Source organism: Phodopus roborovskii, unplaced genomic scaffold, assembly GCF_943737965.1.
Source record: "Phodopus roborovskii unplaced genomic scaffold, PHOROB, whole genome shotgun sequence".
In the NCBI taxonomy this organism is placed as follows: domain Eukaryota; kingdom Metazoa; phylum Chordata; class Mammalia; order Rodentia; family Cricetidae; genus Phodopus; species Phodopus roborovskii.
The window spans coordinates 4,492,169-4,596,271 of NW_026126636.1; the positions used below are offsets into that span (position 1 = coordinate 4,492,169).

The 104,103-nt window shown below is 51.0% G+C and overlaps 7 protein-coding genes and 1 long non-coding RNA gene across 12 annotated transcripts; 3 read left to right on the plus strand and 5 right to left on the minus strand.

Annotated features, from left to right (window-relative positions):
- Positions 1-477: 477 nt before the first annotated feature.
- On the minus strand, positions 478-1,684 carry LOC127238666 (uncharacterized). The gene is made up of 2 exons (XR_007835933.1): positions 1,600-1,684; positions 478-741 (listed from the first exon to the last, which is right to left on the minus strand). It is a non-coding gene; the product is annotated as an uncharacterized LOC127238666 (long non-coding RNA).
- A 61-nt stretch (positions 1,685-1,745) lies between these two features.
- Dmkn (dermokine) lies at positions 1,746-17,079 on the minus strand. The gene is made up of 19 exons (XM_051207677.1): positions 16,535-17,079; positions 16,109-16,285; positions 15,960-16,016; positions 15,712-15,756; positions 15,378-15,557; positions 14,430-14,474; positions 13,636-13,692; positions 13,424-13,474; positions 11,762-11,809; positions 10,404-10,463; positions 10,234-10,281; positions 9,760-9,807; positions 6,536-6,592; positions 5,898-5,942; positions 4,505-4,552; positions 4,342-4,398; positions 3,491-3,559; positions 2,159-2,182; positions 1,746-1,751 (listed from the first exon to the last, which is right to left on the minus strand). The coding sequence occupies exons 1-19, from the start codon at positions 16,910-16,912 to the stop codon at positions 1,746-1,748; spliced, it is 1,500 nt and encodes a 499-aa protein (XP_051063634.1). The 5' UTR covers positions 16,913-17,079.
- A 9,923-nt stretch (positions 17,080-27,002) lies between these two features.
- On the minus strand, positions 27,003-31,235 carry Sbsn (suprabasin). 5 transcript variants are annotated; one of them, XM_051207280.1, is made up of 6 exons: positions 30,631-31,235; positions 30,479-30,522; positions 29,610-30,316; positions 28,228-28,299; positions 28,063-28,107; positions 27,003-27,171 (listed from the first exon to the last, which is right to left on the minus strand). In XM_051207280.1, exons 1-6 carry the CDS (start codon positions 31,218-31,220, stop codon positions 27,148-27,150), a joined length of 1,482 nt encoding a protein of 493 aa, XP_051063237.1. In that variant the 5' UTR covers positions 31,221-31,235; the 3' UTR covers positions 27,003-27,147. The 5 variants fall into 5 exon arrangements, with proteins under 5 accessions (XP_051063237.1, XP_051063236.1, XP_051063238.1 ...); XM_051207279.1 differs by having other exon boundaries at positions 29,610-30,233; positions 30,288-30,522; XM_051207281.1 differs by lacking the exon at positions 30,479-30,522 and having other exon boundaries at positions 30,641-31,235.
- An 8,440-nt stretch (positions 31,236-39,675) lies between these two features.
- Positions 39,676-52,796, plus strand: Gapdhs (glyceraldehyde-3-phosphate dehydrogenase, spermatogenic). Its single transcript, XM_051207678.1, has 11 exons — positions 39,676-39,923; positions 45,443-45,677; positions 47,329-47,425; positions 47,590-47,696; positions 50,338-50,428; positions 50,510-50,628; positions 51,009-51,090; positions 51,364-51,515; positions 51,640-51,802; positions 52,402-52,499; positions 52,609-52,796. Exons 1-11 carry the CDS (start codon positions 39,749-39,751, stop codon positions 52,679-52,681), a joined length of 1,392 nt encoding a protein of 463 aa, XP_051063635.1. The 5' UTR covers positions 39,676-39,748; the 3' UTR covers positions 52,682-52,796.
- A 248-nt stretch (positions 52,797-53,044) lies between these two features.
- Positions 53,045-54,847, plus strand: Tmem147 (transmembrane protein 147). The gene is made up of 7 exons (XM_051207213.1): positions 53,045-53,260; positions 53,333-53,402; positions 53,852-53,911; positions 53,999-54,135; positions 54,263-54,347; positions 54,444-54,565; positions 54,646-54,847. The coding sequence occupies exons 1-7, from the start codon at positions 53,184-53,186 to the stop codon at positions 54,767-54,769; spliced, it is 675 nt and encodes a 224-aa protein (XP_051063170.1). The 5' UTR covers positions 53,045-53,183; the 3' UTR covers positions 54,770-54,847.
- Positions 54,848-57,335: 2,488 nt separating this feature from the next.
- On the minus strand, positions 57,336-69,366 carry Atp4a (ATPase H+/K+ transporting subunit alpha). The gene is made up of 21 exons (XM_051207679.1): positions 69,115-69,366; positions 68,966-69,025; positions 68,282-68,485; positions 67,230-67,343; positions 66,802-67,054; positions 66,424-66,692; positions 65,713-65,911; positions 65,281-65,390; positions 65,063-65,197; positions 64,546-64,738; positions 63,325-63,500; positions 62,199-62,335; positions 61,966-62,116; positions 61,704-61,872; positions 61,454-61,608; positions 59,920-60,043; positions 59,468-59,613; positions 58,198-58,331; positions 57,749-57,850; positions 57,574-57,665; positions 57,336-57,397 (listed from the first exon to the last, which is right to left on the minus strand). The coding sequence occupies exons 1-21, from the start codon at positions 69,364-69,366 to the stop codon at positions 57,369-57,371; spliced, it is 3,204 nt and encodes a 1,067-aa protein (XP_051063636.1). The 3' UTR covers positions 57,336-57,368.
- An 8,807-nt stretch (positions 69,367-78,173) lies between these two features.
- Positions 78,174-78,901, minus strand: LOC127238616 (transmembrane protein 233). Its single transcript, XM_051207250.1, has 2 exons — positions 78,710-78,901; positions 78,174-78,457 (listed from the first exon to the last, which is right to left on the minus strand). The coding sequence occupies exons 1-2, from the start codon at positions 78,899-78,901 to the stop codon at positions 78,302-78,304; spliced, it is 348 nt and encodes a 115-aa protein (XP_051063207.1). The 3' UTR covers positions 78,174-78,301.
- A 13,075-nt stretch (positions 78,902-91,976) lies between these two features.
- Positions 91,977-92,580, plus strand: Pmis2 (PMIS2 transmembrane protein). The gene is made up of 2 exons (XM_051207680.1): positions 91,977-92,153; positions 92,303-92,580. Exons 1-2 carry the CDS (start codon positions 91,977-91,979, stop codon positions 92,429-92,431), a joined length of 306 nt encoding a protein of 101 aa, XP_051063637.1. The 3' UTR covers positions 92,432-92,580.
- The last annotated feature ends 11,523 nt before the right edge of the window (positions 92,581-104,103 follow it).

Sequence of the window (104,103 nt, forward strand, 5' to 3'; positions counted from 1 at the left end):
TGGCAAGGCAGTGGCTTGGCTTCCCCTTCACTCCCTAGCTTCCTCAACGCTGGCACCATCTGCTAGTCCCCATCCAAACGTGAGTTGTATGACATGCCTGACATAGTCCGCCAGTCATTGCGGGCCTGCATGCCCGGTCCCTGTATGTTCCCACCCCCCAGACCTGGTTTCGAAGTCTCTTGACTCCGACCTCCTGGTTTTAGCTGTTGTTCTGTTGCCCTTTCAGACCATCAAATACCTACAGCTACTGTAAACGTGGTATTCGTATGGTAGGCAAAAACATTTTTTGCAGATGGAGAAACTTGCACGAAGCCGTCAGCTAGCTGCGACCCGGGTTACCCAAACCTGAGTCCAGCCACCACGCCTCTCACTCCAGGCTCAGGAGAAAGGTTCTCAGCCATCCACACACCTGCCCACTCCCCCCAGACCCAGGTCAGGAGAGCCGTATTAAAGAACAAGTTGAGACGGTCTCAAGGGAACAAAAGAAGTCGTGTTTTATTTCTACCGAGAAACTCCAAAGCAGAAAGTTCCTACGGCGGTTGTTAGGGAACCTTCCGGTCACAAACTAGAAACTGGCTGGTTATCCAATGAGGCTGACTTGTCTCCGAGACACCACAGCCTCAGCCAAATGGGATGATGGGGGATGTCAACGCCCAGGTAGGTCTGTCACAGCAGAGAGGACAATCAAGCTCCCTGAAGACCTGTGTTCATGAAGTGTCAGCAGTGACTAGAAGGAATTTTCTAGAAGGAAAAAACACACACACACAAAGAGAAAAACAAATGCTAGAACACAGCCACCTCACATCAATGGAGAACAAACCCTTTTGTAAACATTCCTACCCGTCCACCTTCAGCCCCTCACTTCTACCTTCTTTGTCTGTTTGTTTTGTTTTGTTTTTTCCAGACAGGGTTTCTCTGTGAAACAGCCCTGGCTGTCCTGGGACTCTCTCTCTATAGACCAGGCTCGCCTCGAACTCACAGAAATCCACCTGCCTCTGTCTCCCGAGTGCTGGGATCAAAGGTGTGCACCACCACCGCCCGGCCACTTTTACTTCTATATAAAACAAATTGTGTGGTCTCACTGGGGTCCCACTTTCCAGGCCAGGCATGGTGGTACGCTCCTGTGCCACCAGCACCTGGGAGAATTCGGAGTTCGGAGCCACCCTGAGCTACACAGAGAGACCCTATCTCAAAGAACGAAAAGCAAAACCAAAAGAAACAGACTTCCAATCCTGGAGCCTTATTCACCGAGCCCCTCAACCTTCGCCTCCTGGGAGGCTGGCTCACTGTAAGTACCACAGGGCAGGCTTCTCGGTTTTGTGCCCTTGTCGTTCCCTGTCCGTGCAGCCCTCCACCCGGCAGGCCCTCACTCATAGACTAGTCCCGTGTGTCCTGGGCCATTTTCTAAAGACTCTTTCTCCAGGCCCCACAAAGAGGGTGCTTTCCTTCATCCCTCCTCAGTAAGCGCCCCGAGGAAAGCTGCTTGCTGCCCTTGCTGCTGCTGCTGCACGTCAAGGCCCAGCTCCCAGCCTGCCCAAGAGTCGGCTGCTTCTACTCCTGGCATTCTGCCTTGCCTGTGTGGCCCACGCTGACACTTACCTACCAAAACTTCAGCCACCTCAGCAGGCCAGGTTGTGCCCGGGAAGCCTGCAGGACAAGGGGAATGGCTGAGTGGACATCACACTGTTACCTCTGATAGCATCCAGGCACAGCTGGCCCTGCCCCTGGGGACCTGGCAGGGTGTGTCACCCCTGCAAGCATGGCAAGCAGCACCCTGGCTCTGTACTCAGGCGCAAAAGGTCCCTTTAAGAGACAAACTCCACCCACTCCCAATCTGGCTTTCCTGCTGTCCCTCTGAAGAGGCAGGCAGGCCTTTGCTTCTGTCTCTGTCTCTCTCTGTCTCTGTGTGTGTGTGTCTCTCTCTCTCTCACTTCTCTCCATTCCCTTCCCCTACTCTCTTCCCTTCCCCCAATGAAACTTCCCACCTAAGCTCTGTCTGCATGGAGTGTGTGTCCCTCACCCACGTGGGGCTTCCCGCCAAGGCCCCTCTGCGCCAGATCATAACAGCCTCCACCCTCAGCAGCCTCAGGTCGGTCCCTCTGTCCTCAGGTCCCTCTGTCCTCAGCTGTATCTTCTCAACCCCCCCCCCCATACTCACCGAGGACGACGGTGTGACTCCTCCCTGGAAAGAGAAGATCAAAGGAGGTAACCTGGAGTCATGGCGGCCCTCTCTAGGCGCTACCTTGACCTCAGGCTCCCCAAGGTCCCTCCCAGGCACAAGCCAACATTATCAGCAAGGTCCTTCAGGCTGGCTGTGGATACTTTCCCCCAGAGCACACACTTTATCCAGGGTGATACTGCACAGTGGTCCCCAAATACACAACACAGTGGAGGAGGAGAGCTCTCCTCTCCATGGGAGGGATGGAAGTCAGCCACAGATAGAGGCCAGATGACGCCGATGGTGGCATTCACTTCAGTGTAGAAGAACCTCACGCGTATTAGGCAAGTGTCCTACCCCAGAGCTGTGGCCCAGGTTAGATGTGAACTCTGTAGCCCAGGCAGTTCCTGAATTTGTGATCCACCTGCCTCAGCCACCCCAACCCAGACCACCACCAGGCTGCGAGTTCTCCAATCTTAGGGTTCTTGAGCCAAGGCTTCACTGTTCCGAGAAATGGAAGGAAATCCCTGGCCTGCTTTTCTTTGCCAGCCTACTTGGAGGCCACCATGCTCACTCTCTGGTATTATAGTATCGCCTTGCTTATTTCTTGGCTGGTTGCATGGCTGGTTGATTAATATCAGTTGCAATGCTAGGAACGGAGCCCAGGCCTTTCCTCTGGTAGATGGTCACTTTATAGGGGAGCCACACCCCTAAGTCCTAGGACTGCCCTCAGTTTTTTGTTTGGTTGTTATTTATTTTGCATATGTATGTATATGGGCCACAGTGCACACGTGGAGATCAGAGGACAACGTGAAAGAGTCAGCTCTCTCCTTCCATGTGAGTCCAAGGGACCAATGGATCAATCTCTGCTTGTGAGGCTTAGCAGCAAACCCCTTTACCTGCTGAGCCAGCTCATGGGCCCCTAAGACTGCCTTGTCTGCAGCTAAGCAAAACAGCCTCTCAATTGTCCCCTCCCCGCCATTTTTTTAGATTTCCCCCCGAAGAAGTTCGTTTCCCACCAACCAAGAGTCCCTAAGCTTAGCTTCTAGGATGAGCTGGGTTGCTTTCCTCCACCCCAGCCGCTGCTCCCCAAAGGGCAGGAAAGTCACACTATGAAGCAAGTCTGTGTGGAATGGCACGGGACGGGATGACACACATCGGAGTCTTTCTTACAAAGCAGTGTGACGGAGAAAGGAGGCAAGCCTCTCCCTGCTCCAAACACACACACACACACACACACTCACAGAGAGAGAGAGAGAGAGAGAGAGAGAGAGAGAGAGAGAGAGAGAGAGCAGATAGACAGACAAAAAACAAAGCTTTTTCAAAGCTCACCTTGGCAGTGGTCTTGGCATAATACTGCCAGTTGTAACCAGGACTCCCCTGCTGGCTATTATAGTAGTTCTGGGGGAAACAGAAGGGCATGGGGGGGGGCAGAGGAGATGATATTACATTGTGTAAAAACACTTCGCTTCTCTGCCCAGACGGCAGGTTTCTGAGCAGCCTGTGCTCTGTCCCCTCCTTGTAATGTGGGCTTTTCTTTCATGTTACCCCACAAAGCCACCTGGAGCCCAGCCCATCAGGTCCTTCCTCCTCCTCCCTGGTTCCCATCCTGAAGTATGACATGGGAGGCAATGGTAGGAGACCAAGAGAAAGGGTGGCATTTACGGTGGGGGTGGGGGTGGGGGGTGGGGGGATGGGGGTGTGGTGGGGATGGGGGTGGGGGATGGGGGGATGGGGGATGGGGGTGTGGTGGGGATGGGGGTGGGGGATGGGGGTGTGGTGGGGATGGGGATGGGGGTGTGGTGGGGGATGGAGGTGGGGGTGGGGGGATGGAGGTGGGGGGTGGGGGTGGGGGGATGGGGGTGTGGTGGGGATGGGGGTGGGGGATGGGGGGTGTGGTGGGGGATGGAGGTGGGGGTGGGGGATGGGGTGTGGTGGGGGTGGGGGATGGAGGTGGGGGGTGGGGGATGGAGGTGGGGATGGGGGTGGGGATGGGGGTGGGGGATGGAGGTGGGGGTGGGAGATGGGGGTGGGAATGGGGGATGGGGGATGGGGGTGTGGTGGGGATGGGGGTGGGGGATGGAGGTGGGGGTGGGGGATGGAGGTGGGGGTGGGGGTGTGGTGGGGATGGGGGTGGGGATGGGGGATGGGGGTGGGGTGGGTGGGGGTGGGGGGGTGAGATAGCTTGCCTTGGATGTGACAGCTGACACCTCTTGTCTTGCAGCTTCAGCCTGGGAAAACTATCAGGTGGGAGGTAAAAGAGAGAATTTCAGATTAGCCAGCCTTGAGAATGGGCTGACAGAGACCCAGGACGTTCCAAGGGAGCCTGCAGACAGAGGGACTCACCTGATCGGCCCCGCCTGCCCTCTTCTGCAGTGATGACAGATCTGAGCCCTAAAACGGAAGCTAAGGTCAGCTGCTCCGGCCGCTGTCCTCCAGGCCTAGTCAGCTTCCAAAGCCCAGACACTGCGATGCCTCGGCTCCATTTCCTCTTGGGGCCCTGCCTATCCCTCCCCACCCCTGTAATGGCCCCAGCTAAGTCCAGAGACCTGGAGGATGCCAGTGGCCTAGACAGGCACAGGACACAAACTTCACTCTCATGGTTGTGGAGCAAGGGTGCAGAGTTGGGCAACAGCACCACCCCCACACCCCCGCGGGGTTGGAAGCTCTGAGTGGTGCTAGAATAACAAAGCAGATGAACCCAGCCCCAGCCAGGTGCCTACACCAGCCCTTGCTGCTTCCTGTAGGCCTCTTAATCCTGCTGCTACTCTGCTACTCTCTGTGGGGTGCTTGAAGCCAGTGATTAGGTCAGCTCCCAGGAAAGAGAAGACAGGCAAGGAAGCCCTTGAAGTGTACATCCCACAGCTCCTCCACATTTGACACAGGCAGTAAGGATCAAACCCACCCTAGGCAGGTGCTCAACCACCCAGCCACCATCCCAGCCTCTCGTGGTGTGGGGAGTAGGGTGGGTTCTAGGCAGGGGCTCTACCACTGAGCCACACCCCAGCCCCTCACTGGGAGATTCTAGGCAGGGGCTCTACCACTGAGCCACGCCCCCAGCCCCTCACTGGGGGATCCTAGGCAGGGGCTCTACCACTGAGCCACACCCCAGCCCCTCACTGGGGGATTCTAGGCAGGGGCTCCACCACTGAGCCACACCCTATCCCCTCACTGGGGGATTCTAGGCAGGGGCTCTACCACTGAGCCACGCTCACTGGCTCATCCTCCCGAGCCCCAGCTGTCCAGGCCTCCCTCACCTGCCGGAATGCCTGATTCCCCTGGGCTTTCCTTCCCTGTACCCCTTTGCCATCGCTTCAGACCTTTCTTGCTCCCCATCGCGTGGCCTCCCCTCCACCCACTGTCCCTCGGTACCCACCCAGCTGTGGCTCTCTCCGCGCCAGGCCACGCCCAGCAGGATAAGCAGCAGAGCAGAGACAGTGGCTGGCTTCATGGTTCTGCTCTGGTATAATGAGTCCCAAGCCTCCTGCCCTGGAATTTTATCCTAGGGAGACCCCTCCCACTCTGCTCCTGCAGTGACTCATAGCTTCCCGTCACTCCCATTCCACCCATCTCAGAGTTGCATAAACCAAAGAAAGCGGGCAGGGAAAGGTGTCCTCCCTTATCAGGGACAACAGGAAACCAGGACAGGGACATCAGCAAGCCATCCATCCGTCAAGGGACTGCCAGACCCGAGTCCCCAAAGCTCAGCTGCCTCACCCCAAAATGCCCAGCCCCTTACCTCAATCTGTTTCCAGTTGAAGAAAGGAGTGTTGCGTTTGAAATTCTGGAAGGAGAAGTAGAGATGAGAACATGCCCACCACGGTGCCAGAACTCAGACAACACTCTGGGCAGGGCGCCAGGTGGCTGGGGGGAAGGCCAGGTGTGGCTTGAGCTTGGGTGAAGACAAGCTTGCGGGAAACTGAGGGTGCTGGAGTCTGAGATAGTGTCGGGGATAAAATATAATGAGGTGGCCTATCTCAAAGATGAAAAGAGTCATCAGGTGTGGCGGTGCGCACCCCAAGCCCCTGCACTCAAGAAAGACAAGACGAGTTCCAAGCTAGCCTGTGTTCCACAGTGAGTTCAAAGCCAGCCTGGGCTAGCTAGCAAGTTCAAGGTCAGCTAGGGGTTCATAGTGAGATTCCCCCTCTCAAAACCATAAAATAACAGTGAAGAATAAAAGGAGCGAGGAGCTGGGGATGTGGCTTAGTAACAGTACAGAGCTCTGTGTTCAATCCCCAGGACTGCAGAAATGGCACAGACCCCCCCCCCAAAAAAAGGGACAGGGTTTGGGCTAGGTGGGCAATAGCGTTCTGAGGGAGAAGGGGTGGGCGTGCCGGCCAGGGTCCCCAGGTCTTTGCAAAGTGGGACTTCTCCTACCTCCCAGAGTCTGCGGAAGTAGAGTAAAGCTCTGGTGCTGGGAGGCGGGAGGCGGCCCTGTGAACAAAAGACGGGGAACAGGTTAGCAGGGAGCCCGCCACTGCTCACCCAAAGCCCTGCGTCCCCTCCTGCCTCCTTTCTGCCTTCAGAGACGCCTTGTAACTACTGTGTGCAAAGGATGCTGGGATTCCCTGGGGACACCAGAACCTGGAAACAGGAGACTGCCTAGGTGTCCGTGCTGCATCCGCCCCGCGCCTAGCTCTGTTCCTCTCCTTGGTACAACATGACTATCAAGAAGCCCTCAGGACCCAGGGCTACCACAGCCGCCAGCACATCTCCCTGCCCCCTCCCAGGACACCAGTGAGACGAAGAAAGGAACGGAGACCAGCAGTACGGGACAGCTATGGTTTATTTCCAGGGGGCGGGGTGAGAGTCGGGGTGGGGAAATGGTGGGACTCCCATCCAGCTGGTAGCTCCTCATCTGGTGCTCATGGTTTGTGAGAGCTCCCTTTGTCCTGAGCAGAGAAATGGGTTCTAAGAGGAAGCTAGATGAGGGGGTATCTCAGGGAAGTAGTGGGTAGGGAAGGACTCTGCTCTTAATTCTGCATGGGTCTTTTAAGATCACTCCACACAATCGCTGGCGTGCTTGGGTCCCTCATCCTCCTCCCACTGGGGAAGACTGGAGCTGGGTGCCCTGTCCTGCCCAGCTCTGCCTACCACTTTCTTCCAGACTGACCCGCTGGGAGCCCAGTCCCTGTGAATCCACCTAGCTAGCATTCCCCAGGTGGGCAAAAATGCTTGACACAGTGCCAGCCTGTGCCCTGGTCTCCTAGGGGACCCTCAGTCCCCCCAAGGACCACAGCAAGGAGGCTTGCTGCACCAGAAGCTATTTTCTTAAAAAACAGACCTTTCTTTCCAGGCATGGTGGCACATGCCTGGATTCCCGGCACTCAGGAGTCTGAATCAGGACTGAGTCAGCCCAGGTCTGAGGGACACCTGGGCTACCTAGTGAGTTTAAGGCTAGCCTGAGCTACATTGGGAGGCTCTGTCTCAAAGCTAAATAATAAAGTAAAAAAATAAAACGGAATTTATTTTGTTTCTTTAAACCAGAAATGCATTGCAACTGGGAAACACCCATATTTCATACTTTTGCCTTATCCCGCAGAGGTTACATAGGATTTCCTGACGTTTACAAATTCCATTCCCATGTCCCATGAAGACCCCAAGTCTTGGGAAGGATGTTTTAGGATAAGGGTTAAAATTTTAGCAGCTCAAAGGGCCAATCAGGTGGCTGGGATGCTTGGCAGACAGGGTCAGGGAGAGCAAGGGTTCACAGCACACAGGGGGCCCACTTTGTCCCACGGAAAGGGGTCCCAGAGAGGCCAAATCTTTCAAGATGAGCCAGACACCTAAGTCATCAAGTGATGTCATCCAATTTTTAAAATTTGGCGAGTAAGTCATATTCTTTTTTAGTTTTATTTTTAATGTGTCTTAGTGACTCATGAGAAGACCACCCCGGTCTTCTGGGTGTGTAACTGTCATTTCTTATCAACCTCGAACTTTCCTGAGCTTGGTGTCTCAGGCCTGTCATTGAAGCTACTCAGGAGGCCGAGGCAGGAGGATTATGAGTTCAAGGACTGCCTTGACAACTTAGTGAAAACCCATCTCAAAATAAAAAGTTAAAAAAAAAATGCTAGAGAGTTGACTCAGTGGTAGAGCCTGTGCCTAGAATCCCCCAGTGAGAGGCTGGAGCATGGCTCAGTGGTTGAGCTGCTTACCTAGCACTGGTAAAACTGGATTCAGTCCCCAGCTCTATACAAAAGAGATTAGGCAGACTGAGTAGGCACAATTCTTGGGAATGTGCTGAATGAGGAGTTGCGTGGACCTACAAGGCCATATGTGGACTGAAAAACCCAGAGAGACGGGAAAATGGACAGAGGTGTGACAGATGTGTCAGGCTTAGGAGTGACCCTGCTCATGTATAATTCTCACAGCTGGGGCAGATAAACCCTTTCTTCTTCTCCTCACCCTATCCATCCCTATCACAGTGGAAGTCCCTGGCCAGCAGAGTCTGACATCATGATAGCTTGATGGGAAATGAGAGGATGAAGGACAAAGAAAAAATTCCCCAGGTAGAAATAGTGACTGTGGATGACAGATGTGCCTGCTCAGACCACTTTTTAAAAAAGCAGTCTTGGAGTTTATTTTCCATTTTTTAAAAAAAATGTTTACTTTTTTAATTTTTAAATTTTGTTATTTGTGTGTCTGTCTCTGTGTGTTGGGGAGTGGTACCCATGGAGGCCAGAAGAAGGCGTTGGATCCCTTGGAGCTGGAGTTACAGGCAGTTGTAAGCTGCCTGGTGTGGTTGCTGGGATCTGAACTCTGTCTGCTGCAAGAAAACTGAACCATCTCTCCAGCCTTAATTTTAGTTTAAGGAATTTTTTTTTTTCAATGCTTGGGATTGAACCTAGGGCTAAAAGACAGCCAGACAAAATGCTCTACCTCTGAGCCACACCCTCAGCCCCTCACTGGGGGATTCTAGGCAGGGGCTCTACCACTGAGCCACACCCCAGGCCCTCACTGGGGGATTCTAGGCAGGGGCTCTACCACTGAGCCATGCCCCAGGCCCTCACTGGGGGATTCTAGACAGGGGCTCTACCACTGAGCCACACCCCCAGCCCCTCACTAGGGATTCTAGGCAGGGGCTCTATCACTGAGCCACACCCCAGTCCCCCATTGGTAGTTTCTAGGCAGGAGCTCCACACTTTCAATTCAGACCTTCACTGATGCATTTTAACTATGAGATATCATCTCTTCAATTTGCCCCAATCAGGCTATGAACTTACTCAGTAGTCCAGAGTGACATTGAATTTGCTAACCCTACTGGGCTTTCTTCCCAAATTTCCAAGATGGCAAACCTGTACCTCACAGGTCTAAAGGGGAGAGGCTGAGGCTGAGGAGTCACCTGGTTCTTTACCTTGAGAGTGTAAAGACACTCATCCCCTCTGCTCATTGCCAGCACCCAACAATTTCCCAACTCATCCTATCTTTCCAGGTTTCCATTGGCTCACCATTTGTAGATCCATTTGGTTTCAGCATTCACCTGAACACCCTAGTAGCCATCATTACTATCCCTCCCTCTGCCTCACCATGAAGAAGTCTAGCTCTCCTCTCTCTGGTCCTCTGCTCTCAAATCATCAGTGGCATGGCCTTCTGGCCCTTACCTTGTTTATAGCATCCCAGTTAATGAAACCCATCTTGGATTTAAAATTCTGCAGAGAAAACAAAAAGAAATGCCCAAATCATATCAAGAAGCAATGTTTGGCTTTTGTTATTGTTGTTATTTATGTTTGGGGCTAGAACAGGTCAAGCGCTAAGCTGGAGAGATGGCTCAATGGTTAGGAGCACTGGCTGCCTTTCCAGAGGATCTGAGTTCAATTCCCAGCACCCACATGGTGGCTCACAACCCATCTGTAATTTCCAGTTCCAGGAGATCTGATGACCTCTTCTGGCCTCTGCTGGCCCCATGAGGTGCCCAAACATATATGCAGGCAAATCACTCATATGCTTAAAATAAAAATAAGGTTTAAAATGTTTTAAATAGAAGATCAAGGCCGTGGCTTTCTCTTGGGATGTGGAGGACGGAGGAAGTGGGGTTGCTTCTCCTAAGGGGACCCAAGCAGGCTTTCAAAACTTACCTCCCAGAAATTGTCGAAGTTGAAGGGCAAGGAAGACGCATCAGAGTTCTGTGGAGTGGATGAGAAATGGCAGGGGGTTAAGAGTCCACTTTGTGAGCATGAGGCAGAGGCAAGGGGTGTGGGAGTCAGGAAGGAACAAGGCGCAGGTGTGGAGTGAGACCTCCACTCACCACAGCTTTGAGTCCACTGACAGCCTCATTGCGTCCGTCATCCCCACTGGACCCATGCTCCTGGGTACAAGAAAGGAAGCCATGTTCAAGGCTCTTGCTCACTGTCACTATCCCAGGCCCAGCCATCTCCTCCACTGACCCTGCGTCTCTCCTCCTCACCATAGCCCTGTCTCTTCTTCCTCCCACCCCTGATCTCCCAGCTCAAAAAGATGAAGACTTCAGCCACACAGCTGACCCGCTCTCTCCGTAGCCCAGGCTGGCCTTAAACTTGCAGCGGTCCCCCTTTGTCAGCCTGGCGGGTTTACAGTGGTCCACCAATGTGCCCGACTGCCTTGGTTCTGCCTCCATTCTCCTCCGCCCTACAAAGACCTGAAAATGATGGCACCGCATGTGTTCCCACTGTGCGCCAAGCACTACAGCATAGGATGTATTTGAGATGACTTCATGTCTCCAGTAATGGCCAACAGGCAGGATCTGGCTCTGCCTGCCTGGACCCTGCATCACCTTGGTTTGACCATGATACAGAAAAGTCTATAGTAGCTATGGAAGACGAGCCGGTCAGAGTTCACTGTCCCTTCTTAGGCAAGGGAGCCAGACTCAAAAGATGTCAGTTGACTTGTCTGAAAAAGCATAGATAGTGGGGACCTGACTGAACCATCGGTATATCCGACTTCTCAATACGTACTTGCTAAGCACATCGAAATGTACATAAGTGTATGTATGCGTATGGGTGTGTATATATAGATACATACATGCATGCATATTCCCTTGATCTCTATTGGAGTGGGAATCACTGGGGATTGAACCTAGAATCTCACATATGTTGAGCAGGTGCTGTATCACTGAGCCACGCCCCAGCCCCTCACTGGGGGATCCTAGGCAGGGGCTCTACCACTGAGCCACTCCCCCAGCCCCTCACTGGGGGATTCTAGGCAGGGGCTCTACCACTGAGCCACGCCCCAATTCTCTTTTACTTTTTAAGATAGCATCTCTCTAAATTGCCCTGACTGGCCTTGAACATACTCGTCTTTGAATTTACAACCCCCCTACCGCATCCTCTCCAGTAATTGGGAGTATAGATCTTGCCCCCAGGCCTGATCTCTGTCCTTTTTCTGTTGCTGTTGTCTGATTTCCCACTTGCCATCAATTATGGCTCTGATCCCAAACGGAAGGAAGAGAGGAAGCAATGGTAGAGGAGGAGAGGGAGATCCCCGCTGCCATTTTGTTTTCCCGGTAGTCACTCATCTGTTTAAGAGCAGCTTAGGAGAAGAAATAGGTATTTTTGTCTCTTGACATTCTGTCCCACTCTCCACCATCCCTCCTGCTAAGCCACCCTGGCTGTCTGTCCCCTGACTTACCTGGTAGTCATGGGGACCCCCAAGGAGCCGGCTGCTTTCTCTACTTTCCTATGGAGACAGACATGAAGTACAGACGTCAGTTTAAGAGGAGAGGGCAGGACAGGGGTGCAGGGGTGGAGAGACGAGTGTGGACCGTGCCTGTTCTCCTGTGTGACCCGGTGACTGCTCACTTATGCCTGCTAATACATCACCATCTGCTAAGACTCATTTCTCCAGAACTCGGAGAGAAGCACCGATGCCACTAAGTCATCTGAATCTTCCCCCGGCCAGGCTGCTGGACTAAAGTGACGGACCAGAAACTCCAGATGGGCTGGTGTCTGTACCCAGCAGAAAGGGAGTGGCAGTTGGCAAGCCCGTGGGTCCCTGTGGCAGGTGGTATGCGGCTTAGCCACCTCCTAAACTGGAGATCAGCATCTCCATTGTTTGCTGCTCCCCATCCCCAGAACTAGCTGGGATGTGGGATCCCTGCCCTGCTAGCATTGCTACTAAAGATCAGTGGCTACTGTTTCCTTTGCAAGCAAAGTATCTACTCTCAAAGGCTGCTGTCCCCCTGCCCTGATGTCCCCTGGGACCTCTGAGACCTCCCTGCTCTCTGCTAAAGTACCATAACAGGAAGAAAAGGAGAAAAAAATTTATGTAAATACTAGAAAATAATAGAGGCATTTAAAACAATACACCACTGGCAACGGCCATAGAAACAGCCATGATGTTGCTGATTCTCTTTTTTGCCCCTTGCCCCTTGCCCAGTGAGGTCTGCATCCACCAGGACCCACCCAGCCCAGCAGCTGCAGCCTCTCCAGGGAACGGATGAGAATCACTGAGTCCCAGCCCCACCCCAGATCTGCTGGCTCAGCCTGCATTTGCACAAGACGTCTAGGTGTGGACATGAGTGTCACACTTACTCAGCCAGCGTCACTGTGGGTGCTGACCCCAGTGCCCAGATTTCCAGAATAACTAGGAAGGTGTGTGAATACGCTACTTCCCTACTAGAGTTCAATGGATTCTGGTCACTGGCCAGGGATGGGACATTTGACATGACTGTCTCTAAAATGGCCTGACAAAATACTAACAGTGGGCATGGTGGTGCATGCCTGTAAGTCTGGCACTCAAGAGACTGAGGCAGGAGCATCAAAAGTCTGAAGTTAGCCTGGGCTTGAGTGAGAGCCTTTCTAATAAATAAATAAATGGTTCAAGGCCATTCTGAACTGACCACATTAGTAAGCTCTTACAGAAGAAAGAAGGAAAGAAAAAAAGAAAGAAAAGAAAAGAAAATGAAAGCTAGTTCCAAGGGAGAACACTTGCCTAGAATTCAGCACTGAGGAGCTGGGAAGGGCATGGCTGCTCAGCAGTTAGAGCACCTGCCCACAATCCCCTAGTGAAGGGCTGGGCTCAGTGACACATGAACAAGGCCACAGTTCATTCCCTGGCAGCGCGCGCACACACACACACACACACACACACAGTCACGCAGTCACGCACACACGCACACTGAAGGAATGCTGTCCTGCTCTCCACTGTGTCTTTGGAGACTTGGCATTGCAGGGGTCTATGTTTGGGTTCCCTCCAAGGGTTGGATGGAGGCTGAACTGAGTGGGCTCCTGAGGCCACAGCACCGTCACAGTGACGAAAGCCTGGCACTGTACCCGTGACTTTGGCTCTCACCTGATTCCTAGATCCTCCGGATGTGCGCACATCATCCCCTGGGTTGTCACACTGTGGAGCAAAGAATTTTTTCTCAGTCTCCCACTCATCTACGATCTCGGCCCCCACGACAGCATAGTAATCAGCTCCCCTTGGGAGAGAGCAATGCCCCCCCTTCCGCCACGTTCAGCGAGCCCAGCTCTGACCTTTCTCCCAGCATCCCTGTCACTCACCTCAGGTCTGTTTCCACCGCCACTTCCGCCTCGGCTGCCCGAGGACGAGCCACTTCCCTGCAAGGAAAGAATCAACATCATGTCTTAAAAGTGTGTGCAAGGGGACCCAGGAGTTCCCAGGCACCTCCATTCCTTCCTCGCCTTTCGGTAGCTGGTCGCTAGAGGCTATTGAACTTCAGTGAAAGCGGGCCAGGTGCGGCCCGGGGTTTGGAAATACACCGCGACCTTGGGAGTCTGAGCTGTTAGTTAGCTCTCCAACACACACACACACACACACACACACACCATACACACATACACACACGCACACACACACACACACACACACACACACACACACACCACCATGATTTCAGGGGATGTTGATGGCAAGTAAAAGACACCCAACCCATATTGACTCTCTCTCTCTCATATGTGTGCACACACATGCACACACACACACACACACACACACACCACATGCACACAACTATAAGAAGCTGCCACTGGGGTTTAGACTGAAGAGATGGCTCAGAGGACGAGAGCACATGCTCTTCCAGAGGACCTGAGTTCAGTTCCCAGGACTCATGTTGGACGGCTCACAACCCCTGTAACTCCAGCTCCGGGGACTGGTAAGTCTGCCCACCATGGACGCCTGCCCTCACGAGCATGTCCCTACATACACATACACACCTCCCTCATAAACTGTTTAAAAGAAGCTGCCACTAGGGACCAGGATAGGGCCTGTTCCACCCAGCCCTTCCTTATGTACCCTTTCTTACAAAAAAAGGAAGAGGGGACCCTACAGTCCTTACCCTGGAGACTGAATAGCCTTCATCAAAATTAGACGTCTCCACGTCCTGAATGGAGAGAGAGGGCACTCTCAGACTCTGCACACAAAGCCTCTGGCGATGTCAACAGCGCCTTTATTGTTTATTTATTCACGTAGCCCAGGATAACCTTGAACTCATTAGGTAGCCATGGATGACCTTAATGCCTGATCCTGCCGCCACCCTCAGGGAGTTCGGATGCCAGGAGTGTGTCACCACACTTGCCTCGTGTGGAACTGGGGTGGAACCCAGGTCTTTGTACCCACTAGACAAGCACTGTCTACCCACCGAGCAGCAGCAGCTCCCATACTTACCTCCTTTGACTGGTACCATTCTTAGAGCCCTAAGGACACTTGAATGGGCAGTTTGGACAGCCTCTCTTAGAGCTCATCTCTCAGGTGCACCCTTCCAGCTCTTCCACCCAACACGTGGGGGCCTCGTGTGTGCAGAGTTACCACAGCTGTCCTTAAGTCTCCATGGGGACACCCACCCCACCCCTGCTCTCCCCCGAAACATCCCAAACGAGTGGGAGTGGTCCTTGTTTGCTGCATTGTTTCAAACAGAGCCCTGGCTGGCCTCAAACTCACAGCAATCCTCCTGCCTCAGCCTTCCAGCTGGAGAGAACAATATTATCCTATGCCTACCCGTCTTCTTCCATCCCCTCATCCTCAGCAAAGAGTAAAGGTTAGACCTGAGCCAAAGCTATCCCACCATGGCAGCGTGGACAGGGAGTAGGCAATGTAGAAAGTCAGCGCCCCCTAGTAAGGAACCCTGTAATTACAGCTGAGAGGGTGGAGAGCCAGGGCTGAAGGAGTCCCAGGATAGCCACTGTCACTGAACCCACCCACGAGGGCTATGACAGCTTTAAGGGAAACCCCAGAGCCTGGGTCCTCACCACCAGGACCATCACCCCATCGCCAGGAAGAAACTTACCCGGGATCCAGAACCGCCGCTGCTGCCGCCGCCGCCGCCGCCGCTGCCGTTACCTTGGCTACCACTGCCTTGGCCACCGCTGCTGTGGCCACTGTGGCCACTGCTGCCGTGACTATTGCCACTGCTGCCACCGTGATTGCTGCCACCGCTGCTGTCATGGCCACCACTGCTGCTGCTTCCCTGTGGGGCAGCAGAACAGAGCAACAGCTACGGACAGGGGCCCTGCGCTTGTCCTTGCCCCCTTCCTCGGCCCAGCATAGCCTCAGCCCATCTAGAAAGCGGTACACCCCAGCCTGCTTCCCAGCGCTGAGCCACAGGCCACGCCTCCTCTTACCCCAGAGTTGCTTTCGCGGGAGCCAGACGGTGGGGGGTTGGTACACTATGAATGGAAGGGGACCCCATGAGGGCAAAGATGTCAAAGCCACCTTCACAGGCCAGGCCTATCTTGGCTTCCCCATGGCCTTCCAGTTCCCTCCTTCTTCCCTGGCCTGCGACCTCCATCCCTTCCCCGCCCCTTCCTTTCCTCCTTGCCCCTCCCCTGTTCTGTCGTGTGCATCCAGGCACCCTTGGCCTCTATCTTACCCCTGAGTTTTGGTTGTTGCTTCTCACTGACCCGTAGCCAGGCTGAGCCACGGCCCCCTGCAGGGAGGGTGAAACCCAGTTTAGGATCCAGAGGGTGAGGAAGCGGTGGGGAGGGCAGGGTGAGGAATGGATCTGGGTGGCGACTTTACCTGAGCATTGGCCTCATAGTTGAAGGACCTGCCGTCGCCACCCTGACCCAGAGAGCCTCCCAGAGAGTTGGTTCCAAAGTTGCCTTCTGAGGCCCAGGGAGTCCCTTGACCACCGGGATTGCCATGGCCTCCAACACCACCTTGAGAGCCAAACATCCCATGGCCTCCAGATGTCCCCTGAAAGGACAATACACCCATCTTTAGTGTGCCCAGTTCTGACAATCATAAGAGAGAGGGGACCAGCATAATGGGGGGGGAAGAGGAGGGGAGAGAGAGAGACTGCAGTAGACAGAGATCCATGATAAGGAAAGAAACGGTCCCAGGAAGCCACCAAGGAACCATCTGCTCAGCCTTCGACCCACTTCTCAAGGTTCTTGCCCCAGTCACCCTCAGTCCCTACAGCACTCAGCTTCCCCAACCACTCACCCAAGACCCGGAGTTGCGGGCAGCGTCTATCCCACGTCGAATGACATCCTCAGCCTGTCGGCCAACCTCATTGCCAGCGTTGCCCAGAGATCGCGCTGCTTCCCCAAGCCTGTGGTCGAAAGCATCCCCTCTGGCCCCTCTCAGTGCATAGCCACCTTCCTCTCCATGCCCCTGACCAAGGGCATCCTGGATTCCAGAGCTGGCTGCTTCTTTAGCCCCTTCGCCCACAGCCTCTCCAACTCCGTGGCTAATGGCATCTCCCATTCCTTGTGAGGCACTTGCTCCTGCGCCCTCTCCTCCATTCTGCAGTGGGCTAGCTGCCCCGCTGCCCAGACATAGGGTCAGCAGGAGACAGGCCAGGGACCCCCGTAGCTTCATCGCTCCCCTGGGGATCTTTGAGACCCGATCTGTTTCTTGTTACCTTCTCTCTTCTTCTGGACTCTGGGACCTCCTGCCTTTCTTTCTCTGCTTACTTGCTCTACCTCTGCCTTCTCTCTTTGTTCCCAGACTCCTCTGCTTTCCAGAGTGTTCCTTCTTGCCACTACCCCTTATACTGTAGGCTGGGAGAAGCTAACAGGGCTGGGCAGCCCAAGATCCCTCCTCCAGTGACTCAGGGCCTATCCAGCGATAGGGTAATGAAGCTTAATTGTGAGTGAGAGCCTGTGTTGAAACAGAGAGAGCCGGACATCAGGGAGGGAGGGGGTTAGGATGAGATGGATGCAAAGGTGTTCCAGTTGCCTAACCCCAGGAATTTGGGGCACAGGGTGGGGATGAGAGCATCTGAGGAGAGAGATGTCCTCTGGAGGTGGCAGGGTGGGGGCACTTAGGAACCAGGACAGCCAAGGAGGTGAGACCCCAAGGGTATAAGGAGATAGGGAGCCCACCAAGTAAGCCAGCATGCTCAGGGACACGAAGACAGGAGGGAAGTGACCTTTTGGTCCCTTCTTAAGTTCAGTGGGCATTCCCTGCCCCCACCTCTCCCCTAACCTAGCACACCTCCTCCTTCCGGTGACTGTCCTTGCAATCCCCACAGCTCAGGAGACATTGGGAACTCTGGGGCTGCCGTTAAGTTCTGAGGTCCTGGGGACCCTGGTGTTGGAGGAGTTGAACACCTCTGTGAGTGGCCCAGCAAGGAAGGGTTTGGGCAGCTTTCATTGAGAGTTCAAGGGCCCTGGGTGTGGAACAGGGGAGCTGGGCGGGTCAGCCACCCCCAGGGGAAGAGTAGGCGGGAAAGACCAAGGGAGGAAGAAGCTGACCCAGACACCCATCCTGTTTACACGGATGGAGGGCCATGTGTGTCTGTAAGCGTTCACAGACACTGTGCGGCTCACTTGCTACCTGCTGCCTTCCCCAGGGGAGGAGGGGTCAGCACAAGATCACCCTCAGTCACAGTTCCAGTGGGGAACCCGGGCACCCTCCCCACAGCTCATCCCTGTTTGACAAGTGTGACTGCTTCTCTGTCCCCAGGGGCACCGGGTCCTCCCACTTGGAACTGCCTTGTGTCACTGGCTGCATCACCTAGCTAGGAGGGGCCAGTTTCCATCTGCCTTTCTCAATGCCTCTCAGTCTCTCCCCACCCCAACACCCGCACCCTAACTTGTAACATTCAACGCTTCTCTATGTATAAGCACCATTCCTGACTGTCCCCCGCTCCCCCGCCCCCACCCCCTCCCCCATGTTCCATTTGCTGACACTTAGTTATAATCACAGCTCCAGCTTGTCAAAAGCCTCCTATGTGTCCAGGTTCTGTATGGTCAGTCACCCAGCCCCGAAAGACGGCTCTTTTTATTACCTCCATTTAGACATGTAAGACACTGTGGCTCAGAGAACACAGAGGGTCTACAGTGGAAGCAAGGCCCAAGCCCAGACCTGCCTTTGGCAGAGCCTTGTCTGTCACTCCAGTGTGTCACACCAACCCTTTCTTGTCTGGATGGAATTAATTTTGATCTTGCTCTGGAGCTATGCAGGAAGAGGGGGTGCAGAAGGAAATCTGAGTCCCCAGGATGAGTGACAGAGCCTCCAGTCCCTGGGTCCACCGATCCCACTCACAGGCTGGGTAGAGGAGGAACACTCCAGACAGAGCGCTCACTGACCCCAAAGCTCTTTTGTGGCCGCCTTGGCCAGGCTTCACGCGCCGGGTCCTGCACAGGTGCCCGGTCCTGCACACATGCCCATGTCGCCTCTCCATCAATGCCTGCTTTCTCTGTAGCAGCTTGCTTTCTTTCTTAAGACTGTCATAGGAGCCTGGCATGGTGGCACACATCCCAACACTTGGAAGTCCAGTCAGGGAAATCATGAACTCAAGGCCAGCCTAGGCTACATAGCAAAACCCTCCCTATCTCAAACAAACAACAGCAGCAAAGAACATTAGAAAACACTTGACGGGTTGGCAAGGTGACTCACTTGCCACCAAGGCTAACCGTCAGAGTGTGATCACCTAGCCTTACATGGAGGATTAAAAGTATTTCTCTGACTTCCACACATGCATCATGGGATGTGCACACACAGAGATACATCTGCAAATAATAATAAATAAATAAAATACTTTATATCACTCAAAAATGAAGACATAAGAATCACCTGAATCCTAGGAAGAAATTACCAGAAAAACACAAGAGTAGAGCAAACGGTAACATTGTTTTGTAGCTAGCTACAGTTCCTGGGTCTTCTTTGTTAAAAGGGGAAGTTAGCTGGAGAGATGGCCCAATGATTAAGAGTGCTTGCTGCTCTTCCAGAGGACCTGAATTCAGTTCCCTGCACCTACATCAAATGGCCGTAACTCCAGTTCCAGGGGACCCAGCGCCCTCTTCTGGAGTACATGGCACCTGCACACTTTGGTTACAGTATGTCAAGACTCTCCCTGCTGGCAGGCTCACATAGTGCAGACTACTGGAAGAGAAAATGGTCTTCTCCAGGGTTGGGCCCTGCACTCTGTAGTAACACACTACCATGAAACTTACACACTCCGGGGCAATAGTGGCATCATGGTCATGAGGGTAACCAATCGCTTTCTGATTGAATCTGAGACCTGCTCCACTGGAGGGATTTTGTCTATGGTACTGTAAACCTGGTCAAAAGCCCATGACTTGAGAAGTCATAGACCCTGGGGGGTGGGGGGAGACCTACTGGGGTTGAGCCACTAAATGATCATGGTGTCAAACTACCTTCTTAGTCTTTATGTTTATAATCATAGGGTTTGATGCTCTCAACTTTGATTGGAGAAGCTCTTTTTGCAGTGGGCGCTGGTTAATACAGAGACTCAGGACTGGTCAGTATGCTGAGAATAAGGGACTGTGGGTGTTCAGCCATAGATGGGTCACCAAACCAGCATCCCACGTTCAAGGCTTAGGGAACACATCTGAAGAGCAGGTGCAAAGACGTGGAGGGTGGGGAGGGGAGCTGGGAGACCCTGACTGCTGAGCATGGGATGACCGTGGTGCACATGAATTCACAGCAGCCGTGGTTGCCTACATAAGACCTGCACGAGATCAAGGGACGCAGCATTCCAGCATGGACTTCTGAGGCTCCGCCCCTAGCTGAGGAACTGTTGGAAGCTGACGGCTTCTTTTTTATTTTTATTTTTTTCACTTATATCTTTGTTTTTATTTTTTAATTTTTTAATTTATTTTTTACATTCAAATCCAAGTTCCTCGTTCCTCCTGCCTCCTCTCCTCTCATTCCTCCATCCCACCCCCCATCAGCTCCTCAGAGAAGGTAAGGCTTCCCCTAGGAAGTCTACTAAGTCTGTCCCATCATCTCGTTGAGGCAGGACCAAGGCACCTCTCCACCCCCACACCCCTGTGTCTAGGCCGGGCAAGGTATCTCCATGTAGAATGGGCTCCACTAAGTCAGTTTGTGCATTAGAATTAGATCATAGATCACTGCCAGTGGCCTCATACATTGCTCCAGCCACACCATTGTCACCTATATTAAGGGAGTCTAGTTCAGTCTTATGCAGGTTCCCCATTTGTCAGACCTGAGTCAGTGAGCTCTCACTAGCTCGGGTCAGCTGAATCTGTGGGTTTCCCCATCATGGTCTTGACTCCTTTTTCATATTGTCGCTCCTCCGTGATTGTGATTGTACTCCAGGAGCCTGGCCCAATGGTTAGCTGTGAATTTCTGCATCTGCTTCCATCTGTTTCTGGAAGAGGGTTCTAGCTTCTCTGTGTTGTAAATTGTAGGCTGAGTATCTTTTGCTTTATGTCTGGTATCCACTTGCGAGTAAGTACATATTATATTTGTCTTTCTGGGTTATCTTACCCAGGATGGGTTTTTTTTTTTTTTTTTTCTAGTTCTGTCCATTTGCCTGCAAATTTAAAGATGTCATTGTTTTTCACAGCTGAGTAGTACTCCATCGTGTAAATGTACCACATTTTCTTTATCCAGTCTTCGGTTGTGGTGCATCTAAGCTGTTTCCAAGTTCTGTCTATTATGAATAATGTTGCTATGAACAGAGTTGAGCAAATGTCCTTGTGGTATGAGTGTGCATCCTTTGGGTACATGCCCAAAATTGATACTTCAGAGTCTTGGGGTAGGTTGATTCCTAATTTTCTGAAAAATCTCCATACTGATTTCCCCAGAGGCTGTACAAGTTTGCACTCCCACCAGCAGTGGAGGAGTGTTCTCCCTTCTCCACATCTTCTCTAGCATAAGCTGCCATCGGTGTTTTTGGTTTCAGCCATTATGATCTGTGTAAGATGGTATCTCGGAGTTGTTTTGATTTGCATTTCCCTGATGACTAAGGATACTGAGCATTTCCTTAAGTATCTTTCCACCATTTGAGGTTATCCTGTTGGGAATTCTCTGTTTAGATCTGTGCCCCATTTTTTGATTGGATTATTTGGTAGTCTGATGTCTAGTTTCTTGAGTTCTTTGTATATTTTGGAGATCAGCTCTCTGTCAGATGTGGAGTTGGTGAAGATCTATTCCCATTCTGTAGGGAGCCATTTTGTCTTGTTGATTGTGTTCTTTGCTTTGCAGAAGCTTCTCAGTTTCAGGAGGTCCCATTTATTGGTTGCTGCTCTCAAGAGTCTGTGCTACTGGTGCTCTATTTAGGAAGTGGTCTCGTGCCAATGTATTCAAATATATTTCCCACTTTCTCTTCTATGAGGCTCAATGTGTATGGATTTATATTGAGGTCTTTGATCCATTTGGACTTGAGTTTTGTGCATAGCAGAAGATACAGATCTATTTGCATTCTTCTACATTTTGACAGCCAGTTATACCAGCACCATTTGTTGAATATTTTTTTTCCATTTTGTATTTTAGGCATCTTTATCAAAAATTAAGTGTTCATAGGTGTGTGGGTTGATATTGGGGTCTTTGATTTGATTCCATTGGTCCACCTGTCTGTTTTTATGCCAATACCAAGCTGTTTTTATTACTATAGCTCTATAGTAGAGCTTGAAGTCAGGGATGGTGATGCCCCCAGATGATTCTTTATTTTACAGGGTTGTTTTGACTATCCTGGGTCTTTTGTTTTTCTATATGAAATTGATTATTGTTCTTTCCAGGTCTGTGAAGAATTGTGCTGTGATTTTTATTGGAATTGCATTGAATCTGTAGACTACTTTTGGTAAGATTGCCATTTCCACTATATTAATTCTACCTATCCAAGGACATAGGAGATCTTTCCATTTCCTGATGTCTTCTTAATTTTCTTTCTTTAAAAGACTTAAAGTTCTTGTCATACAGGTCTTTCACTTGTTTGCTTAGAGTTACCCCAAGATCATTTATGTTGTTTGTGGCTATTATAAAGAGTGATGTTTCTCTGATTTCTTTCTCAGCCTGTTTACCATCTGTATATAGGAGGGCTACTGATTTTTCTTTTTCTTTTTTTTTTAAGTTAACCTTACATCCTGCTACATTACTGAAAGTGTTTATCAGTTGTAGGAGTCCCCTGGTAGAATTTTTGGGGTCACTCGTGTAAATGTATCATCAGCAAATAGTGAGATCCAGTCACTTTTCATTGGAATGTGGTCACTGGTAGGTTGCCCATTCTCCCAGCAGATGGCTCCACCATAACCATTTGCACAGGGTCAGCACTGCTGGACTCAGGGGCTACTAACAGTAACAATAACAAAAAGGAGGGAGATGGGTGGTGGTGGGTCCCGGGGGAGTTGAGTGGAGGTAACTGGGTGGAAACAACTAAGATGCTTTGTGTATGTCAGGTCCAAAGGAAACTCCATTTTCTCAAATTCTGGCCATTAGACAAAAGGCAAAATTCCTCATGAATTTGTGAAGCCGGTCGGTCCCCTCTACCAAAGGATCCATTCCTCTTAGAAGGGACAAATGGCTATCTGTGGTGCATGCCTATTAGCATACCAAATTTCACTCTGGCTTCCAGGTTCCTTCAGTATCACAAGTACTTAGTTCTTCTCACGCACACCTCTCATTGGCGCACACAGGCGCGCACGCGCATGCACGCGCGCTCACACACACACACACACACCAGCTGCTCATTTCTCCTTATAACCCTGCTACTGGGGCTACAGCCTCCCTCTTTGTCCTCTCTTTTTTGCCCACATTCTTTCCCCCTGGTCTTTCCCTCACTCCAACCCCCCCCCTCCATCTCTCCCTCTCTACTCTGCTCCTGCGTCTCTCATAGCCAGGTCCAGTCTGCTGGCCAAGTACAGTCTACTCCATTCTCTCTCTGCTCTGGACTCTTCCAGATGCCTCTGGCTGTTCTCTCCCTCATATCTACGATAAAAACCTTAGCCATGCCAGGGAGCTGTCATGTTGTCAATTTATACAGTACATACACGCACGAAATTTTCAAAGTTAACTTTTTGTTCATTTTAATGAGCCTGTATAATGCTGCATACCTGTGACCCCCATCGTTCTGGCTGCTGAGGCAGAAGGGTCCCAAGTTCAAGACCAGCTTGTGCAAACCCCTGCCTCAAAAATGTGGGGGTGGCTGGAGAGGTGGGCAGCTCACAACCATGTGTCACTCCAGTTCCTCGGGATCTGACCCTCCTTTGGCCCCCATGGACATTCCATGCACACGGTGTACAGACACAGTAGCAAACACTTAAGCTCATAAACTAAAACTAAAGGAAACTCCAAAAGGTGTTCGAATTGGACTAGGAGGGTGTCTCAGTGGGTAAAACACTTGCCATGCTATCATGAAGACCAGTGTTCGAATCCCCAGGGCCCATGTAAAGCCAGGCGCAGTAGTGCCCGTCTGTTATCCCAGTGGTCCCTAACCCTAACCCTAACCCTGGAACTCATTATGGAGTACAGGCTAGCCTCAAACTCATGATTTTTCTTCTTGCCTTAGCTCTTCTGCCATGGTGCCAGACAGATGCCACCACACCCTGGCTTATACTTGTGTGGTACCCAGCACACACACACACACACACACGCGCGCGCGCGCGCGCGCGCGCGCGCTCCCCTCCACCCCCGTGGCCTCTTCTCCCTCTGACTGCTTCTCCATCATGTGTGAGGGGGTATTGAGGGTGTCTGCCTCCCTGTACTTGTAAAGATACAATGAACCACGTTTGTAGAGTGTGCAGCACAGACCCAGTAAGGACCCAACAAAGGTGGCTGTGAGCAGTGAGGTCCCGCCCAGATTCCTCACCCTGTTCTTAGGCATCTGCAGAAACCGGCCCCTCCTCTGTCTCCCTGGATCCACCCTTCCCTGCTTCTCCCTTACTCGCATCCCGTGGCCTAGCCCCGCTTAGCTCATGTGTCAGACATCTGGGTCTGCCCTTGACCTCACCACTGGAACTCTATAGGGGAGATGAGTATTCAACAAGGAACACTATGGTATAATTGCAAATTGCCACAGGCGCTATGAAGGACGAGATCAGGGTGTCATGAGAAAGGATGGCTGGTCAAGGCAGCTGTGACCTGAAGGATGAGGAGAAAACATTCCAGCAGAGGGCAGCAAACCCCGCCCCCTCCCAGGAAAGAGCCTGGCCTGTGAGTCACCATGGAATCTCCTTACAAGTACCCTCAGGGCTGCTCTGCAACCAGGTGAGAAAATGTGCATAAGAAATAGTCCATGCAAGGGCTGGTAGAAAGAGAGAATCATCTCTTCCACACTGGCCAAGGCACATGCACACACAAACACATAAGTTCATAAATACAGAAGTAAATAGGTGTAATTTAAGAAATAGCCAATGCAAACTTCTACCTGGTAAAAGAACAGTACCCTTGAATATTGCCTTTGGAAAGCAGGCACTGTAGGATGCCCAGGAAGGACTGGTCCATCACCGTGAGTCTGGCACAGAGTTGGTCACCAAGTGCCTGACATGGCTTTGTTTACCAAAGTGAAGCCCACAGAAGTCTGCAGTGTGCTTTGAAATGCACTTTAAAAAAATGATGATGGCGCATGCCTGTGATCCCAGCAATCAGGACATAAGGGAAGAACGATCAAGAGTGTCTGTTGTTTTGTTGTCACGGTGATCCTTGTTGATTTGAGACGAGGATGGATTGTATAGCCCCAGTTGGCCTTGCACCTGCCCTGATCCTCCTGCCCCCTCCCCCCCACCTCCTGAGCCCTGAGATGATAGGCGTGCACCACTACGCCTGGCAAGGATTGAGAGTTTGAGGCCAATCTGGTCTAAATGGGGAGAGCCTGTTAAAGTAATAATAGCAGTGGTAACAATCCAAATAGTGGCGGTGCAGGGCTTTAATTCCAGCACTCAGGAGGGAGAAGCAATTGGAACTTCTGAGTCCGTGGTCAGCCTGGTCTACAGAACAAGTTCCAGGACAGCCGAGGCTACACAGAGAAGCCCTGTCCCAAAAACAAAAAACAAAACAAAACAATAGTACCACTAATACTACTACTAATAATAATCAAGATGCCTTGGAACCTGAAGGGGATTGCAGCCAAGCCTGGGAACCTGAGTTTGATTTTCAGGCCTCACAGCTGCCTTGACTCCCACGGATTCTCTTCTGACCTATACACGTGGGCTATGGCATGTGCACACCCCCGAACACACACGCAAAGTAAATAAATACATGTTTTTTTAAAGGTTGTTCTGAGGCTAGGCAGACATGTACCTGCTCAAACAAGTTCAAAACATTAATGAGGGAGTCTGGGTGGTGAAATTGCAGCTGTCAATTGTAAATTCTTTTCTTCCTTTTCTTTCTTTTTTTTTTTTCTTTTTTTTTTTTTTTTTTTTTTGTCTAAAACATTTTCAGAATGTTTCAGATGTTATGAAATGACAATACTCTTAAAAAAAAAAAAAAAAAAAAAAAAAAGACAGGGTCTCCCTGGCTGACCTGGATGGAACTCACTCTGTAGGCCAGGCTGGCCTCAAACTCACAGAGATCTGCCTGCCTGGCCTCTAGAATGCTGGGATTACAGAAGAGTTAACTCTTCAACATAAGAGGGGAAAGGGCAGTAAGTGGGAAGCATCTGGGATATTGGGATATTACCTTTATTGTGCAAATGTAGGCTCCTCTGTGCCTGAGGCTGTCTTTTCTTTCAGTGTGTGTGTGTGTGTGTGGGGGGGGGGGGTGACTAAACTACAATCTAGCCTAGGTTTTTCATGGTCTAAAGTCTCCCCGGGGGGAAAAAACAGACAGACAGCAGTCTTTGCCTGCAGACACGCCCACCTGCTGGACACTGGAGGAGGAAATCCTACAGTCTATAGCTTCCAGGAAGCTGCGGCTCTCCTAGCATTCTGTGTGGGCTTCAGCAGTCCCAGAGGCAGGCCTACTGCTTTTGGAGTATGACCAACAGTGTGCCCTCGCCTCGAGGAGTCTCCATGCATACACAGGGGCAATACAGATGTCTGTGCTAGACTGTGAGACAAGGAGGCTTTGAGCAGCCCCCATGATTGACACTTGCTGGCTGTTTGTGTTACCCATGTGCCTGAGCGGTTCCTGAACCCTGGGCCTTTTGCATCCTTACCCAAGTCGCTGAAGAGGCTCCCCCACCCATCTGAGAACCTTCCAGCTGAGTGTGCCTCTCCCTCTTCCCCTGTCTTATCCAGTCTTCTCCCAGTCTCTTGTTTCACCCTCTCCAGTCCATCAGGAGAGGGTTTGCAGGGCCTAGGCTGTTTTTTTCCCCCCTCCACTAACTGCCCATGTGTTTTCCAACCATGCAAGCCTCCACGAGACTCCTTCATACCTGGGGATAATAACAGAACTTTTACCTAATTGGGCGGTCGGAGGATTCGGTGAGATCATGCCTGGAAAGCACCCAGCATGTCTTTATTGCACAACGGACACAAGCTGCCATTGTTTCTTCCTGGGTACCACACATCCCACCAGCGGTTGCTCCCCTGCCCAGCTGCCTTTCCCAGCTGTGAGCACAAACACTGCATCTTAGCCAAGTGTGGCTGGTTCCCCTCTGGGAAGGGCCCTCTTCAAGCCAATCAAGCTGAACTCTCCAGGACTCTCCATCCCATATGGCAACTCCCAGCTCCCAGCTCCTTCTGCCAAGTGAGACCATGCAAGCCCCCACCCCAACCCTGGCCATCCCTCTCTAGGGAGCACAGTCAGCCATGATGCAAGGGGACAGTGTGTTCGTGTTTATTCACAAAGCTCAAAGCAGCCCCTTTAAGGACACCCAGGAAGCTCTCCGCCACCACCCCCAGCTCCTCCAGGCCATTTCAGCTGATGTGACAACAGGAATGTTCTGTTGCCTGGGTATCAGTTTAGGGCATGATGGCGGCGATGCTCTGGAAGAGAGGAGAAGGGGGTTAAATACCGGCCACAGCCATGAGAGGCCTGAAGTCTGGGCTCCTGTTCCACTCTGTAGAAATGAGAGGGAGAGAAGCTGTTTGTCTTAGAATAATGGAGAGCCAGCTCTCCCCAGGAGAGGGGCTGAGGAAGGCCTGTGTGTTCCACCTCAGAGGATCTGATGTCACTCTGATTTAGGGCTGGCACACCCCCTGAGCCCTGGGTCCTTAGCTCCGGAAGCAGTTAATAGCATTTTCTGTTCAATCATGAAGACCAGAGTTTGGATCCCAGCACGCACATCAGGCAGCTTACAAACACCTGTGACTCCAGCGCTAAGGGATCTAACACTCAGAGTGTACAAACACACAATTTCAAGATTTTTTTTTTTTTTTCAAAAAAAGATAAAGCAAGACTGTGGACCCAGAATTCCACAGCGACCTTTATGCTCTCAGCCTGGAAGGGATCTCCCTGCAAAGCCAATTTCCACTACTCAGTTCACCCGTGCAAAGCAGCAGGGCAGGGTACCAGAGGCATTCACAGGAGGGCCAGTGAGAAGAGAGGCATCAAGGCACTCGGGATGGGAGGAGAGATGAGGAGGAGCCCTGATGGACACATGCAGGACAGACAGTTTCTACATCCCCACCCTCCCTGGCTCCCAGATGCTCCAAATGCCCTGGAGGTGATTTCTGTCAGCTTCTGTTTGTTCACGGGGACTGGAAAGTACCCAGAGCTGCAAGTGGGTGACGAAAGACCAGAACAGAGCAAGAACAGGTTGGATAGTCTCTAGAGAGGCTGGGTCGGTCTCCAAGGATGCTGACCGCAAGAAGACTATAGGAAGGGAATTCAAGGTTGAAGGGCAGGGAGTAGGTGGGGATTGTGTGGGCACTTACCCTCCACAGAGCTGGGAAGTTGATAAATGGCTTGTTGACCGAGGCCTGGAATTCAAGCACAAAGCCAGTCACCCACCTTCAATCAACCACCGTCATTGGGAGAACCTCCAGTAGCCTCCAACCCCCTCTCCCAGCTGCAAACCCACGTGACACCCAGAGACTCACCCCAGATGCTACTGTAGTGGTTGCGGCCCCTGCCCCTCCGTGCTGGCCTGAGTACCCGCCTTGATGAGCGCCCTAAAAACAAAGCCCAGATCATCACTACCGCCCCTTGACCTGTGAGGGTCTCCCTCATTCCCTTTCCCCGGGAACCCACCCCCGGTCTAAGATGCCTGGGTCTGGAGCGGGAGCCCAGGCTGACCTTCTGGGTTCCTCCATCACTGTCCTGAAAGACAACCCAGAACCCCAGCTGCTAACCCGGCCGGGAGAGGCGGACAGGACTCCAAGAAGGATGTCTACCTCTTGTCGACTCACCCCACCCAAGCTCTCCTTAAATTCAGCCTTAGGGAAATGTTTCCTTCTTGGAGAAGGAAGAAGACACAGAAGACCCACACAAATACCAGAGCCACCGCTCACCCTCAGCCCTGATTTTTTTAATCATGTTTCTACGCAGTCTAGCCTCAAGCCCAACACCCCTCACCCCTGCTCTTGACCACAGTGTCACTCGGCATAGCCTACCCGGTCCCCCCCCACCCTCAGCTGCTCTCGCCCTTCTCCCAGCCTCTACTTGGACTCTCTCTAGCCCGCCCCCCCCCCAGCCCTCCATGGTTCCCTCCAAGCAGCAGATGTGACTCTGGGCTCTGAGACCTGGATCCACCCATCCTCGGGATGGTGTCCTGGCTCGCTCATCTCAATGACTGCTCATGGAGTGTGGAGAGCTGGAAACCGGGCCACGCAGGGGTCAGCCTGCCACTGCACCCTGGTCCTCCCTGGGGCCTGCTCTGTTGCTGCTTGCCTGGCCTCCAGCATCTGTTCCCTCTAGAAATACGGGTAAGAGCTCCCCGGAAGCTCCCCCCCCCCCCCACCGCCCAATCAGGAAGACAAAGGAACAAAGAGAACTGTATCTCATCCATTGGGCTCTAGTCATGTGACCTTGGAGAGTCCCCTTGGCCTCTCTGAGCCTTAGTTTCCTTATCTGAATGTCATACTGTCACCACCCTCATCCTGACCAGCCCAGAGGCTAGTTACAAGGACAGAACACAACAGAGCCTATTGTTAAGAGTGTCCCCTCGTGCTCTGAGGTTTCTCAGCCCTCCATCTGTTTGTACAGTGTCCGAGCTCAGAACCATCCCTACTTCCAGGAGAGGGACAGGTTAGGGTCCCTCATCTAGGAGGACAGTTCCCTGATAATGGGACTAGGTCCCTTCCACCTTGTCTCAGGCGAAGCTTTGCAAACAAGATGCTTTAGCCCATCTAACCAGCTGGCCACCAGCTCTGTAGCAACGGAGGCGGAAGGAAGGGAACCCAATGTTATGGCTTCCCAAGAATTTAGCCTCTTCCCTCCCACAACCCCCTTCTCCCCAGTTTCCCCACCTCTGTTCACCTACATTCAGCAGCTGGTTGGCCTCCTTGCTGGCTTGGTTGACCCCATTATGAACATCTTGCTGCAACCCGTTCATTTCCTTCCCGGCCTGGCCAGCAGCATGGTGGACACCTTGGCCAAGCTTCTCCGTTTCCTTCTCGGCCTGGCCAGCAGCATAGTTGACCCCTTGGCCAACTTTCTCTGCCTCCTTCTCGGCCTGGTTGACCCCAGTGTGGACCCCTTGACCAACTTTCTCTGCCTCCTTCTCAGCCTGGTTGACCCCAGTGTGGAACCCTTGACCAACTTTCTCTGCCTCCTTCTCAGCCTGGTTGACCCCAGTGTGGAACCCTTGACCAACTTTCTCTGCCTCCTTTCCAGCCCGGTCAATGGTATGGTGGACACCTTGGCCAAATTTCTCCATCTCCTTCTCAGCCTGGTTGACTCCAGGATACATTACTTTGTCTCCCTCTTGCCAAGACTGCCCTGCAGCATAATAACTATGGCCATGACCATGGCCAAACTGCTGAGCCTCTACTGCTGCATGGCTAAGTCCCTGATTGGCCCCTTGTATTACTTTCCCTCCTTCCTTCCCAGCCTGACCAAAGGCATTGTGAACCCCTTGACCAAATCTCTCTGCTTCCTTCCCAGCCTGACCAAAGGCATTGTGAACCCCTTGACCAAATTTCTCTGCCTCTTTCCCAGCCTGACCAAAGGCATTGTGAACCCCATGACCTAACTTCTCTGCCTGCTTCCCACCCTGACCAAGAGCATGGTGGGCCCCTTGACCAAACTTCTCTACTTCCTTTGAAGGCTGACCAAACGCATGGTGACCATCTTGACCAAATTTCTCTGCCTCTTTCCCAGGCTGACCAAAGGCATTGTGAGCCCCATGACCTAACTTCTCTGCCTGCTTCCCGCCCTGACCGAGAGCATGGTGGGCCCCTTGACCAAACTTCTCTACTTCCTTTGAAGGCTGACCAAATGCATGGTGACCATCTTGACCAAATTTCTCTGCATCTTTCCCAGGCTGACCAAAGGCATTGTGAGCCCCATGACCTAACTTCTCTGCCTGCTTCCCGCCCTGACCGAGAGCATGGTGGGCCCCTTGACCAAATTTCTCTGCATCTTTCCAACCATGAGCATTGTGGGCCCCCTGTCCCAACTTCCCAGCCTCATTCCCAGCCTGCCCCGCAACATGGTGGGTCCCCTGAGCAAACCTCCCTGCTTCACTGCCCGCCTGGTTGACCCCATGGTGGACCCCATGATGGATGATTGTGTCTTTCTCCTTCCCAACCTGTCCAGCGGCGTGGTTGACCCCATGGGTTAACTTCTCTGTTTCCTTTTCTGCGTGTCCGATGCCATTGTTGATGCCATGGGATACCTTGTCCAACTCCTTGCCGGCCTGGCTTCCCATGTTGCTAAGTCCATCAAAAACTCTCTCCACTTCCCTTCCAGCTTGAGTGATTCCATTATTGATGCCTTCAAGGGCCTTGCCCACCTCTCTCTCTGCATTGCTCAGCCCTCGGCTGAACCCTTCTATGACCTTCTCAATGGGATCATCATGGGCTGCCCATGCAGGCAGAGCCCCCAGAAGCAGTAGGAGGTAGCAAGACCTGAGCGAATTGGTGAGATGCATGTTGTTGGGAAGGCAGGGAGGGTGCAGAGAGGAGCCAGGGATGGAGGCCCCTATTTATCTGTCACCTCCCTCTCTTTCTCCACCCATCATGACTCAATTGCCCCTGTGAGGCTGTGACTTCGTTCCCAGTCAGGGAGGTGTTTCCCAAAGACATCTGGGGTTGAGCAATGAGAAGGAAGACAGAGTGAGTCACAGAAAAGATCCTAGCATCTTTGCTCTTTGACCTGCTCAGTCCCTCCACCCCAGTATAGGGTTCTGCCCTGCCCAGCCCCCTCCTGTTTCCCACCGGCATCCTCCTTGCTCCTGAGCCCACCTTCAGGCACCCACCGAACCACCCTGTCAGCCCTCTTAGACATCCAAACTTGCCATTTGCCCAGCTGGATAATTCTGGAAAAGTGGGAAACAGTCAGGGAAGAGGAGAGAGCCCCAGGAGCTGGGGAAGAGAGAGATCTGATTTTGTTCTTAGGGGTCCCCTTTGCTGCTCCTCTCTCTGCTCCAGCTACATAGCCCTTGTCCCAGCTCCTCACAGGACCCTCGCATTGCTGCCTGAAGGCTTTTACACGTGCCTAGAAGCTAGAGTGTCACCTTGTTGTCCCCATTCATTCCACACCTGGCTCAAACGGCCTGCATCACAGAAGGCCCTTCCTGACCACCCCAGGCACAGTGTGGTATTACAGGTATGATGATTATACTCTGTGACATCATTCTGCTGCTCCTATAGTTCTTATCACAATCTTAAATTTCATTTGGTTTTTAAATGTGTGTCTCGCCTTCTAGGTTATACACGTCCAGCAAACAGGCCCTTTGTGCTGGACACTGCTGTAACCCCAACTTAGGGGACATTAACTAGGGCTCAGTAAGTATTCCCAGATGGAACACATGCATGGGTTAGCCGCCAAGGAGATAGTCCAAGCCTGAGCCCATCTCACAGGGTGCTGGAGGGGAGGGGTACCTGGGTCCTCAAAACTGCATGGGGTCTCTTGGGGAGGTTTTGGAGCTAGGTTTTGACAGGATCCCAGCCTCTTTCCTCCCAGCCTGCCGGCGAGGGCGGGGGAGGGGGGGCTGATTGTCATTTGTCATGCGCTGGGAGAGGACGCAGTGATACCTGAAAAGCCGGTTGAAGCAGCCTTGGGGAGAGGCTGGAGACTTGGTGCAGGACCAGCTGTCTCAAACCTACGGGCTGGGGGCCAGGACCTTTCCCTTCCTGCCTCCTGCTGTCTTCCTCCGCAGCCTCCAGAGCTCTGACCTGAAGTCCTGAGCATTGCCCTACAGGCTCAGATTACTGCGGGAAGCAGTTGGGAGCCTGGGCTGGGGTTGGAGTCCAGCAGGTAGTGGCTGGTGGATCATCCACAGTATGTCTACCTGGGGGATAGTTCGGAGGGAGGCAAACAAGGGCCAGTGGGTGGGGAACAATTGGGTGAAGATGTTTAGGTTTTGACGCCAACGGTGAGACTGAGTGAGGGGTAATAGTGGGAAGGTCAGGCACGGAGGAATGCATAGGGCGTGCTCCAGTAGGGGTGGTAGAGTTATGTGTGTGGGTGCCCAGGTGTGGCTGAGAATCAGCACGTGTGTTTTCAACTTCAAACCAGGGCATGAGGTGGTCCCCTTAAAGAAACAGTAGCCACACCCAGAACCAAACATCCCCGGACCAGGGACCCTGGAGGCTCTGCCTTCCTCAGCTCTGACAGCAGAGGGTGGCTAATTGGGCCACCCTGCAGAGTGGATCTGTTTCCCAGTTTCACACTCCAATGACAAAGGCAGAGTTCTAGGCAATCTTGGGTGTGGCACTCCAGTCTGAGCATCTCTAAATGATGGAGAGCCAATGGCCAGGCAGAGAAGTGAGCCAGGGTGTGGTGCTGGGGAGGGGGAGGTAATCAGAATTCTGGTCCACCCCAGGATAGATAGATTCGCCTTCCCTTTTTAAAAGGGTATTCTATCTTTTCCATGGTCTGTTGCGATAGGGTCTCATGTAGCCCAGTGGCCTGGAACTCATTATGTGAAAGGCTGGATGCCCTGGAATTCTTGATCGTCCTAATGCTGTGGCTGAGCGCTGGGATTGCAGGCACATATCACCACTTGACATTTTCTTCCCCATCCTTCTTTCCCTCCATCAGCCCTTCTTCTTAGTTTTCTGTCCCCATCTGCTGCTGAATGCAGGACCTGTCATCTTTCTCCTTAACTGCTGCCAGCAGCCTCTGGCAATAGAGTTGTGCTGGTGTTTGGATTTGGGGGGGGGTCTCACACTTCATGTCACAGTGTCCCAAAGAAGCATGTAGTATATGTTCCCACGGGGTGTTCGCCCGTCCAAGGATATCACAGTGAGTGCCTTACCTAGTCCCTCTGCAGAGGGACTATCTGGGGCTTCCCAGCTCAGGCCAGGGTCTGCCACAGTTAGAAAAGGACATACTGTCTATTCCATGGGATTTAGCAGATTGGCCCATAACATTGATCTGAAGCAGCTTGTTATTAATCAGATTTATCATTTCTAACATCAGATCCTGGAGAGTTATGTGTCCTTTTTATTTTGTTTAAGCTAGGGCCCTATATTATAGTCCAGGCTGGCCTCAAACTCATGGCAATATTCCTGCCTTAGCATCCCGAGTACTAGAATTACAAGCAGGTACCACCCTGCCCACATCTGGGGCAGGATGGTTGTTTTGATGTGGTTCTGGCTAGCACAGAACTCTTAATCTGTGTGTAGCCTCACAGGGTCTGAGATGACATGTGTGTGCCACCATACCAAGGAAAGCTTTGCCTAGTAGCATCTGGATGGCTCTCCCTGTATGCACACTGCTTCCTCACACATCCTGGGCAAGTGTTTGCCACAAGGTTATATATGCCCTACACACTTCCATTTTGTTTTATCCATGCTTAGCTTTTGAGACAGGGTCTCACTTTGCAGCTCTGGCTGGCCTGGAATTCACTATGTAGACCAGGCTGGCCCCAAACTCCCAGGGATCTGCCTGCCTCTGCCTTCCAAATTGCTAAGAATAAAGGTGTGCACCATAACACCCAGACCTTTTAAAACATTTTTATTTTGAGACTAAGTTACCTTGAATTCAACTTTGTATCCCAGGCTGGCCTTGAACTGGACAGTCCTTGACAATGTGATCCTTCTACCTCAGCTGCAATTACAGATTTATGCCTGGCTTCATCCAATTTGTCATTCGTTTACTTCTCCAGGGTCATTCAAGCAGGAGATGGCCTTACCAATTCCTGTTCCATGACTGGCTTTTGACATGATACGGTTCTGGCTTTACTTTTGTGGGACAGGACCTCTGTATAGCCCCCGGAAAACTTCTGTGGGGACTTGGGGAAGGAAGAGGTTGTGTCATTGTATGAGTTTTGGGCCTTCCGCCCTTCTTTCTAGAGTGGTGACTCCTTCCTATGGCAAAACCCTACAGGGCCCCTTGGTCACAGCTGCGTGTCAACCGGCCCTGCAGGTGAAGTTGCCTGACAGTGAGTCACTAAAGCACAAGCAAGGCCTGGGGCTCAAGGGAACATTTTCCCCTTGTTCTTTCCTAGATAGACACTTGCAAAAGCCTGCTTTGTAAGTTGGGCATGGTGGCATGCAAATACAATCCCAAGGCCTAGGAGTCTAAGACAAGAGCATCATAGCACATGGTGGCATGCAAATACAATCCCAGGACCTAGGAGTCTAAGGCACAAGCATCATAGCACCTTCGAGGCCCACTTCAACTACATAGCAGGATCTTGTGTCAAGAAATGAAGGAGATAGGGCCTAGAGAGGTGGCCCAGTGGCTAAGAGCGCTGACTACTCTTGTAGAGGACCTGAGCTCAGTTCCCTGTGGCTAAGAGCACTGACTACTCTTGTAGAGGACCTGAGCTCAGTTCCCAGCACCCACAGGGTGGCTCACAACAATTTGTAATTCCAGGTCTAGGGGATTTGATGCCTTCATCTGGCTTTCAAGGACACCAGCAATGCACACACATACATGCAGGCAAAACTCTCAGATACATACAACAAATACTGTTTAAAAGAAGATGAGGGAGAAGGCCCAGTTTGTGTCAGGTGGTGCCCCAGATCCAGAGGGCCACCTGTGGGTACCGCATTCCTAGAATACAAAGCCAATGAGGGTGACATGGAACAGGACTAGATAAGTAGGACTAGATAAGGAAAACTACAAGGCAAAGACTGGGCTGTTGTGAGAAGACATGGCTTAGGGATGCTTCTGCACCGGGAATCAGAACACACATGAGAGCTGAGGGTGGCTCAGCATGGTTGGAAGGAGAGGAGAGACTCCCACAAATTGTCCTCTGACCTCCACACAGAGATGTGGGGCGAGGATAAAAAAATAAAATAACCTGAGGGGCTGGTGGAGTGGCTCAGTGGAAGAAAACTTGCCTAGCGTGCCCAAGGCGCTGGGCTGACTTCAGCAAGGATGGGAAGATAAAAGAAATTGGGGAGATGGGGACCAGGTGAGTTCATCAGTCACATACAGACACACCCACCTTACTGATGCTTCCTAGATATTGCAGGGATGGCTTTGGTTGCTGTAGTATTTTATTTTATCTTTTTATTTTACATGTATGGGTGCTTTGCCTGAATATGTGTCTGGGGCCTGTGAAGGCCAGAAGAGGGCATCAGATCCTCTGGGACTTGAGTTGCAGGAGACAGTGAGCTGCTGTGTTAGTGCTGGGAATCGAACCCAGCTCCTCTGGAAGAGCAGTAAGTACTCTTAACCACTGAGACATCTCTCCAGCCATTTGTTTGTTTGTTTGTTTGTTTTAATACGGGGTCTCACTGTGTAGTCCAGGCTGGCCTCAAACTCGTAGAAATCCTCCTGCATCAGCCTCCCAAGTGCTAGGATTGTTGGTATGACACTTGACAGGTTGAGCCTCTGTGCCAACCCTGTGTCCACACGTGCTTTGGCTCCATCTCCTCAACAGCACAGATGGTTGGGAGCAGTTGTTAGCAGTCGTAGTTTAAGGTACTTGTGGGCTGGGGTGTGCGTCCACGGCAGAGCACACACTTAGCCTATGCGAGAACCTGGATTCGATCTCCAATATCCCCCTACACCCAGCCAGGAATAAAAACCAAGGTGTGAACATCAGATTGGTCACACATTTAAAATAGCAGATGGCTTACTAGCCATGTTAGGTAAGTGCTCTGTCACTGAGCCTCAACCTCAAGCCAAAACTTTTTTAAAATGTTGTTGTTATTTTTAGCCAATTTTATTAATATTTATAATTTATGGCTATAATTCATTTGTTTATATTTGCAAGTGTATCTTAAAATTTTATTTATTTACGTGTGAGCATGAGTGTATGTCCATGTGAGTACAGGTACTTGTAGGGGCTAGGAGAGGACGCCAGTTACCCTGGAGCTAGAGTTACATGGGGTTGTGAACCATTCAACAGGAGGACTTGGATAGGAACTGCTGTTATCTGGTCCAGCAGCAAAGGCCCTTTGCCAGCCCTACCTCCCCAGCCCTACCAGCCAGAATCAGAGTCCCCGGGGAAAAACCCCTGTGAAGGATATGGCTGCAGTATTTACATCATTGATGTAGCCTGAAACTGAACCCATAATATCGACAGGGGATTTGTATTTAAAACTTTAAATAGATATATACAAAAGTTGCAAAATATAAAGTTTAAAATAAAAGGTAATGGAAATTTTCTGCCCTTAATTAAAACATTTTGCAAGGCAAATGTGCTGTATTTATGGAGTGAAAAACTTCTAAGTTAAGCATGGTTTGAAGATAATTCAGATGACTTGGGCACTGGCTACCAGGCCTGATGAGTTTGGAATTTAATCGTCAAGACTCACAGAGTACAAAGAGAGAACTTACCCCCAAATGTTATCCTCCTGACACCACACATGACACACACACGCCATAAATGAGTGTGATTTAAAATTTTTTAAAAAATGTCACACACACTCACAGTCAACGGAACATGAGTAGAGAGTAAGATAAAGCCTCACCCTTTCAGAGTGTGTAGGTGACCTTGTGGAGGAAGGGTCTCTGCTCATTCTGCAGTGCTGTGTAACAGGCTAGCTGGTCCACAGGCCCTTATGACTACAGATGTATGCCACCACATCTGGCAGCGTGTGTGTGTGTGTGTGTGTGTGTGTGTGTGTGTGTGTGTGTGTGTGTGTGTGCCTTTCTGTATGTCAGCGCCTGTGTATGTGTGTGTGTCTGTGCATATCTGTCTGTGTCTGTATTTGTGGTGTCTGTGTGTGCCTGTGCCTGTGTGTGTGTGTGCCTGTCTCTATGTGTGTGTACACACTGGTTTTTTTCTAGAACTTCCTGCAAACATAAAATGTCTTGTGATCATGTTCATCCATCCACACCTCCTAACTCCTCCCACATCCCCTCTACCTCCTACCCTCTACCAATTCCATGAACATTTTAAAAATATATTTTATTGTATAAATGAGTGTTATGGAACATTATGTGAAGATGTGACACTGTGATTGGTTTAAAAAAAAAAGTTAAATGGCCAATGAAGGGTCCAGGAATATAGAAATATAAAATTGTAAGCCCAAACATATTTTGAGAAAAAAAATACATAAAGCTGGCAGCCACTGTTGACCTTTAACAACCACTTTCTGCTTTAAGAGCAGACATGATGACAGCCACTGTGTACAGAGGGAAACTTTTAACAATAGTCCCCTGCCTCCCAGCTTCCCAGCTAGGCAGGTATGGCAAAGATTAGCTTCTAGCCATTGCCTTTATGGGACCCTCTGCCTTGTGTTTCCTTAATTTTTAACTGTCGTCCTATGTGACTCTACTCTCTGCCTTGAATTCTTTCAGGGTCAGCAAAAGGCAGCTGTATCAGCCACAGGCTTTTGCAAACCATCCTTAAGTTAAACATCCTAACATCGTATATCCAAAAGTTGTAAAACTTACAATGCAATGTGACTTTAAGCCTGACCTCAAGGTTGCCAAAGCTCTTTGATCATGCTAGGTATTTGATTTTAGTAAAAGAGGAGGCTGGAAACCAGCCCCTGTTGTTACAGTTTCAGAAGCCCGAACCCTGGCTGTGGTCAAGGCTGATAAGTTTTTGTGCCCTGGAAGATCTTTTTTTTTTTTTTTTTCTCCCAAAATAAAGTTTGCTTCTGGTTTAATAGACTTTGGTGATCTGTCCCCATCATTTCGCAAACCCAGACCCAGACCCAGCAGTCAGTCTCCTGGACAGAGGGAGCTCTGAGGAGAAGAAAGAGGTCGAGAGCCAGACGTGGGACCAGAATGGGCATAATGGAGATGAGCTAACAAGTGCATGGAAGAATGTAGATTTAAAACTATGGGTTAACTTAAGCTCTAAGAGCTAATTAGAAGCTGAGCTTCCATAATTAATAATGTCTCTGTGTCATTTTTGTGAGCTAGCAGTTCCCGAAGAAAAAGTCCGTCTACATATGAGTGTTTTGCCTGCATGTGTTTATGTGGGATCAAATGGGTGTAGTATCTGAAAAAGCCAGAAATGGGTGGTGGATCCCCTGTGACTGGGGTTACAGACGGTTGTAAACCACCGTGTGGGTGCTGGGAACCGAAGGCTAATCAGCTTTTAAAAGCAGCCAGTGCTCTTAACAGCTGAGACATCTTGTATTCTGATATCTTATCTTCTGTCTACCTACCTATCTACCTACCTATCTGTATAGTTCCATTTTTGTTTGTATGTTTGTTTATTGTTTTGATTTTTTTTTATGACAAGGTTTCTCTGTGTAGCTTTGGAGCCTGTCCTGGAACTCACTCTGTAGACCAGGCTGGCCTTGAACTCACAGAGATCCGCCTGTCTCTGCTGGGATCAAAGGGGTGTGCCACCAGTGCCTGGCTTCTCTATTTTTAAGCCCACACTGATGTGTAATGCCAATAGATTCATGGGTGTGGGGACCCGCAGCAGGGTTTGATCTACACTCCTAAGAAAAACTGACACCTCCTTTCCCTGTCTTTGCTCCTGAGCTAGGGGCTGGGGTTGGTGAGCCCCTCCCCCATCCATGAGAATGTTGACTGTCTCGATATTGAGCAGGCCACTGTGCCTCCTGTGATTCAGGAGGGCAGTGATCCTGTCATGACGAGGGGACACTGCTTCATTGCTGTCGTCCCAGACCTCTGGATCATCCAATATCTCCTACCTCTCTTCCGCCTGGGTGAGAAGAGCCACTACTAGGCCCCTGGGAACCCAGGAAGCCAAGGGGAGACTTGGAAGGGGCTTTCTAGGCCTTTCCAGACACCAGGAGAACTAGGGAAACTCCTCAGAGATCCAGGCCAGCATGGATCAGGAAGAGCAGGGGAGGGAGGGAGGGAAGCAGCAACCATGAACATCTGTGTGAATCAGGCAAGTTCCATTCTAGAGGCCAAAGGGTGGCCTCGAAACACTGTGTGGGATGCCCAAAGGCTTCCGGTGGGCTAAGGTCCCCAGCCTGCACACACTCCCTCTGTGATGTCACTGGGCAATGTGACATCACCAGAGGCTCTGGAGGCACTAACCAGCCCCTGGGGGACGTCACACCTCAGTACCATCTTGGAGGGACCCAAGGCAGCAAGGCCATGAGACCTTAGGCCATGTCGAATCGTGACGTCGTCCTCACCAATGTCACTGTTGTCCAACTACTGAGGCAGTCATGTCCTGGTGAGGAGAGCCTTCCGGGGTGTCCCTGGGAAGAGGTCTGGGAGTCAATACACCCTCATACAGGATACCCAGAGTCTTGGAGACCCTTCCTCCTCCACAATGCTGACTGCTAAGTGTCCTGGAGGAGCAGGCCCAGGACCCACAAGGTGGAAGGACCAAACAGGCTGTGCTCGTGTCCGAGGGCACGCTCGAGCACACATACACATTCATACACCCATTCTCACACACTCACACACACTGGACTTTCCTGGGTTCCCCAGAGAGGCCCAGGAAGGAGGCTACAATCCATCACTAGAATATAGACACATTAGACTTTCTTGGGTTCCCTGGATAGGCTCGGTTGGTTGAGTGGTTTGGCTGTTTGGTTGGTGCTGAAACAGAATCTTATGTGGTCCAGGCCAACCCAAACCTCACAGTGTTACTCCGACTCAACCTCCCGAGGGCTGACATTTTAAGCATGTGCCACTTCACCCACCTTGGGTACTGCTTGCTTTGTTGTTTTTGTTTTTGTTTTGTTTTAGTCAGGGTCTCATTATAGATCCCAGACTGTCCTGAAACCTATTACATAGACCAGGCTGGCCTCAATCCTGGAGAGATCTGCCTACCTCTGTCTCTTGGGTGCTGGTATTGAAAGCATGTGTCTGGCATGTCGTGCATTTGTCTAATTTAAGGTGTGTGTAGACTGGGGTGTGGCTCCATGGCAGACACAAGGTTATCGTATGTGAGGGGACCTGGATTCAACCTCCAGCATGGTTGGCAAGAAAAAAAAAATCCAGATGTTTGGAAATTTTAACCATAAATCTTTTATGTATGTAATAGGCTACAGTATAATGTAAATATAATTTCTGTGTCTGTGGGGTCAGAGACCAAACCTAGTACCTTGGTCTGAAAGACCTGCAGAGCGTGGACCTTCACGCTCCCACTCAGGACAGGCGACACCCCAAGTCACTCACGAGAAGCGGTCTCGATGCAAATAGCATGAGGAGTTCTTATTCCAAGTGCACTGGGGTCCACAGTCATACGCCACGCAGAGGTAGAGGACTGAGGACCCCGAGGGCAGAATTGAGACAGCTTTTATAGGATTTACTGGTGAACAAGGCCAGTTTCAAAGCTTGCCTGTTATTTTCACTAGGCCTAAAAGCAAGGTAAGCAAGGTCGTGAGACAGTTCAAAACTTGGTTAATAAGGTTTCCTAGGTTACAGAGATTTCATAGAGTACAGTTTTTACAAGGCAGGATTGTTTAGTGCACCTGCAAGTTTAGGGGGGGTTTCTTTCTCTAGGACCAGCGGGCTCAGTGGCCTTGTCCTTAAGATAATGGGGGGCAGGGAGAATGTGCTCTCCAGTCAGGGAGTTATCTACATCTATTGGCAGAGGCACTTGTTCTTTCTAGTTTTCCCTTCTTGCCGTGAGTCCCTTCTCTTTTAGTTATTAATTTTCTTTGTAGACAGGATGACCCATAACAATTCCCAGACTGTTGTGGATAACAACATTCCTCAGAAACTAGGTGGTTATGAATAATAATAATAATTTCCAGAAACCAGTCATCGGGACCAAGCTGTTTCATGTGTTTTCTTTTTCCTGAGCTCTGCATGTAGCTAGGGTGATTTTTAAATACATGCTGGTGGATATTTTTAAAATTTCTAACTTTTAGTGGTCATTAGAGAGTTAGGCTGTATTTTCATCCTTTCGGATCATTTTAGGCAAGAGCTCTACAACAGATTTTTATGTCTCACCCGCTCGTGTGCGTGCGTGCGTGCGTGCGTGTGTGTGTGTGTGTGTGTTGCAGTTGTCCACAGCTGCAAGCCGGAGGAGGCAGATCCACTGCAGCTGGATTTATAGGTTGTGAGACACCTGATGTGGGTTCTGGGACTAGAACTCAGATCACTATGAGTAGCACATGCTCTTAATCATTGAACCATCTCTCCCGTCTAATTTGAGTTTTATCTTTGTGTGTGTGTGTTTACCTAGATGTATGGGCACCCTGTGCATTTGGTGCCTTCAGAGGCCAGAAGAGGGCGTCAGATCCCCTGGAAATGGAGTTACAGATGGTTATGAGGTGCTGGGAACTGAACTTGGGTCTTCTGCAAGAGTCGTGAGCGCCCTTAACTGCTGAGTCCCCTCATCTCTTAAGATGCATTTTCTGTATTCAGTGTCTGGGGGTTGAGAGGGTGTGGCTGTGCAGCATCACACGCACAGGTGTCATATTAGCCGTTGAGAGGTTACCCCTCCGTCTACAGAGGGCGCAGGGAGCTCATCTCAGTTTGGCAGGTTCACACAGCCAGTGATTTTTGCAGGTGAGTTTTCTCACAAGCCTGTCTCGGTTTACCAACCTTTCCCTTCGATTCCAAATGTAACGTTCTACCACAGCCACATAGGAGACATGTAAGTCCGCACCGACGGTGTAGGTCTCGAAGCCAAGCAGGATTGAGACAGCTGATACATTTTTTAAATACATGTGGGCTTACTTAGGGAAGCGTTGATTAAATTCAGGTTCTCTTGTCTGCTGGGCAGAGCTCTACCATTGGGCTACGGTCCAGTTCCTTACATTTAATTAACCTCTTAAAATAATGTTTAAATATAACCTTTAATAATTTTCTTACATACAAGGCGATAACATCTTTCTCAAAGTATCATTTTCTACATAGAAAACTTTAATTTACCACAGATTCTGTAATAGTTTTATTTTTTTATCTTTTAATGTTTATCTTTTCTATTTTCATCTTTTAAATTTTAAAATTGTGTGTGCATGTGATGTGTGTGTGTGTGGTGTGTGTGCGTGTGGTGTGTGTGACGTGTGTGTGTGGTGTGTGTGCGTGTGATGTGTGTGTGTGGTGTGTGTGCGTGGTATATGTGTGTGTGTGGTGTGCGTGTGATGTGTGTGGTGTGTGTGTGGTGTGTGTGTGTATGTGTGTGGTGTGTGTGGGGGGGTGTGTATGTGTGTGTGGTGTGTGTGTGTGATGTGTGTGTGTGTGTGTGTGGTGTGTGTGTGTGGTGTGTGTGTGGTGTGTGTGGGGGGGTGTGTGGGGGGGGTGTGTGGGGTATGTGTGTGTGTGTGTGTGTGGTGTGTGTGTGTATGTGTGTGGTGTGTGCGTGGGGGGGGTGTATGTGTGTGTGGTGTGTGTGTGTGATGTGTGTGTGTGTATGTGTGTGGTGTGGGGGGGTGTGTATGTGTGTGTGGTGTGTGTGTGATGTGTGTGTATGTGTGTGGTGTGTGGGGTATGTGTGTGTATGTGTGTGGTGTATGTGTGGTGTGTGTGTGTATGTGTGTGGTGTGTGTGTGTACCAGCACAATCAGAACACTGTGGAAGTCAGAGGACAAATATGAGGAGTCATCTCTCTCCCTACCATGTTGATGCAGGTCTGCTGTCTCTGCAGTGTGTGTACTCCGAGTTACATGACCCATTAGATCCTGGGCTTACAGTTCCAGTCCACCACATCTGGCTTTTAAAATATTTTTATTAAAACTTTGAGTCCATATAGGCAATGTATTTAGATCATTTTCTACCCCACCTCCTTCCCATGACTCCTCCCTAACACTAATTCCCTCCCAAATTCCTGGGTTTTTGTTAATGTTTGGGGGTTTTTGTTGGTTTGGTTGGCTTTGGTTGGGTTTAGGTATGCACCACCAATGCCAGCTTGGGCTTTTGGTCTTTTTGTTTTATTTTGTATCAAAACACTGATTCCCATTTGTAATGTTCACAGAGGGGTCTGGGGCCATCCCCTGGAGCTGGGTCCACACCCTTAAAGACTGATTCCTCTTCCCCCGAAGTCGTCAACTCTCAGTGGCCCCTCAGTCAGAGGTGGGGGCTCCTGCATTGTCCAGCAGAGCCTTGGTCTGGCACAGGCAGCAGCAGCTGCTGAGATAGGAGTGTGGCACCTGTGTGTCCAGAGGACACTGATGTGGCACTGTCCTCCCCATCTCAGGCTTTTGTATGCAGTGTGTCTACCTCCTCTTCCATCAGTTACAAGAAGGTGCCTGAGAGGAACCGGGCAGGAAAGAGACTTGACAGGACTTCCTAGGCCTTTCTAGACACAGGGAGAGCTGGGGAAACCCATCAGAGACCCAGGCCAACATGGATCAGGTGGACCAGGGGAGGAAGGGAAAGGGACGGCAGCCACGAACACCTGTGTGAATCCAGCAGGTTCCACTCTAGAGGCCAGAGCACACACTAGCCTGCACACACTCCCTCTGTGATGTCACTGGGCAATGTGACATCACCAGAGGCTCTGGAGGCACTAACCAGCCCCTGGGGGACGTCACACCTCAGTACCATCTTGGAGGGACCCAAGGCAGCAAGGCCATGAGACCTTAGGCCATGTCGAATCGTGACGTCGTCTTCACCAATGTCACTGTTGTCCAACTACTGAGGCAGTCATGTCCTGGTAAGGAGAGCCTTCCGGGGTGTCCCTGGGAAGAGGTCTGGGAGTCAATACACCCTCATACAGGATACCCAGAGTCTTGGAGACCCTTCCTCCTCCACAATGCTGACTGCTAAGTGTCCTGGAGGGGCGAGGTGGCTGTGTTCCCTCATTTCACTGATGTCACCGGAGGCCAGGGACGAGGGGGCTGACGGGCTTAGTCCGCCCTGGGCTGCTGAGAGCAAGGGTTCTTGCTGCCCTCCAGGTTGGAGGAGGCATGAGTTCAGATCCTCACAGCCACCGGGTGAGACCTGGGTGTTCACTGTCCCCATTCTCTGGAGGCCAGCAGAGGTCAAGAGAAGGCAAGCCACTTCCCAGTCTCCCAACTGAGGCAAGGTGCAGCTGGGGCTCTCTGAGGACCTCAGGTCTCTGTAGAATCGTGCTGCCAGATGCTGGGCAAATCCGGGCTCTCTGAGGACCTCAGGTCTCTGTAGAATCGTGCTGCCAGATGCTGGGCAAATCCGTGCTCTCTGAGGACCTCAGGTCTCTGTAGAATCGTGCTGCCAGATGCTGGGCAAATCCAGCCAGAGGGCATGTGCACATGTGTTCTGTTCAGGTGCTCAGTTCACTCCCACAAGTGGGCGGGTGTGTATGGGACCATGGCTTCAGGACACAGCAGCAGACAGTTTAACAGCAGGGGCTCGCTCTGTGGCCGCCAGCTCCATCCCCCTCTGCAGAACGGGTGTGGGTGTGTGCGTCGGGGCAGGGAGGAGAGGCAACACTGTCCTCTGAATGGCCGTGAGTGAGCACAAATTCCCACCTGGAACTCTACATGAATAAATCTGCCTTCTTTTGCTTTAGAAGCTTTTACATTTTATTTGGGGAGACGGAGGCACGCGTGTGCCACAGCACCCAGCTACCCGGCACATGCAGTGGTCTGGCTCATTCTGTGGCTCAGTGGATTTTAGGCCATGTAGTTGGCCACCAGAGGCTCCAAGCCAAACTGGTTCTGTGTGATAAACACCTCTTTCCAAAAAAATTAAAAAAAAAAAATAAGAAAGAAAAGAAAGGAGAAATTAACATTTGTGTATTAGCGCATGCCCCTACATGGAAGGCACTCACAGCTTTGTATGTGTGTGGAGGAAAGAGGACAATCTGTGGTTCTCTTCTACCATATGGGTTCCAGGAGTCGAACTCTGGCCGTGAGCCTTAGGGGCAATCACCTTTACCCACCGAGCCATCTCAACATCCCCTTTTCTCCTGTGGAGTGACCCAGCTCACTACCCCACTTCCGGACTCTCTGTTCCCCACAGTGATCAGACCACCGCCGCCACCACCACCACCGCCACCACCTGAGCCCAAAGTTGAAGACCCACCACCCAAGCTTCCTTCGCCACCACCATCGCCTCCTCCAGTCAGAGTAGAAGAGAGGGCTCCAACTCCGCCTCCTATCCCTCCACCACCCAAAAAGCCAATGAAAGAGCTAACAGTGGGCATCAATGGGTGAGTGAACCTCAGGCCTGAGGTGATGCTGGAGCCAGCCAACCCCACAGGCTGACGCTGTGGCCTCCTCAGCTTACTATGGGCTGGAAGCACTTCTCACTGGGCCAGCAAGGGCCCTCAGCAAACTCCCTTCTAGGAAACAACATTCAGATACAGGCCCAGGTAGTTCAAGGCTGCCCGGGAGATCTCACTAAGGCCCGGGAGGGCAGCACTGGCTGGGCTCTAGAGGCTTCTGGGAAGAGACACGGGAATGAGGCTGAGTGACAAAAGGCAGCCGGCCATCTCTCCACTGGGGAAAATCTTCAAGGTAGTGGAGCAAGCAAGGGATCTGGCATGGAAGGAACATGCTTTGTATATTCAAGGACAGTTAAGAGTATCTGGACAGCTGTAAGAACAAACTGGGGGTGGGGGTGGGGGAGCCACAGCGTCCTTTAAGACCCAAAGCACCATGGTAAGAAGTATAGATCTCATTTAACACAGAGAGGTGTGACGTTTCCCTAGGTCCACCCAGCTATAGGAGTAAGAACAGGGGACATGAGGCAGGCTAGGTGGTGTACCCATAACACTGGCAACTAGAGAAGCTGAAACAGGACTCCTAAAATTCAAGGTCAACCTGTGCTTTGTATAGTTTCAGGCTAGTCTGGACTACAGAGTGAGATCCTGTCTCAAAAATACAGAACAAGACAATACAAAAAGGAGCTGGAGGCTGGGAGTGGTAGCATACACTTTTGAACCCAGCAGAGGCAGAGGCAGAGGCAGTCAGAGATCTGTGAGTTCGAGGCCAGCCTGGTCTACAGAGCAAGTTCCAAGACAGGCTCCAAGGCAATGCAGAGATAGCCTGTCTCAAAAAAAAAAAAAAAAAAAAAAAAAAAAAAAAAAAAAACCAGATGGATGGATGGATGGAGAGAGGAAGAGGAGGGAAGCAGAGGGAGGGAGAAGAGAAGGGAAGAAAATGAATGAGGGGGTTGGGAAATGAAGTACTGATTAAGAGTCGAGCAATCTCAGCTGGGCAAGAGCTGGCACATAGCAGTATACAGAAGCAGTTGCTTCCCACACCCACAGAGACCCCTTGAGTAAGCCTGGTGCTGTCAGCCTGTATTCAGTGGCTGTCACTAAACACCCAATACTGGCTCATTTAAAAGAAAAGAGGTTTCTCACTGTCTGGACTGAGGGAGAGACCATCATGGAAGTGATGGATCTGGTGGGGACTCTGCAGCATCCCAAGGCTGTGCACTAAAGGCATGGCCAGCAGAGTCGGAGCCAGCTTCCGGGTCTCTCTCCTCATAAAGCAACCGTGGTCTTCACGGGGCCCCACCCTCCTAATTTCATTTCAACTTAATTTTCTAAGTCACAACTGCTAATACCACAAGAGGGTTAGAAATGATCTCTGTGTGTGTGTGCGCACGCGTGTGTGCGCGATGTACACACTCATAGGTCAGAGGACCATGTGCAGGAGTCGGGTCTCTTTCGTTTGCCATGTGGGTCGCAGGGATGGAACTGATGTGAGGTTTGGAGTAAGTAACCCATTGAGCCACCTCGCCAGCCCCAAGTTTCCATCCTTCAATGCACCCAGTGACTCAAAGTTCAACATGAACTTTTGTGGGACATGTGACACCATGGCATTCCTGACACCCTGTTCCTGCTTGGACAGATTTGGACGCATTGGCCGCCTGGTGTTGCGAGTCTGCATGGAGAAGGGCATTAAGGTAGTGGCGGTGAACGATCCATTCATTAACCCAGAATACATGGTAAGTAGCAGGGGGAGAGGGGATCAGCAAGAGTGACACCTGGGTTGGGGAGAGGGTTCCAAGAGCTGTATGGAAGTGTCTGCAGAATCTTCCCCAGGGTGGGGACTTGTCTGGGGTTGCTTGCTCTGCCACCTAAGTTGAGGACCCTACTCTGTCTACTGCAGGCATACATGTTCAAATATGACTCCACGCATGGGAAATACAAAGGAAGTGTGGAACATAAGGATGGACGACTAGTTGTGGATAACCTCGAGATCAAAGTGTACCAGTGGTAAGGACGGAATGTCTGTGATTCCCTGAGGATGGGAAGTTGTCATCACATGTTACAGCTGAACTATATAAGCATGCCTCTAGCTATTGTTTAGAGAGCATCCCAGGAAGGCCTCTGGCTCCTACAACAGTTAAGAACAGCTGGTGATGTTTTAGTGCTTGGTATCTGCATGTGTTTTCTTGGCTATGCGGGTTCACTGTGCCTCATCTCCTCCAGCTGAGCTGTTGGCCACCTCCCTCTCTTTGGCAATTGAGCCAGCTCCTACCCAGGATCCCCTGAAGCCTTTTGAATCTCCACCAAGCCAGGGTACTCCTCCACCTAACACCGCCATTGCTCCTCAGAACCCCAAAATAAGTCCAAACTCCCCCCATGTACCCCCACAAACTATGAATCCCACCCTGCAGTGCCTCTCTGCCACACTGGGACCCTAGGCGTGCAGGGTACCACCCAAGCAAGGCCAACTTCCTAGCGTCCACCTCACATAGCTTCTGCTGATGGGAAGTTCCACTATTTGCAGATAGAGAAAGAATCTATATAGAAGGCAGTAACATGCCAGGGGTGGTGTATACACTTAAAATTTCAGCACTGGGGAGACTGAGACAGGAGGATTACAGGTTCTAAGTTAGCCTAGGGTTATATAATAAAATTCTGTCTCAAGGAAAAACAATGACATTGTTACTTGCAAAGCCCAAGAAACAACCCCAGTCCCAAGCAAGGTCTTCTGGCTCCTTCCCAGGCAGGATGCTCTCAGCTTCCCTTTTAACTCACTTAAAATGGGGTATAATGGAGTTTGGAGGGGGCTGAGGAAGGTAGGCTCTGGGGTTTCAGGGAAAATAGAAGCTGCTGGCCCCGAGTTTGAAATCATGACCCTAAGAGCCTTTCCAGTAGGGAAGCTTGCCAGTCACCCCAAGTTCTGCATCTGTCTGGGCATCACCTGAGCTGCCTCCTGAGGTGCTCTCCCTCCCTCAGCCTCGACACACAGCATCCCCACTCCCATCCTGCTGGAGAATGACCTGTGATTTTGAATAAGTGAAAAATGCCAAGCCAAAATGAAAAAAATAAACATTAAGGGATGGATGGATGGATGGATGGATGGATGGATGGATGGATGGATAGAGAACAATGTCAAATCAGGTGCTCAAAACATCTGGTGGACATCAACTCTTACCCAGTAAGAGTCGGTTTCCAGGCAGAGCTGGTGAAGCTTCTAAGTAAGAGAAAAACAGCAACAGAGCATGAGGAGACATCATTCAGTCAAGGGCTTACAACTCCAGCAGAGGCTGACTCGGGAAGCTGAGGTTTCAGCACGGGTTCCTAACTGAGCTTTCTCTTGGCTGAGCTTACAGGCTCACCCACCGCCAGCACTTGGGTACCATGGAGTAAACAACAGTAACCTCCATTCTCAGGGGCTATGTTCTTACCCCTGAACTATTTTACAGTTCTCACCTTTCTCTGTCACAGAGGTAAGAGGGGCAGGTCCATCCTTGGACAGGGGTCTTGAAAAACACTTGACATAACCATGCTTGGGTCTTGAGCCAGCTTCTCAGTGAGCCCAAACAGCACATGACACCTTGCCAATACAATACACAATACGACTGCCTTCCCCCATCAATGCAGCTGCACGGATGAATCCTCACAACAGACCTGTAGGCAGGAGGGGCTGTGCCGGCCAACTCAAGTGTTGTTTCAGGAATTGCCAAAATACTCCCAACTTGAGAGCCAGAAAGCGGTGGGTACACCACATAAAAGACACCTGGGCCAGATGATGAATGGTGTGGGCCAATGGAGCAGAGGGAGAAGAGCCACGGGCCAGAAGGGCGAGGAAGCGTGTGCATTCGTCCATTCCCACGTGGTAGCTAACGGGGACAGAAGCCAGGACTGGACAGCCTATGCTCCCAGCCTGCCGTCACCACTGTCCTGATACTGGCTTTTTTGCACAACCATCACAGTGGTGGCACTGTGGTGAACATCGTTCCCACACGAAGACTGAAGGCTTGTAGCAGTTTAGTGCACGTGTGTAGAGTGACTAAGAAGAAAGTGAGTCTAGGGATGTAGCTCGGTAGTAGAATACTCTATGTATAAAGCCCTGGCTTCAATCCTCAGGACCACAAAAAAATCAAATATGCATCCTGGTGCTGGAGAGATAGCTCAGCAGTAAGGACCACAAATTACCCAAGTTCGATTCCCAGCACTCCCGTTAAGTGGCTTACAGCCTCCTGTAACTACAGCTCCACGGGATCCACAACTCTCTCTCTCTCTGACACAGACACACACGACTTAAAATAAGTTATTTTAAAGTGTTTTAATACAGCCAGGCAGTGGTGGTAGATGTCTCTAATCCCAGCACTTGGGAGGCAGAGGCATGTGGATATATGAGGCCAGCCTGGTCTACAGAGGGAGTTCCAGGACAGCCCAGGCTACACAGAGAAACCCTGTCTCAAAACAAACAAACGAAACAAAAGAATAAAAGGAAAGAGGAAGGGAGAGGGGTTAGCGTGGGCCTGCGAGACGGCCCCCATGTGGATCAAGTAGGTATATATGGAGTTAGGGAGTGGGTGTTAGCAGGTCGAGGCTCCAAGGCCTCTGGCTTGCCTGACACCCAAGCAAGGAAGACTGACACGGCCTTCCCACCACTCCACAGTAAAGATCCCAAAGACATCCCCTGGAGTTCTGTAGGGAGTCCCTATGTGGTGGAATCTACAGGTGTGTACCTGTCCACGGAGGCGGCTTCGGTAAGTGGGGGAGAGAGTCCAGGGCTGCCTGGGGAGAGGGCAGTGGTACCCGGGGTCCTAACCCTTGTACTCTATCACTAGGCACACATCTCAGCTGGTGCCCAGCGTGTAGTAGTCTCTGCGCCCTCCCCTGATGCGCCCATGTTGGTCATGGGTGTGAACGAGAAGGAATACAACCCTGGCTCTATGACCATCGTCAGGTACCTGGGATGATGGCCGTCCTCGAGCGTGTGGGCGCTACCAGCAGACATGCCAGGCTGTGGCACAGAAGCGCTCACTCCTCCCCACCCCAATCCTACTAGATCTCTGGTGTCTTTTACGTCACCCTGTTCCCACTTACCAGTCCCTAAGTCTCCAGTCCTCGTGTTAATCTCACGAAGAAACTACTAGCAATGTTCGGCACGCCTAGGCAGCATTCCCCAGGGGTCCTTCCAACGGCTCCTTCATCTTACAGCATCCCCATTCCCCGTGAGCCCTCCAGCCCCCACCCTCACGTCTCGCAAAACCAGACCCTGGTTAAGTAAGAGTAAGGGTAGAGGGGTGACCCTGCCACTCAGCTGGTCCACCACGGTCATTTCAGCAACGCATCCTGTACCACCAACTGCCTGGCCCCCCTGGCAAAGGTTATTCACGAACGCTTTGGGATCGTGGAAGGGCTGATGGTGAGTTGGGGCAGGGAGGACGGCGGGAAAAGCAACCCCTTCTTCCCTAGCCATGCTTAAAGCATGGAGGTAGCAGAGACAGCGGCCAGGGAAGGAAGCCCACCTGAAGAGGCACCTTGTGAAATTCTCTGACAAGGACAGGCGCCCTTCCTGTGGTCTGTGGTGGTGGCCCTGTTAGTGTCCATACCTAGGCCACCTTCCGAGTCCTAGAAGAAAGAGGAATTGACAGCTTAGGAGCAAAAAGGCTTCATCCTGGTCCTCTTCTTCCCCAAGACGACTGTGCACTCCTACACGGCCACTCAGAAGACAGTGGACGGGCCATCAAAGAAGGACTGGAGAGGTGGACGTGGGGCTCACCAGAACATCATCCCTTCTTCCACTGGGGCTGCCAGTGCTGTAGGCAAAGTCATCCCAGAGCTCAAAGGGTATGTGGGGACAACCAGGGTGGGGACGCACCCTAGGAGGGCCTCCCACTGGCCCCAAGGCAAGGGGAAAATGCGAGCAGGGGGCTCTGGGCTCTGACTCCCGTCCTTTGTGAAATTTCTCCAGGAAGTTAACGGGAATGGCATTCCGGGTGCCAACCCCAAATGTATCTGTCGTGGACCTGACCTGCCGCCTGGCCCAGCCTGCCTCCTACTCAGCTATCAAGGAGGCCGTGAAAGAAGCAGCCAAGGGGCCTTTGGCTGGCATCCTTGCTTACACAGAGGACCAGGTAGGGAGTAAAGAAACCTTAGGGGAAGCCCTGGAGGGATGGGGGGGGGGTCAGGCTAGCTGGGCATGGTGCTGCACACCTGAGGTGGCAAGCGTCTGAGTGCCAGACCAGACAGGGCTACGTAATGAGACCCTGTCTCAAAACACAGAAACAAAACCTGCAGGATGCATGGGGACATGTGTACAGGTACACCAGCCGTGGTGACACATGTCTGGAGGCATGAAACTGACATGTATTCCTCCATGACATGCCACTTTCTTACTGAAGCAAGCTGTAACAGTAGCTTGCCATTTTCAGCTAATCTACCTAGCCATCTTGCCCCGGGGAATGCTGGGATTACAGGTGTTCACCACCTACCCAGCCTTTGGAGGTCCAAACTCAGATGATCATGCCTATGTGACAAGTACTTTTATCCACTGAACCATCTCCACAATCTGTGCCCTTCCTGATAGTCCCTGAGACTTGTCACCTACGCCGAGGAACTCTACCCAGTATATCCAGTATGTTAGATGACTGAATAACAGTGTGGTCTAAGAGTCCAAGCCTGGGCTCCTGGAGATCCTTACTCTGCTACGTTTACCTTTGAAATTGTCACCTAGGTGGTGTCCACGGACTTTATCGGCGATCCCCATTCATCCATCTTCGATGCTAAGGCTGGCATTGCCCTCAATGACAACTTCGTTAAACTCGTTAGCTGGTAAAGGGGAAAGATACCCGAAGATAGTGGGAGAGGTTGTTAGAAGGGCACGCGCGCACACACGCGCGCGCGCGCACGCACACGCCTATAGCTCTCCTCCTCTCCCCAGGTACGACAACGAATATGGCTACAGTAACCGTGTGGTCGACCTCCTCCGCTACATGTTTAGCCGAGAGAAGTAACCCGGGAGGCCCCTCCTTGCTTCCCCGCGCACCTCACGTTCCTGCCCTCGGGTCCGCTTCAAAAGAGATCGCGCGCCGCCGAGTCAACAATGAAATAAAAACCAGAGTGCGCACAGTTTCACCCTCTTGTTTCTGCGCCGATCGCCGGGCGTTCGGGACCGGGTTCAAGGTTCTCGGATGGGAGAGAGAAAGGTGGCGCTTGGTTCCGAGCAGGATGCCACTTAGGGAGAGCAAACGCAACTCTGGCGTGGAGGGCAGAAACTTTCGGGATGCCAGGTCTCTATAGCATCGGGCTCTGGAAGCCCTGCACCGGGGCGGGTGATGGGCTCTCTGACGTCACGACGCGCGACGTGCCAGGGCGGACTACAATTCCCATAAGGCCGCGCGCGGGCCACGGTAATCAGGTGGGCGCCAGGCCCGGGTGCCGGCGAGGCCGAGACCCCTATCCCGAGGAGAAGCCGCCTGGGGAGTCCCGCGCTGGCGGGACCGGGCGGCCGGCGTCATGACCTTGTTCCACTTCGGGAACTGCTTTGCCCTCGCCTACTTTCCCTATTTCATCACGTACAAGTGCAGCGGCCTGTGAGTGCAGGGCGGGCGCTGGGCGGAGAGGGTGCGGGTCCCGGGCCGACCCCTCACCTCCTGCTTCTTCAGGTCTGAGTACAACGCCTTCTGGAAATGCGTCCAGGCCGGGGTCACCTACCTCTTTGTGCAGCTATGCAAGGTGAGGGACTCCGGGACTCCACGTGTCTGGCCTCCAGGCATTCCAGACCTCAGGGACCCGGCTCTGCTGCTGTCGTCCTCCGTGGGACCACCCTCGAGACAACGCTTAGGGACTATGCCCGAATACCTTAGAAAGGGTGGAAACCCGGGAGAGTCCTTGATGCAACTTTTTCTTAGCACTTTTGGTAAAATTAAGTGTTGGCTAAGCGATGTTTCACCCACAGGGTGTCGCATGGTGTTGCTTAGGCTACGCATGCATTTCTAGACTTCAGATTCCCCTGTGAACTCCTAGACTTCTCGGATACTGCTGTTTACCCCACTCCTATGATCTTGCCCGAATGACCCCCAGAACCCAGCGCCCCGCCCTCGTCTTGCACACTCACTTTCCACACTATCCACGTAGTTTTACCTCCCTCACCTTCAGGTGACCTTTCCACTTCCTGTTCTCAGATGCTGTTCTTAGCGACTTTCTTCCCCACCTGGGAAGGTGGCATCTATGACTTCATTGGGGTGAGTTGGCCCCGGGAGGGACAGGGAGCGCAGGAGGGGGTTCACCTGGCCCCTGTGTCTACTCAAAAGTCTCTACCTGACCCACAGGAATTCATGAAGGCCAGTGTGGATGTGGCGGACCTGATAGGCCTAAACCTTGTCATGTCTCGGAATGCAGGCAAGGGGGAATACAAGATCATGGTTGCTGCCCTGGGCTGGGCCACTGCTGAGCTCATTATGTCCCGGTGTGTGGAGCCACCTGGAGCCCAGACTTCTGGGAAAGGTCCCAGAGGGGTGCTGGAGGGTGGGGATCAGAGTCTGGGTGTCCAGAGGGTCTGGGTACTGGAGACTCCCTCCCTTTGCCTTCCTCAGCTGCATCCCTCTTTGGGTGGGAGCCCGAGGCATTGAATTTGACTGGAAATACATCCAGATGAGCATCGACTCCAACATCAGTCTGGTACGCAGCCCTGTCCCCACCCACCTCTATGCGGTGAACTGTACGTCTCCCCCAGACTTGGCCTCAACCTCCCATTCGCTTGCCTCCTTCCTGCAGGTCCACTACATCATTGCATCGGCTCAGGTCTGGATGATAACACGCTATGACCTGTACCACACCTTCCGGCCTGCTGTTCTCCTCCTGATGTTCCTCAGTGTCTACAAGGCCTTTGTCATGGAGTGAGCTGGGTGGGGTTTGATGCTGGGTCCCAATGGAGGTATGTTTTCTCTTCCCTCATTGTGATTTTTCCCCCCCGCAGGACCTTCGTCCATCTCTGCTCGTTGGGCAGCTGGACAGCACTGCTCGCCCGGGCAGTAGTGACAGGATTGCTGGCCCTCAGCACCTTGGCCCTGTATGTTGCTGTTGTCAATGTGCACTCCTAGCTTGGTGGCCCAGGTGTTGGCATACCTTTGTGCTGCCTCTCTCCAGATTTTAGTGAAGTAAACAGTGTTTGGAAAGTTTTTTGTGTGTTCATTTCTCTCTCAGAAATTAATCCTAGGGCTATGTCACTTAAGTGGCACAGAGCCTGTCTGTCTTCGGAGCCAGGGGGATAAGCTGGCCAGTCCCCTGGTTTCCTCATTGGAACTTGAAGGCTTGATAATTATTGAATACGCTAAGGAATGGGCACACTAGAGTTCAAGAGGGGGATTTGTAGTGGAGGTGAATTCCTCTCCTTACAGCTTGGCCTGAGCCTTCTCCCATGTGGAGCCTTCCCTAGCCTGGTTACCTCCAACTCAGCCCCCTCCTTTCCCACCCTGATCTGTCCCCTGTGTGACACTTAGCGGGGTTGATCATCTGAAAGCTGTCTAATTAGGTCATCATCCTTGGCTTGCAACTCTCTGTGGAGCTTCACTGTTGACAGTAGCCTGTGCCCCTGATGTATCTGGAGCCGCTCCTTGTGATGATTTCCCTAGTCAAATTCCTGTCATTCATATTCCTATCGTTCAAGCCACAAGGCCACCGTGAAGAGGTTGATCCTGAGCTTCACCATGCTTCAGCACAGTTCTGCAGCCTTCAGATTAAATCCTGGCCTAAGTCTCTCTTACGGTGGGGTTCTGGGTCATTCTAGCTCCCAAGCCCACCAACTTGGATACCATCCTAGATGCTGACTCCACCCACTCCCTCTTCCTGAGAAGGGTGTCAGAACCAAGCCTTGAATGTGTCTTTTGAGCTCCACCTTGACGGAAACCTGCTGTCATCCTTGGTCTTCCCGGGGCCCTCACAACGCTCCCCACGCCGCAGGGGGTGGGACAGTTGCCCCGCCCTACTTTCACCGGGCTCTTTAGATCCTGCATGCCTCACCCTAGACATAGGAAGGGGCAGTCCCTTGAGGCTCGCTGTGACAGTGGGCTTCCTTCTTCCCCCACCCTTCCTCAGTGCCTTGAGCATCCATCCCCAGGAGCTTTGTGTACCGAGTGGAAACAATGTCCTTGTCTGTGCATGGACTGAAAGGTGGGGTGCACACTGTGGACATACACTGGGGTCACTTCTCATGTGCCGCCTTCATCTTGTGACCTGCCTGTCCCTCCATGGAGGTGACAGAGCTAACCGGGGTCCTAGTGGGAGAAGCCAGGACTATGGTTAGCGGTCTGGATGGAAGAACCTGCAGGTAGCAGGGTGCTCAGGAGGCTGAGTCAGCTGATTGATTCTAAAGGACCGGTTAGTGGAACAAGCAAGCAGGAAAGGCTCGCCGTGATGGCCTGGCTTCTAGGAAGCAAGCGGGGCTTGAGACAGTCTAGTAGCAGGAGCTAGAGCTGGTGGCGGACGCTGATGTTGACCAGGGCACAGGGTTCTACCGGGGTTGCTTTGGGGTTTTGGAAGCTGTTCTTGGTGGTGGTATGCAGACAAACCAGAGGCCTGCGTGGAAGCCTCGGCCAGGGTGGGGATGTCACTTGAAGCCTAGGAGTGAGGTAGTGACAGTGAGCTGATTATTTTCAGTCGCTTGGTAGGTTAAGTGGAGAAGTGACAGGTAAGGACACTACTCGTTTGGGGTTTGGCAGCTCCCGAGAGCCTTCCGCTCTTCCTAGGGAGATCTCCCCTGCTGTCCAGGGGGCTGGGCAGCAAATGGGAGCAAGTTTGAGAGCGATGGGAAGGCCAGGGTGAGTTACCTCAGTCCCAGCAGGAGAGGCTGGAGATGAAACTGAAGTCCTCAGGCCCTGAGGGGTGGGGAGTAGGGGTAGACAGTGGGAAGGAGGAGCCCCTAACACAGAAGGGAGGAGACCCAAGCAGAGGTTCCCAGGGAAGAGGTTTGGGGCATCCCCAGCAATGGGAGGAGTTGGCTCTTCAGGAGGCAGGGGATTGTGGGAGAACCTCCGTGATTTGCTAAGGACACAAAGACACGGGCACCAGCACATGGACTCAAAGAAGACCCTTGGGACCGTGGCAACTGGCCGCTTGCTGTGGAAGTCTGTGCCAAGAAGCTGGAGAGGGAGGTGTTACTGAGACTACTCCACATAGGGCTCAAGGGGTAGCAGAATGTCTCAAGGCCATGTTCTAGATAGTATCTGAGGTCATATCCCAGCTTGTCTTTAAATTGGTACCTTGGGCAAAGAAAAGCGAAGTCATCTTCCCCAAGGAATTCTGTTTGAATCCCTACTGGCGGTTCTGCCCTAGGCCCTACAGACACTGCAGCCCTGTGGTAGGGTTGTGGGAAGTCAAGGTAAACAAAAAAGACTGCACGGTTGCTGTGGTATGGTTTTATTCCTGTCCAGCAGAACACAAGGAGTCTGTAACAGAGCCCCCAGGCACCTTTCCTGCCCAGATGTAGTCCTCAATGGGAACTGCCAACTGTTTATTGTACCCGCCCCCCCCCCCCCAGAGAGCTTGCCTGCAGTGCAGATGCTCCAAGAGGGTATGAAACTTTGAGGTGACAGTAGTCCCTCGCTGGGGATCCAGTGCATAGATGTTTTCATGGCCACCCATAAGTCCCATCCCCGCTGTGCAGCTAGTAGATGGAGAGATTACTGAAGACAGCCGTCCCCTCTAATAGTAGAGTTCCTGGTCCCACCAGCCTGGAGGAGAGAGGAGGAAGGCAACTCAGTGCTGGGTTACACAAGCAAGAGCAAGGTTATAAGCAGCAGTGGTTTGATTTAGAGGCTTGCAGTCATGTTAAAGGTCAGGGGTCAAAGGGCTGCTCTAAGAACCATTCAGTTCCCACTCACAGGCCCCAGCCTCCATCCACACTTACTCCCTGGGCAACAGCGCACGCCAAGTTTCCGGATCTCGTCATAGACAAAGATGAGGAGGCCGAAGGGCATGGGGACCAGCCACCACTGGAACCTGAGAGATGGCAGGATCAAGGCTGTGCCCAGGTCCACACCCCACATCTCCTATCCCTTTGCCAACACCTCACAGCCCCTCACCGGATGGGCATGAAGTTGAAGATGTTGGGCATCCCTGGGCAGTAGCACAGGAAGCAACCAATGCAGACCTGGAACACGATGGCGATCACCAGGATCCTGTTCCTGTGGGGAGAAGGGACTCAGACTGGCAGGCCAGGGAGAGAGATGGACCAACTATCTGAGGTTGGAGAATAGCAGGAACTTAGGGAGGTCGGATGTCACAGGCAGAAAGATGAGTTAAACCCGTGGCTCTGTAATGGCCACCCTTAGGGGTAGGAGCTGGTCCTGATGGCATCAGTCCCTAGTTGAGATAGGGAAGGACCCCATGGCAGCCGCTGGCCTGCAGATAAGGCCATATTTCCATAGCTTGCACCCAGCTCACTACATCAGGTGCTGGCATTTGCTGGCTGGGAGCTGGTAGGATCTGGGACTGAGGACTGGAGGGCAGGGCTGGGGCCAGCCAGGGACACCTGAAGAAGCCCTGCTGGAAAGCGGAGAGGCGGCGAGTCTTGCGGATGAGGACATCAGCGATCTGGCACATCTCAATGCTGATGAAGAACACGGTGTAACAGGTGTACTGCTGGTACAGACGCTGACCAAATGTCTGTGGGCCAGGAAGGGACAGAGGCAGATAAGCCTGGGCGAAGAGTCTCTGCCACCGTTGGGCACTGAGATCCCTAAACTCCCTTCTCTCGCAACACAGGCTGGGATACAGGGCCCCAGCATCTAAACGGGCTTGGATAGCTCTGCCTGAACTGACAGGTGGACCGTGGGGTTTTCCCTGATAGGAAGGAGCCTGGGAAGGGGAACTGGAGGATTCTCAGAGAAAAATGACAGGGGCCGAGGAGGTAGCTGAGAAAAGGACATGAGCAATAGAAAATGCATACCCCACATGCTATCCCGCTCCTTCAGTACCACTCGTGTGTGCGTGCGTGTGTGTGCGTGTGTGTGCATGCATATGTGCATGCGTGTGTGCGTGCGTGCGTGCCTGTGTGTGTGTGTGTGTGAGCACGCAGTCCCGGCTGGCCTAGAACTCAACTATATAGACCAAGCTGATCTTGCAGAGATCCACCGCTCATCTTAATAGCTGCCAATATTGTAGGAGTCACCGGGGATCCAGGCAGCCAGTGTAGCATCTTTCATCCATCAGTAAAACAGCAGAATGACAGGCATCAGACTCCCCAGGAGGCCCTCCTCCCAGAATTTCTGACGTAGGCCTAAGGTGGGTCCTGGGACTTCCCATATCAAATGAGTTCTTAGATGGTGTGAATTCTGCTGGGACAGACTGGGACAGGGAGGCCACACGGCTTGTAGGAGCAATGTAGTACAGTGACTCTAGGCTAGCTCCAGACTGCATTCTTAACTGTGACAGCGGCTATGAGGAATTTCTTACTCTGTAACATGTTACTCTTCAAGACAAAATAAACACATCTGGCCACAGCTGGCCTCGCTGCCCTTCAGTGAAATAGGTGCCACACACTAGAACTCTGTAAATGACATTACCGGGAAAATGACGGAAGAGCAGATGAGCCTGAGGTGACGTAATCTGTCAGTACAGCTGGCGGGCCGCCCCTCGGGAGCAGAAGGTGAAGCCAAGGATGGGTGGGGACAGTCTCCTCCCCACAGCAAGGACAGGGGTAGGGGTTTGCCAGGCACTCTACACTTGGGCTGCACTATCCCAACAAAGGTACACGGCACTGGGCAGGAGGAAGTGGGGAGGAGATGGCAGGAAGAGCTCACCCACTCCTGGCCGTAGCTGTCTTGAAGATCTTGTAGGTGGTGGTCTTCCCACTGCGGCCGCAGCCCCACACACAACAGAGGGAACCAGCCCTCCTGGGCCATGGCGGTGAAGTAGTCAGCAAAGCCCGCGAACGATTGAATGGCACCTGGGGAAGGCGAGACGGGAGTGTGGAAAGAGAGATGGAGAAACACACACACAAAAAAAAAACCAAGTGCACACAGAGCAGGGACTCCAAATAGAAGAAACACACAGAAACAAAGTGCAGACAGGGACCGAGAGAACCCAAAAAGAGCAAGGCACTGGCCCAGGTTAGCGTGAATCACTAGGCCCAGAGAGGCCACCTTGAATAGATTGGGACAAGTAGCAACCAAGCCCTGGAGCCCCGTCAGGAAGCCCACAGCAGGTGAGCGGTGCCCGGGGATCCCAGTCGCGGGCGGGCCACGGGGCTTACCAATCTGGAAGTAGGAATAAGCAGCCAGGGGTTCGTTGACCAACCGGTCACGCCTGGGGTTCCGTGGACGAAGGTGCATGATGTCACTCTCTGCCTTCTCATATGCCAGGGACACAGATGGGAACTAGCCAGGAGCAGAAGGAAGCAGGTTAGGGGCAGCCTGGGACACCGACTCCCTCTCACTGTAAGGCTAGCCAGCACACACACACACACACACACACACACACACCTCTAGGAAAGACCAGGAGGGAGGCCCTGCAGTCACCACACAGCCACACCTGCCTGACAACCTGGGCCACTTGGTCTGTCTGTGTCATGTGTGCTAGTGTCCATCTCCATGCAGAGGTCTGCCTTTTGTTGTTTTGTTTAAGACAGGGGCTCATGTAGCTCAGGCTGGCCTCAAACTCACTATGTAGCTGGGGCTGGCCTTGAACTCCTGATCTTCGTACCAAGTGCCCTGAGTGCTAGGATTACTGGTGTACATCACCACACTTGGCAAATGCCTGCTTCAATCCCTCTAGCCTTTGCTCTTTGGCTGGCTTCCTCTCCATTCCTCTTCCCCCTCTTTCTCTGTTTTTGTTCTCTGGGGTTTGTGGTAACCCAGTCTGGACCTCTCTGTTTCCTGTCGTTATGCCTTTCCTTCCCCTTCTCTCTCCCTTGTCCCTCACCCACCTTTCTCTCTAAGGGTTTGCTTTGTAACCCAGGCTGACTGTAAACTATGTAGCTAAGGAGAGGCCTCAAACTCACGATCCTCCTGCCTCTGCGTGCTAGGGTCACAGGCGCATGCACACACTCATGCTCTGTGTCCTCCCCGCACCCGTCTGTGATGTGCGAAGAGACAGTCACTGCTGGGATGGCAGCAGAATGGACTGATCAGGTGCACAGGCCCTAGGGAACATGGTGGCCTGAGCTCAGATACCAGCCGGGACCCTTATTAGCTGAGGGACCTGGGGCAAGTCACTCAGCCTGGCTGTGCCTCAGTCAGATGATCAACAAGATGGGAGGAAATCACAAGAAAGCCAGTCCTGAGGGCAGTGATGAGGACATTAAGTAAATTAGTGCACACAGAGCTGAATCAGCACAACAAATGTAAGGCATTGAACACACCCTTCAAAAGGGGCCTCTTGTCTGCTCCCTTCAGGGCCACATCACAAAGAGGTGAGCTGCGGGGTGTCTTCCGTTAACCATTCATGGCTAGACACCCATGTCTGCAAACATCTCTCCTTATTCTTGGTTTTTGTTTTGTTTTGTAGCAGTGTCTCACTACGTAGTCCAGGCTGGCCTCAAACTTGCCATCCTCCTGTCCCTGCCTCTCGTGTGCCAGGGTTACAGGCCTGCACCCGTCTGATAAGGGTCTGTCTGAGTGCCTGTGGGTCTTCTCTATCCATGGCTCTCTCCTGTCTACCTATCTGCCAACCTCTGCGTCTATTTCTGCTTGTCTGTTGATCTACAAACATTCATAGAGTCCATCATGTCCATCCAGGAGTGCATGTCTGGGGGCACAACGGGGTGGAGCATCAGACCGGAGACTCACGATATCTGTGCAGAGTTCTATGAAGAGAATGGTGATGCAGCCGAGGGGTAGCGGCACACTGACAGTGATATAGATGAGGTAGGGTGTCAGTTCTGGAATGTTCTTGGTCAGTGTATAGGCAATGGATTTCTTCAGGTTGTCGAAGATCAGTCGGCCTGGGGGGGGGGGGCAGAGCAGATACCTCAACCTCCTCCCAGCCAGCTTCCTCCTGAGCCCTCATGGCCTGACCCCTCCCTAGCAGGGCACGGACCCTGCTCCACGCCCGTCACGATGGAAGCAAAGTTGTCATCCAGCAAGATCATGTCAGCAGCATTTTTGGCAGCATCCGAGCCAGCAATACCCATGGCTACACCAATGTCAGCTTTCTTCAGGGCCGGGGAGTCATTCACACCATCTCCTGTTACAGCCACAATGGCACCCTGAGGGTAGCAGCTCAGGTGAGCAGGAGGTCAGAAAGACACCAGCCCAGGGCCCGCCTGGCCCTTCCGCCGCTCTCCTGAGCAGGGCCTCACCAGTCGCTGACAGCTCTCCACAATGACCAGCTTCTGCTGGGGACTAGTACGAGCAAACACCATCTCAGGATGGGTGCGCAACGCCTCCACCAGCTCAGCCGGGTCCATGTCCTTCAGCTGCATGCCATTGATCACACAGGCCCGGGCATCCCTGCAGGAGGGAGAGGGTCTCACTGGAGTCTCGGTGTGGGGGATATGAGAGGGAACTCCAGGGAGAGCTGATGGGTGCTTACTTCCGATTAACCTGGTCCACGGGCATGCGGAGGCGGGCAGCAATGTCTTCCACTGTCTCACTGCCTTCCGAGATGATGCCCACACTGGCTGCGATGGCCTTGGCTGTGATGGGATGGTCACCGGTCACCATGATCACCTGTGGGAAGACCAGCACACCCTTCACCTCTTCAGATCATCACAGTGTCCCTGTCCTCCCTGGTAGATATCTTCTGACTCAGCCGTTATCAGCAAACATGACCACCTGCTGTGCCGGGGAGAAAAGCGACAACTGTCCTGTCCTTACATAGTTAGTATTCTAGGGCAGGGAGACAGAAAGTAGACAAGATAAGCAAGGGAACTGTATAGCTCATTAAGAGGGGAAAAAAAAAAAAAACAAGTTCAGGTCAGGCGTTGGTGGTGCACACCTTTCATCCCAGCACTCGGGAGGCAGAGGCAGCCAGATCTCTATGAGTTCAAGACCAGCCTGGTCTATAAGAGCTAGTTCCAGGACAGGCTCCAAAGCAACACAGAGAAACCCTGTCTCAAAAACCAAACAAACAAAAACCAAGCTCAGTTTGGGGAGTAGTGGCTTCATGGTGCACAAGGAAGTCCTCCATGAGGAGGTGACGTATAAGCAGAGACCCAGACATGGAAGAGTTGGCCACATGGACATTTGTAGGAAGAACACCTTAGGCAGAAGGAATAGCCGGGTGCAAAGGTCCTGAGGCAAGAACATGCTGGAGATGCAGTATCCTAGAGTGGACAGAAACCAGGTAGATGGTCAAGTGGCTCTGCCCAGGCCAAGACCGAGCAAGTAAGCACAGACATGGCCAATCTAGCCATTCTCTACCCAGCCACCAAAGCCGGTTTGGGGTTGAACGTGTGACCCAAGTGAACAGGAGAGGTAGGAGCTGTAAGTGGAGTTGTCTTCTCTGCACACTCATGCTGGAATTGAGATTGAAGCCAGAAGAGACAGAGGCACTAGGGCAGGATAAAGGCAACTTCCTCACTACGCTGAGCTCCTGGGTACCACTGTACGTGAAGCTCCCTCCCCCAAACTCCCGCACCATGAACCAGTATAGTTTAACTCGTGACAGTCACAGGTAGGTGTCTGTCATCTTCCCCCCTCATGCCCAGTTGGCATACCCGGATGCCTGCCGTGCGGCATTTAAGCACAGCATCAGGGACGGTGGCCCGGGGAGGGTCAATCATGGAAACGAGTCCCGCAAAGCAGAGGCCACTACTTGGAAAGTTCATGGCCTCCACATCGAAGGTGTAGCCAGGTGGGTAGTCCTTCTCATTCAGGTAGAGCTGGCAGAAACCTGGCCAGAAAAACGGGAATGAGAGGAGTCTCAGCAGATGGTGTGCTAGCAGGGCCAGCGGAGCCAGGACCCGGCTTGTGAAATAACAGGCCCTTTGCACCACCTACGGATTCTAGATCCTGGGTCCATCCTGATGAGTTGCACCCCCACCCCGCATATGAGGAGACTGAAGTTCGGAGCCAAGCACTGCCTGTAATCTCAGCATTTGGGAGGTAGAGGCAGGAGGATGGGGGGTTCCAGGACAACCTGAGCTACATTAGATTATTGAAGGAAGGAAGGATGGGAGGAAGGGAGGGAGGGAGGAAGGGAGGAAGGAAGGGGGAAGGAAGGGAGGGAGGGAAGGAAGGAAGGGAGGCAGGCTGAGAGAGGAAACATTTCTTTCACAGTTCAGTGAAAGGCAGAACTAGACCATAGGTCTGTGCCTTCCAGGGTCTCCAGGGGTTAGGAAAGTTTAAAGGGAGAAGACAAAAGTTGGGAGGGTCACAGGTAGGGACAAAGGAGGGACATGGTAGCCCTCTCCTTTCATCCTGCACTGGGGAGGCAGAAGCAGGTGATCTCTGAGTCAGAGGCCAGCCTGGTCTGCAGAGTGAGTTCTGGACAGCCAGGCTGCAGAGTGACACTGGCTCAGAAAGCAGGACAAGGGTCTGGGCAAGGTCCAGCGTGGAGACAAAGACTGCAAAATACCAAAAAGTCAAGAGAACACAATGGGACAAGGGCTCGAAAAGGGGGGTGGGGTGCAGGCAAGGGAAGTATGGGGGTGGTCAGGATGAAGATAGGAGTGTCAGATTAGGGGGTCAGAACTGACAAAGGGAAGGAAATCAAGGGCGAGGCTGGAGCAGACCAGCCCCGGGACCAGAAGTTAGGCCAGCAGCCATAAAGCCTTGCCTAGCTCGCACAAGAGTTCAAGGCCCTTGTGTGTGGGCTCCATCCACAGGACCACACGAAAACGACAACAAAATACAAAAGGTCAGGTCCGGGCCAGGCAGTTTGGAAGGGTCTGTGTCCACCCCTCTTCACACACGGTCCTGCCCAGGGCGGCTCTCACCAAGGACGCGTTCGCCCAGGCCTCCCAGGCTGAGGTAGGCGGTCTGGAAGGCCTCACGCCATTGCTCGTCTAGAGGCAGCTCCTGGCCTTTGATGAGGATGGAGCTGCAACGCTCCAGCACGCGCTCAGGGGCGCCCTTCATCACCAGCAAGTGCCGGGGATCCCGCGGATCCTCTAGCGTATGGATGGACAGCTGTAGGTGGAGGAAGAGGCGGAGATGCGGGGCTGAGCCCGGCTTGGCGGCCGGGTGGGGTGGATGAGGCCGTGGATAAAGGGCGTGGTCACACTAGGAGGCGGGGCCTGAGGGTGCAGGGTCCTTCCCAAAGCAGAGATGCCCCTCTGTCCAGGGGCTGTGGGTGGGGCTTGATTGGGCGGGGGATTTGTGTGGGTGGGGTCTATTGAATATGGGTGGGGTCATAAACTGGATTGACATGGAATTGAGGCTGGTTCTGAAGAGATAAACTAAGGTCTGCCCTCACTGTGAGCTGTTGTGGACCCGACTCAGTGCGCAGCGCACCTGGAACTTGTTAGTGGAGTTGAAGGGGATCTCGCAAACTTTGGGGAAGCGGTCCCGGTAGCCCATGGCGTTGCCCAGCGTCAGCTCCGAGAACTTGAGCAGCGCAGTCTCAGACGCGTCTCCGATCACGATGCGCTAGGATCAGGGTCCAGTGTGAGGGTCGGAGCAGGCGTCACCAGGCTCCAGACATCACCTTCTGGAGTCCCCGGGTCTCTCACCTTGGGCACTGGCACAGCGTCCTGGCCGGACTTGAAGGCGGCGCGGTTGCACAGGGTGAGCACGCGGCACAGCGCCCTCCACGTCTCCGAGGACTGGTCGAACGTCTGCCCTGAAGACCAGACACTGGGGCTGGGACCTCAAGGGAGTCGGATCTCCCAAAGCAGAGCAGAGCCCCTCCCACTGCATTCGGGACGCCTCTGCATTCGGGTTCCCTCCCCCACGCATGGATAGGACCCCACTTCCTCTTCGTATCCCGAGACGGCTTTCTCCAAACAACATACAGAGCCTCCAGGAGACCAGATTCCCTTCACGGACCTGCTGAACTCCCTCACAGGACCTGGACCTGCCACCAGGGGTGGCAAAACCTTCCCCAGGCTGCCCGTCAGACCGACTGCATCCGGTCCTGGCACCCTCCTCTCCCACCCCCACACCTGACTGGTCTTCCGTGGTGTCCGCTGTGTGGATATGGTTGTCAAACCATAGATGGGACACCGTCATGCGGTTCTGAGTGAGAGTCCCCGTCTTGTCTGAGCAGATGACTGACGTGGAACCCAGGGTCTCGACGGCTTCTAGGTTTTTGACCACGCAATTTTTACTGGCCAGCCGCTTTGCAGTCAGTGACAGGCAGACCTGCGGACAGATGGGGGACAGTGGCATGGCCAGGCCCTGCCACCAGCCCTAAGTCTCCTTCCTGTACTCCAGACTACACTTTTAGTGCAGGACAAGCCAAAAAAAACAAAACAAAAAACAGGCTTATTCTTCCTTCTAAGCCGTTTGTAGCCCATGGCTTCCCCAGCATCACCAGATACCCTCTCAGAGTTTTCTCCCAGATCACTTCAACACAATGGAAATGAGAAAATGAACTTCTTAGCCTCCCTCCTTTAGGTGGGTCTTGGGTTGGGGCTGACTAACTCCAGGGACCTTATTTTCCTTGTTCCGGGGCCGGCTTGTTCATTTCTGAGCCCTGGTGTGTGCCAGGGGGCCAGACCAAAGTAGCCTGGTAAATGTTTACTGGCTGGATGAGCGGTGTTGGGTGGGGAGGGAAATGGATGGATGGATGGGTAGCAGGATATGGGGAGTCTGGTGGGATGATGGAACAAGCCGCTCTCTGTTCCCTGCACCTCCTTCTGTCCCCCACTCACTGTGACTGTAGCCAGCAGCCCCTCAGGCACATAGGCTACCACGATGGCCATAAAGAAGACCATGGCCCGAAGGAAGGTGTAGCCGATACACATGGCCACCACAAAGAATGTGGCACCGAAGAGGATGGCCAGGCCGGCAATGATGTCCACAAAATGTTCAATCTCGATTGCAATAGGCGTCTTCTCGTTTTCCACGCCGGAGGCCAGCGAAGCGATGCGCCCAATGATGGTGCGATCACCTGTGCTCACCACCAGGCCCTGTGCTGTGCCTGCAGTGGCAACAAGAAGAGGGAGCTCAGGGTGGGGTGGGCAGCGCCAGGGAAGTGCACTGAGGAGGCGTGGCGGCAGGCTTGTGACGGGTAGCGGTGCTTCACCCACCCTCCAGACACATGGTGGAGAAGAAGGCGATGTTTCGGGTCTCCAGGGGACTCTCATGTGTACACTCGGGTGAGCGGGTCTGTGGTTCAGACTCTCCGGTAAGCGAGGAGTTGTCCACCTTGCAGCCCTGGGCTGACAGGATGCGGATGTCTGCTGGGACACGGTCCCCGCCTTTCATCTCCACCAGATCACCCACCACAAGCTGATCTGCGTTGATCTGGAACTTGTCCCCATCTCGGATCACCGTGGCTTGCTGTGAGGCAGGGGCGGCAATAGAAGTTGCTTACTGTCACGGAGTCATGACCGCCATAAATAAGCATAGATTAGGACTGGTGGGACGGGCACCCTAGAGATGGAGACGGAGATGGCCTGGGGTGGTTTGGAGACTCTGGGGTCTGAAGGGAGAGGTATCGGGCTGGAGGACCCACCTGGGGTACGAGATTTTTGAAGCTAGCGATGATGTTTGTGCTCTTGAACTCCTGGTAGTAGCCAAAACAGCCAGTGACTACAACCACAGCAATGAGTGCTATAGCCAGGTACAGCTGCAGAGGTTTAAGCATAGGAGTTAGACGGCCCCTCCTCAAGGCCACCGTCCCCTCCAGTGTCCCCCGGTGTTCTGGGGAGTTTCCTCGCCTTACCAAGAAGCCTCATGTGCTAACCCCGTACTCCAGGCCCCTTCCCCCATGTCCTATAAATGCAGATTCACTCGCCTTGTATTTTCAGTGACTTGTCCCGAATGCCATAGTCCCTGGTTCCCGATCACCCACGTCCCCGTAAGGTCCTTGTGCCGTGTTTCTTGGTTCACTCCTGCCTCCCCTAAGCCCTGCATCTACCATGTCTCCTCGCGTTTCTACATCCCACGTTTCATATTGTTTTCCTGATGCGTGTGCCACCCTCCGTCCTTGTACCCCCATGTCATCTTGTCCCCATTCCTGAGTCTGGGCTGCAGACCCAGGCCATGTCCCAAACGCCAAGTCTGTACCACTGAGTGCCAACCCATTGTCACTTGACCTAAGGCTTTTAAAGCCCGTGTCCAATGTCACACATGTCTCCCCATGTCCTCTGTCTGACCCTGACATATCCAATGTCCTCTCTACATCTCTGTTTCCTCTATTAGAGTTTCCATACCTCCTGTCTGTGTCTCTGTGTGCTGTGTCTGGTGTTAAGTGTTCTTTATGTCTCAGTCTGAGTCCTTGCGTCCCCTGTCCCATGTCCTTGGTCTGTCCTACATCTTCATTTCCTTATCTTAGCTCTTGCAGTTCTGTTTCCTGCAATCCAAGAGTCACCCTCACTGTCCCTTATGGCCTATGTCCTCAGGTCTGTCCCATAGCCCAGTGTGCTCCATCCACGTCTCAGACAGGCATCTTAACGTTTCTGTATCCTCATCCTACATCTCATTTGTTGTGCGTCCTGGGCTCAATGCCGTAGTTCCCCAGGTCCCACTGCGTCCCCTGCCTGCCCTAAAGCACCTTCCACTCACATTATCATCTGTGGTCAGGTCACCCTCGCTGGCCTGGATGGCAAAGGCAATGAGGCAGATAGCAGCAGCCACCCACATGAGACACTGCAGACCTCCTGCCAACTGCCGGGCAAACTTCACATACTCAGGAGTGCCTCGAGGCGGCCGGAGCGCATTGGGCCCATCCCTCAGCAACAGCTCAGCTGCCAGGCTAGCAGTCAGGCCCTGCGGACAGCAGGTGTGCTCATGGTGAAGGCCACAGGGCCTTGCCTCCGCCCTTTCTCTTCTTTTTCCTTCCTTCTCTCTCTCTCTCTCTCTCTCTCTCTCTCTCTCTTCTTTCCCCTCTTTTCCCCCTTTCGTCCCTCCTCCATCTTTCTCTTGTTCCCCCCCCACTTCCCCTCTCTCTTGACCATTCTCTCTGTAACTGTTCCCTTCCTCTCCATCTCTCCCTTCCTCTCCCTGCTCCTCTGTGTCCTCCATGGGTCTCTCTTCACCTCTTCTCCATGTCTTTCTTCCTCTCTCTCCTCTGTATCTCTCCATTTTTCTTTATCTCTTCCTACCACCTCCCACGTAGGCACATACACACACACACACACACACACACACACACAGAGAGAGAGAGAGAGAGAGAGAGAGAGAGCATCACCCACCTTTCTCTCTCCCTGTCCATCTTCCCCTCACTGTGCCCACCCACTCCTAGCTCACCTTGGTAGCGCTGGTCCGGTACTTCTGCTCCAGCTCAGACACGGACAGCTGGTGGTCGTTCTGGGGGTGGAGCAGGGCCCTCAGTGTCTGGCTCTCACGGCCCCACTCGGCCCTCTTCAGCCCCGCCCAGGCTCCAGCCCCCGTCTCACCATCTCCATCTCCTTCTTCATGCTCTCCAGCTTCTCCTTCTTCTTGCCTCCCCCACCGCCTGCCTTCTTCTTGCTCATCTTGGCAGCCATGTCCCCACCCGGGCCAGACCCCAGTTCCACCGAGTACAGTTCGTAATTCTCCTGGGGGCGGGATGGAGCAAAGGGGACATCAGGTGCCGCCGGGGCCTTCTGCCCCCCTCCGCCACACACAGCCCCACACATCTCCCAGGTGCCACTCACTGCCTTCCCCATGATGCCTGGTGCTCCGTCCTTTGGTCTTAGAGCCTAGGATCTGGACCAGGCTTGATATACCCAGGGAGGGTGGGGGGTGGAGCAGAACCAGCTGATTACAGCTGATACTGAGAATCCTTGGGGTAACCTTCAGGCTTGGCCAGCTCAGACACTTTCTACTGGGCTGCCCCAACCTGTGCAAGCCCTGTTGCCAGCAGTCACTCAGGTCGGAAACCTCTGGGCTACAAGAGCCATGTAACAACAAGAAGAGCAGCAAACACGGGTGCTCACCTCATGCCAGCGATGTGAAAGGGCTTTCACACATTCACTCATTTACCCTCCCAGGAATGCCTGCCACAGGAGGGGACACGGAGGCATGGAGAGGCCAAGCCACTTGCTCAACCCTAGTCTAGGACATGCTTGAGTCAGGCCTGGCAGGACACCTGCCCAGTGTCCTCTTGTGAGCCCTACAGCATGTCCACAGTCACCTGTGACATCATGTCTTATCTGTCATTCCCGCTGTGCAGAGGCAGGAAACTAAGGCTTGTGGGAGTTAGCAGGGTCCCACTGCACACTCAACGGCTGAGTGCTGCCCACAGCTCCCAACCATCCCCCTGTCCCCACCCCAATCTGCTCAGCCAAACCAAGGTGCACACTGGGGACAGGTTATAGCTAATGGCCCTTGTCTGAACTGGGTGCCAGGTGTCAGGAAGCCCGAGAGGCCCCTCCCTGTCCCGCAGGCAGGGGTCCCTGGGAGCAGCAGTGAGGGGCTAGGCTGGGGGGATGGTAGGACCTTCGGTGTGATTTTTGCACTGGCCTCCCACAGGGCATGTCTCCAAGGGCATGTAGGTGTAGGTGTAGCTGATAAGATAATAGCCTTGGTAATGTCCTCCTTGGGAGCAGGTCACCTGGGAAGTAAAAGGTGGGCAACCTGAGCTCCCCAACACTCAGCTGGCTGAAGATGCCCACCCTACTCCAGGAGTCCCAAGAGGAGACGAGCATATTGATAGAACTGCAGTGAAACCCCCAGAGCACAGATGACCCTCATCAGAGCCAAGCATGCCAGCGCATGTGTGTTCCTCGACTCACAAGCTTTCCCCTCCTCACTCCTAATGTCCCCTATGAGACTACCGACCCCTGAGGAGCCTCCCTGTTTCAGTCCCTATGCTTGATCCCTCAGCATGTGCTATGCTTTGGCAGACTGAGGTCATCCGTGCCTCTAGGGCCTTGGCACTTGGAGCACCACCTGCCTGGTTCCCTTTTTCTGAGATCCATGTGGCTCTTTCTCATCTCCTTCAAGTCTCGGTGAAAATGTCACCTTTTCTGAGAGTGTCCCCGAAACTCTGTGGTGCCATAGCGTTTCCGTTCTCTTACGCTAACCTCATGTCCGGTTCCAGTCGGGTGTTGTATTTTGCTCACTTGGTCATCTGACTCTGGGTGGAGGAAAGCTGGCACTCAGTTGCCTTTGTAGCCCACCATCGCTGAGTGTGGACAGGGTTTGGCTCAAAGGCGGGTGGGAGCACAAGCCTGGAGCACTGAGCAGGCTCTCAGGAAGTTGCACTCTTTGGGAATGCCTCAGATGCCACTCATCATCTTCAAACCCCCACCCTGGCCTCCCAGCCTCTGCCCTCAACATGCTCAGGCCCTGTGGAAGCTGTGGAAAGTACGGGGTCATGTCTGCAAGCAAAGTCACAGATGGAGGCACCAACACCATCAGTGGCAGCAGACGGTTGACCAAGATACTTTGTGGACCTCTGCCAACACAGTGACTGGGTCTACACAGCTATCATCTAAACCTGAAATCTGTACAGCTCCTAAATACCTAAGTGAGTCCACACCGCCACTGCCTAATCCTCTGGCTAGACAGCCACTGTCCAAACCCCCGGTTTCTTCCAATTAAACAGCTTCATCAGCTTCTGATTGTGCAGTCTTCAGATTGTACTAAACCCTGTATGACTTGGGTGTCTTGCTTGATCAGATTATTCTTTTATCATGTGTATCAGCAACACTCACACCATCCCAGGTGATGAACATACAGGCCTCTTCCTCCAGGCTGGATCGTAGTGACCGGGAGTATCTGGGTATGCCTGGTACCTTGGGTGGACTGTAGTCCATGGAGCGGGGATGGGGGACTGTGCAATGCCACCTCAGGCTGATAGGAAGCTCCTGGCACACTTCAAGGGCAAACGAAGGCTTTGAGAACAGCAAGTGTTCTAGGATGCAATCCTCGACAGAGGTCAGCACTGCACATCTCCCCCAGCCTGAGGCACACGGGAGAGTTGCAAGCTTTGAACAATGGTCAGAATTGAGTGTGCTTTTCTTTTCCTAAGAAAGAAGGGTCAGAGGAGAGACCATTAACTAGAAAGAGAACTTTGCAAAGATTATAGGAGGAATTTGACCAAGGGTTTCCTGTATATATACATTTCCAAGTCCTGATAAGGCTCAGACTCCTGCTGTGTCCTTCCTCATACTGTTTTCCCTGTCAGGACTGAGGACCTTCTGTGTCTCAAAATGTTCATTTCTGAGGTTGCCCTGCAACAGTAGAGCCCCTGCCTAGAGTCCCCCAGTGAGGGGCTGGGGGTGTGGCTCAGTGGTAGAGCCCCTGCCTAGAATCCCCCAGTGAGGGGCTGGGAGTGTGTGGTTCAGTACCTAGTATATGCAATACTCTAGATTTCATCCTTGGTAACACACACACATACACCAGCAGGGTTCTGGGGAGATGGCTCAGTGGTTAAGAGTACATATTACTCTTACAGAGGACTCAAGCTCAGTTCCCAGCACTCACATCAGGCAGAGGATCCCACATTCTCTTCTGGTCTCTGTGAGTGCCTACATACATGTAGGGTATACCTGTGTTTATATTTGTGTGTATACATACACAAATAAATAAAACACAAATCTTTTTTCCTAGTGAACAAAATAATCTTTCCAAGACCATTCTTGGCCCAGGGTGGATCAAAGACTTCCCCTGGCTTCCCTACCACAACCCCATATTCATACTCTGTCTGTCTATGTCCTTCCCTTCTTCCCTCCCTCCCTCTCTTCCTCTCTTCTCCACTCCTCCCTCCTTCTTTTCCCCCATCCCAGCTGTTAAGTTTGAATCTGAAATCCCCCTATGTGTTGAATATCTGTGCTGAATGTTTGGTCCCCAGCTGCTGGCACTATTTAAAGGAGTTCTAGAAACTTCCAGAGGCCTCACTGGAAGAGGTAGGTCATTTGTGGTGTGCCTCTGATGGTTGTACCTGTCCCCAGGTCTCTTCTTCACAGGAGCTATCACGAAGTCCCCTCCTCCACACACTCCGACTCCGACCCCCGTGATGTTCTACCCCCAGCCCATGGGACCAAGTGGCTGGGGACTGCAATCTTTGAGCCACAAGTGAAAAGGGAATTCAGGAGGCTGTTTCTGTCACATATCTGGTCACCACAACACAAAAGCAACACATCTTGCCTCACCATTCGAACCTGTGACTCTCCATCACAGCGCTGGGCTGTCACCACTTGGTGCTAAGGCCCCCACTCTGCCCTCCCAGGAAGACAGGTCCCAGGTGCCTCAGCATGCACAGTTTCTTCATTGCTTGCCCAGCCCAGCCTGGGCTGGCCCCCCGGGAATGTTTGCTGATTGCATGCACCTCCCGGTGACCTTGACTTTCAGTTTAAGTTTGAGATTTGCTGATAAGATAGCGGGCTCGGCAGTGCCCTTCACTCTCCCAACACGCAGGAGGCTGAGGCAGACACTGGGCAGGCAAGGACCTTGTGTCTCGCCCCTTTTCAGGCCAGCCTCGGGCACAGGTGGCGAGGAAAGGAACAGAGAAGGAGGTTTGCTCCACCCGCCAAGCTTGCTACACTGGCACTCCATTCCTCTCCCGCCTTCACCCAGATTGGAAAGGTCCCCGGCAGAACCCCCCCATTTCCTCCGGGAATTGCTGGGCTGCCCTTACTTTAGGGTCTCAAGGTCATCATATGTAGAAGCAACTTTGTCTCCCTTCTCTGCTGCCAGCTTGGTCCATCCTCCGTCACCTCGTGTCTCTACGTTCCAGCAGCCCCCACCCACCCAACCCACCCCCACTCCCGACGATCTATTCCTCAAACGTGTCCAGAGGGAGCCAGAGTACCCCATGCTCAGAGCCCTGTCCTGGTTGCTCCTCTCCAGCTGAAATCCAAGTCCTCGCAGGGTCCCCAAGGCCTAGTGACGTGGCCCTTCCCTGCCTGCCTCTGGGCCCCCTTTTCTTGCTCTCCCTCACAGAACACGAGCCGTGCCTCAGGGTTGCCACCGAAGCAGGAAAGGGCCTTTGTTGCCTGTCATTGTTTATGTAAAGGTCTCTGTATCCACAGATACAGATTGCTGGTGGAACATGCCTGTAAATCCCAACACTTGGAAAGCTGAGGCAAAGAGGATCCCAAGTTCCACCAGCACCCGGGATCCGAAGTTCAAGGCTAAACTAGGCTACTTAGTAACTCCAACTCAAATCCAAAACTGAGTTCCGATTGCGTGTGTGTGCGTGTGTGTGTGTGTGTATGTGTGCGTGTGTGTATGATCATGGCATGGCACAGGTGTGGGAGTCAGAGGACACCTTGTGGGAGTTGATTCTCTCTTCCCACCCTTTATGGTTCAGGGATCAAACTAAGGCCATCAGCCTTGGCCACAAGCACCTTTTCCACTGGGCCAACGTGCCAGCCCATGTCTATCTTTTATTTTTATTTATTTATTTTTTTTTGTAAATTGACTTAGAGTATCTTGTTTTTTTGTTTTGTTTTTTTTAATATAACCAAGTCCATTTAAATGAAAACAAACATTTATAGACAATATTTGGGATTTTTTTTTTCAGGATAGAGTTTCTCTGTGTAGCTCTGTAGACCAGGATGGCCTTGAACTCAGACATCCGCCTGCGTCTGAGTGCTGGGGTTAGAGGCGTGTGCCACTGCCCAGCTCCATGTTTATCTTAAATAATATATTTAACTCTGACGTCCCCCACAGGCTCATGTTTCAACTCCTTGGCCCTCAGCTTGTGGCATTGTCTTGAAGGCTGTGGAGCACTTAGGAAGCGGGAATCGCCAGGAGAAGGGGCAGAATTTGAAGACTGCCTGTGGTCTTTGCTTCCTCGCCTGAGCCTATGGGCCAGCTGCGCCTCACACTCCTACTGCTGCAGATAGAGCTGTACCTGCCTCCATGAGCCACACCATGGCCTGGGATCCCTCTGAAACTCAGAAATAAACCCTTCCAGCCCTTTCTCTGCCAGGTATTCTGCTAGGTTGACATAACAGCAACTAACGTGCTGTAAGCTCGGGCGCGGTGAAACCACAGACTGGACCACTCTATGGGGCATTTGAAACACAGGTAAATGTGTAAATATGGAAGACAGAACAGCTCCAGGAATCTGGGGGATTCCAGAAATGCCATGGCTACCTCTGAGGTGGGGAACGGAGAAGGGGGCCAGGGCTATCTTATGAACAGAGAGAAGAGTATTCAGAGAAGAGTTATAAAGAGCAGGGTGGGGAGGGAATCTAGAACAGCCTGGGAGCAGCCACAGTGAGTGAGGAGGGCAGAAGGGCCAGAGGGCTGTGGAATAGTCCTTCTGCCCACTGTGAATATATGCCGCTGTGACTGGTTTAGTAAACAAGTTGACTGGCCAATAGCTGAGCAGGACAAAATTAGGTAGGAGAGCCAAACAGAATGATGGGGAGAAGAAGGGCAGAGTCTGGGATTGCCAGTCAGATGCAGAGGGAGCAGGAGATGAACATGCCACACTAATAAAGTTACCGCCATGTGGCAGAGCGTAAATAGGGAATATGGGTTAACTTAAAATGTAAGAGCTAGTTAGTGATAAGCCTGAGCTATTGGCTGAGTATTTATGAGTAATATTAAGCCTCAGTGTGTTTATTTGAGAGTAACCGTGGGACAGGAAACACCACCTACAGATATTCGTGCAAGCACATGTCACTAGGAACTAAGGAGCTCTGATATGTAACCATAGGTATAGGCCAAGGGAAGCGGTGCTTTCCAGGTGAAGAACGTCACCAGCAATCCTTGTATAGTACAACACTTTGGGGTTTGGGACCTAACTCACAAGACATAAACTTACTGAAATGTGAATTTCTAGGTGATGGCACCAGCTGCTCTAACAGAGGACCCGGATTCAGTTCCCAGCACCCACATGGTGATTCACAACCACTATAACTCCCCAGTTCCAGGAGAGCCAGCGTATTCTTCTGGCTTCCGTCAGCACCAGGCACACACATGGTGCCCATTACATATAGGCAGGCAAGACACTCAACATAAAATAAACATAATCTTTAGGTATACCTTGTTTATTTATTCATGCATTCATTTAGGGGCTCATGGTGTAGATTAGTTGTGGAGTATTTACCTAGAACACATGAAGTCCTGGGTTCATTTCCCAGAACCATATAACACAGGCGTGGTGGCACACGCCTGTAATCCCAACACTCAGGAAGTGAACGCAGGAGGATCAGAAGTAAGGTCATCCTCAGCTATGTAGAAAGGTAGGGGCCAGCCTGGGCTACACAAGACCCTGTCATAGATTTAAACCACACACACACACTTGTTAAAAGTTCTTTTACATCCAATGTAACTCAACCACTTTTTAAAGATTTATTTCGTTTTTAAGTCCATATGTATCTGAGTGGGGATCTGTATGCATGGGTGCACCTGTCCACAGAGCCCAGGAGAGTGTGTCAGATCCCTGCTGCTGGAGTTACAGGCTAATGTGAGCCGCTTGCCATGGGTGCTGGAGAGATCTCTGCAAGTCTTAACCACTGAGCCATCTCTCCAGCCCAAGGTTCCCACTCATTTCAACTCCCAGAATAAGCCAGGCCCCTTCCGGACTCACAACTTTGCACTTTGTGTTCAGGTCGGAACCTTTTACATTTTCTTTTCATTTTTCCCCTTCCTTTTAGATGAGGTCTCAAACTTGAATTTCTGCTTCTCCTGCCTCCGTCTGCAGGACCCTGGAGCTGTAGGGTGGGCCACCACATCCAGTTTCTGGGGTGCTATCAGTGGAATCCAGAGTTTCCTGCACACCAGGGAAGCACTGTGCCAAGGGAACTATGCCCCAGGTATTTTTATGGCTCTGTCGTGAAGTAGGTCACAGCTCAGCCGTTAGCCCTCGGTAGGAGCTAGTTCATCCTATTTTTCATAGTTACCGCTGTCCAGAAACACCGCCCAGCTACGGTAGCTCCTAACAGCAAAGGGCATGTTGAATTGATTTTTGGTTGTGAGCCTAGCCTTTAATGGCTGAGCCATCTCTCCAGCCCAAGTTGAATTGATTTTTAATTCAGTCAAATCAAAACTTGACCTCCTACATTGCACATTGGGTATTGGCTTCAACACTGGACAGAACAGAGGGTACTCCTGTCACTGAGGTCATTAGACAGGATGACCTCAAACAATTTTGTGACTTCACATGTTATTCTTTCTTGGTGTCTTCTCGATATTGTTTTGTCTTGCTTGGGGTGGAGGTTGATTTTCAAGACAGAGTTTCACTGTGTAGCCCTGCTGTCCTGGAGCTCAACTTTGCAGACCGGGCTGGCCTCGAACTCACAGAGATCCACCTGCTTCTGCCTCCTGAGTGCTTGGATTAAAGATGTGTACTACCACTGCCTGGCTTGTTGGTAGTGGTGGGCTTGTTGGTAGTGGTGGTTGTTTTGGTTTTTTGGGGGAAGGGGGGTTGTTTGTTTTAGGATTTCTTATGTTATATATTTGGTGTTCTATCTGCACACCAGCATGGCAGAAGAGAGCATCAGATACCATTATAGATAGTTGTGAGTCACCATGTGGTTGCTGGGAATTGAACTCAGGACCTCTGGAAGAGCTGTCAATGCTCTTAACCACTGAGCCATCTCTCCAGCCCCCTTGTTTTGCTTTCAAGACAGGTTTTCATGAATAGCACTGGCTGACCTGAAATCGTGTACATAGTCCAGGCTGGCCCAGACTCTGTTCTTGCTTCCTGAGTGCTGGGTTAAAGGCATGCACTGCCATACAGTGCTGGACACTGAACCCAGAGCCTTCCTCAGCCTAAGCAAGTGCCTGACCACTGAACTTGAACCCCTACCTGTTGTGGTAGTTTGAAGTTTTTGCTTCTTTTTGAGACTGTAGTTCTCTCAGTATCCCCCATCTGAGCCTCGCTAGGGCTGGCATTACAAATGCAAGTCATTGTACTGACTCTCTGAGAGAGTCCTGCTGGCCTGAACCCAGGCTGGCCTGAAACTCCCATCCTCCTGCCTCTGGCACCCAAGTCCTGGGATTACAGTCATGCACCACAGTGGTGGTTTGAAAAGCCCATCCTAGACTCGCGTATTTGAACATGTGGTCCCCAGTGCACGGGGCTGTTTTGGGGTGTTTGGAATCCTTAGAAAGTGGAGACCTGCTGCTGGAGCAAGCATGGCCCTGAGGCGAGCTTATTCTCTCCTTTCTTTTCTCCTCCCTTCCTTCACCTACCCTCATCCCAGCAGCCCCTCCCCCACCCTGCTTCTTGGAGAAAGACAAAAATAGGATCTTTGCTTCCTGGTCCTTCTCTGCCCTGCCTCCCCCGACATGCTAGCCCCTTTCTCTCTGGAACCATCAGGCTGAAACAAATCCGCTCTTCCTTAAGGCTCTTCTGGCCATGGAGTGTTACCATAGCAGCAGAGATGGCTAAACAGGCACCATGCCCATCTTCCCTGTATGGTCATCAGTAAAGAGGCCTGCCTGGCACTGTTATTGATGAGCGTCCACTCTCTGAAGGGGCCCCACGGCACCCAGAAACATAGACCCATGGAGCCATGAGAACTGCAGGCACCCACACATTCAGCAGCTGAACAGGAAAGCAGGAACCTCCTCAAAATCTTTATTGCTCTTAGCATTGTTGCTACGCTGAAGGCTTCCTCAGCACAGACAATGGCTGGTGTCCGAGGTCAGAAGCTCCAAGAATAGACAGAACTCCCTGGGTGAGGTGGGCTTTCAAGATGATGTCACTTCCTCTGTCTCAAAGATTAATGTGACAGAGCTGGCCATCAAAATGCACCCCACAAGGATGCTGGAGACACTGAAGGCCAAGGCCAGCCTGGAGTTCCTCTGTGCTCTCCGCCAGTCCCCATCATTGTTGGCTTCCCGGGTCTGTGGAAGTGAAGGCCAAGCAGGCAAGATGGTTTCCAAGAGGAAAGAGGTGAAGGGAGGTACCTCCCCGGAAAGTCCGTTATCAGGAGTGGTGAGAGGAGCCAGAGAAGAGCGGGACTCAGTCCCCGAGGGACGAAGAAGTGACCAAGAGGGGGCCTGAATGAGAGTGGAGCTAAGCAGGACCCAGGAGTGGGAGGGACCAAAGGGGGCAAAGAGGGAAGGGGTGTGACCAGGAGCTGGAATGGTACCCACCTTAAGGGAGAACACCAGGGCTGGGATCGCCAGCAGGATGCAGAAGCAGAAGGAGGTGATGGAGAGACATAGATAATCCTTCGCTGGGGGAGGCAAGGCAATCAGCATGATTGTCTCCGACACAGGATGATGGGCCCGTTGCCCTGATGTTGCCTGGGATTCCAGGTTCTTGATTTTGGTCCCAGTAGCCATGGATCCTGACCTAAGGAGGAGGCTCTGGGTGAATAAAAGCCATACACAGAGGGCAAAGGAGTCAGGAAGGAGCATCTGTGATTCTAAGAAGACAGAGCCTGAGTCAGGCCCAGTGGTGTGGGCCTGCCATCTCAGATACTCAGGAGAATGAGTCAGGAGGGTTGGAAGTTCAAGACCCACCTGGACTACAGAATGTGTTGAAGGCCAGCCTGAGCAACTTTGTAAGGAGACCCCACCTCAAAAGAAAAAGTAAGAAGAGGCTGAAGATTTAGCTCGGTGGTAAACATGTCTATAATACGTCCATGAGGGGCTGGAGATGTGACCTGGCAGTAGCAGGGAGGGGCAGGGCAGGGGCATGACTGAGCAGCATCAGAACCCGGGCCTGAAATCCACCAATGAGGGGCAGGAGGCATGGCTCAGTGGTACAGCTTTGCAAGCATCTGGGTCCAACCAAAATGAGGTACCAGACATTGATGATGCCATCCCAAGCCAGGGAGAGGTCCCCACACCTCCATGTTCCTATGGAATAGTCTTGCTGACCCCGTATCCCCTCTCCATCCCTCCTGGAATCCCCTCCTTGTCTCTCAATTATTTTCCTTCTTTTAAATCCTCCTTCTCTCTCTCTCTCTCTCACACACACACACACACACAGGTACACACATACACACACATAATACACACACACACAGATACACACATACACACACATAATACACACATACACACAGACACACAGAGATACACACATACACACACATACATACACACACACAGACACACAGAGACACACATGCAGAGACACACACAGGAACATACACATATACATACATACACATACACACACAGAGACACACACACATACACACACAGATACACACATACACACAGACACACAGAGATACACACATACACACACATACATACACACACACACACAGACACACAGAGACACACATGCAGAGACACACACAGGAACATACACATATACATACATATACATACACATACACACACAGAGACACACACACATACACACACAGATACAGACACACACACACACTTTCCGCCTTTGCTGCCCATAACTCATCACAAAACCCAAAGTTTGTAGACCTTCTCTACTCCTCAGTCCCTGAGATGGACTTGGCAATCTGAGTAACTGGGTGTGGCCTCTCTAGTGCTCTCCACATCATTATGATTGGCTACTCTCTAGTGGGTGTGCCTCGAGTGCTTAAGGCTGATTGGTTGAATGTCTGTAAGGGGCATTATTCACCCACACCTTTACCATGCTCTTGTGAAGGTCAAGGAGCCTGCATTAACAGCCTCCCATGCCCATTTGAACTCATTAACTCAGTGACCAGTGTCTTGGTCTCACTCCCAGGCTGAACTTGAGTAGGGCAGTGCTGCTGACCCCTTCATGGTAACATCCTGAGATTTATCCCCAGGCTGGACCATCAGCCACATTGTGACTCAGGCCAACAAGACCTTGGCTCTCCTAGAGTTCACAGCTCATAGGAAAGAAAAGGGGGAAAAGCAAAAATAAATAAATGGGGCTGGAGAGATGGTTCAGCGGTTAAGAGCTCTGACTGCTCTTCCAGAGGTCCTGAGTTCAATTCCCAGCAACCACATAGTTGCTCACAACCATCTGCAATGTGATCTGGTGCCCTCTTCTGGCCTGCAGGCAGACATGCAGGCAGAACACTATACACAATAAATCAATCTTTTTAAAAATGAATGAATAAAATAAACTGTGAGCCAAATGTGAATTTGAATTTAATGGTGACCCAAATACGGTTCGAGTTTAAAAGTAGCCTCCCCACCACCTACGCCCACATTCTGAACACTCGGCTCCCGGGTCTGTGGTACTGTTGTGAAGGCTGTGGGACTTTTAAGAAGTCAGTCTCCAGGGACAGGCCTTTGAGGCTGCTCCCCAGCTTCACCCACAGTTACAGCTTCCGCCCCCTGTCAGTGGCCATGTGCACAATGCCTGGTGTTGCTACCTCTGTCATTAACTCTACCCCCAGCGTGGCACAGAAAGGCAATCTCCTCCTGGAGGGGGCCAGGGCTCTTAAGCTTCAAGAGGTAAATGAGGGCCCCTCCCCAGAAGTTAAAGGACTAGGGGGAGGGATTAGCACTTACTTGCTGGATCAGGATCTCTTCCTGTGGTTGGTGGGAACTGAAACCAAGTCGGACTGGAGGGGTCTCAACAAGACTGATGGTTGAGACAAATTTATTGCAAGCAATCAGACTTTTTATACCTTTATCAGAAACAGATCATTATGGCACTTGGCGGGAAGAATACAAGTGTAGTTACTTATTATCTAAGACTAACTGTTCCACCAAATTTCTATAACAGTGCCCCCAGGCCTTAGTAGACCCAGAGACCTTAGCATAACTGACTCCATGATAGTAGTACTATTCAGACTGTAAAAGTCAGCACTGCCTGCGAAATGAAACAAAGACCTAAGTCATCCAAGCCCACAGGTATGGGAAAGTCTCTAACTGTACTAACCTTGCTTTTTTGGCTTCTGTAATTCTGATTCTGAGTCACTTTTCTTGTTAACTGAAGTATGTCAACCCAGAATGTGATTTTTGTGTTTAAAAGCTCATCTTGAGAAAGGCACAGAGGTACACTGGCACCCTGAGTACCCATTGTAGTCACAGATGGACTAAGAATGATTTTCTATTGGTTTAAACCCACGTACGAGCAGGGTCCTCTGGTGACAACCCCACAACACTTCTATAGACTCACTGACTTCAAGGGGATGCAGAGATGCAGGGTGGGGTGGGGATGGAGGCCTTCTGAATGCTTCACTGCCTGAGGGAGTTCCTCTGTCAGGAACTGAAAGTCACACAGTGACTCAGACGCCATGGACTCTACCCTGAAAAACCTATAACGCATGCCTCTCAAGGCAGCTAGCCAGCCCTGGCCCACTCCATGGTTCCCTGAAGGAGGAGACATCGACTGCGGCTAAACTTCTTGGGATGCTGAGCTGCCTACGAGCTGTGCGGAGGGCTCCGGGGTCACAGCATAAGCTGGGCTTTTCCTTGATGGTACAGCAGCTTTGGAGTCATCCCTGCTCCTTGTAAGGAACTCTTCCCCCAGACTCTTGTTCGTGTAGTGTGACAGGACTCTGGCAGGCCCAAATACTGCAAAATGCTGCAAATATGGCTCTGGCAGGCCTTGCCCTTCTTCCCAGTACCCTCTACCTTGCTAAAAAAAAAAAAAAAAAAAAACTCTTAGATTACGTTCCTAAAACTAGCCACCACAGTCTATTCTTGCATTTGGACACTTCCTCCCCCCAAGGCTGACTACCAAGGTCTAGCTATCAAAGTTGCCAAGCATGGTGGTGCAAGCCATTAACCTCAGCCCCTGGGAGGCAGAGGTAGGAGGATCTCTGTGAATTCTAGGCTAGCCTGGTCTACACAATAAGTTCCAGGGCAGCCATGATTGTGTAGAAATATCCTTTCCTGGGACGACTTCTTGTTTTCAGAAACTGAAGATTCCTCCTACCTTGCAACATCCCTTGAGACTGTTTAAAACGATGTGCTCAGGTTGGAGAGATGGCTCAACTGTTAAAGGCTAAACTGACAACCAAAAAGACAAAACTAGTCAATCATGAATGACTCAAACCCAAAGGAACAAGGGTCCCAAGAAGCAAGGTGTCAGGGGTGGGGCTGGGGGTGGGGGTGGGGCTGGGGGTGGGGGTGGGGCTGGGGGTGGGGGAATTGGGGATGAGGGGTAAAGGAAACAAAAGCAAAGCTTGGGTGGGAAAACAGTATTACGTAAGCTGATGACTGAGGTCTGGTAAGTTTATTGATAAGTACAGCATCTTATATACTATTTGCAGGCAGGGAATGGGACAGAGTCAGGAGAAAGCTAAACCAAGCAAATGTGGCAAAGAAAATACAGGGTACCTAAGTCACAGCTACCGTAGGACTGGCAACCACAATCCTTCAAGGGGGAAAAGACAGCTTCCCAGGAACTGAAACCTTAACTCTTTCAAGGCCCAGGCCCCAGCCTCAGGGCCTCAGCCTTATCAGGTCCGCTCCTGAGTAAGAACACAGGATGAGGATCCATTTTCCTTCCGTTAGCCTCTGAGAAAGCCTGAGCTTGGCCTGGTCCCCGACGCACAAGAGTGTTGCGGGATATTTGATCATGCTGTGAACTGCAGATGGTGTTGATTAAATAGAATGAACCTTGGGTCAAGAGGCAGAGCCCCCAACTAGTTGACAGGAAGCAGCCATAGAGAATAAGAGAGAGTCAGGAAAATGGACGGAGAAAGCACAGGAAGTAGTTAGGAGGGACTTTGAGTCTTGGAGTGTCAATCTAACACAATCTTTATCAACAAAAATTCAGGAATTAGGGCTGGAGAGATGGGTTCCGTGGTTAAGAGCACTGGCTGTTCTTCCAGAGGACCTGGGTTCAATTCCAAGCACCCATATGGCAGCCTACAACTGCCTGTAACCCTACCTCCAGGCGATCCCACACATTCACACGGACATACTTGCAGGCAAAACACCAATGCACATAAAATAAAAATAAATCAGTTTTTTAGAAATCAGGAGTCAAATATTGGGGTAAGAGCCTGAAAGACCAGAGAGCAGACAGCAGCCACCAGTTGCTTCCTACCCCTTCAGTTCCTCCATCCAAAAGGACCTAGATCTTCCCCCAACCCCCCCCCCTTACTATTTCCTGTCTCCTGTATCTACAGTTCTCCAAACCTCTATGGTCAGCTAGTGACTAGCTCTACCCCACCTTACTATTTCCTGTCTCCTGTATCTACAGTTCTCCAAACCTCTATGGTCAGCTAGTGACTAGCTCTACCCCACCTTACTATTTCCTGTCTCCTCTATCTACAGTTCTCCAAACCTCTATGGTCAGCTGTCATCGTACCACTTTTACACTCCAGAGCCCGCCAGCTAACTTCTGATTGGTTCTTTGCCACGTGGAGGCATCTGACCTCCTAGGACTAGGAGGATGGGCAAAATCAGGCAAGCACATGTTGCAGAGTCAGGGGCCTTTGTCTCGTCAGGCCTTTTCTGCAGCCTGTGATGGCTGCTAAAGCAGGGGGCCAGGTGGGGGTCTGGTCCCTTCAGGAACAACCCTGTGTCCTAACATTCCAGGGTCCTGTAGTGCTTATCTGTGAGCACAAGGACCTCCATGTCTCCTACAGCTTAGGAGCTGGGAGCACTGGCTGCTCTTGCAGAGGACCTGGGTTTTGTTAGGGTAGAGAAGTCCCACAAAAGACCACCATACAGGTACGCGGTCAGCAAGAGCATTTAATTCTCAGAATAAGAAGTGCCAGCATGCTGGGGCTGTACATGTTAAACAAAGGCAAAATGGCGCAGTCCCCCAAGAAGAGCACGCAGGCTCCTTTTAAGCACAGCTAAGGAGAGTTTCAGGGACAGTTAGGTCATCTCGAACATAATTGGTTAAGCAAGCATAAGTCATCTTAGTGCATTTCTGATCAGCCAGGGCTGACAGGGGCTGACTGGAGCTGCAATTCTTCCATCTTTGGGCATGCTGGGACAAGTCCCAGGACCTGTCCCTATTTGGTCATTGCTTTGATGTACTGTGGGGGCTGACTCAGGCCTGATACGCATTATCTCCCTCATCTCTGTCTCGGAGTATTGATGTGATTGTCCGCTGCCCCTGGTTCTTTCAGAACCTGCTCGGTCTCAGGAAACTGAGGCCTGATTTCTGTCAGAAGACTGAGCAGCCTTTACAGCTTCTGCTTGGTTCTCTCAGTTTTGATTTCCAGTGTCCACGTTACAGCTCATAAACATCTAAAACTAATTCCAGAGCATCAAACACCTTCTCTGGCCTCCGTAGCACCAAATGTATGTCACACAGACATACATGCAGACAAATAAATAAATAAAATAAAAATAAATGGCAATATAAAAAAAAAGGGGGGGTTGTTTGTTTTTGTTTTTAAAGTGAATTTCCTGTCCCCATTGTGATTGCTAGCCTGGCTTGGTTTCTGTTATACCCCTTTAACAGAAAGAATTGCCTTGCCAAGTTATGTTCACTTTGTTCTTGAGCCAACAGGTTGAAAACAAGCGTGAAAACACGCACTACTCATGTTGGAAGCAGCCTATGGCTAGAGTGTGATGATATGCTTGCAGTTTTGAATCCTGTTCTGGGTCACTGGGGAAAGAGGGACCTATTTTTTCTGTTGTGTGGAGGCTTGAATGAGGCTCGTGTTTGAACCCTTGGTCCCCAGTTAGAGGAACTATGTGAGAGGGCTTAGGAGGCGTGGCCTTATTGAAGGAGGCTCAGAGGCTTCAAAAGCCCACACCAGGTCCAGTCTTGCCGGACCACTCTTCTCTTCCTCCCTGAAATGTTCGGATCAGATATGAGCTCTCAACTACTTCTCAACGCTACGCCTGCCTGTCGCCACGCTCCATGCCGTGATGGTCATGAATGAACCCTCCGAAAGTCTAAGCAAGTCCCCAACCAAATGCTTTCTTTTATAGGTTGCCTTGTTCACGGTGTCTTTCTCATAGCAGTAGAACAGTAACTAAGACTGAAGGGACCACACCCTCACCCAGCCCCCTGCTTTAGCAGCCGTGACAGGCTACAGAAAAGACACACCACAGTGGAAACTTCGAACTCAGCACATGTTGCTGAGTTTCCAGCCTTCTGACCTGGCTGGACCTGCCCCAGTCACTAGGAGGTCAGATACCCTCCATGTGGCACAGGACCAATCGGGAGTTAGCTGGCAGGCTCTGGTGCGCTTTACAGGGGCTTGCAGAGCAACCACTCTGGGCGGCGGGGGGGGGGGGGGTTATGGGCCATAGCAACCAACTGACCAATCAACTCGGGATAGGTGTTGAAGCCTGGAAGTGCACCAACCCATACCCCTAGACACTCCCCTTGCTCTACCCAATAAATTCCCTGTCTTGCAGTCCCTCCGGGTCCTTCTCTCCCCACCCATTGTGTCCCACAGACAAGGAACCAAGTTAATACAGTTAACTTGTTAAATAATCAGACTCTCTGCTTTTGCATCAGAATGGGTCTCTTGGTGATTTAGGGGCTCAGAATTTGGACACAACAAACCATCTTGTAAAACTAAAATTTTCTGTAGAAAACGATCCCTCATTGCTGTCTGACAGGCACGTACTATTGAACAGATAAAGAGCAAAGCCCTTTGTGAGGTACAGATACAGATGTAGGAGAAAGGGATGACAGACTGAGGCAGATGAGGATACGGAGAGAGAAGTGGATAGGGTAAACGGGGCTTGCTTGGTTTAGTTGACTTGGAGGACCAGATTCTTGAAGATGATACTGCCACAGGGCTATACAGTGAGACCTTATCTCAGGGCAGAGGGCGAGGCCCGGGGCGGGAAGTAATAAACAAGCAGCTGGTGTCTCTCCCTGCTGGCCATTTCTTGGTTGGATTTTTTGGTTCTGTGTTTTTCCTTGGCTTTGTCAGGTCAGAAAAAGATGATAAATGATTAAGATGAATGGAAAGTACCTCTGACTCTAGACATCTTCAATTAATGTAGGGAGGGAGGAGGTGTGGGGGGGGGGTGTTGTGGAATAATCTTTTTGTACACCGTGAAGATGTGTCACTCTGATTGGTTTAAGAAAAAGCTGAACGACCAATAGCTAGGCAGGATTTCCATGCAGAGAAGATGCTGGGAAGATGAAGGGTGGAGACTTCAGGGCCACAGAGCAAGCATCATTGGCTTTACAAAGCACAGGTGGAGAGGGAGGGCCTGAGCCTCAGTCCCAGGGATGGGGAATGATCACCAGGTGAGACCCCAGCAGTGGCTTCCAGAAACTATCACAAGAAGTTCCTTTAGGAAAGAGGTTGGAGATACCCCGCTGCCACAGCAACCACTAGACCCTCAGCCCCACCTACACCTAGAGGAGCAATCCCCAGAGCTGCGGCCCCGCCTCCAACAGTGTCCACGGGAGCTGTAACCCCACCTGCGCCTCAAGGAGCCACTTCCACCAGGAGGAGCATTCACTGGAAGCTCTGCTCTGTTTGTGCCTGAACGAGTGGTCAACAGGACCAGAGTCCCCAACTATACCAACTGGAAAAAGAGAGACTCCCAAAGTACAAGCTCCACCTATACCAATTAGAGGAAGGGATTCGTAGACAACAAGATAAGAACACACTCAACAATATAAAGAGAAACTAGTGGTGCTACAACAACAAGACCTGAGCATCCTCCCAACACAGATGAAGCAGAAGAAAGCTGCCTAAAAATACCTTTACGGGGACGACTGAGGCCCTTAAAGAGGAAATGAAAACTTCCCTTAAAGGAATGGAGGCAATGACAAACAAAAATTTGGAAGAAATTGACAAATCCCTTAAAGGAAAACAAACAACAAACGAACAAGTGATGGAAACACTTGAAATCTGAAATAGAGGCAATAAAGAAAACACAAAGTGAGGGAACTCTAGGGGTGGAAAATGTGGGTAAGCGATCAGGGACTACAAACACAGCATAAACATCAGAATGCAAGCGACGAGACAGGGACTCCCAGGCAGCGAAGATACAATAGAAGGAATAGGTTCACCAGTCAAAGAAAACTTTAAAAGTAACAAACCCTTCACACAAAACATGCAGGAAATCCGGGGCACCGTGAAAAGACTGACCCTAAGAATAATAGACATAGAAGAAGGAGAGGTGTAACTCAAAGGCACAGAAAACATATTCAGCAAAATCATTGAGGAAAACGTTCCCAACCTAAAGAAGGACACGGCTTACAGAACGCCAAATAGACTGAACCACAAAAAGAAGTCCCCTCGCCACATGATAATCAAAGCAATAAACATCCAGTATAAAGACAGAATATTAAGACCTGCAAAGGAGAAAGGTCAGGTAACACATAAAGTCAGATCTATCAGAATTACATCTGACTTCTCCATGTAAACAATGAAAGCCAGAAGGTCCTGGTCAGAGGTGATACAGACACTAAGGAACCAGAGATGCCAGCCCAGACACTTTGCCTAGCAAAGCTTTCTATAACCTCCTGAGTGCTGGGATCAAAGGTGTGTGCCACCACACCTGGCCAAAGTCCTGGTCTTGGATGGCTCCTTGGGTCATTAACTGAGTCCTATGTAGGATTCAGTGCTCCAGCCTTCAAGGCTTTAGTTCTGGGGAGATATTTTTGCTTTTATTTTGTTTGAGACAGAGTCTTACTTTGTAGCCTAGGCTAGCCTTAAACTCATGATCCTCCTGCCTCAGCTGGGATTTCAGGCCTATAAGTCTTCTCACTTTCTGGGCAGAAAATGCCTAGAACCTAAAAACAAGGAGCCTCTAAATGACATTTTCTTCCTGGCCAAAGGGAACTTTCTCTGCCTGCTGTGGTTACCATGGTGAGGCAAAGCCCCTCCTACTCTTTGTTTTGTTTTGTGTTGCTTTTACAAGACAAGGTTCCTCTGTGCATAGTCCTGGTTGTACTGGAACTCACTTTGTAGACCAGGCTGGCCTCGAACTCACAGAGATCCACCTGCTTCCGCCTCCTGAGTGCTGGGACTAAAGGTGTGCACCACCACCACCACCCAGCTCCTACTGGGCCAGTTCTAACTGGCCCCAAGTTCTAAGACTCAAAACCCCTAAACTCCTCCACCCCACCTACTCTGGATTGGCTCGTTATTTGGGAGGAATCTTGTAGGATGCTCACTGCACTCCAGAGTTGACTGCTAGGGGTTGTATCCTCGGCTGTTGCTGTCTGGGCGCTACTAGGACTCAGGCAGAGAAGAAACTGTCAGCTGTGAGAAATCAGCCAAGTTAACCAAGAGAGAGCAAGGAAAACAAAACCTTTCCAGGAGAGAAAGGACATATGGGAAGAGGAGACAAGTTCCACCTAACCCAGGCAGTGAACCGGAAATAGCCACTAGGATTGTGGGAAGCGTTCACCCATCAATCTAAGAAAGAGACTTGGCAAGGGTTCAAGGACATGATACACAAGCCTGTGGCTGAGTGAATGACGTTGTTTACATGGAGAGACAACGAGCCTAGCCGTAAGAATACTAGAACAGGAGCCAGGTGGTGGTGCATGCCTTTAATCCCAGCACTCGGGAGGCAGAGGCAGGCAGATCTCTGAGTTTGAGGCCAGCCTGGTCTACAGAGCTTGTTCCAAGACAGCCTCCAAGAGGAGAGGAAAGGAAAGGAGAGGAGAGGAGGGGAGGGGAGGGGAGAGGGGAGGGGAGAGGGGAGGGGAGAGGAGGGGAGAGGAGAGGAGAGGAGGGGAGAGGAGGGGAGTGGAGTGGAGAGGAGGGGAGGGGAGAGGAGGGGAGAGGGGCTGAAAGTGAAGAGCCCAGAAATACGAAACTTGTAAGTCTACACATATTCTGGGGAAATTGGAGCTGACAGCCACTGTGAACAAAGGCTAACTTTTAAGACTTGCTCTTTCCTTACAGTCAACAGCTACTGAGAACAAAGGGTACCCTGTAACACTTGCTTCTACGCCATCCCCCGTGCCTTGTTGCCTCTTCATGACCCTCTGGCCTTAGATGCCTTTACATTTTTTTATTCTTATTTCATTCAATGTATTGATTTTTTTATTTTATGTGCACTGGTGTCTTGGCTGCATGTACATCTGTGTGAGGGTGTCAGATCCCCTAGAACTGGAGCTACAGACAGTTGTGAGCTGCCATGTGGGTGCTGGGAACTGAACCCGGGTCCTCTGGAAGAACAGCCAGTGCTCTTAACCACTGAGCCATCTCTCTAGCCCCTATTTCTTTAACCTTTAGCTGTTGCCTCTATGTGACCCTCTCTCTACTTTGTGTTATCTTGTATTTTTTCCAATTTCAGGGAAGGCCGCTGTGTCACGAGAGCATGGGCTTTGGCAAATACCTTAAACTAACCCTGTAATCAAAAATTGTAAATCTTACAAGGTAATGTGACTCTAGGCCTAAACTCACAGTTGTAAAAACTTCCTTTAATTCTCCCCCAAAAGCCTAACCTCAAAATTGTAACAGCTCCTTGACACACTCCAGGTGCTTGGCTCTCACTACAAAAAGAGACTCCAAACCTTCTGTTGCCACAGAGTCAGAAGTCCCAGCTCTGACTATGACCCCAGAGAGCTGGAAGTCTCTGTTTGCTCTGGGTGTCTGGAATAAAGTTTGTTTCTGGTAGATAGACTTCAGTGGTCTGTCCCCCATTATTTTCGTGTCCCTGGGACCCAACAAAGGGATGGCTCAGTGGTTAAGAGCACTTCCTGTTCCTGCAGAGGGCCTCCTTTTAATTCCTAACACCCATGCCAACCATCTGTGGTCTGGTTTCAGGGGGTCTTACGCTCCCTTCTGGTCCCTGGGGGCCCTGCATGTAATTCTTACACATGAGTAAATAAATCTTTTTTGAAAACAGGAACTGGGCGGTGGTGGGAAGCAGAGGCAGACTGATCTCAGTGAGTTCAAGGCCAGCCTGGTCTACAGAGTGAATTACAGGACAACCAGGGCTACCCAGGGAAAGCTTGCCTGGGGGTGGGGGGAATAGAATTAGTAGAAATAATAAGATTACTATTATTTTGAGGGAAGATTTGACACAGGGTTTCACTGTGTAGCCATGGCTGTCCTGAAACTTGCTGTGTAGACCAGGCTGGCCTCAAATTTAGAGATCGGACTCACTCTGCCTCCTGAGTGCTGGGATCAAAGGTAGCCCAGAGAAACCCCACCTCCAAAAACAAAATAAGACAGTGAGTGACCAAGGAAGACATTGGACACCTACCTCTGTTTTCGCCGTGCCTCTGTGCCATTTGTTCATGCATACATGAACATAAACATGTGTGTGTACATGCACGAACACACACACACACACTCCCCAGCCCTCACAAACTCCTTCCAAATGCAAAAGGAGAACACTTCCAACATGCAGCATGAAGCCATCATCACCATAGTGCCAAAGCCAAATAACAGCAAGAAGATGCTGAACTTCAGATGCTGCTGCCTCCAGCCCTGTGGGTACCAGCATGCACCACCACACTTAGCTTACTGTCTCTCTTTTCAGCTCTGAATCCTCTGCATCTTCTTTCCTACTTCTACTTTCCAGGGCCCCATATTCCCACTGTGGGTAAAGTGCTGGTGGGCGCTCTCAGGAGGGAGCCAACTATCTTCCCCTAGAGATAAAGTTCGAAGGAAGGTCTTCTGACCAGGGTTGGGCACATCCTTAGAGTTTTCTGATGAGCCCATCGGGAGTAAGGGGAAGGGAAGACTTGATTATCTCCATGATGGAAAAACTGAAGCTGCCGGCTGAATTGGAAAGACAGCCTTGTTCTTTTCTCCCTGTGGTCTTTGCTGTCTGGAAACTGAAACCCGGTGCAATGGTTATTCTGGGTTGTCAACTTAACTGCATCTGGAATTAACTAAAACCCCGAAATGGAGGGGCACACCTGTGAGGGATTTTATTTTTGCTCAATTTGAAGTAGGGAGATCTACTTCTAATCTGAATCTTTGAGGTAGACCACACACCTTTAATGCAGATCTTGAGGAAGTCACAACTTTTTTTGGGTGGGGTGGGGTGGGGCGGTATCAAGACCGGGTTTCCTCTGTGTAGCCCTGGCTGCCCTGGGACTCACTGTGTAGGCCAGGCTGGCCTCAAACCGACCCTCGTTTTACTTATTTTGAAATAGAATCTCACCATGTAGTCCTGGAGCTTGCTGGGTAGAGTAGGCTGGTCTTGAACTTACAGCGATTCACCTGCCTTGGTCTGCCAGGTGCTGTGATTAAAGACGTGCACCACAACGCCCAGCTAAATCTAGCATTCTTACAGACTTATCTATCTACCTGCTCTTTAGAGCCTGCCTTGCTCTATCCTCAGCACTGCAGAAGAGGACAGAGACAGACTTCCACACAACCCACTCTTGAGGGTTACAAGAACTACCATCACAGGGCCTAGCCCCACCCTCGAAGGCCTGAGGTGCCTAAAAGCGGTGGGACCACGCCCACCTCTTGAGGGCAGCCAATCAGAACTGGAGATGCTCTTAACTCCATTGTGAAGAATGGCCTTAGACCCTAACAGCTCTTAAGATTCTGGGTAGAGCTCCAGGGAGTGAGGTGGGTCTGAGTCTCTGTTTTCAAGCCGCTAGGGTCTCTCTTTTCATGAAGAGATCATGGATGTAGCCCCAGGTCCTGCAGAACGCCCCGCTCCCAAAATTAGGAAGCCACTAAACCGTCCACAGACTACTGAAGAACTAGGGTTTTATGCTCAGAATCATTTCATCATGACGATCTGTGCAGTGATTCTTTTCCCACCCTTTGGATTGATAGGCCTCTACTTCAGCCGCAAGGTAAAAGTATTCCCCAGACACTGCTCATCCTGTCCTCTGCTTACTACCTATCTCGGGTCGGGTTCTCCCCACAGTGCCCAGAGGGCTCCAACCCTTCTTCCAAGAGCTTCTAGCCTCAGAAACCCATACCCATGCTCCCACTCTTACAGACCAACGAAGCCAATAAGGACAGTGACTGGGAAGACGCTTATTTAAACTCGTCTCGAACTATTTGGATTGACGTATTCGGCATTTTGGCGGGTTTAGCCATCATTTACACATATGTCCTACTTATATGACAGCTACACCCAGCATGCACGGGCCCCACTCCCCACAGACACGTCCAATTAGACGTTGACCAGTCACCAAGAAGAAACTCAGAGCTTCTGACATCTCTTAACCAAGAAACACACCAGCCAAGAAACTGAACACACAAGCAACCCACCGAGGCCACCTGCCCACAGGACATCAGCTCACTGTCATTTGGCCTCCATAGCTGTTTCCATCTACCTTGGAGGGCCACACTCAAGTCCTAAATCTGTGTAAGCCACTGAGCAGCTCTTCTCTTTCCTGAGAAGAAAAAAACAAAAAACAAAAAAACCGCATTTCTTAGCCCAATAAAATTGGAAGAATATTCTGGCTTCACCTGTGTTTGTAAATGCTTTTCTGGTCAATAATGGTTTCACTGGGGCTGTGTTTGCTTAGACCCCAAGTAAATCAAGCTGCAATAATGATGGCACTCCCCTATAATCCCAGAATTTGGAAAGTACCAACAGGAGGATTAGAAGTTCAAGGCCAGCCTGGGCTACTCAGTGAGTTAAAGACTAGCCCTAACACACAAGACCCTGACGAAACAATAAACAATGTTATAAAGGTGAAACCCAGAGCCATGAAAATGGATTTTTCATCCTCTTACCACCACAACACTGGTAACCCTGCATTCCCTGGGGACTGGAGAGATGGCTGAAGTGTCTTTTGATTGTTTTCGAGACAGGGTTTCCCTATGTAGCTTTGGAGATTGTCCTGAAACCTGCTCTGTAGACTAGGCTGGCCTCTAACTCACAGAGATCTGCCTGCCTCTACCTCCCAAGTGCTGGTATTAAAGGCGTCAGCCATTGAAACTGGGCAAGGCAGAAGTGTTTAAAAGCACTTGCTGACTGATAGAGTTCTGGATACAATGGGTCATATTGGTAAGCCCAACACTCCTGGGGTTAGATGGGAGGTGGAGGCAGGCTGGAAGCTTGTGGACTAACTAGCCTGGAGTACATTGCAGGCTGGTAAAAACAAGGAAGATGGGGCTGGAGAGATGGCTCAATGGTTAAGAGCACAGTCTGCTCTTCCCAAGGTCCTGAGTTCAATTCCTAACAACCCCATGGTGGCTCACAACCATCTGTAATGAGATCTGGTGCCCTCTTGTGGCCTGTAGACAAACATGCAGGCAGAACACTGTATATAATAAATCTCTAAAAGAAAAAAAAAAATGTTACCTCAACAAGGTAAAAGGTAAGAACTGGATCTCAAAAGTTGTCTTCTGAGCTGCACATAACATACACATTTTAAAAAATGAAAAATTTGCATATCTGATTTCCTGAACTTTTTTTTGTAAAGCATACATACTAATTACTAAGGTGGGAGTACATTTAGAAATCTGAATGAATGTTTAGTCTCTTCATGACTTCCCTTTCAAGTTGAGATGCTACCCTTCTGGTGTCTCAGAGCAGGAAAAGAAAATGGAAAGCTTGGCTGGGCATAGTGTCACACGTCTTTAAGCCCAGCCATCAGGAGGCAAGCAGGTCTCTGTGAGTTTGAGGCCAGCCAGGAACACATAGTGAGTTCCAGGACAGCTAAAGCTGCATAGTGAGACCCTGTCTCAAAAACAAGAACAGTAAGAATTCTGTAGTCCCAAAATTCAGAAGGCAGAAGCAGAAGAACAGAGATTTCAAGGCCAGCCCACGCTATATAAATGAGACCTGGTCTCAAACAGAAGACACAAAAAACATCAAGAAAACAGGAAGCTTTCTCGTTGTTTGAGACTCCAACATCAAAAAGAGACAAAGGGGAATATTTCAAAGAATAACAGTGGATTTCATGGGGCTGGGAAATGTAGCTGGCCAAGCATGAAGTCCTGGGTTTGATCCCCAGCACTGCATAAACAGAGTGTGGTTGTGCATACTCGTAATACTTTACTCAGCAAGGTCAGTTCAAGGTCATTCCTAACTGCAAGTCAAGTTTGAAGCCAGCCTGGGCTATCTAGGTCTAAGAGACTGTCTCAGAACACACACACACACACACACACACACACACACACACACACACGATAGGAATGTAGGTAGATGATAGATAGGTAGGTGTTACTGAAAGTTTTCTGTCCCAGCCTGGTCCTGCAGCCATTAGCCCCAAATAAACACACAGGTGCTATATTAGTTATTAAACTGTTGGCCAATGACTAGGGCTTCTTATCGGCTGGCTCTGCCTTAATTATTAACCCATTTCTATTGATCTAAGTATTTCCGTGTGGTCTTATCTTACCAGAGAAGGGTCTGGACCTGTTAATCCTTTGGTGGCCTATGTGGTGACTGTTCTGGTGGGCTCCCTGTGCCTACATTTCCCAAAATTCTCCTCATCTCCTCGCCCCGCCTATCTTCCTGCCTTATTGGCCAACAGTGTTTTATTCATCAACTGACAATAGAAACATATATAGGACTTCCCCATCAGATAGATAGATAGGTAGATAGATGATAGGTAGGTAGAGCGATAATGTTTATGAGTACTTCCTGCTTTTGCAGAGGACCAGAGTTTAGTTCATAGCAGCCATGTCAAGGTGGCTCATAACTGCCTATAACTCCAACTGCAGGAGATCAAATGGCCTCTTCTGGCCTCCATTGACAGACACACAATTGGCATAAATACAAGCACACATTCATACATGTAAATTTAAAAAAAAAAAGATAAAATCAGGCTAGACACTGGGGAAATGCTTTTAATCCCAGCACTCATAGGCAGAGGCATATGGATTTCTGAGTTCAAAGCCAACCTGGTCTACAGAATTAGTTCCAGGATACCCAGGGCTAAACAGAGAAATCCCGTCTTGGGGGGGGGGGGGTAGAGAGGAGGGAAGATGAGGAGGAGGCAAACCTGTGAATATTAATTTTTCAGAGTCTGCCGACTTTTGTACTGTGAAGAATTGTAGATCACACAACCTGAGTCAGCTAAGGAGTGCCAAACAAGAAAGCCGGTCTACTGTGATTTGACCAGTAGGTGAGCAACAGGGCCACCTGTTGGTAGTTAGCAGGATTGTACATGTATGTGTCTGCCTGCGAGTATTTGGAGGTAAGGGGTCAACATCCTCCTTTATCGTTCTCTACCTTAGCTTTTGGAGACAGTCTTTCAGTGAATCTGGAACTTGTGACTGACCCAGTGAGCTCCCAGGATCCGCTTACCCTGTCCCCTGGTGCTGAGGTTACAGACAGACCACAACCCTGGCTTTCTTTCCACGTGGCTTTTGTGCAGCCAGAGGATTCAAGGCTAGCTTTAGCTACAAAGTAAGTGGGAGCATAGCCTGGGCTACCCAAGACTTTCTCCAAAAAACAAACATACAAACCAAGGGAGGAGGGGGCACATCGGGAGATGGCTCAGTGGCTAGAACGTTTGGAGGTCACATGTAAAGACCTGAGTTCAAATCCCAGTACCCACAAAAATGCTGAGCATTGGGGCGTGCACCTGAGGTTTACACTGTGGGTCAGAGACAAACACACACGGATGCACATCCATACACAAGTATAAAGAAAAGACCTTTACAAAGATAGTGGGTTCTGAGTCTTTTCCAAAGGCTGGTAAGAGGGGGGACCTCTCTACCAACTAGGCCATCTTTCTTCCAGTCCCTTTTGTATTTGTTTTCTGTGATGGGTATCTCATGGAATCTAGTTGACCTTGAACTTGTTAAGTAGCTAACGCTGACCTTGAACTCCTGATCCACCTGACTCTGCCTCCCAAGAGCTGGGATTTCAAGTGAGTTTGAAGCAAAGCCATCCTGGGCTCTTCTGAGATCCTGCCTGGTGAAAATAAAAATAAAAGCTTGAGGCTGGGGATGTAGCTCTGTGTGGAGAGTGCTTGCCTAGCCTGCACTAAGCCTGCAGCAGGAAGATCACATATTTAAGTCTGCCTTCAGCTTCATAGCAGATTGAAGGCAAGCCTGTCCTGAGTGTATGCACACACCCACACAGGAATGCACACACACACACACACACACACACACACAGGAATACACACACACATAGGAATACATACACCTTGGAATACACAAATGCGCACATACAGGAATACATACACACATAGGAATACACACACACACACAGGACTACACACACATACACACACAGGAATACACACACACACACTCAAGTGTAATCAATGCACCCTGAGGCCCCCAGGCCCACATCCCTCTTGCCTCAAATGTCATTTTCCAAGCTTCAAGGTGCTCAGAAGGGACCTATAGGTAAGCAAGGAAGTTGAAGAGAAAGTATTTACATACCTATTGTCAAGGTGGAACCCAGAGTTCTCAGGCTGACCAGTAAGTAGCCAGGACTAAACTTCCATTATAGCAAGCATCCAATAGAAGTAGAAATCTGAGCCTGGGAGGCAGGTCCTGCCTGGTTGCCATAGTAATCCCTATTGAGCTGCTTGTAGCTGAGAGCTTTCCTGGGCCAGGGATGTCAGCTCCAGGTACCTGCTGGGAATTTTTGAGGGGGGCAATGAGGGAGGAACAAGAGGAATAATGGGGTTTCAGACAGGGTACCCTAAGGAAGTAGATAGAGCGGTGTTCACAGGGAGAAAAGGGTCACTGCAGGGAAGCTATTCTAAAAGGACCAGGAAGGAGCTCAGAAGGGGAGGGAGGCTGCCAGAGAGGTTAAGAGCACAGGCTGCTTTTGCAGAGGACCAGGGTTCTACTCCCAACACCCCCACAGCAGCTCACAACCATCAATCATTCCAATCTGGTGCACAGATGTACATATAGACAAAACACCCATCACATAAAGGAAGATTTTAAATTTTTTAAAGGTTAGGGAAAATGTGTTAGAAATCTTTATCGGAAGACTTACAAGGGGGTATAGGCAGACATGGGGAGGAGCTAAGAGTTTATGGGGGGGGTCAAAGAAAGAATTAAAGGAGTCATGTGATGAGCTGGGGAGGAGGGCAGTTATAGGTGAACAGCTAAAGATTGGAGAAGACCATGGAAGATTCATAGGAAAAGATAGGGTGAGCTTCGATAGAGTTGTTGCATACTGTAGCACGAATTCTATTTGGGGTATTAATAATAAAAACCTAGAGACAGATACTGGGGTTATAGCTGAAGATCAGTGAAGCAAAGCAACAAGCCACTAGAGGGTTCTTGCCTCTACCAATGCTCTGACCAAAAAGCTATCCTGTCCTCAGACTGCATCCGTCTCCACCAAACCTCAGACCACTTCCAACTGCAAATCACTCCTGTGTCTACTTCCCTAGTGCTGAGTTTAAAGGCATGAGATCCCAAGTGCTGGGATCACCTTTGTGTGAGCTCTGTTTCTCTTTCTTTCTTTCTTTATTATTTTAATTTTTGAGACAGGGTTTCTCTATGTAACAGTCCTGGCTATCCTGAAACTCACTCCGTAGACCAGGCTGGCCTCTAACTCACTGAGATCCTCCTGCCTCTGCCTCCCAGGTGCTGGGATTAATGGCTGTACCACCACTGCCCGCCCGTGTGGCTAACTAGTATGGTTGGCTTTGCACTCTGATCTTCAGGCAAGCTTTATTTGTCAGATCATAAACAAGATATCACCAGAGCAGACATTGGAAGCCTTGTGGCCAAGAATTTTAGACGGGAATAATGAATTTCTAGTGACGGCTTTATAAGGACTGATTACGGATCTTACCTGGTTTTGTTTTCTGTTTCCTGCCTGTGTGTAAGGGAGAGTGATACATGCACACAGGTGTGCGCACTCATAGGAAACCAGAGGAAAGCATTAGACAGCTTCCTGTTGCCAGTGAATTAGAGGTTTTCCTTGTTAAGCCACTACAAACTGTGATTCAGGGCCATTTCCAAAGAACCCGGTATGGACCTGGCCAGAGCCCATCCACCTGGCCAGTATTTAATGAAAGATTGCTTCAAATTTGGCTCTAAACTGTGCTAATGGTCTTTATTCTTGATTGGTGGGATTAACAATCACTGTCAGCTTCAGAGAATCCAGGGCCCCTTCTGACCTCCTTGGGCTCCTATGTAACACAGACATACACAAATAAAAATAAATATTTACCCCTTTATTTTTTTAGTTTATATGTATGTTTGCCTGCGTGTCTGAGTGCCCTGCAGTACCTGCAGGAGCCAGAAGAGGTCGCCAGATGCCCTTGGACTGAGATGCTTGTGAGATGCCATGTGCGCACTGGGAATCAAACTATGACCCTCTGACCATCTCCCTAGAAGGGCTAAAATTAACCTGGAAACCCCACTTGCCCAAAGAACAGATAACTTTCTAGAATGCTGAGGGTTGTTGCTCGTGTAAGATAGAAAGTCCTGTGTTTTCACTTCCGAAAACAAGGTCGGTTGCACCAAATATGACGTTAAGAGGGCACTGGATGTGCCTGATGACGTTAGGTGGGAAGTAAAAAGGCAGGAAGTATGTCCAGCTGTGCGCTTGCCCACAAGTGGACAAAGGTGGGAAGTACATACTTGTGGAGTTTTCCTTTAGGAGCACCTGATAAACTAATTAACCCTGTACCATTCTCTGGGAATCCCAGGTATAGGTTAGCCAGTGTCCATCTTCCTGGCCAACACTTAACCCAACTTGCTTTAACTGGATAATCGTTTGGCCTTTCTCCTTGCAATTTTCAGGCTTAACACTCTGCAGACCCCAAATCTTTTCTTAAAGAAGCAAGTAAGTACGAAATGAACGGCAAATCCAAAATCCATGTTCATACCTGAATCACTCTCTTGATTCCAGGTGTTTGAACTTATGCCTGCCAAAGAGGAAAAACGGAATGACCAGGAAACTGGGGCTAGAGCCATTGAAGATATCCCGGACTACCGCTTACTAGCCACGCTGGCCGTCAGTTGTTTCCTTCCACTGGGTTACTTAGCCTTTCTGTACTACTATAAGGTAGCACTCTATACTGACCAGTCTTCATCCTCTCTCCACCCAGACACTCCCTGCTTCCTGTAGATTCAGATCCCGCACCCCATGTTGGATCCCTTCAGCTCCCTACTTCATCCTCCTTCTCAGAACCCTTTTAGAAATATTTCTTTTATTATGTGCATCATGTGTTTGTGCCTGTGCATGTTTCGTGCCTTTGGAGTCCAGAAGAAGGTGTTAGGTCCCCTGGGGCTGGAGGTACGGGTAGCTGTGAGCCCCAGACATGGGTGCTGGGAGCTGAACCCAGGACTTCTGTCAGAGCTGTGGTGGCTCTGAAGCACCAAGCCATCTCTCCAGCCACTATCTGAGGACCCTTTCAAGACCATCTTTTCCCTTTTCTCCTCTCCCTGAGACTCAGACATCAATCTACAAGAAACGGGACGAATATGAGAAGGCACAACTTGCTTCCAAACGCACCTACATTTCTGCCTTGGCCTCCATCATTGTGGGATTCTTTATTCTCGTCCTATTATACTTCCTCATATACACCCTGTCACGGGCCTCGGACAAACCCTCGGATACACACGACAACACAACTTAACCCAGCCTGCAACTTCAGACTCACCAGGACACCTGCCCTGTAATGTCTGGTGTGTCATGGCTGATTGAGATCAGAAACGAAAACAATAACAGCAGTGTGGCATACTGTTCCTACAGCTTGCTCACAACACTTCAGATGGCAGACTCGACGGCAGACGCCATCGCACAGGCCTTAGGGGACTCACTCTGCTAGATGAAGACCCTGAATGAAGGCAAGAGTGAGCCATGCTTGGGGGATGTGGGGAAGGATGCTGGCATCAGGACACCAAATGGAGCTCTGGTCCTGGACCAGACTAGCAGGACGTGTGACCAACAGGTAGTGATCTTGTAGCTGTCTTCCCCCCCCCCCTTTGATTGCAAATTAAATTGTCAGGAAAATAAGGCCTTTCCCCCCTGAGTTAGCTCAAGGGCCCTGGGTCACTTTTTGTTTGTTTGTTTGTTTTGTTTTGTTTTTCAAGACAGAGTTTCTCTGTGTAGCCCTGGAACTCTCTCTATAGACCAGACTGGCCTTGAACTCATGGAGCAGGTGACTAAAATGTCTGGATTTCATAGGGAAGAGCCTCTGGGGAAAGGGCAGCCCCTGGCCTGTAGAGTTAGAGTGGAGGGTGGGGTGTGCCAGCCATAACCTGTGACAGCTAGAGACTGAGGGATGCTGGGAGAACCTGAAGGCCAGGTCTAATTTATGCTAACTAGGGTCCTCAGCTATTTGTCCTGGGTTTGAAACTTAACAGAAGGCTGGGTAAGATTAGCCCTTGACTAAATGATAGTAGTAGTAATAATAAGAATAATAATAACTAAATAATACTGCTGACTGGAAAGGAATAGCGACAAGGTCTGGAGGGCTCAGGCTGAACTGTACTCCAGCAAAAAGCTCAAGAATATTTATAGAAATAAAAAGATTCAAAATCTAACAAGGTAAAAGTAATCTTCTCCTGTAATCCAGCACTTGGGAGGCAGAGGCAAGCTACTCCCAGTGAGACAGACCACATTTTATTTCCTGCAAGATGTAGGACTCTCAGCTACTTCTTCAGCATCATGTTCCACCATGATGAGAATGAACTGAACTATAATCGAGCCACCCCAGTGCAGCCTTGTCCTTTGTATGCGTTGATGTGGTTGTGGTGATCATAGCAATAGCAACCCTAACTGAGCCAGGCAGAGGTGGTGGCGCACGACTTTCATCCCAGCACTCGGGAGGCAGAGGCGGGTGGATCTCTGTGAGTTTGAGGCCAGCCTGGTCTACAGAGCGAGTTCCAGGACAGGCTCCAAAGTCACAGAGAAACCCTGTCTCGAATAACTGAGGCAGGGCTCTGCTGTCCAGCCAAGACTACATAGTGAAACTGTGTCTTAAAACAAAACAAAGCAAGAAGAAACGGGCTGAAGGATGATGGTTCAGTCAATCGTAAAAGTGTGCAGTGTGCTCACACCAGGACCTGGATTTGGGTCCCAGCAAGGAAAACCTGTGGCTGTGCATGCCTGCAACTCCAATGCTTAAGTGCAGGAGTGGAGGGAGGGCCAAGACAGAGGGTTGATGGGAGATGTCATTCTGTATATGTTTCTCATACTGGTTTAATGAATAAAGCACTGTTGGCCAATAGGAAAGCAAGATAGGCGGGACTAGGAGACAAGGAGGAAAGAGGAGCCAAGATGGGGAGTCTGGAGAGAATAGAACTGCCAGCCGCCTTTCGCTGGTAAGACCATGTGGAAATACATAGAAATGGGTTAATAATTAAGATAGAGCTAGCCGATAAGAAACTAGGAACTGGCCAACAGGATTATATCAAATACAGAGTCTCTGTGTGTTAATTGGGGCTGGCACGGCGGCGGGACAAGACCAGTGGCGGCAGGTGGAAAAACCATACTCCTTACAGAGGGTAGCTACAGCTTAGATCCAAACGCTTAGCTAAAGACCCTGTTCTAAGGAAGTAAGAGAGAGAGATGCCTGCCACCTCCCCCCCCCCCCCGGCTGCTACATCAACACACATGCAGGTGCTCACCAGGACACGCCAGAGGTGTGCAACGGACAGGTGTGCAGCACGCTCATATTTGGGTGCATTAAAAGATAAATGAAAGAAACAAACACTCCATCCTGGACAGTGGGACCAGAAGACTCCAATAGAAGGTCTCTAAAAGTTGCCATCTTTCAGAATCTTACCTGAGACTGATTGTCCCTCTGCTCTGGGCCTCACACTCACTCCTGCAACACACCAGATCTGTCCTAAGCTGTGGGGCGCTCCAGAACTCATACTTCCCAATGTTTTTCTTTCTGTACAGTGGCTACCCCTTAAGCCACTGCTGTTCCAGTGGGCGATTGCAACTACCAGCATGGTTCTCTTGCAAGGGCCGCCGTCAATGGGAATTGCTTCCTCAGGCACCACCGGCTCTACCAGACTGCTAAAGGCAACTTTATCAAAATCCCTGTCCTGCCACAGAACTCAGGATTCAAAGGTTGAGGTGAAATCCTTCTAGCTCAGAGAGGCTGAATAGCAAATAGCTAACCTTCTCCTTGTTCATGTCTTTCAGGGGTGGGGATGGGGGAGGGGGAAACGTCCTTCTGCTCAGGCCACACTAAAGAAACCTAGCTACACTTAGGTCCTCCCTACCACTTCCTGTCAGCAACTAGCCTCTTGACTCCAGCTTAATGTAATCAAACAAATGTAACATGTCTTTGCATCATTAACAAAAGCAGCGGAAACAATGTAACACTCCTTTACACAGTCCACAACATCTCAAGGCACCTGCAGACCTCTCTCTATCCCAATATGACTCAGCACTACTGCTTATTTTTTTAACATTCCCCACCCCAAGAAACACTTTCTCCCCCACTGAATTGCCAGCCCTCCACAATGAGGACTGAGCCCATCTCTGTCACCATGGTGTCACCAGAATCATGGAGCACGGTCAGCTTTGTAAATGACAAAGAGTAGACTCTGGGGGAGCAAACAAGCTGGGCCCATTAATGAGTAAAGGAGCTTTGCTATGCAAGCCTAACAAGAGTTAATCCCGGGACCCATGGAAATGTGGAAGGCAAGACCTGAGTCTACAAGCCATCCTTTGACATCCATGGGTGCATTGTAGTATATGTACACGGGCACATAACACACATCAATAATACACTGAAAGAATTTTCAAGTAGCTGGGCAGTGGTGGCCCATGCCTTTAATCCCAGCCCTGGAGAGGCAGAGACAGGTGGATCTCTGTGAGTTCCAGGCCAGCCTTCCCAGAAGACTGCATACCAAGAAGATATACGGGCCAAGCTTTCTACCTTTTATTCTCCATTCGGACATGAGACACTGTTTTTTGAAGCCAAACTGTAGTTAGTTTGATTGATTGGGTTTTTTTTTCCTCGTGGGGGGGGGGTCTGCCTCCCACCTACCAAATAAATACATGGAGACTTATTCTTACTTATGAATGTCCTTATTGGCTTGTTTCTAGCCAGCTTTGCTTTTTTGGTGTTGTTGTTTTTGTTTTGTTTTGTGTTGGGTTGTATTGTTGGGTTTTCGAGACAGGGTTTCTCTGTAGTTTTGGAAACTGCCCTGGAACTAGCCCTTGTAGACCAGGCTGGCCTCAAACTCAGAGATCTGCCTGCCTCTGTCTCCCGAGTGCTGGGACTAAAGGCATGCGTCACCACTGCCCAGCTCTAACCAGCTTTTTAAACTTATCCTGTTTCTCTTTAACTATGTTTTGCCTCTGCAAATTTTATCTTTATTCTATACATCTTTATTTCCTTCTTATTCTGTGGCTGGCTGAGTGGCTGGGTGGCTGAGTGGCTGGGTGGCTGAATGGCTGGGTGGATGAATGGCTGGATGGCTGAATGGCTGGGTGGCTTAGTGGCTGGCTGGCTGAATGGCTGAGTGGCTGAATGGCTGGGTGGCTGGCTGGCTGAATGGCTGGGTGGCTGAATGGCTGGGTGGCTGGCTGGCTGGGTGGCTCAGTGGCTGGGTGGCTGAATGGCTGAGTGGCTGGGTGGCTCAGTGGTTGGCTGGCCCCTGGCATCCTCCTCCTCTTCTCACTCCTTGCTCCTCCTGTTCTCTGCAGCCTAGATTTCTCCTCCTGTTTATTCTCTCTGCCTGGCAGCCCTGTCTATTTCTCTCGCCTGCCTCACTATCGGCTGTTCAGCTCTTTATTAGACCAATCAGGTGTTTGAAACAGGCAAAGTAACACAGCGTCACAGAGTTAAACAAATGTAACATAAAAGAATGCAACACATCTTTACTGAACAAATATTCCACATCCTAACCAAATTAACACATCTTAAATTGATATGC

Bases quoted from the DNA above. Each gene is read 5' to 3' on its own strand.
- Dmkn (XM_051207677.1), bottom strand. From the start codon at position 16,912: ATGAAGCTACGGGGGTCCCTGGCCTGTCTCCTGCTGACCCTATGTCTG. The intron at 10,464-11,761 runs GTAAGTCAGGGG...TCTTGTACCCAG, and splicing joins GGGGTCCCCATGACTACCAG to GAGCATGGGTCCAGTGGGGA. The intron at 3,560-4,341 runs TATCTCACCCCC...TGTTTCCCCCAG, and splicing joins CTGTCACATCCAAGGCAAGC to AACTACTATAATAGCCAGCA.
- Sbsn (XM_051207277.1), bottom strand. From the start codon at position 31,220: ATGCATCTCACCAATTCGCTCAGGTCTTGCTACCTCCTACTGCTTCTG. The intron at 28,300-29,609 runs GTAGGTGAACAG...CTTTGTTTTTAG, and splicing joins AGGCCAACCAGCTGCTGAAT to GGCGCTCATCAAGGCGGGTA. The intron at 27,172-28,062 runs GTAAGTGCCCAC...CCTCTCTTCCAG, and splicing joins ACTTCCCAGCTCTGTGGAGG to AGCATCGCCGCCATCATGCC.
- Gapdhs (XM_051207678.1), top strand. From the start codon at position 39,749: ATGTCGAATCGTGACGTCGTCCTCACCAATGTCACTGTTGTCCAACTA. The intron at 50,629-51,008 runs GTACCTGGGATG...CGGTCATTTCAG, and splicing joins GGCTCTATGACCATCGTCAG to CAACGCATCCTGTACCACCA. The intron at 51,091-51,363 runs GTGAGTTGGGGC...TTCTTCCCCAAG, and splicing joins GGATCGTGGAAGGGCTGATG to ACGACTGTGCACTCCTACAC.
- Tmem147 (XM_051207213.1), top strand. From the start codon at position 53,184: ATGACCTTGTTCCACTTCGGGAACTGCTTTGCCCTCGCCTACTTTCCC. The intron at 53,403-53,851 runs GTGAGGGACTCC...TCCTGTTCTCAG, and splicing joins TCTTTGTGCAGCTATGCAAG to ATGCTGTTCTTAGCGACTTT. The intron at 54,348-54,443 runs GTACGCAGCCCT...TCCTTCCTGCAG, and splicing joins TCGACTCCAACATCAGTCTG to GTCCACTACATCATTGCATC.
- Atp4a (XM_051207679.1), bottom strand. From the start codon at position 69,366: ATGGGGAAGGCAGTGAGTGGCACCTGGGAGATGTGTGGGGCTGTGTGT. The intron at 65,391-65,712 runs GTGTGGGGGTGG...TCTGGTCTTCAG, and splicing joins CACCACGGAAGACCAGTCAG to GGCAGACGTTCGACCAGTCC. The intron at 57,666-57,748 runs GTGAGGGGCTGT...GCCATCTCTCAG, and splicing joins TTCAACTTCATGCCCATCCG to GTTCCAGTGGTGGCTGGTCC.
- LOC127238616 (XM_051207250.1), bottom strand. From the start codon at position 78,901: ATGGCTACTGGGACCAAAATCAAGAACCTGGAATCCCAGGCAACATCA. The intron at 78,458-78,709 runs GTGGGTACCATT...TCACTTCCACAG, and splicing joins CCCTGGTGTTCTCCCTTAAG to ACCCGGGAAGCCAACAATGA.
- Pmis2 (XM_051207680.1), top strand. From the start codon at position 91,977: ATGGATGTAGCCCCAGGTCCTGCAGAACGCCCCGCTCCCAAAATTAGG. The intron at 92,154-92,302 runs GTAAAAGTATTC...CCACTCTTACAG, and splicing joins GCCTCTACTTCAGCCGCAAG to ACCAACGAAGCCAATAAGGA.